Source organism: Lissotriton vulgaris, chromosome 4_1 (assembly GCF_964263255.1).
Source record: "Lissotriton vulgaris chromosome 4_1, aLisVul1.2, whole genome shotgun sequence".
Lineage (NCBI taxonomy): Eukaryota > Metazoa > Chordata > Amphibia > Caudata > Salamandridae > Lissotriton > Lissotriton vulgaris.
The window spans coordinates 947790311-947934489 of NC_141691.1; positions in this window are offsets into that span (position 1 = coordinate 947790311).

The window sequence follows — 144179 nt, forward strand, 5'->3', positions numbered from 1 at the left end:
GAAATGGGTCTGTGATTTTAAAAAAATGGGGTTAAAAACCAATTTATATATTTTAAATAGTATTTACAAAAGAAGAAAAAGTTCAAATCATTTTGTGTGCTCACTCCGTCACAAGGACAAGGTGGGAGTCCCAGATTTGACCAATACCCCAGGGGAAAACTCATTAGGAATCTTACGGTTCCTGCCCTTAATCTAAATAAAAGGCTTTTTTCCCAAGTTGTCATCGGCAAGATAAGGTATAGTGGTGATGGATGCCTATACAGCTCCTTAACCATATAGTTAGAGACTGTGGGTTTCTTAGACTCCTTGTTAATCCTGTCTGAGTTATAAAGTGCCATAATCACCATCAACTCAGTTATGTTTAAGTACATTCATTTTGTTAAGATTTTAGAAGATATAGCCTCTCACCCTGTGAGTAAGCATTTGATTTCCTCCCTTATAAATTGCATAATGCTTATAACCATAAAGACCTAGAGGAAACACATTTACACATTTAAAATTCATATGGACACATGAAATCAAAGTCTGTCCAGATCACATCATTTAAAATGCAGAGTCCTAGATCAGACGCAATTAAACAATAAACATTCAGTTTTCTTTATAAAGCTCATAGGGGCATATTGGCTAAAGCGGCGATAATTTTATCTCCTGTCTTGATAATATGCTCATAGTGCCTTTAAACAACGCTGAAAAAGAAGGCAAACACAAACAGGAGCCTTAAAGACAAATAGTTATACAACGTGCATGGTGCCTGTAGAAAATGCCAGGAGGGATTTGAAACTCTGCAAAATTGCGGATAATCAAGTTTAAAACACAATCTTGTAAGAGAAACAGAGCAATCATTTTGCGACTTGCCCCTCAAACGAATTGCTGCAGAAATAAATCTGTAGATCATCTCACAGATATAATCTGATTGGAGTAGCCGAAGATGGAAATGGGCCAGACTGCATTTTTCAATATTCAACACCCTCAAGAGTGGTACGATAAATTCCTTGTGCGGATTATCATATAGCTGGCAAAAAAAATGAAAATGCAGCATGTTCTGCATTGATTTACACAAGAAGATGTGCAATGTGAATCTGAATCTTAAAAGATAAACATTTTTAGAGTAGCTGAAAGGGTACAGAAGATATGCCTCAAGTCCATCATGGGTAACCAATGGTAAATAGTCGGCTGGAAGCTTTTTTCCAGCCTCCCCCTGTTCTCTTTGCAACATTAAAACATTTAAAAGATCTCTTTTCATTTGGGATTTCGAAACAGAAGTAATAAGATGGGGGTCAGTAAAACAATCTTGCCTCCCCACAAGGGCCAGTTGCTCCTGGACATAGCCAAGCCACGGTATTTTGCATCCATGGTCACACTTTAGGCAATCCTGACTTATTGCTCGATTGAGTCCTAGTTCCTCATTTACCCAAATCGAACGCCATAGCATAGTAGGGGTTATTTGTATTCAATGTGCGAGGGAAGTTAACCCCAATTCTTTATTACAGATAATGGAGTGCATGCTGGGTGGGGTGGACATTGTTTTTGTAAGGAAGACATTTTCAATAGTTTGTAAAGTTGATGACTTCGAGAAAAAGAAAGTCTGCCCCATGCAAAATCACAGCACAGCACCAGGCCTTTTAAATATTAAGGAGGGTCTTGGTTGGTTTAGAGCCAAGCTTCCTACTGAACCTTGCTAGGGCTATGAGCATTTTTTCAAAGTGCCTTCTAATTCATAAAAGTTGCGTCCATGTGCCTTTTTGGTCAAAAGGAACGCCTAGGCAGGAGAAATGTGATACCTGGGATAATCTTTAATCATTAATAAAGCAAGCTCTTTTTTACAATTTACATTCCCCACCAACATGACATGTGACTTGCCTGTGTTGGTCATTAGTCCCAGCTCACTCATAAATTCATTAAATCTATTCACAAGAGATTGCATCCCCCTACCTCTTCTTGAGATTAGAACACAGTCTTAGTCTAAAGCTGGACTGGAAGATATCTCTGCCCCACCCGTGGCACATCAATCGCCCCGACGTTCAAGCAACACTCCAAGTCGTTTATGTACAGGCAAATCAAGAAAGGGGCTAACACGCACCCCTGACGGACGCCACTATCCATCTTAAATGGCGAAGACAGTTCTCGTTCAACTTCCATATCTCACTCTGCCCGTGGCATTGCGGTGTGTCTGCGCTAATAAGTGGAGTCATAATATGGCAAGTCAATGCCCATTTCTAACATCTTTTGCCATAATTGTTCACTCACCATGCAATCAAAGGCGGAGATCAGGTCCATGATCCCCAAATTTTTGCTTAAAACCAGGTGGAGGCTTAGGCACTGCTCCACAGTGCCCAAGCCTCTTCTAAACCTTTATTAGACTGCAGATAAATGCACCTTTACAGCTATCTATGATTCGAGGCTGTCGAATAAAACCCTACCCATCAACTTACTTGTAATGTCAATCAAGGATATAAGGCGATAGCATTTGGGGTTCGACCTGTCTCCCTTTTTGAAGATGGGGACCATTATTGCAGTGGATCATGATTCTGGTGGTCCTGTGACTGCAATACAGCTAAAATATTAGATAGACTGGGGAGCCAAGGATCAGGTTTTGTAAGGAAAAGATCGGAAGGTGTGCCAAGAGGCCGGCTGCTTTGTTTTTCTTTGTCAGACTGAGTGCATTTCTGACTTCCTGGATAGTAGGGGGATCTATCTTTGTTGCAGCCCCTACTGCATAATTGTCACAGGCCTCACTACTATAAATCGCAGAGAAATGTGCCACCCATTAGTTTGGGGGGATTATGACATCAATGGTGATGTTATGACTGTCCTGGACAAATGGAGCAAAAATGCTCTTTCAGAAGAAACTTGAGTTTTTGGTGAGACTAGATTTGTATAGCAACTCCCATGCCTCCTTTCTAATTGTCTCCCTATGTTTCGCTATGGTGTTTATGTACTGGTGCCTGCAGGCTCGTAACAGTTCAAGATCCCTAGGCTTTTTCTTTTTAAGGTTTCCAATAGCTTAGGGTGGGACCTTGAATAGTCACTGTCTAACCATTTGAATCATTTATAGGCACCATGCCTTCTATCTGTTTTTAAAATCTCATTTAATGTAATGGTAACAGCAGTAAAGGAATCTAACGTGCTTTGTGGATTGAGATCACTTTCAAGACACATCGGGAATTGTGGTCTTTTAGATTCAATATTTTTTCCAAAGACAGGTCAGAATTCATAGACACCCATTTACGCATAAGGCCCTTATTTCTATTGTGGGATATGGGGGGTGCTACTGGACTCCTTTTCCTGATAGGTGTTTCAAACAGGATTAATAAAGGAAGGATCACTAAAGAATGTTTTTAAAATAGAAAAAACTACTGACTGGTTCAAAGTGGTCAGAAAGTGTAATAAAGTCAATAAGACTGCCCCTCCTACTGCTAATGTGTGTAAACTTCTCCTGGCCTGCCCCTTTAATCAGATCTAGGGTCATAAAAATAGAACATTTAGATAAAATAGCAATAAAGATGTTACAGCAGGGGATATGTTCAAAATGACATTGAGACTCTGGTGATTCTTCCATGTAGGTGCATGCAAAATCCTGTGACAAATTGCAGGGTCTACAGTTAAAATTCCCACCCCATAATATTATGTAATCAGTCTTCAGCTCTATGATATGTTGGCCTAATGAAGTTTCAAGACTAGCCACTATTTTAGTATTAGCAGAAATAACATTGTTATGGTAAAAATCTATAATAATAAGTGCAACCTTTACTTGATTAATGATATTAATAGATTGAAACTCCAGGTTGAAGGAGCAGACTTTGTTGTACAGGGTTCTTAATATTAATGTGAGCAGGCCGCCACGATCATGACCTCCATGCAAATGGATAGCTGGTGTATCAATGGATATGAACCCGTCTATACAAACCTTATCATGGACCCAGGTCTCTTGAAGGCAGATAATATTGTGGTCATATGTAACGTCAAGCCAGTCGTCATTTCTAGGCCTGGATGCGAGTCCGGCTACATTCCAGAACAGAGAGCTGACCCTATTACCCTTTTCCGTGATAGCCGCACTTTCTCTGAGAGGAATACTTGGATCCCAACTGATTGGGGCCTGGTTAGTCGTTTCTGTGCAGTTTATATTTATAGTGACTGTGTTCATACATGTGAAGGGTAGAGATAATAGGAGGCCCTAGATGCCTGTTGAATTAACCTCCTGGGATCTTCCACACAGCCTAGGGCAGGAACTAGCTCCTGTGTGTTTAGTCAGTCAATTTTCTCAAGGGGAGAGAAATATTTAAATGGCAGATAACTCTGAGGCACCGTCTTTAGAGGAAAATGGATTTAGAGAGATTTGCTTAAAAAGTCTGTAAAAGTAACCCAGAGGAACTGCCTGAATTCCTCCTCCCGGTAGAGGAAACCTGGATACTCTGTGGTTTCTAAATGTGACCACAATGCAGTCACCCGTGACCTCTTTTGGTTGAAGCACAACCCAGGACACTCATTGTACATTATTTATGCTCCCATAAAATTCCTCACAGCTAAAACAATCTGCGGAGTTTTGTTTTGAAGACAGTGGATGACATTGTTTTTTAATTGGCCGAAGTCTTCATTTTTGGGATGGGGGGGCACATTTTTCAAGACAATTACAAAGAGTGTTGCCTCTAGGGGAAATTGCAGGGTTCTAAGTGCACAAGGAGTGAAAGGTTTTGCCTGTTGGCCTGAGAGATGCTTTATTTTTTGGCAAAATGGAGCCACTACCATGCACCCTAACAGAATCTGTATGTGTTCTGGACAGATCATCTGCCGGATTAAATTGGCCAGAATGATTAGGGCTATGTTTCCTAGGTTTGTCTGGCTGGAGTGCATTATGTTGCCCCACTGGTTTGAATTTACGGTGATTGTGGTAGATGTCTGGGAGTCTTGGGCTGTTGCAAGTGGGTTTTTTTAATTACTCAAAAGGATGCTTAAACTAGAGCCACTTAAAATCTTCAGAGAGGTGTCCATACTGTTAAGGACCGCCAACACTGGATTTAGGTGCCTTTTTAGGGATTTATCCAGGCACTCCAGAAGTTCCGTCTGTGCCATCTCCCCATATACAGCCTCATTTGAGGTTCCAATCCTAAGCGTTGGGCCACTGATTCTGCTGCTGAGAGGTGGTTTCTTTGCAGCCAAGGGCAGCTTCTGTTTGGTTGGTGGCTTGTTGTTGCCTTTTAATTTTTTTGTGGTGGTGAGCAACCAGGGTCAGACTGTGTGCTATGTACACCACATGGGGCAATCGTAATGTCAACCTTAAAAACACAGACCTTTCCACTGTCCCTGGTGTCCCTGGTGCCCCTAGGTCTGCCAGCCTATTGCAAAGGCTGTGCCTTACCAACATCACCACCGAGAAGTATATATGCAAGGCTTTCTTTTTGGCACTGAGTCTCTCCTCTGCGGACTCAATCTTGCTGTAAAAAGCCCCTATGGCCGTAGTAAAGACACTAGTTAGGGATGCTATGAGTGGGCACTCTCTGATGTTCAGCATCGCTGACCTTCTCTTCCCCATTCTCTTACCTTGAGTAATGCTTTGAGTCCTTACAGTGGGTATCCCAGGTAAAGGAGCCAAAGGGGTGGGCCAGCCCAGCCTCGGCCAGGCACGGACGGGTGCAGATGGGCCCACCCTTGGCCCGGGCTTCGCCTTGTTGCGTGTTTATCTAGGTTCCTGATCGATACTGCGACCTTATGCCCCTATTCGGCTATAAATCCATTTATTCCCTATATTGGCATAACCGTTCAAGTGCGATTTCAGAAAAGTCATCTCTGGCCTCACACGAACAGAGCCACATTCCAGCATAGTTCTCTGCCACTTCCTTTGCAACCATTTAGTGCAATGACAGAGCAGAAGTCACTATCTGATATTCCTAGATTAACACTCCGAGTTCTTCAAAAAGATAAAAACTCAGCAAACCTGGAAATCCCCGCTTGCTGTGTTTTGATTAGTAATGGAACTCTAATGAGCAACTGATAGCTATCACTTCCTAGTGACATCTTTAATTGACGTCTTATGTCCAGCAAACTTGCGTCAAACCCGGCACCTGTCAGGTATAAATATTACCAATGTTGCCTTAAGCAATAAGCTGTCGTGCTGTTGTATGCTGTCGTGCACCCTGTTGTGCATCCCATTGCTGCTGCAGGCAGTACGCTGCTGCTGCTGTCCCTTGGTGGTGAAGCTACTGATACCATTATCGCTGCTAAAGCGCGAACAATGGTGCGGTACGCTTAGGAGCTGAACAGCCGTCCCTCTGCGAAGAAGCCCAGCAGATTCCAGCTGCCGCGGACGCTGTCCCCCGCCTCCTCCTCCCGACGCCCTGAAGAGACCCGCTGCCTTTCTCCTGCAGAGAAATCCAGCTCCAGCATTTCCGGTCTGCCCTCGCGGGTGACTGGGATATTGAGTGCCCCCTGAAGGAAATACCAGACTTCCATCATTCTATTCAGAGGTATGGTGTTGACTAAACCCTTAGACGAGAATTCTTGAAGCAAACCTTGGCAAAACCAACTTAACTTAAAGCTACTTACTTACTCCCCTTCCACGTGTTAGGCTTAGGTCAGGCACACTGGGGTAGGCTTAGTTAGAAGCATCAGTTGAGTATGTTAGCCTAATGTATATATGAATGTATATATGTTTTATTACTTTTAAACCATTGTATGGCTAAGAAACCATATCAATGCTTTTACAGTATTATTTTGCAATCCTTATCTTACTGTACGTACTTTTTATAATAACAAGTCTTGCAATTGTGGCAATACATTTCTCTTGTACGAGAAGAAAGACTGTTCAATAAATGTTAACCCTTTATTGACAAACGCCCGTCTCTCTATTCTCTACATATCGTGAAAGTAAACTGCACTAACCTGACTGAGTAAAATAACTGTCTATTGTTTCACACAACCCTAGAGATTGACTCTTGATCTGAGGAGCAAAGTTGTCATGTTGCACGGTTGTTGGAAAGCTGAATCCCTTCTTGTCTGTGCCAGGGAAGCTGATCACTTCCCATGCAGAGAAGAAAGTTTCCAGTGACCTCTGAGCTAGTTGGTAACACACCCAATTAAGTTTAGCATAGTCAGTGGAGGCCTGGAATATCCGCAGTTCCACGTCGATACTACTGTTTATGTTATTCCAATGCGCAGGGCCTAGTGGGAAACTAGGAACTACACTACATGGCGCCAAACGTTTGGTAAGGCGATAAACTAACGCAAGACGTTAGAGTAACTCAGTCGTGCGTATTTCACACCCCTTTCTCCCGTAAATACTCCAATAGACGTCTGGAGTGGGTGAAAGGTTAAAATCCGCCCGACCTCAGTAGGAAGAGATTCCTATGTAAAGCTCTGGTTTATTCAACGTTGAAGGATACAGTGTTCCAAAATATTGTGCACCTAATCTTTGTCTCCTTGGAGACCTACTCTGCAAACCTTGCATTTTAGCAATGCCAGGAGAAAATAACGGAACCACTGGGGCCGCAGTAAATGCAACTCAGCAGGATTCCGACGATACAGTACCGGGTGCAATAATCATCCCGGTCCACTTAAGAAGATCTATAACATTAAAACTTATAGAGAACGGACTGACACCTCAAGGTGGTACAGTAATTTTCGTGATAGAGGCTCACGAGTATCGGCAGACAGAGGTATTCTATTCATGGATAAACTTTCCAGCGGTAAACGCTATAACAAAAGAGTTTCACTATTACAAAATAGAGAAACCTCCAGAAGAGTACGCTCCTTTCGAGGAGATTGAAATTCCACTTAGATTTCAAGAGCACCTGCTCTGGTTTAATGGCGCCCTAAAACACAATGATCACATTACCAGGCTCGGTCCACTAGGTAGACCAGGAGCAACGTGGCCGGTTCTAGCCAGCTACACACCACATCCGGACATTGCAAAAATGTCAAAGGAAGAGCTGTTAGTACAGCTAAAAACATTAATAAAAATAAATAGGCAATTAGTCCAATATGTAATGCGGACTGCAACAGTCCAACCAGCTGTAAATGTACCACAGCTGACCCCTCATCAGGGGAACACTAATAAAATTACACCACAGAACATACAGTCATGTCTTGGTAAAACACCCGTAAAACGGGAACAAATTCCTTTCTGGTTAGCACAGAAAATCACTCAAATAGAGGCAGTATTTCCTGATACTACCCCTATAGAGAAACACAGAATCTTGACCATCTTCCTTCCAATGGGAATCGCACCACATGTGGAGGACTGTGACACTTGGGGTACATTCTTTGCTTCCATTTACACAAAAACACACGGTGTTCCGTCTATGGCGGTAATACCAGAAGTGCTAAAACAAATTCAAAATGAATACGGTCCAGAGCCCGCTTTAACTCTAGGTATGAAATTACTGAAAGACTTCAAGCAGGTCTCGGCTATATTATTAGCCAACATAAAAGGAGAAGCAGCATCTGTGGCGATCCGCCAGAAGTTGAAGGAAACAGATATAAAAGATCCTGTTGAGCTTGCCAAAATCATAGAAAAATGCTATGAAGAATTAGGTAGAGACAGCTTGGGTGGGAAACCGGTAAAGCCCCAACTGCTCGAAAATCCTGAAAAATTATTTATTAAAAATAATTCAAACACTCCTAAAAAGAGCTGGGATGGAAATAAACAATCCACTCCCAAGGAAAAAGTTTTCCAGTCCAGAGGAAGGTCTCCTCGACGGAGGGAAAGAACTCCGACTCGAGAACGCCAGTCTCCCCAGAGGGAGCCCTCTGAGAAAAGATATAACCTTAGAAATAGGGATAATCTGAAAAAACCTGATAGATATCAAAGTATTGATACACGTCCCTCTCGATCTTTTCCACAGAATTCGGAAAGAAGAGGACGGTCAGACCCAGGAGAGCACACCAAGTCCAAAGACAAGGAACCTGCTCAAAATAAGAAATCTCAATTTCCTAAAAAGAAGGTAGCCAGTATTAGAGTAATCAACCATGCCGAGAATACTGAGGACACAGTTGAAAAACGGGGAGTGGGCATTGACAATGTTGGACAGTGCAGCAGAAATCAGTATAGCGCGCAAGATCTTGATGAGTCATCTGGAGACAGTGGACACGAATGAATACATTCAGGTTGAAACTGCCGAAACCAGACTTAGCGAGCCCCATAAAATATACGAAATAACATTGCGTATAGAAGGTGATAAGACTAGGAAAATTAAGGGTCTATTTTGGGATAAGCTCTCAAAAGGCTATGATATTCTGTTAGCTGAAAAAGATTGGCCCCCAGAGTTTGTCAGGGAGTGCCCTCGTGGCGAAGAAGTGATTATGCCTGCCTTCTCGAATCACATTCCGATTCACAAAAAATATACATATGCAAGGAAATGGGCAGTAGCCCAGGCACCTGCATTATATAAAAATCATGTAGGATGGGATGAGGATTCACCTCCTCACAAAATCCAATTAAAAAGTGAACCAACTGCCCAACGGCAGTATCCCATTAAGCAAGAAGCTAAAAAACAAGTCAGGGAGATCTTAGATCAACTTGAGTACCAAGGGGTGATTGAAACATGCACCTCTCAAATGAACAATCCTTTGTTTCCTGTCTCCAAGCCAGACAATTCATATCGTCTAGTTTTGGACTACAGACATCTTAATACATGTTGCAAAACGTTTGCAGTACAAAACTCGCATAGTGCAGCCCTAATGAATAACATAGTTAGAAAAAAATACAAAACGACATTAGACATATCTAATATTTTCTTTTGTCAAAACATTGCACCAGAAAGCAGATATTTGACCACTTTCTCAGCATTTGGGTCACAGAAAAAATTCTGTCGACTCTCACAGGGGTTCAAGAACAGCCCTGGACTATTCTCAGCTAGAGTAACAGAGTTACTACAAATATATGATGATGAGGCATTATCTTACGTAGATGATATCTATCTCACAGACGACGACTTGGATACTCACTTGAAAAGAGTGAACACCATTATACTTGGGTTCGCAGCAGAGGGTTACAAATTCAACTTTAAAAAGTCCCGAATTGCCCATCTGACAGTACTATTTTTAGGGTACGAATTATCAAGTGAAGGGAAAAGCCTAGAGGACAACTTCTTAGAGAAGTGCGCTGTACTCCAAGCTCCAAAAACGCTGAAGAATTTACAATCCATACTAGGTTTTCTGAATTTCGGAAGAACTTACATTCTAAATTACGCAGAGAGGGTTAAACCTCTCTATGAACTAATTAAACCTGATTTTAAACAAATCAATTGGACTCAAAAACACACAGAAATTTTGAGATCACTGCAAACAGACATGTTAGCAAAAACAAAATTAGATACACGTGACAACACAATCGATCTTGTAATCCGAGTCATCCAAGGAAGATGCGGATTCACGTACCTGACCTCTAATGAGGGAGAAAAGGTACCTATTTCAATTAAATCTCACTTGTACACACAAGCAGAAAAAACATTCAGTCACACAGAAAGAACTGTGAAAGCAGTGCAAATCGCATTAGCAAATGAACGAGAACTAGCACACGGCAAACGGATTAATATCCTTACAGCGGAATCCGCCTTCGAAGCGCTATTCAGCCCAGTAAACCTGCCTACAGTGTCACTGGATCCGAAATGGATTCAGTGCATAGATTCTCTAGGAGCGGAAGATGTGAAATACTATTTCGCCCCGCAATTTGAAGAACTGAATGATTTAGAGTATGAAGAAGAATATCCTCTGCCAATCGAACTTCTGCCTCTCCCACAATACGCATGTATAATCTATACAGATAGCTTTGTACAGCATTTTAATGTAGAGAGCAAATCCTACAATGCAGCATGTGCGATTATTAAAGGTCGTTGGCTGTGCTGTAAATTCAGACCAAAAGTAACAAAAACTGAATCTGTAAGAAACTGTTCGGTTCAGAGAACTGAAATCAGATCTTTGAAGATGGCGCTCGAAAATGCAGAACGTGAATTCCCAACACTTATCGTGTGCGATTCTCATTTTTGCGTCAACTCTTACAACAATAAACTGCAGAGTTGGATCGAAAATGACTACAAAGATGACATAGGTGCCACAATAAAGCATAAATTGCTCTGGAAACAGGTAGCTCTTTTACACAAAGAACTACAAAAGACTCACGTGATTCACGCACAGAGTCTTCAACGTGATGGCGTTCACGTTGCAGGGAATTCATTGGCTAATACAGCCACAGCGGAAGCAACTAAACCGGCTTCCGTAGCCACAAAAAAGCGTACAGATAAATACATAGACGGGGAAACCATGCTGGCAGTAAAAACGACCGTAAAAGGCGACTGTGCAGCACTACCCGTGAACTATCCACTCAATTATGCATACGTAATCGATGCAAACTCCGTTCCTTTTGCTCGAATCCCTGGAGTGGGGGACAGAGTAATTCCAAACACGAACAGGAGAATATTTTTTATAGCAGACGCACATATGGGTTTGGGTCCTAGGCACAGAGAGATCAAGGAATCACTGACTGAATTACAATCAGTATTCTGGTGGCCGGGAATGAGTGTAGAACACCAAATATATGCAAACAACTGCGAAAACTGTAATAGGGATCGCAGTAGCGAACCTTGCTACCGGCTACCGATCAGAAAAAGCGTAACGCTGCCTACACCCCATCCTGCGTCCTATTAAACAGTTAAGACTAAAACACACTTAAAAAATATGGTCTCCAGCGCTCGGCTAACGCTAGAACGGTTATAAAAGATTTGCGAGTCTTTATCGGCACATACGCAATTACCACGTTCCATTCTGACCAGGGTCCTGCTTTTAGCTCTCGAGCTTATCAGGAGGCCATGGCTAGCATGGGAATTGGGTTGCGGTATTCTTGTCCGTCGCACCCCGAAGGGAACAGTGTGGTAGAAAGAAAAAACCGTGACATAAAGCAATCTATAACAGCGAAGGTATTAGGTTCAGGCGCTGGGTGGGTCAAACATTTAATAAGTGTCCAGACTAGTCTTAATAACATGCCAAGAAATTCTCTAAAAGGTTTCAGCCCATACGAACTATTGTTCGGAATTAGAATGCGTATTCAGGACCTCGATAGTCAGATGTCAGTGGTACAAGAAGAAACAACGCACTTTGATGTAAAGGATCGTTTGGCTGTTTTACAGGAACTGAATGAAACAAGAAAATCCTTAAGCAACATAAAGTTAAAGCAACAGCCAAATACCACTGAGGAGGCACCACCAGCAACAGCCCCAGCAAGGCCTGTCTGGATTCCAAAGATTGGGGATCTAGTCAGAGAAAAGATCGCGGTGAAGAAGGAATTTGGGCCTTCTTACAGAAAAGCAGTACCTGTCTTGGCAGTCACCGGTAAGATACAGTTGTGCTACCGCCCCTTGCTGGTAAAAAGGAGAACAGAGTCGTGTCCATCGACCTGGTAAAATCACAAGCATGTGGCCTATAATCAACAGTAGGCCCAGTGGACTCCCAAGAAACAACAGAATACCCAAACTTGCAACAATCCAAGAGGTTCAAACTGAAAGACTAATCACATTCGATCAGCCTGCAGTGCACAATGAAGGACTATGCAATATTGCCATGGAACTCGTGCCTCTTGAAACACAGATTGAAACAGTTCGTCAAGAAACAACACCAGTCTACAATGATGTGGCATCAGAAAGTGCTACCGAGAGACAGATTGAAAGAACAATCCCATCAATTGACAGAACTGCCTCTGGTTATTTCATCAACTTCGACAACTTCTCTGAAGATCAAAACGACCCCGAAGTGATGCCAGAAACAAAAAAGACTTTTAAAGAAAAAGCAACGGAACTCTTTCATCAACTAAAAGAAATCTACCTTATTTCCCCTTGGCTAGAGTTCTGGTTCGGTCTAGGTATATTTTTTCTCCTGCTTTGGCTCATCATGGTACTATGTTTGGGAAAATTCATTGAGGGAAAATATATTACAATGGACACAGCAAGTCAGAACATCAACCACGTGAAGAAAAGAGAACTGTCAACAGTAAATGTCACAGCAATTCCAATACCTGGTGGGGTAGTATGGGAGAAAACAGACTATGAGATATATGGTCCGGTCGAAATCCTGAAGTATCCTCATCAACTGAAGGTTTCCTTAAGTGACTTTGTAACACCTAGAACATTCTCTGATGATTGGGACTTTAACAGTATTAATGACATGATGTCTGATTTAGTAATGTCAGCTAGATTCACAGATCATGATTATTTACAAGGTTCATCTAGTTATGAGCAGTTATTCTGTTACACACACTATGGGGATCATTACTTGCATAAATCTGCATAGCCTAGAAATGTTTTTATGTATAATCAATGGGAACATTGTGCTACACCACCTAAAAGCAGTTCTAAAGCATTTTTTGAGAAATTCAAATACTTCTCAGGGTTTAACACCAGTAATGCAGAAACGTTTTATTACAAACTGTTAGATAAAACAGGAATGAAAACAATGCTGACAAATTCTAAATTGATATATTCAGAAGCATTTTATGACAAAATGATGACATTTGGTTTTGATTATTGGAAAAATAATATTGAAACAAAAACAATTTGGGGTAAAAAAGATTGGCAGGTGCAAGGCATTGAAGCACTATTTAGAACCTGCATGATACCAGAACAAATGTTGTTTTTAAATGACACAATACACCAAACATCTTGTCTTGGCCTAGCTAAGATCAAAGACCTTAAAACACCGTCTATACCAAAGCCAATACCTGAAAATGCAACTGCAGATATTGAGTTAGACGTGTCACAAATTTTACATTTTAACAGAACACATCCTGATTGGAAAAAGTGGTTAATCTGGCCTACTGACACAAACAGCTGTCAAGATAGATTCCTGAATAAAACACAGGGGTTAAAAATGACCAGATTAGACTCGAGATACTCCCAGAGACAACATCCAGGGATAATAACAACATACAGTGTAGGGAAACTCTGCCTTGAATGGCTAACATCATCCACACTGGCTGAAATTAGGCAACACTTGTCTTTACTAAAAGATGGTGCTGATTTGCGCGATTTCATTCATGGACCACGCAAACAGCGTCAGAAGCGTTTCATAGCGACCAGTATCTATGCTGCTTACAACGAGGCATGGAAAGTCAAACAAATTAAAACAGCTGAAAAAATACGAGAAATTGATCGTATTAATTTGGAGAAATCACTTTCTGTAGTAGACAATGGGTTAATGACTCTGTCTTCCAGAATATATTTGTTGGACAATATTGTATCCTCTGCCTTTGATGTGATAAACATAGACTTGCTAATGTTACAACATGGCCAGTCGCAATTACGTTCTATTATAGAATTAGGCTGGACGCTGCAAAATCTTCGTTCAGGCTATGTGCCTTGGCGTTTAATCAACACAACGTCATTATTTTCCATTTTTAACCTTACTGATAAACAGATCAGTTTGGCACAGAAAGGAGCAGACTATACAATCCTGAGCATCGAAAAACTTGAGAGATTACCATTGACAATGTCAGAGAGTCCTGTCATTGAATGGATAATACACGGAATTATCACTATTCCGATAACAACTTTCCGATTTAAAAAGTGCCTTGAGTACATACCTGCTGGCCAGTATGAACAATTGGGTAAAGGATATGTAAAATCAGAATGGAAATTACCATACACACATTCTTGCTATAGTGACAGCGACAAAAACGTATTTCTTAGTGGTGACAACTGTAAACGTTCACTATGCGGTATACTTTTGTGTCAGGGTATTAATTTACACGGAGCATGTGATGGAAATTCTAACAACCTTTCATGCCACCAGCTAGTCACACCTGCAACTCAGATAGAGCCCTTCTTTATGCAACTTGCAAACGGGAGTTACATTCTTAGAACGGATCACAGATGTTGTGGCCTTGTGCCAGGGAAAAGTTATCTAGTAAGCGTAACATCCATGGTCAAATGCTGTATGCAAGCATTGTTCCCGAGTGGGCCTGCAGACACAGTGACTCCCATCTGGCCTCGTCTGAATCTCTATTCTATACGAATTGATACTTTAAACAAAATGAAATCTGTACTTTTACAGACAACAGTGCCTATAACGTCATCAAAAGAGACGTATGATCTTCTAGTTGCAAGGACAGCTACTGAAGTTCATGAACTTTTATCAACAAATTGCCCCGTGCATTTCGTAGAAATGTTGAGCCAACTGCTTAACATGTCTAGTGCCACAAGCATCCCAGACATATTTAAGACAGTCTTTACGGGACTGCTAACACCTTTTCAGGCAATTTTGGGAATCGTTCCTAATTTTGTACACTCTGTTTTTGTCGGCATACCATTATTTTTGGGACTTGTAGCAGGGATTTTATTTTTGACCCTCCTGCTTCGTTATGGCAAGCCTCAGCTCAGACATAGCTCCCATGGGAATGGAAGAGACAATCCTAGCAATGCGCTACCGGGACAGGATAACTAACGTCCTTGGATTGGCCAGGCTGAGAGATCTAAACATGACCTGGTTCCTTTCATTCAGACCAATATGGCAAAATTGCATTTTACCTGTGCTACGGTGTATTCTTTGCGGCGATGAATGCGTGTTGGACATCTGTCTTTCACTTCCATCAGCAGTACCAATGGACGTCGATTCTTTGCTCAGTCCAATAACGGCTCACGCATTGTGTTATCCCCAGCGGCTACCAATCCTGATGACGGCATTCGTGGAGACTCCTGTGCTACAACCAAGTGGTAACAGTGGAACGAGTGACAAAAGCAACATCATCCAGGTACAACGACCTTCTGTGAGCATTGCTGGTCCTGCTCTTGATGACAGCAATCATTCTCACACCTGCCAAGTTACAGCGCTATCTAATTTGGTTGAACTATCACCTGAATTTGTAGACCAATTCTTTGAGAGCCTGTCTGATATGATGTTCTCACCCGTACAGAAACAATAACTTTGGAGAAGCTTTCTGACTCACAGCGTTCCCATGAACTCTGAATTTGGCCTTCAGTTTTGATCAACAAAAACTGCAAAAAGCTTTGGAACTCTATTTCCCCGTTCAAGCATTAATTCTTTTGAATTGGACATTTTTTTTTAATATTCACCCTTTTTTGGCACGAAAAATTCTTTGCTTAACGTAAAAACTATTCTTAGAGAACAGAAGCTTCACACTTCTATTTCTAAACACATCTAGAGAAATAACAACATTACATCAGCCTCTAGCACATGTTATTGCAATGCATTTATATGTGATGATTTATCTCGCCCTTCTTCTGTCAGAGATACTTCATGTGTAATTCTTTTTGCATAATCGTTCATTGATTTCATATGCAATAATTTTTGAATGATTCTATGCTTCAAAAAACGTACAGTACCTAAATTTCATGTATTACAAATACGCCTATTTCGAATGCATATATGTATTTTGGGGTGGGCAATGTTACACATGCATCTAATTGCTCTAGTTTTAGTAATTTGATGGACATGAATACGTGGAGTGGGTGTTGCGTGTTTATCTAGGTTCCTGATCGATACTGCGACCTTATGCCCCTATTCGGCTATAAATCCATTTATTCCCTATATTGGCATAACCGTTCAGGTGCGATTTCAGAAAAGTCATCTCTTGCCTCACACGAACAGAGCCACATTCCAGCATAGTTCTCTGCCACTTCCTTTGCAACCAATTAGTGCAATGACAGAGCAGAAGTCACTATCTGATATTCCTAGATTAACACTCCGAGTTCTTCTACAAGATAAAAACTCAGCAAACCTGGAAATCCCCGCTTGCTGTGTTTTGATTAGTAATGGAACTCTAATGAGCAACTGATAGCTACCACTTCCTAGTGACATCTTTAATTGACGTCTTATGTCCAGCAAACTTGCGTCAAACCCGGCACCTGTCAGGTATAAATATTACCAACGTTGCCTTAAGCAATAAGCTGTTGTGCTGTTGTATGCTGTCGTGCACCCTGTTGTGCATCCCATTGCTGCTGCAGGCAGTACGCTGCTGCTGCTGTCCCTTGGTGGTGAAGCTACTGATACCATTATCGCTGCTAAAGCGCGAACGATGGTGTGGTACGCTTAGGAGCTGAACAGCCGTCCCTCTGCGAAGAAGCCCAGCAGATTCCAGCTGCCGCGGATGCTGTCCCCCGCCTCCTCCTCCCGACGCGCTGAAGAGACCCGCTGCCTTTCTCCTGCAGAGAAATCCAGCTCCAGCGTTTCCGGTCTGCCCTTGCGGGTGACTGGGATATTGAGTGCCCCCTGAAGGAAATACCAGACTTCCATCATTCTATTCAGAGGTATGGTGTTGACTAAACCCTTAGACGAGAATTCTTGAAGCAAACCTTGGCAAAACCAACTTAACTTAAAGCTACTTACTTACTCCCCTTCCACGTGTTAGGCTTAGGTCAGGCACACTGGGGTAGGCTTAGTTAGAAGCACCAGTTGAGTATGTTAGCCTAATGTATATATGAATGTATATATGTTTTATTACTTTTAAACCATTGTATGGCTAAGAAACCATATCAATGCTTTTACAGTATTATTCCGCAATCCTTATCTTACTGTACGTACTTTTTATAATAACAAGTCTTGCAATTGTGGCAATACATTTCTCTTGTACGAGAAGAAAGACTGTTCAATAAATGTTAACCCTTTATTGACAAACGCCCGTCTCTCTATTCTCTACATATCGTGAAAGTAAACTGCACTAACCTGACTGAGTAAAATAACTGTCTATTGTTTCACACGACCCTAGAGATTGACTCTTGATCTGAGGAGCAAAGTTGTCATGTTGCACAGTTGTTGGAAAGCTGAATCTCTTCTTGTCTGTGCCAGGGAAGCTGATCACTTCCCATGCAGAGAAGAAAGTTTCCAGTGACCTCTGAGCTAGTTGGTAACACACCCAATTAAGTTTAGGATAGTCAGTGGAGGCCTGGAATATCCGCAGTTCCACGTCGATACTACTGTTTATGTTATTCCAATGCGCAGGGCCTAGTGGGAAACTAGGAACTACACTACAGCCTGGGCACGGCCCGGGCACTTCTCATGCCCGGGCCGCAGCATTGTTAATAGGCACCTCCAGGTGCGAGAGTGGAGTGGGCGGAGACAAGGGAGTATGGGTAACAGAGTCCTCCCCTGACCCAGTCTCCTACAGGAACAAGCGGCAAAGCAGCAAAGTTGAGCAGGAGCAGGAGGGGTGAGTCTTTGAAAAGCAATGCGGTGTGGACCACTTTTTTAAGTAGTTCCCATTTGCGATCTGCTGGTGACTGATACAACGGCTGATGTACAACCCCTTCAGCCAATGGTAAAAGCCAGCTGATCCACAGTAGACCCTTGCTAGCTCTGTGTATGTAAACCTGCATGTGTGTGCTAAGTTGTGTGCGTGGTTGTGTGGTTATGAAATCCCACCAGACAGCTAAAGCTTTCCTTAGGGACGTTTGGACAAAATAACTGTTGAAAATTATCAAAATACAGAAATGGTGTGACTTCAATTATATCTTGGACTTGAATATTGAAGGTTACAATATTGTTTTTAGTGTTGATTTTGAAATCATTGTGAAAAATATTGATGTAGAAAATATTGTATATAATATCATTTTTTAGGGTTAATTAGTATGTAATGTGTTCTCTTTAGTTTTATTATATGTGTTTACTCTTTTGTTAATTTGCTTTTATTTTAGTTCGTTTTTTTCCATTTTTAAAAGTAAAATATTTGTTTAAATGTATTAATGTTTTCAACTAATTATTGAAATATTATTTAGTAGCAGGATGATGGATTTTTAGGGAAAGGTATGGGGAGTATAACAAAATCATATGTATTTGAATTTAATAATTTGTAAGAAATACATTCATTTTTTGAATTTGAAATATATTTTAGTATAATAATATTCCATAAGAAAACTAATTTTAAAATAAATAATAGCTATTGTTAATTTAAATTCATTAAAATATGTTCAAAGATTTTGAAATATATATATGTTTTAATAAATGTGTATCAATTAATATATTTACTTCTTTTGAATGTTCAAAAAATAGGAAAAATATTAGATCTTAATAATTGAGAAAATAATTTACAAAATACTTTGATAATTTGAAAAAATTACATGTATGAATTATCAAATTTAAAAATGAAAAATATATTTTTATAAAATGTAAATTTAATTTTATTTGAAATTCATGAAATAAGATTTGTAAAAGTCAAAGTCAAAAACAACTTAATTTGATTTCAAAACAAGCAAGCACAGGTAAAATTCATTCATATATTCCTACAAAAAATTATAAAACCAAGCAATAAAAAAAGTATTTAAAAAGAGAAAGTGTACAGTTTTTTAAAAAAAATCCAGGGTGGAAATTTTACTGATACCAATTTTGTCATAGAGATGTGACAAATTGTCCTTACTCTCTCTACACCACCGATAAATGACACAATGGCAGAATAAATATTCACATTTTCAAGAAAGCTGAGAAGGATGATTTTCAATTACGTTATTGATTTTCATACACCAAATTGTCGTACAGAAATAAAGTTTTCCATTCTTGTATGGTACCACTAATAAATAATGAAACAGTAGAGCAAATAAGATCAGACTCAAGGCTTAATAAACACATGTAGGCTTCCTGATGAACTAAAAAATTCTTAGGTTGTATACTGGGCACAGTAAACGTTTCCCAAGATTATAACAATATTTACAAAACAGGATAAAGTGCTATGTTGATTGGAGAGAGACCACACATCTCTTTTTCGGACAGCTAAAAGATGGTGTACTATTCGCAGTCGGAGCCTTGTTAGATAAAATCTTTTTTGAACATCAGCAACCATTATAAGATAACCCTGCAACCCAGGCTGCATGGACCTTCAAAAAATGTAATTACTGAGACTTTCTGTCTTTCCTTAGTTTACCTCGTATCTGCTTGTTTATTTATATAATGGCTTTTATTTCTTTTTTCCAAACTTTAAAATATTGGCTGGTTGTTTTATATTAAAATCTGCATCAATTTCCTGCAATAGTCTATCAACCCGAGACAACCAAGGAATTTCCCTATAATTCTCAAGTATGAGACAGTCAGTAATGACTGTTCTGGAGAGGTTCATGCCTGTTTTGCTCCTAATGTTAGCTAACCAATTATGACACCCAGGTCAATTATATCATCCATGAACTTTATATCTAATTCCCTATTGGCAATTATAGTGGGTATTGTACCCAGTACAGCAAGTAGCCTAGCCAGACATAGATTTTCCTGGGGTTGTAGTGTACTGTTTTCCCTTGCCCCCACAATGCTGATCCGTAAGTGGCTACTGGGATGCATTTGCTCTTGTAACGCTGCATTATTTCTCAGAAAGGCTTACTTCCAACTTTCCTTGCACACCTGAACAAGGCCCATTAGATCTTACAAACTTCAGTTTAGCTAATTCCAAATGTGGGTTTCATGAACCAGTGTTGGAAAAGAGAATGCCCAAATAGGAGAATTTATGGACTTCAAGCAGTTTATTGCCCCTTACAGAGTGAATTTTTCTTTTTAGGCCTACCACTATCATAGTGTAAGTCTTTGATAGATTTAATTTTAGATCTTTCTCCTCCATAAATGCCACAAAGCTGTTGATCAGTTTTTTGAAGACCATTCGCAGTTCTGGCATTCACCCAGCATCATAGATGATGCATGGAGTGACACATGATTTTAATTTTGGGTGCATCTGCATCCAAAATTTGGAGCTCTTTGCCAGTCTCATTTATATATAATGAAAAAAGAGAAAGGGCCATCACACATCCCTGCCTAATTCCTCTTTTGATGCTAAGCATTTTCCCCCAGCCCAAATCTGAAGCATGAAGTCATTAACTAATACATTTTGGATAGGTGAGCCACCATGTCAATCAAAGTTTTCTGTAAGATTGTATGGTTCACCAAATTGAAAGTCTTAGACAGATCAGCAAATCAGAGAATCCCTGCTTTGCTAATTTATATTTATGGATAACGAGATGTAAATGTAAGCATTGCTCCGTAGTCCCAAATACCTCCCTGAAGCTGTATTGTACATCAGTTAAAAAACAGTTCTGACTCATCCACTCATCGAGTCTATTCATAATTACCCTCCCTAATATCTAAGCAGAATAGTCCAAGAGGGACATTGGACGATGTTGATGATGATGAAAAATGTATAAAGCACAACTAATACCCTGTGGTGTCTAGGTGCTACCTGCAAGGCATTCAGTACAGAGGAGGTAAGCCAATTAAACCAAGAACAGCCAGGTTTTGAGGCCTTGCCTGAATTTAACAAGACTGTTTTCTTTTCTCAGTGTGATGGGAAAGGAATTCCACAGACTTGCCATTGTGGCTATAAATCCCTTGCCACTCCATCTTACTTTACTGATTCTGGGTACAGTTAGGTTTCTCAATGAGGCCGATCTAAGGGTTCTGGCAGGAGAGTAAGGTTTGAGAAACACCGAGGGTACACCTGTCTCCCTTTTTAAAAATATGCATAATGATGGAATTGGATCCAGTTTCTGGAATAAACCCCCTGCCCACAGCATTAAAAATATTTGTAAGGATTGATGCCCTTAGTTCCATTTGATCCTTGAACACGTCACATGGGAACCCATCAGGGCCTGGTGCTTTCAAGGCAGTAGATTTTCCAATGGCTACACTAACCTCATCCACAGAGATGATTTGTAAGGGAGATGATGTCTGTATTAGGTAGGATCCTTCTGCATGGATAAGCCCACTTTTTTCCTGGTGCTAAGCTATTACTGACTGTTATTCCTGGCATCAATGGCGTGAGTCTCCCTTTCATTTTTCTAATTGCCTCCTCTGTTTTATATATGTTTTTGCTGATTAAATGCTTTGTGCACTGTGCCACTGCTATTCAGTGCCCCAGTGCAAGTTTTCTCTATGGTAAATTGATGTACTAATTAGTGATTCCATGATTGGGTTATTTGATCTTCTTGTCAGACCCTAGTACAGTGCACCATGTGTGCCCAGGTCTTGTAAATCAAATGCTGCCGGTGCGCTTGCAGCACTGGTTGTGACACCCACAGAAGCAGCTTGTAAAGTGTGTCTCAGGCCTGCCGCTGCAAGGCCTGTGTGCAGTCTAGTACTGCCATGTCGACATTGGCAAGTGCACCCACTTGCCAGTCCCTAAACCTTCCCTATTCATCATATCAGACACCCCTATGGTAGGCCCAAGGGCAGGGTGCATTGTTCGTATAAGGTTGGACATGCTCTGGTGTGTGTAGCATGTCCCAATGGTGAATTACAGCCATTATCGGTTTTCACTATTGCAAGGCTACCTGTTGTCCATAGGCAAGAATGGGCCATTAGATTATTACATCTGATAATCCTAACTGACTCAGGGAACTTGATAGAAATTCGAATTTAGTATGCCTCAACTCAGAATGATAAAATACATCTTTTAGTAAAGTTGGTTTTAACATTCTATATTTGAAAATACCACTTTCAGAAAGTAGGTAGTTTCTTGTCTATCCAAGGTCTGCCTCAGCTAGGTTGTGTATTCCTTGTCTGGAGTTTGAGTGACAGGGCTGGGGGATTCCAAGAGAGAGACTGTGTCAGCCCAGTGGTAAATAGGGAGATCTGCATCTAGATGGGAGGGAGGAGTTGCACCTGGGACCTGAATAGGGCTGGACCTTCCCTCCACTATGCTGGCTCCACCTCCTAGGGTGCGGCTGATGTCTCTGCCCTGCACGGTGAAAGAAGAGAAGGAATCATGTCAACAAAGTGCTCCAGGGCTGTGCTTTCCCTCCACAATGCTGGCTCCCCTGTGGGGGGTCTGATGTTTCTGCCCTGCAAAGTGAAAGGAAAGAAGGAGTCCTGTAAACACAGTGATCAGGAACTGGTTTGGACTAGGCAGAGCCCTCTCTTCCTTCAGAGGACAAAGGATTTTGGGGTATAAATATTGGGACTCAAACCCAAGAACTTTAGATCACTTCTGGGAACAAGAAACCTTTTCCCAAGTAGAAGAACCAAGGAAGCTGCAGGAGTTAGGACTGCCCCTCTGCCAGTGTGCTGTTTGCTGGGTCGGCCTACAGTGGTCTCTTTATTGCCAAGGGAAAGGAGAAGAAACTTTTTAAGGACTTTCATCATCTACAGAATATTCTCCAAGGGCTTGAATTTGTGCTTGCCTCCTGCTGAAGTCACAGGGACAAAAGACTTCATCTCCAGTTCCCCTCTGAATTTCCTTGCTGGGAATTCTAACTGCAGAAGCCTGCGTGTCGCTGGGAGCTGGAAGCGTGACTCAACAAGAAAAAGCGTGTCGCCGCCGCAGCTGAAATCCTCGCACCGCCGGATAAGCATGCCGCCACCACATCTCCCAGAAAGCGTGTCTTCACAGAAAGCTGCCTGCTGTCGCATCACAGGAGAAGTGTTACGCCATCGAGAGAGTCGCCATTGCATCACCGGAGAAGCGCGTCGCAGGGCCTGTCATGGCTCCAAAGTACAGAGTCATCGCAAAGCTGCCAGTGTGCCTACGCATCATTATCGCAGCGTCATCGCAGCGTCGCATCAAGGGAGCCATCTTCTTGCATCGCATCGAGGCGCCATCTTGCGCATCGCAACCGGACCGCAAGCCGAGTATCTACGCATCAACCCCGCACCGGTAAGGATCACAACGCATCCCCTACTCTGCGCAAGCATTGAGGCACGACGCATTATTTTACCCCGGATCTCAGAACCAGCGCATCTCCCCTTTTGTGAGCCTTTTGTTCATTTTGCGTTACGCATCCATGTACTTTGTTGAGAACCTTGTCGCATTTATCATCAACTTGAGTAACTTGTACCATCTTTAAGTCAATCTTAAGTACAGTATTGTGGATTTTTGTCATTTGTGGTCTTGTGTTATGGCTATATAAAGAATACTTATTTTGATAAAACTTGTGTTGTGTCCATCTATAGTGTTTTCCCTGTATTACTGTGTATATTCACAAATGCTTAACTCACTGCCTCTGAGATGAGCCTGTCTGCTCGTGCCAAGCTACCAAGGGGGTGAGCAGGAGTTATCTAGGAGTGTAATCCCCTTATCCTGACTTAGAAGCAAGGGTCCCTATTTGGACAAAGGTGAATACCATTGCCAACTAGAGACCCCCAGATCTAACACTGACTAGTCTGACTGAAATCCTGCTAATCAGGACCCCAGCCCATCTGTGTTTCCCTTAAATTGGTTTGTTCAGTACTTAGGTACATCCCGGATTGGATGCTGGGGTACACTGATCAGTCCCTAGTATTTGGAACTAAGGTACCTAGGGCATAGTTACCTCGTGGGCTGAAGCATGCGTTATGCCACCCATGGTAGACTATTCAAAATTAAACTACAGGCCTGCAATTGCAACATTTGTAAGTTGGTGCTAGCACCACTTACTAATGATATAGGTTTCCTATATTTAGGGTCACTGCACCATCTCGGCGTCCAACAGGATCACCCCGAGGGGAGAACTCGTAGCCTGCGCCCAATCAAGAAGAGCAATGACGCGCCTAACATGATCTGTTGTGTCCCTTCTGGGAATAAAACCACGCTGCCTGATTGAGACCAAGGGGACTATAACTTGAGCTAATCTGAAAGCTAGGATTCTAGAATAAATGTTACTGTCAGTATTGATAAGTGCAATCGGTCGATACGAAGCAGGATTTACTTCATCTTTACCTTTTTTTATGAACAACACAATGGTGGGCCGGCGCCAAGAATCAGGAATAACCCCAAGTTAGGCAGCCCTAAAAACAGCTAACATTTCATGTCTAAACAATCGCGAAAAGGTCTTATAAAACTCAAGATGGATAAGGTCAGGGCCAGCAGCCTTTCCGTTGGAGAGAGATTTGATAGCGGTTTCTACCTCATCCCAGCTGATGTGTACTGAGAGAACTTCATTCTGTTCCATTGTTACCCGCAAGGTGTTTAAGGGGTAAAAGAAGTCATCTAGACCAGCTTGGTTTTGAACCATGCTAGGGTCTTCTATATATAATTTAGTGTATAAGCTCTCAAAGGTATGCAGGACCCCAGCCAGGGTCTCTTGCAAGCGGCCCTGTTGGTCTGTAATTCTGACAATTCGGTTCGCCATGGCCCTCTGCTGTAGTCTTTTTGCAAGTACCTTGCCTGAATTTTCCCCGAACTCGTACATTAGCGTACGAAATTGAACACATTTGGCTGCTAGGTCTTGATACAAAGGTTCTAATAGAATAGACTTAGCTATGGAAACCGCCTTCTGACTATTTGATACATCGTTACCCAAACGAATATTGTTACATAATTCAAGTTCAGCTTGCTGTAACTCTTTGAGTCTGTCTTTAGTGTGCTGCTGTGCTTGTTTCCAGCGATGAGAGGCAAAGTTTTTAGTTTCCCCACGTAAGGCCGCTTTAAATGTATCCCAGACGATAGAATCAGAAGAAGTACCCCTATTAATATTGAAATATTCTGGGATCCAAGTAGCCATACTTTCCTGATATTGCTGATCTATAAGAAGCTTTCTCTCGAAAGTTCAGGGCCTAATCTGATTAGTAGGACGGTCCCATGGAAGGGCAATAATTATAGGATTATGATCAGATATGGTCCTGGGGGAAACTTCAATGTGTGCCGAAGAGGCATTTTGATCATAGAGAAAAGCATAGTCTGGGCGTACCATTTTGTTGTGTGGGGCAGAATAGAATGTATATCCATCCAAATCCTGATGGTAAAAGTGCCATAAATCAATAAGGCAGTGATCCAGGACAAGAATTTGGAGAGCCTTGAATAATTGAGGCTTTCGGCCCACATAGTTACGACAAGTTGAAAGATTGATTTGACTAGAGAGATTAATATTAAAGTCACCAGTAAATAATATTGGGTGGGGCCATCCCACTAATTCCCAATTTAAGCTCCTAAGAACTTGCGAGTCATCTAGATTAGAAGCGTATATTGAGCAAACTGATAATGGAGATCTATTCACCAAAAGTTCAATAATTGCCATTCTTCCAAAATTATCCACCTTCACCCTTTTAATGGATCCAACCCTGTTCTTTAGGAGAATAGCTACACCCCTGATTGTAGATGTTTGTCTAGAACAGGCGACCAACTCATACCCAGGAAATCTTAACCAGCTACGTTTAGTCCACGAAATATGGGTCTCCTGTGAAGAAATTAGATCAGCTTGTAGAATTTGTAGAATCTTATAAAACATCATACGCTTCTTGGGATCATTCAAACCACAAATATTCCATGTGACACAGCGTAGGCTACCCCCCACCATTCAGAAGATAGAAAAACCAGTAGCCAGCAAAGCTCAATTTACTAATAGTACTGTACACAGAAATAACTGGACGACTGAGCAGCAATATAGCATCAATCATGTTTCCTAAACACAGAAGAAATACTAGAAACAAAAACAGCCTCCTGAGACCCCACCACCAAACCCCCCCCCTGAACCCGCCCCGACCCCCCCCCAGAACCACAGACCACCTTCCGTACACCCCTCGCCCCCAACCCCCATGCAGACGAACAGGACCATGGTCCTTTTGATGGTCAGGTTGGTGAGACCCACTGCCTCCCGGAGCCCAAGACCACTCCCCGTTAAAGCACTACAGAAGACGTGACAGCCAGATAGACAAAAAGCCACACAAAAAAAAACCACTAGCAAACTATCTGTCAGGTCATTTAAAGTCAGTAATCTTTAAAGTAAACAAGCATCCCATCTCGAATCAGTCCGAATTTGGTGCAATAAGTTCGACTAGATAAGGCAGTTCAGGCTAAATAGGCCCCAAAAACTCCTTGGCCAATATCTCTGATGTGAAATATTTGGTCTACCCTTTGCATATCACTTTCAACTTAGTAGGAAAAAGTAAAAAAGCTTGAGCACCCTTAGCCTGAAATAAGGGCACCAGCTGACGAAGGTGCCATCGTCTCTCAACTGTAGCTAGACAGAAATCAGGCCGCGCAAAAAATTGACATCCCTTCGCAGTCCGCTTTTTATCAGGTCTAGAAGATCAAATATTTTCTCATGTGCAAGAAATTTGTTGAAACATATCAGGATGGTACGAGGGAAGGTTTTGTTGGTACCAGAAGCTGAGATCTGTCGCTGCTGAAATGGAAACCTGTGTGCCCGCTGTATTTCTAGGTTCCAATCCCATTGTTTAATTTTTGGGAACGCCTCCGAAAAAAGCTCGACTATAAACTGCCTAGGATCTTTGCCTTCTATATTTTCATCAATTCCTAAAACTCTTAAATTATTTGTTCTCGCTCGATTTTCTAAATCCGTGAGCTTCCATAGAATATCAGTGCGCTTTTCCTTAATCTCTGTTGTAAGTTCTTTCTGGGCCACCGCTGCATCCTCTAATGCTGAGATTCGTTCCTCAGCTTCCCCAACCCTGGAGGCAATGTCAGTGCATGTTTTCACCACTCGGCGCAAGGAATTCTGCATTTTGCAGCAGGCCCCCTGTGTACAAATATTCTCCTGTCTTGTAGCTTCTCTATGAGAAATAATGGTTTGGTAAATTGTTGAGAGGGTAACTTCCTCAAAGGTTTCTGTTAGCGATCCAGAGAGGTTAACAGGAGTGGCTCCAATGTTAGTTACAGATTCGTCTAGCACTGTATTCTGTAAACAAGCAGTGTTTATCGGTCCCTTAGGGTGGTGATCTTTGCGAACTGTATTAACGGAACTCACAGCATTCACATCCTTGGAAGCCTCGCTAAGGCGCCAGTCGCCTGATTCGCTATTGTAGTCAGACCATTCAAGTTCAACTTCAGATTCTAGATCCTCTTCAATTGATGAATGATCCGAAACTGAATAGAATTTATCCGTGGTCTCAGTCCTCTCTGACCCCCTTGAATTGAGACCAGACTCTGGAGTAATGCCTGCATCATTCATAGATAACAAATTAGAGCCTTGCTCGATAAGAATAGCCGGTTGGACATCAGATTGAGCACATGGCTGAACTACAGTTCCCAGCATGCATTGGGATGGAAGTATGGGTGCAATACCAGACGTATCATTTGAAATTTGTATGGGAATCACAACTCAATTGATATCTTCCAGCGTATGAGCCGGTGTCTGAAGCCCCTTATTTGAGATATTATCAGTTAACTGATGGGGTAACAATAAGTTAACCTGCTGGGAGTCAGGTTGTAAATCAGAGTCAATAATGTCAATGGGACTTGCAGGCACTGAGTCCGGAATCAACTTCAATGAATGTCGCTGTGGTATTAGAAACAAAGTATCAGTTTCATTGCTCGACTCCTTACCGGCAGAAGACTTCATTGTTTGTTGTCCTTTGGAAGAGGTCTTCTGTATTTGCTGAGAGAGATTAAACAGGTCCGGAAGCGTCTGCCCCTTCTTCTCCACCGTATTCTGCCCTTTCTTTGAAGCTAGCAGTGAGGGTATGTCGATAGAGGAAGGTGGAGATTTCGAAGCACTCCGCTTTCCAGAGATCACAGCCAAACCAAACACCGGGTTTTTCAGCTCCCCTCCAACTGCATTCCGTGTAGAACTACGAGACTTCAATGCAGCCACTGCGCCTTTCGATGTTATTTTCGGTGGCATTCCTGCCATTTGGCTCTGGCTGCTGTGACTCGCCGGATGATACCCCCGCCAGATAGGTCCTGTCGGGAACATTGCGGAGAACGAAGAGCAATGCGCCAGCTCCACAGCAGTTTGGCAGACAGTCTCACTCTCAGATGTTCCAGGCGGGAGGTAAGCGCCATAAAAGTATGAAAGAAGAAAACCGAGCACGTCATTTTCAAAAGGTTCACTGCTGCTACGGATAACCCGGGATGGGATAGCCGGAGCGGGAGGTGGTAGGGATCAGGGAGATCTCTACACCAGCCTCCTCAGCCGAGGTCACGGCCGCCATCTTGCTCCTTCGCTACTGGGTGGTTTGTGCAGGAAAACATTCCTTGAAAGTGTTTCACCCAAGTAAGAGGAGCAATGAGGACTTCAACTTTCGGGTCAGCTCCATCTGATAGGAAATGGGAATTTATAATTTTCCAAAAGATCTTACTGTCTTTCCTATATGCTGCTTGTTCTAAGTCTTCCCACTTTTGACCCCTCAATACCTTTTTAGCCTGGCTATGGTATGTTTGTACTCTACTCTTAGAAACCTAACTTCCTCTCTGTCTCTTGGTACTTTTTGCAGGGCCCTTTTAAGCATATTATTTGCCTGAGTACAGTGGTGATCGAACCACCCCGTGCAAGGCAGTTGCTTGCTAGGATTTGCCTTCTTCAAATTTCCAACTATGGTTGTGGTAAATCTACTAAAGGCTAAAATCAGTTTGTCTGGTTTGGGTTCTAATTTAGTACAACCATTAAAATCATCTAGATTACTTTTAACCAGCTTCCCTAGGAATGCTTGAACATTAACTCCTGACCATTTCAAGCTGATACCATTCTTTTTTGAGATCTCAACTGAGGTAGACATCTGGTATGCCTGCCAGTGCTGAGTTGGCAGGCCCATATTAAGAAAGAGTGGGAGATGATCACTATAATAAACTGTGCCAATAGTTAATGTACTGGCTAGACTCTTATTATTGCAAGACATAGGAATGTGACCAATGTTTGAAAAACATCTACTCCCAATGAAAGACTGGTGGTGAGGTGCCCCGATTTTGATTGATTATCTCCATATTGTATTTAGACTGTCCCCGTATTTTTCATGGGGAAAGTCTCCCAGTTAATGCTGTTTGGGTTTACATACCCACAAAGTGAATGTACACAGAGGTCAATATTAAAATCACCTACCCAAATAGGGGGGCACTTTTTACAAATGTATCTAGTTCTTTTTCAAGTTACATTACCATCTTGCAACTCTTAGGGCCTGTGTAGGATATGGTCAGAAATGGCTCCGACCATCAGTAAAAGCTATGCCGACCGCATTCTAATCAGGCTGTTAGATTTCTTTCTGGCCAACCCATAAGGTGGAGTCGGTGGGAAAGGAATGCAACCAGATATTCCTATTGGCTTCCAATGGGTTACAGAGAGCCCGTCTGCCAGTCCGAATGCTTTCAGTAGTCTCAAGCACAACTTTTTTCTGCTTGAAGGATTACGATGTTGGATTATGACAGCCTTTCTGTGCCGGCATTTTTTAAACAGAAAGGCTGTCGGAAGTTGACTTTGGGGGACTCAAGCAGGGCCCTACTGGGTGTGAGGCCTCCAGATGGCAGCCTAGGGGGCACCTATGATCCTTGCGCTCGGTGGCAGACACCTGGTGCAGGGATGAACTGCACATCTGCTCTTTACAATGAGCGCATGCATTCCGTTGAGTATGCATAGTCAGATTGTAAAGAATAGGATTGCAGCCGAACAGTATTCTGTTGCATCCTTATTGCTGGTTTGGTACTGCAGACAGGAGGTCGGTCGGTCCCACTTTCAGAATGATGTTGGACGAACTCAGGTCCATCCGACATTGTATTAAGGCTCTTAGGGCCAGATGTAGGTAGCCCTTTACCGGTCGGAAACGGCCAAAAATACCGATTTTCGGCCGTTTCTGACCGGTAAAGGGCTATATTAGGCATGGGCGGATTTTGCGGATTCGCAATCCGCGAATTTGCGGATTTGCAACTTTGCGGATTGCGAAAATCCGCAATATCCGCGAATTCTCGCGGATTTTTTTTTTGTGTTCGCACGGGTTTCTGCAAGTTCGCGAGGGTTTTGTACAATTTTGCAAATTGCGAAATTGTACAAAACCCTCGCGAGCTTGCAGAAACCCGTGCGAACACAATGTGCCCAGCCTACTCATGTAACAGACATGCCGGCTGTGTGTGCGCCCTGGAAAGCCCACGGGTGGGGGGTGCACAGCACTTGCATCACCATCTCTCTGCCTGCCATTGCGCGCATTGGCGTTTCAATGTCCGATCCTGCACACAACACACTTCCAAAGCCCGTACATGCCAGTAACCCGATTCAAGGCCCCATTCTCCCGATTTTTTTTTTCAAATCTCCCATTTTGCTCTTCTGAAATGTTGGCATGTATGATGTAACTATTTTACAATGGCGCCAGCAAGCTGCCAGCGCCGTTGTAAAATAGTTACAAAGTTAGCTTGCACAGGAAGCACTTAGATAAAATAAAGCAGCACCTGCTTCGTTTTATCTAGTGGTTCCTGTGCAAGCTAACTTTGTAACTATTTTACAATGGCGCTGGCAGCTTGCTAAGGGCATGTATGTGTGCCACATGGCGCAAAAGCCAGTTACAGGGGTGCAACAGGGTGTCAAAGTGACACCCTGTCCCTCTTAGCAATTCGGTATTTTTACCGATTCGGTAAATAACGAATCGGTATTTGCTATTGAATCCTATGGGCTTCAAGGCCCATAGGATTCAATAGCAAATACCGATTCGGTATTTACCGAATCGGTAAATACCGAATCCTACTGATTCGGTAAAAAATACCGAATTTTTACCTACATCTCATTTACAGATTCATAAATACCGAATCGGTAAAATTTGGTATTTATGAATCGGTAAATGAGATTTACCTACATCTGGCCCTTAGTGTTTTAAACTTTATTGTAAACATGTGAATTTGTCTTTGGCAAAACCAATTGGAAAAAGGATGAATTAACAAAGGTCTATTTGATAGATCCCAGAGCCATAGTTGAGACCAAGACGGACAAGTCCTGTTTGGCATGTCCATGTATTGATGGACTAGCTGGACTTTTTAGGGGGATATATTCATAAATGTTTTAAGCATCGGTGTGCCAAGTCTCTTGGAAGCACAATAAATCTGTTGTACATATGTAGTTACACCAGTCGATATTTGCTAATTCACTTTTTACACCTGCTATGTTCCATGTTATTAGAGAAAAAATGCTTTTGGGCAGTATTTTCCTGATGGCGCATCTTCCTATTTACTTTAGCAATGCAGGGACTAACTACTGTACCATTTTGTCCTGTATCATGCATACTGGTCCTTCTGTTCATCTACCTACGAAGATAAAGCACCGTTTTGTTGTGTTTCGTGCAAGGTAATTCTTCTGTTCAATTCGTCTGATTCCACAGTTACAGAACCAGCACCATCATCAATGTCACTCTGGCACATGTTGTGGTGTCAGTCCTAATCATCCAGAGACTATAAAGGTGCAAATCTATTTGGAGATGTGAAAAAAAGAGTTGGTCTAGGATTACTTTGTACTACTACAGATTTCTTTTCCTGTGATCTCGATTGAGACTCGTGTTGTTTGTAAAAATATGCAAGAGGGATGGATGGCTGTCATCATTTCACCATAGTGGTCAAGAAACTTCTATTGTTGTTGTAGATGAAAAAGGAGCGATTGTACCAAGACAGGGTCCCAAAATTCATTATGACACAGTCTCCCCTTTCTTGTTTGCAGCTAGCGCCCACCCAGTTTAATTTCCTTTCCATGTTGATCTCAGCCTGTAATCAATTTACATCAAATTTGTAGAACAACAGCCAGTGCACTACTTTGTTTTTAAACTGATCCATCTTTCTTTAATTCTTGGTTCAAGCTTGGTAACATCCTTGAACATTATGATACAGGGTGCTGTCTCAGGAGGTGGATGGAGTGTTACTTGATCTTCCTGAGCTGTTTGTGGTATCAAATTTCCATCCTCCCTGCTTTTCTGCATAGTTGCTTTGACCATAGTCTCCCTACTTGTCCCCTGCTATAACCAGAGTTTTGTTGTTGTGTTGAGTTATTTAGTCTAGTTTTGGGATTATATATAGGGTTTGATGCAAAAAGGGCCCAATTGTCAGACAAGTCCAGTTTAGTTGCTCTGTGAAGTAAATGGTGTAACATTTTCCTTTGTGTTTTATTCATTGGAATCAGGGCATCCTTACATTACTTGCCATTTGTTTTGAAAACAGTGACTCTGTCTTTAATATCCTTCAAGTCCTGCATGACTTTGTGTTCAATGTGGTCTAATTTTGAACATTATTTCTCCATCAGGATTTTAAGACTGTATGACTCTGAATCTGGATTTGGTCCCAAAGGGTCATTGTTTTCTTTAATTTTGAGCAAAATGAAACTAGTAATTTTTGGGTTGTTTTTTGTAATTTTTCATTTGTGGAAACCTGGCAGCAGGGTTTACTCCTTTACATTGGTGGGGAAGTAGATTGAGAAGTGTTAGTAAAGCTCAATTGCTAATGGCATATTTGGTGCGCGCAGGTTTTTATCATGTCGTCTCTGCTTTGCACTAGCCTCTACTACCAATAAATTAGGACATTTTGGAACGTGTACTATGGCGCATCCCAGGGCTGTATTTGCAGCTTGCTTTTCCTTTGCTAACTGCTCTTCCACGCTTAGGATCTTATTTTCTATTAACCCCACTGCCCATGTTAGGTAATATGTGATGGAATCTGTGGGCACCCACATAGTGTGCTTTCCCGAGTTGATTGTTACCAGTTTCATATTTTCCATGGTTTGCACCTCTGTCTATATGATGTTTAAGGTAATGAGATTTAGAGTATAGTGGGGCTAATTATCCTACCTTGGCAAGCTGTCTTCTAAATGAGGCAACAGGGGTGGCCAGTGGTTGCCTTTGTTGGTCGCAAACAGGCCCGCCCTTGGCGCTGCAGGAGAGTGAAGCTGTTCATCAGGCGTCGGGAGGACTGACGTCACCTCCTGCACCACTACAGCACTGCCTGCTGAGGGAGCGAGTCCCACCCCAGTCAGAAGACACCAGAAGCTGCTGCGGGGGCCTCAGACGGCCTTTCGCTGTGTTTTTTAAGAGTTTGGATGATAGGAAATATTTTTTTAAAATATTGAAATTTTACAGTAAAATTTTAATTTGCAGATTTCAATTTAAACATTTTTATATAAGGGCTAGTAATTTAAAATAGTGTGTTTGAATACATGTTTTGTTATTTACAGAAATTTTAGAATATTAAGTACTAATTTTGTTTTTTAAAATCTTATTTGAGAACATTTTAGGTACATAAGTATTAATGTGCATGGGATTTATAATATTTGATGATTTGAGTGTCCAAAGCCTTTTCTCAAATTAGTATAGATTGGAGTGGGAATGGTAAATGTTACCCCTGTAGTGTCCAACACCTTCCTCAAATCGATTTAGTTTGCAGTGAAAATAATAAATGTCAACCCTTTAGCTTTAAACACTTTCCTTGAGTTGTTCTAGATTTGAGTGGGAATAGTAAATGCCACCCCTTTAGTGTCCACTACTTTCTCAAAGTTTGTTTAGATTGGAGTGGGAAAAGTGAACGTCACTCCTTTAGTATCCAACATTTTTCCCAAGTATAGTAAATGTTACCCCTTTAGTGTCCAACATCTTTCATTAGTTGTTTTAGACTGGAGTGGGAATATTATTTGCCACCAATTTAACTTTCAAAGCTTTTCTTGAGTTGGTTCAGAGTGAAGTGGGAATAGTACATGCCACCCCTTTAGTGTCCAACACTTTCCCCAAGTTGGTTTACACTGGAGTTGAAATATTAATTGTCACCCCTTTGGTGTCCAACACTTTCCCCAAGTTAATTTAGATTGCAGTGGGAGTAGTAAATGTCATCCCATCTTTAATGGCCTACATTATCCACACAATGATTTGGATTGGAGTGGGAATAGCAAATGTCACCCCTTTAGTGTAAAATATATTTTCAGTTTAATAAAAGAATGTCACACATATTTTAATTTGTTTTTATAATTTTCAATTTATTGTACAGTTTTATAAGTTAATAAGTATATTTGAACATAAAAATAAAAGTAATTACAAAGTGAAGTGAAAAAATGTGAATTTTATAGTGTACACAAAAGTACATTGTATTTATTATATTTGTGTAATGTACATTTGCAATTGTTATTTTCCATTGAATGCAATTTTTATATATTTATAAAAATATTTTTTCACATTATATAAACTTTTTTATTAGTATATTTATTAAATAATTGTATATATTTTATACTATGATGTATTTTATACTTTAAATTTTTTGTAACATTTTCGCCACATTGTTTGACTAGTTTAACTTTTTTTTTAATTTATTTTGTCTAACATTTAGAAAACATTTTTACTATATTTCCCATTGATTTCCTTGAAGCCATAGTCTTTTTATTGTTTAATTTGGCACGCATATTTTCTCATCATCAACTTGTATTTTGTTGTCTATTGTGTTATTTTGGGTAATTTTTCCAGGGACCAAACCGGGATTAGGAGCTAATGTTCGTCAGAACAGATAAGTCCTTATTAAGGATTTTTTCAAGTGTTTTGGGGTAGGGAGATTTTGGAGGCATGTTAAAAAGTTGGGTATAGTGTTGTTTTAGTGTGATCTTATGTATATTTTGAATATTAAGTGTTACACATGTGTAAATTTAGGACTCTGATATATTATGTTGTTGGGTTTTTAATGTTTGTTTTACAGGTTTTGGTTCCGGAATAATTTCATTGGGAGTTTGTAGTTGCATTTTTTTAAAGGAAATCTATTTTGATTTATAAACCATTCATTTTAACTTAGATTTCCTTTTTTTTTAATTTCCTGGAGGGGTTAGTTTTAAAAATATTGTTGGGGGATTTCTTTATGCAGCCTACAGTTTTTGGATGGATTTGAGGGATTTTGATTGGAAAGTTTATATGTTTTTATTTTTAATTTTTATTTTAGATTTGTATCTTTTTTGTGGATTCCTATTTTTTTATTTTGTGGGATGGAGTAAGATCTGCATTTACAACACTGTGGGCCTGATTACAACCCTGCCGGATCGCTAGCTGCCGTTGCTTTGTGGCAGTCTGATCGTCCTCTGCCTTGGCAGTCCGAACATCAAATAGTAGGTGGGTAGGAAGACTGCCTCACAACCACCACTGCCAACATTTGTGCTCCCACTGCAGTGGCATGATAGATAGCAGCAGGCCATAGACCTAGTGCTGCGCTTTCCCCTGCCGACCAGATTACAAACTGCCTTTCTGACGACCTTTTCCTGCTGGGGATACAGCCATGTGTACATCATCGGAAAGGCAGTATAAATGCCTGAAACGTCTTCTGAGGGTGATTGTGCCAGTGTGAACTGTCACTGGCACACACGTAGTGCATTTTCATACATTTGGTTCGGGTGCGCTCCATTTCCAACATCACTTCTCGGACAACAACATACGTTTTGAGATAGGCAAGAAAATACCCACTTTCTAAAAGTGGTATTTTCCAACACACAACATTAAAATCATCCTTACTAAAATATGCATTTTTACATTATGAGTACAGGCATACTAGATTCAATTTCTCTATCTTGTCCCAAAGGGAAGTTATACTTGTAAGATGTTACAAAGTACCTCCAATTTTATCCTATGGGACAGATAGCTTTTCAATAGTGCAAAACGAAATACACTGTATTTCACTATTGAGACATGCCACACGCACACACCAGTACATGTCCGACCTTTCAAATACACTGCACCCTGCCCACAGGTGTACCTTGGGCCTACCTTAGGGGTGACTCATATGTAATAAAAAGGAAGGTTAGGGCCTGGCAAGTGGGTGTACTTGCCAGGTCGACATGGCAGTGGAGAATGCGCACAGATACTGCAGTGGCATGTATGCAAACCCTTTGAATGGCTGCTTGTGGGGGTGGCACAATCAGTGCTGCAGGCCCACTAGCAGCATTTGAATACAAGCTCGGGGCACACACAGTGCACTGTACTAGATACTTAGTAGTAAATCAAATAAACTAATTATGGTAACACAAATCCATAATAACAATTTACACAGAAAGATTATGCACTTTAGCACTTAATAGCAGTGGTAAAGTGCCCAGAGGTCTAAAACCAACAAAACAGGAGGGCAAAAGTTCTGGGGTTAAACCTGCTGAAAAAGCTAAGTCTAATACTGATGAATTAAAATTCTTTTAGGCAGGCAAATGAGTCCTCTGTCTCAGGGTCTTCTACACTCTATAAACACAGGAGAGAAGTTCCAAAGTGGTAAGTAGGTATTTTCATGGCAGAGTGTATACACCTGTGAGTAAGCTGGTGCTTGCCACCACTAGTTATTTAGACAGATTCAGACAGAAGCACTCCATAAGTATCCTGAATGTGTTTTGCAGGATTCATCGCAAACAGATGTGAGTACTGTCTTTAGCTGAAAGGGGTTCTTCTTTTGTCACATTTTCTGGGCATCAGAAGGAGTAAGAAATCACTAAAGAAATAACAGTACAATTCAGTTCTTGTGAAAGACATTTCCGTATTTAAGTGGCCTCTATATGGGCCAATACCATATATAAGGGCCGGACTGACTACCGGGCAGTTTGGAATGCTGCCGAGCTGCTTGCAGATTTTATTGCAGTGGGGGCTGATTTTGTTCATGGATACCTGCGTGTGATTCGAAATAATAAACGCAAAACGAATTTCGCTTAGTACACGCAGGTCCCCATCAACAAAATATACCCCCAGCTCTGCAGCATTCCAAACTGCCCGGCAGCCAGTCTGGCCCCGCCATGTACCAGCCTCATAGTCATTACTATGTACCTGAGACCCTTTTCCTAACTAGTTCCCACTCTTCCCAATGCAACTGCCTCAGCAAGTGAATTACTAGGAACAATGTGCTTTTTTTTTCTATTTGAAGTTTTAAGAACAAGTCAGCCGGGTTGCTTATATATCCATAAAGAATCAGCATGCATTCGGAAATCACAACTTCCAAACCCATGCTTCAGCCGACAAAATACACTTAGGAACCGATTCTCTTTTAAGGTATTCACAAACAAACAAACAAACAATTGATTTGTAACTTCTGCAATCGGGGATGAGAACTCCACACATGAAATAGGACTATCTTTTTATGTTTAGAGTTCTCCCCCCTCAACTGCGGAGTCTTCACAGTAATAAACTTACTAATAAATTATTTGTCTGTGAAAAGAGTGTAAACTTGCACAAAAGTGTAAGTTTACCTGTGTGAATTGGGACCCTTGAGTGGTAAAGGCACTTACTGCTCAATCTTTTCGTAGCATGCAGGTTTCAGTTCAACTGTTCTACTGAGGAAATAGTGTCTGACAGACTTGGACTGTGCGGGTAAGAGCAGTGGGGCCGGATGGAGGGGAGTTCGACAGACGATGACAAGGGAAAATTGATTATTTATTTAATTTTCCTTCGTCATCATCAGTCAAAATCCACCCCACCACTCTTACCTGCATGGAAGAAATTTGGTGTCAGCTCAAAAGATCAAAAGATTAAAAGTTGTTTTGCAATTAAGACAGTCCAGGGGTTATTGCACTTACTGCTAGGAAAAACATATCCTATCATATTCCCATGGATGATAAACTAAGAACTATTATTAAAGATACAAGAGCAATTGGTTTGTGAAGTGTGTCATATAAATAGTCTGAATGAATGAATGACTGACTGAATGAATACTTTATTCTATGATTACCTAAAATCATTTTCAAAAGCGAAGCATATTACGATCATGATAAAAAAAACAGTAAATTGATAAAAGGTAAACATTTTAAGAAAAGCATTTAAAGTGCAAAGAGATGTAAAAGAGGAAAAAAAGAGAAAGTTCAAACATGTACATATGCATCGGGTTGGACAATCGTTGCCCTAATTTCAGATCATCTTAGCTTATCAAGCTTGGTACCGAATCACTGGTGGCCATGAAATACTTTGTTTATTTGTTAGTTCAATTAAGGTGGCAATGTTCATGACCATAGGAATTAGTGAGGCATCACTATTGATACTATAGATGCTCATCGACGTACGGTTTGTAGTTTAGCTGTTATTTTTCTGGACTTCGCGTTTGACATAAGATCTGTCCAGCAGTGGCAAAGAGCTTCCCGGCACGTGCCAATTCCATTGGCACTGTTGTGGTATAAATGTGCGTTAAGGCCTCCTTGCATGTTCTTACTTTATTAAGATTAAATATTGCCCTTAAGTATGTGCGCCTCGGGATTACCAATGCAGGGCAACAACAGATGATATGCTCTGCTGATTCTATGTGGTATTGACAGAGTCGACATACTCTATTTCTAGTTGGTATTGTTGACCAATGAGCCCTATAGTCCTTTATTGGTTGGGTTAGCAGCCTGGTCTTCAAGAAATTTTGAAGAGCATATCTCCCCAGGCCGACATTAGGTATGGTTGGCATTGGGTGGCTTCATGTGATTTTACGAGGCCCTCAGCGCCACAAATAACTCTGATCGTATCTATGTCCCGGAGCCTTGTGATGGTCTTTCCCTGTTTTTTTAAAAGGTTTTTTAGGCTAACTGTTGTCAGATTTAATATTTGAATATTTGTCAGGAATAGGGTTTTATTAGCTGAAGCAAGGTACCTGGCCCATCGACTGGTTTGATCCATGAAGAGTGTTTGAAGTGCTTCCCTTAGGGTACCCGGGCTAGCCTTGTTCACACAGTGGTATAGCTTCACTATGTCTTTTTTACAATCTATGTCCATTGATGTTAAATTAAACTCAAGTCTGATCAGTGTGCATCTTGTCGAAAATGGTAGCCTGAAGATTTTCCTGAAAGCCATAATATGTAGATGCTCCAGTTTATCGGACAATAGGCCCGGGAAAGCCAGATGGCCATAGCTGATTGTTGAAAATAGCTTGGCTTGTAGTACTCTTCAGATGCCCTCGGTTGAATGACTCACAAGGTTCTGATGGATTTTACATAGGGCATGTGTGACCTGAGCAGATTTTGTCTCCAATGATTTGGCCTGAGATGTTGTTCTGCCGGTATCTAAAAATTGTACACCCAAGTAGGTATATTTATTTGCAGTTGCAATTCTAAGTGGTCCGATGTTCTAACCTAACAGAGATTTTTTGGGTTTATGTCCAAAGACCAATACCTTGGTTTTATTTCCATTAGTTTGGAGCTTGTTTTCTGAGTTATATAAATGAAGAGTCTCCAATGCCCTTTTCATGCCTACTCTGGTATGGTCCAAGATGACAAGATCGTACGCATATTGCATGATGGGTATTTTAAGGTGGCTCAATTTAGGTGGAAAAATATTAGTTTTAGAGAGTGCCACTCCCAGGTCTGCGGTATATAGATTAAACAGTGTTGGCGCAATCACACAGCCCTGTTTTAACCCTTTGTTCGTATAGGTCTTGGCAGTTGCGTGTGACTATGTGAGCTTCTTTTGCGGACCCATGTGCCAGTATGGAGGGACATGATGGCTGCCAGAAGTTTCCCTGGTACCCCCACTTTGCAAGCTTTTCCCACAGTATATGTTGGTCGATGCCATCAAAGGCAGCACTGTAGTCAACAAAACAGGCGTAAAGGGGTGGGTTAACCCCTTCAGTGCTGCGCGAATTCCGCTGCGGTGCTGAAGGTTCTAAAGAACCTATGGACTCATAACGGAACGGTTCCGTCATGAGCGCAGGCCAACCGACGGTCATTACGGAACTGTTCCGTCATGAGCACCGAAGGGGTTAATCCCCTCTGTGGCCTTAGTTACCAGGTATGATAATGCTATGGCATTATCCATTGTTGATGAGTTCGCCCGGAATCCAGTCTGGTAGTATGGTATTATTTGGTTGTCTATTATCCATTCCTCTAGCGCTTTCAGTAGGACTTTTGCGTATGCCTTCCCATCCACATCAAGTAGAGCAATTAGTCTATAATTCTCAGGCTGTAAAATGTTGCCTTTCTCATAGATTGGTTGCAGAATGGAGCCTTTCCACGAGTCTGGTACTCCTGAGGTATTGAAGCAATGGTTGAATAGACAGTGCATATGTGGTGCCCAAAAGGCACGATCTTCATTAAAAACACTTCCCGGTAACCCGTTCGATCCTGGGGCCCCATCCTTCCTTATGCCTTTCAATGTGAGCAGGGTTTCTTCTTCACTAAGAGCGAAGGTCTTATTCTCCTTTCCCTCTAGACAATAGTTTTCAGCTGCCACTGGTTTCCGTCTAGATTTTTCCTGATCAATGTATAACTTGGTAGCATAGGCTGCCCATTCTTTGGCAGGTATTGCATTGTGTGTATTGCTTCTACCATTGAGATTATTGACGTAATTCCAGAATCCTCTGCTCTTGCTGGGGGCAAGCAACGCATAAATACATTTCCATTTGTCTTCGATGATTCTCTGTTTCAACTCCCAGACTGTGTTTTGTGCGCTCTTCTTGCTGCTTTCAAACGCAAATTAAAACTTTAAGCATTTTTTCCTCCGATACTGTTGCTCAGCCAAGCGACACTGCTTTTTGCTCTTTTTAAATTCTTTAAGGTCAGAAAGGATGACAGGCCCACTGCTACGATGTTTTCCTTTGTGTTCCAATTGTTTTCTTGCAGTCATAGCATTGGATATTGACAAAATGATTTCCGGACAATTCGTATGTGGACTAGTTGTACGTGTTGCCTTTTTCCAGGTGTTATATTTCTCTTGGCTAATAGGACCCCATTTTATGCATCTTATCTGTGCAGTATCCGAGTTTGTATCTATCATTTTGCCTGCCGTTAAATGTTCAAAGTGCATTGTTGTGTTTATATTGACCAGGATTGATAGTGGATTGTGGTCACTTGCGGTAGAGTTAGTCACCTAATATATTCTTTGCACCTCCTCTGAAGATTCTGGCTCAAAAAGATGTAGTCCAGCGTCGAGATGTTCTTAAAGGTCGGTTGTAGCTTCATATTTGGCGGCACCACTTTATTTGCAAGTTCCAAGCTAAATTCATTGATACAGGCTTCCATAATAGTCTGGGCATTGTCTCCACAGTGGCCGGCTGATAAATAGTCATTATACCTGTTGCCTTCTTGCTATGGCTGTCCATTGAAAAAAAACTTGCTTGGTTAGGGTGCTTTCCGTAATTATTGTGATGCATCCCACAGGTTCCATGTTTTAATCTGAGGAGGTTAACTAGGCCACAACAAAGACCAATGAGTTTGAGATATTTTAAAACTTATTGCGTGAAGGTGTCACAAAACAATCCTACTAGCTAACTTGTATTCAAATATCGTGCTCAACCTGCAGACTGATTTTTGCATTTGGGGTTTGATTCCTGAGCTATTCGAGGATAAGCTTCACAGATAAAAATAATGTTACATTTTCAAGTGGACTATGGCTCTGACAACAAGTGGATAATACATTCTAATATGTGTGCTAACTACTGTTAACACACATATTCAAGTATCCCAAAGATTTCTGTACCCAAGCAATTTTCTCCAGGTACATTTAGGTTGGTCATATTTTCAAAAATTTACAGATGCGTGATGCTTTGTAAATGCTGATGGATGCAGAGTTTGGTGCAATGACTCCTGAATTCTGAATGTTGTGTTTGGTGTAAAAACTCAGAATAAGAGGCATCTGGTAAACACCTCACTCTGCTGTGTCAGTATTTTTCAGGTACAGTATGTGGCACATTTATCAATTTTTCAAGCAGGGCAACGCAGCAAGTCACCTTCCTGCACTGAGCTGCATGAAAGGGAAAGGGCCATATTGTGCCATATTTCACATCATAAAGTGTATTTTTGCCCTTTGCCTGCAGTGGTGCACACTTGGCTACCTAGCACCAATGCAGGCACCATTGCATTATGGTGCAGGGGTGCCTGCGTTGTAAGCAGGATTGCTTTTGTGCAGGAAGGGAAACCATTGCACACAAAAACAATCCTATGAGGCATGTTCCTCTTTCTATGTGTGCTGAAGAATGCAGCACACATAGAAACAGGAGAAAATATGGAGAAAAAAAGGTATTTCCCTCGTTACACCTCACCTGGGAAGGTGTAGCATTTTGACGCATTCCCAGGTCTACCACCAATGGTAAATCTGGTATGGTGCCAAAATCCATGAGTGGATGTGTGGGAACACAACGCAGAGATGCGCAGTGCGTTGTGTTACATTGGATTCATCTAACCATGCAGGGCCATGAAAGGTGGCCTTGCGTGGATTGATTAATCTGACTTTGTTGCTGCGTGGCACAAAGGCAGAGCAACAACAATTATACATATATGCCTCTTCCCTGATCCACAGAGAAAGTCGTAGCATTAGAGCACATAGAATCAGTTGCATTACCTTTCTTTGATATGTACTACAAATGACACCATTTGCTTTACATGTCTAACTCAAGGTATCTATAGAGGTGTGGAAAATGTAGTTCAAATTTGGCAAAATTATGAGCAATTTTGTGAAATACATATTTATCAAGTTCAAGTTCAAGTTCAAAAGACCTTAATTCGAATTTCATAAAATTCATAAAAGTACCACATTAAAACAATTCAATTACATAACAGATCCAAATTATAGAGTTCATAATTAATAAAAAATCTAATACAACTCTCATAAGACTATTTTCAGGGGTTTTCCATCATTTTACGTACACGTGTTATGAGTCTCAGAAAAGTGCTAGTGCGATAAATTAGTTTATCTGTATCCAGGGAGAGCAACATTTAATAAGACTCCCCTAACAAAAGGGGTCTTTATTTTCTAAAATAAGGAGTTAAAAACCAATGAATATATTTTAAATACAATTTACAGAAGAATAGGAAGTGCAAATCATTCTGTTTACTGATACCATCACACGGACATGGATTGTATTGTGTTGTGTGTTGATAACCCAAGGGAAAGCCCAGTAGGGACTTCACTGAACCCGCCCTTAGCCGAAATAGCAGTGATCTCTCCCAATTGGTCATGGGTAAAGTGAGGTAGGGTGGAAGTGGTCTCCTACATAATTCATTCCCCATATAACTCACAACAGTTGATTTGAGGGTTTCCCTTTCCATTCGTTCAGAGTTATTAAGTGCATACAGTGCTTGTTTGACATCAATTTTGTCTTTGGGGTCAATCTTGCCTGGTTACATATTTATCATCTCCAGCTATATTTTAGAGTGAAATACATCCTCGTGTCCACAGTTGGCGCCAGGATGCCCTTGAACAAAGCACCAAGAACAATAGCCGCTCACAATCTGTTTTATGCATGCATTGGTGATAAAATATTACTGCCAATGGTGTGTTTCACTGAAGATTTTTGCCACATGTGATATAATTATGCGATGTGACGTAATTTAGGTAATTTTGTGCAACAAGTGTAATACAAAACTCCCGAAATTACGGGAATTACACTGGAATAATTTAAATTTCGACCAGGCCTCATATAGATATCAAGAACAAAAATTATCAAAGGAGCGGAAAGGACTGCGTTTGTTTGCAAAGGAGGGTAGATGCATTTTAGGTCAATGGCATTTTAAAACATAATTCGAAAAAACATGGAGCGGAATCAGATTCCTAAATCACAGCGTTTTCCTTCACAAGGGCGGTCTCCAATTTATGTCGGTCTTGCTTGACCTTCATCTACTCAATTGCTTTTCCGTGCAACATATGGCATAACATAAAATCTGCAGATTAAATCAAAATGCCCTTAAGGCTCAAATGAAACAACACCTAGCCGAACTATAACATGAAATATCATTTTTTAGCTCTCACCCTGACATTATTCAAAGGACTCGCATGATGCCCATACATGAATGTGCATGTTGTGAAAGGCCATTGTGCATGCCTTTATGACACCCCTGTCCATTTGAGATCAGGGCACTGCAAGAACACCCCCTCCCCCTTAAAATGACACAATGAAACCATAAATAATGCGATACATTAGCCGGATAATTGAGAATTATTTCAGCTAACTATTGCAGAAAGCAATTAAGAGCAGATAGGCTGACGCTGTTCGCTGATTCATGCAGTGAACGCAATCACAGTTTTATCAGATATTAGCTTCTTGGTTAATGTGAGAGCCCAGGGGACTTGATAACATTTATTTAAAATTACTCGACATTATCATAGACCAGTCTGTAATTAATCTCCTGAACAAAAATGTGCCAATTGTTTATAGAAATATTTTCATTCTAATGCATTTAACAATTTAAGAAAGAGTTTAATTGCCTTAATAGCGTGAACTGTCTCACTCTTTGGTATGACACAGGACATAATTACCCTCCTTTAAGTTAATTTATGGACCTCATTAACACTCTCACCTCTCCACTGTGATTAAAAGTCTCCAAAGAATTGAAATCTTTCCGAACAGTAGGAGAATTATAGTGATTTATTGGTCACCCTTGGAGCAGCTAGCATGCGTCTGATTTATTGGGCATGTTTCCCTCTGAAGGAGGTGGAATTAGAGTGAAAAAAAACGTAGGGGCTTATTTCCAACCCCCTTGCGACGCAAGTACGTCACTTTTCCCATATTAAAAGTGACGCACTGGCGGCGCAAGGTGCTTGTAAATAAGCCCCGGAGTCTTTCGGGGTGACGACGCCGCCTCCCCTCAGATATGGGACTGTGGTTTAATGTGGGAGCGGCTGTCACATTGTTCCAGCTAAGCATGCGGTGCACCCCAGAGAATTTACAATACGTCTAACTGCAAGCTAGAAAGTAATTCCCTTTACCAAATATGAAGTATTTTAAATTACTTCATTTAGAAAGAATAGCGGTGATAAGCCTTAACAACCAGTTGCTTGAACATTCATTACACTTTGTAAGAAAACGATTACAGACTTTGGAAAAAATGACTCACTGAGTCATTTAAAAATTCAGAAGTTTCGTATTTTGCAGAATTGTTCATTAAAAGGTTCTTGAGAAAATCTATTACAGTCTCCAAAGACGGTGGTAAGGGAACAATGACAAAATAATTACGATGCAGGCAAGAGAGAAAGAAAAAGGGAACTGTAATCTTACGAGATACAGAAAAAAACAAAAAGGGGAAATCACTGTGTAGTATCTTCCCCTCGCGCATCCCCCAGCGCGTGGACACTGTGGTTTGCCCTGACTCGCGCTGTGAGCAACCAAAGGTACTGTCATTACACAACGAATTACTGCGTGCCAAAGGGCAGTGCGAGTCAGGTCAAACCAAAGTGTCCACGCGCAGGGGGATGCGCGAGGGGAAGATACTACACACTGCCACTGAAAGAGATTCACACAGCGCATGACAGGTTTAGAAACATGCTCTTTTTTCACGTACAATGCATTATCAACACAATCTTACCTGTTTTATCTGAGCATCACTTCTTCCCTATTTACAGTTTTCAGTGCTTATGGCCTAAAAGGGCCGCATTATATATGCAGTGCCCCTAGGGTACAACAGGCATGAGGACCTTTTTTGTGGGCCTCTGGAGCACTATGGTTTTACAGAAGAGTCCAAAGATACTTGTTTGGCCCCATGTGTAATACCGATAGCACTGGTGCTCATGTAGCACCATCACTGTCTTGAGAGGGTGTTCCCCATGAAAATGAGAGCAGCAATCTTTGGGCCTGCATCCTAATACTGTTGTGGACACAGAGCCAAACAGATCCTTAGGACGTGCACTCACAGTCCACCAGAGAAAAGATCGTGCATTGCTAGTGCTCCCTCTTAAGGCAGTCCTCTGGAGGGGGCAAATGTGGTCCCACAGACACCTCCCTGCAGGAGAGTCTAATCATTCACTGCACCTGCCTCCGCGGAGATTTCTGCCCCCGCTTGAAAGTGCAGGGTCTACCACTTGAACAGTGAAAGATGAAGTAGTTTGGAAGTAACCCTTTCGTCTTTCACTGAATGCACTACACCAAGGACAGCCACAATGCCCCCTGTGCTGCACAAGGTACACCTTTTGAAAGATGCTCCTGCACAGACCGTGATATTGTGCCTGTTCTGTAATGGGGGCCCAGATATGATAAGATGCCACAATATATTTTTCATATCTCTTGTCTTAATGCTCATTGATGTGCCTATGGATTGATGAGAGCTAGGTCCACTGTTTTGATCTGCTGTTGCCTTTCCCCTTGCCTATGTATCTCTTCTCTACTGCTCAGCCAGAATGAGTGTCTGGAATGTTGGATGATTGATGATGTCATGGAATGATGGGTGCCTGGTGAGGTTGCGAGGGTCAGTTGGAGTGTGCAGGCTGAGCAGGACAGAGGCTGCTCTTGGTGGGGCATCACATGGACTTAACATCTTCCAGTAACTTTCTGATGCTGTCTACTTATCAATAAAACTACAATATATATCTACACATCATCTGGCTACTGAGGATTACTTATTTACAACATCCACTTTACAAGTAGGCTGGATAACTGTGGTATGTGTGATAACTGCTGTTATTGCAACATGGCAATTGTGGTTTTTGTAATAAATAGAAGCAGGTAAAACCTGGCAACATTTGGTGAGGAAAAAATGCCCAGCATTAAAGTGACATGTAGATGCTGGTGCAGTAAGCACCAAAATCCACATGTTGTTCCCCAAATATTTGTAATATTGTGATATTTATCACACTCAATAAATTCAGACTTAGCTGAGTTTTGTTTTTTATCAGGAGCAAATAACATCGCACCGGGTAGCTCATAATGCGAGCCACAGTCTCCTTGAAAAGGAATGTTTTGTTATTAGTGGTGTTTATTGTGACATTTTTTGCCTCTTTCTATTGCTAGCACTAACTGTTAGAGACCATCAATATGAGCTAAGGGCTAAATTCTGATCCCAGAAAAGGGATAATAATTATCACACCCTAACAGCTTCCCCTTGATACATGTTGTTAGGTCAAACCTGCCAAAATGTATTAACCCCTTCGATGCTGATGACGAGCTCAGCTCGTCCTCAGCCACGGGTGGCGTGTGCTGATGACGAGCTGAGCTCGTCATGTAACGCGGTACTTTGAATCGTGCAGCACAGCGCAAAAATCACCGCAGCAGCGATGCGGTTAAAGGAAAATGCCCAATACAAAATGCAAAAAAAATTGTACTCTATGGGCCATATGTATCAAGCAAATTAGCATTCGCAAAGGCCGAAATTCGCAGAATTTTGGCCTTTGCGAATGCTAATTTGCTAAATGGTATGTATGAAACATTTTGGCAGCAAAATAAGGAATCGCAAAATTTGCTATTCCTTATTTTGCGAATGCGCTTAAGGAATCGCAAATTGTGCGATTCCTTAAATGCAATGTATCAAAGGAAAATTAATGCAAAAATGCCCATAAGGATTCGCAAATTACCACCAACTTCTAGTTGGTGGTAAGTTGCGAATTCTATTAATAAAAAATGTATTAAAAATCCAAAGGTGCCATATGACGCTCATACATGCCCTTACGGCATGTATGTGCCGCATATGCCCACACATGTCATTTTCAGGGGTGCAGCAGGGTGTTCTTGTGACACCCCTGCACCCTTGAAAATATTCCTAAATTGTGATTAGCAAATTGCTAATCGCAAATTTCCCCTTCATTCCTATGGGCCTCCTGGCCCATAGAAATGGATGGGAAATTTGCGATTAGCAATTTGCTAATCGCAATTTAGGAATGTTAAGGAATCGCTAAAAAGAAGCGATTTCCTACATACATACCATTTTGCGATTTCTATGTAGCGTTTCCTTAAAAATCGCTATTTAGAAATCGCAAATGGTCATGATGATACATATGGCCCTATGTCCTAAAACCTGATTCGAATATTAAACCTTACTTTTATTTTTAATTCTTGGAATAGGAGTTATTTACCACACCTAACTCACAAATTGTATTAACCCAATGCATACTATTTTGACAAAAGTTTAATGAGAACCTAAGCATTTTAGATCCTACGAGTTAACATTGGCTTATTAACATTTAAAATCCCACTGCCTACAAGTGTTAGTCACCACAATAAAAATGTCCATGGTCTGCATTTCTCCATTAATAGTGCAACAGTGGCACACACATCGTGTGAGGAGAGTTTAAAGCACATCATGAAAGGACAAAATGCCCAAAGTTCACCAGGCAGGATTCCTACCATGCTGCTAAAATGTTTTTTACTTAAAACATGGGGAGACTTGAGATTAAAAAAGAGGTTGCCTCTCCTGGCACTGGCGTAGGATGTTTACCTTTTAAACATCTAAATGCAGGCTGCATGCAGATTTAAGTACATATAATCTAAAGTGGCTGAATGAAAACTGTTTGAGCAATCTTGTACTCCTCAATCATTAACAACCATGAAACATCAACACTGTCTATATTGCAATTTCCGTTTCACCGTTAAGCAACCTGGCTCATTGAGTTTGGAGCACAATGCTGACATCATGTGGGTCACAAATTTGAATACTAAGATGGCCAATGCTGTAAAAAAACTATATGTCAAAGTAATTACAGCACACCACTTGGGGCATGATTTGACAACTGGGCACAATGGGCACTTGTACCAGTAATTTGCCCCATGGAACTTCTGTCTTGTGTTGCACCGTCTGTATTAAAAATCATGCATTGACAACAGGGCATTCACTCTTTTTCCTGTAGTCACGCAATTAATTCATGGTGTTTGATGTTCATGCAAATGTGGAATTTGATGCCATGCTCAAGTTAGAACCTATGTATGCTAATTCTGGAGGAAGTCCATTGGGGTCCAGACATCAAATTGTATTTGGTTCAAAGTGTTTGTTTGCCTAACTTCACTCATTTGGCTCACTGTAAACCTTAAGATGATGCATCTTGTTTTACTCTCCCTAAGAAGTCTATGTAATATGGTTTATCCTCATTAGCAAATTGTTACTTGATTGTGTTGAGATTCTGAAACGTAAAATCTATATTCAATCATATATATCAGTGAAAAAAGTGGTTGTGACACATATACAAGTCTTGGGTTCTTACTGCTTGGATGTGTAGGTTGATATCTCAGGATATCTCCAAATATCCATGCTAAAGGTCACTTGACAGACGCATTGGGTAATGGGTTTCAAAGGGCCAGGCCCATTAGTTCTAATACCTTTTCTAGAGACACACTCCGATAGTTCTTTTTAGCAGCATGAAAGTATTTCAAGGGTAGGCAAATTGTTAGTACACAGGCAATTAGTCAATAAGTTTCGTTAATACATAATAATCCATGGGCAACTATATCAAGGTTAGTTAATTTATTACAAAGCCAAAGATAACTAGACATAGGGACACCTCAACACAAGGGTATAGAAATACAAAGAACTAAACATGACGCCAAATCTATGCATCCAATTTGAATGATGCACCCTGAACAACATTTTTAGCTCAAGGAGTAGATTACAGAAAATCATGAAGCATAATTTCCCTGCATTGTGGGTTGATGAATGAAGAGCATGAAACCCATCCCGAATTCCAATAATCTGTTATCCACAGGTAACTTTCCCATAATGAACAGCGTGTGCCTAATCCACAATGGGCACAGTCATGGGAGTACTTTTCCACATTGTTTTCTATGACCATCCATCGTAACAATTCGTCCTTGTTCCACATGCATTTTACCGTGTTAATCTGTCTCCGTCTTTATCACTACCAAACCACCTAAATGTAATTTCCTTTCTGCTTGCCAAGCTGTTAAAACAAAGACATTGCTTTTTCACTAAAGAATGTTCCTCCACCTTCAATGAAAATGTGAGAAAGAACAGATTCCACAGTGTGCATGAAATTCAAACTGTTAATTCTAAAGGGAGAGTTTGTTAGGGCTTGAATTTCTGGCCTTCAACTTTAGCTAACATAAGAATGTGTCACTTTGAGCGTTATATATTTGCACAACTCTATAGCATATCAACAAACACATTTTACCAAATTATAGAAAAATCACTGTTAACCACATTTAGTATATATGTAGTGTCTACTTCATAACACAAGTTTTTCAAGTTAACGTTTTCTGCTAGTTACATTAATTTCCTACGTTAATTCTCCTTGCTACTTGTCAGTCCTAAAACTTCTCACATAGTTACTTTAATAAATTTCACTATTCTAACACCTCTTGTTAATATAATTGCAAGATTATATGTGGGTGCGCTCTGTTTGTCATTATGATGCACCCCTACAAATGAAATGAGGTTTCCGCTCCATCAGGTTCAATAGACTTAATATAGGAACTGTGGTGGCACACACCAAAAACAGAGGGCAGTGGACCTTAAAAGATTGCTGCACCCACACCGTAATACCCTTCAGCTATGTCAATTGAATCAGTAAATATCATACTGTGTGCACTACTCTGTGTGCATTCTCTGCCCTAAATGATGCTGTCCTCACATATGGAAATCTTTTCCAATGTTGCAACAACAGGTGCACCACATACAAAAAATAATTATTTTTGAATGATCACAACAGCTTTGAAAGATGGTAACAATACATTTCACAAATCAAGTGATGTTCTTCTTTTATTGATGCTTCTTTAAAATATTCATAGCACCAGTCAACATGTTTCATCTAGCATACAATGGACTTCTTCAGGGCAAATGTAAAATGGGGTAAATCTATAACGTCTAATCTTGTTCTCAAGAAAATAAGGGGAGGAGGTGATCGTGTAAGGGACTGCTGAAAACACGCCCCTGGTGCAGGGTCAAATGACAGGGACTTGATGATCAGCTGTGCTGAAGAAATGGTGTTACATGCTGGACTAGGTAATGCAGTCTTCATCATGTATCCCTGCCCTATCTACCATGTCACCTGTACCTTTATGTGCCTGAGTGGGAGGCTGAATCAGAGCCAGGATAAATGCCTGCTGTTGGCTCCTGAGCACCACAAGTTGAGCACAGCTAAAATATGCCTTTGGCTTGGGCACAGTCCTGATGACCAGGTGATCATACATTACCCCTAGATTGCCTTGTGAAGAAATAAGATTGTCACATTGAGGGACTGCATGCATGCAGAAGATATAACCCGAGGCCCTCTACATCAAAGAACAATCACCTGCTGGAGTGTTATCATTGCTTTCAAGAAAAAAATGCCAAGTCCAGACCGGAGTGCTGGAGCGAGCTGCACCTTGCACAGAGACCTATTATCAGCTGTCTCAAAGAGGGCCACCAACAGAATCCTCAGCTTCTGCAGTGACCCTCCAAGTGAAATGCTGAACAGCTCTCTTGGAGACTGAATTATGCTGCCTGGATGATACCTGCTACCAGTGAGGCCCCTTCTGCTGTTTTTGGAGGGCAGAACGTGTCCCAGCTCAGCTCTTACTCTTACTGGGAGAAAGAGTTAAAGGCCCTGGGTCTAAAAAACTCAGGGCTAAAACCATATAGGGGGGAAGAACACGGTGTGCCCATAGGCAGTACCTTCATCTTTAAACCGGGGGATACCCACAGAAAGGGGAAGATGCATGAGGGACAGGTAAAGGGGTAGCTGTGCTAATCAGAATCAATCAAGGGGTTTAGTATGCTGGCAAGAACCTGTGCTAAAATTTCATTGTACATATTCAAATGGAGTAAGAGTCAAAATGAGGCACCATCCCTAGGCTCCCTATTAGGATGTCAAATTATTGAAATGAGGACACTTTCATGTTATAGGGCAAAGCCCCATAATCAGAACATACTGATATATATCCAGCAGCCAAGGGACTGCAATGACCTTCAATTATTTTAAAACTCAGGGGCAGATTTACAAGTCCCTTGTGACACTCTTATGCCACAGTTGCTTCACATTTGAGACGCAGCAGCTTCGTAAACAATGCGCCACGTTGCGACACATTTACAATGTGATGCACCTAGGGAGATGCATCACGTTGTAAAGCTCTGCGTCACATTATACCTGTGTCAGTTGTAATGTATGCAGGGTGGGCGTTCACACACAAGAAAGCCCTGTAAAAGGGATGCAGTGAAATCTACAAGATTTCACTGAGTCACTTTTACGATGCCACTGTGCCAAAACCTTACGCCTGCTTGAAGCAGGTGTAAGGAGTGACGCAGCACAATAAGTATAGGCCGCCCTGAGCATTGCTGGAGGTGCGTCACGCTTGCGACACCACTCTTGCAATGCGTTACCTTTACGCCAACAGATGCGCCCCTCATCTGTCAATCCTTGCGTCAGGGTGTGTCGCATTGTAAATGCGACGCATCCATTGTGGCGCAAGGGTTTTTTTGCGTGACACAAATTAACTGACACATCTCTGCTTATATGCAGAGATGCATCAGTTCTTGTAAATCTGCCCCTACATTTTTAGGGTGTCCGGTCCAGGAGGCTTACCACGGGCAAAACTCTATTTTTGTGAGGTGTACAAATCTTTTTAATCAACATAGCAAGCTTGAAAGATTGATTCAGTGCCAATTATGAGTTCTACTGAATGTGAATATCGTGGTCCTGATTCACAAAGGTAAACTTACAATATCTTTTAAGTTTACGATTCTTTGCTATTCACAAAGAGATTTATGAATAGCATATTGTGGAGTCTCCGTACATAAAAACTCCACACTTGAAAAGATATACTCGAAAATCCCTTTGGGAAATAGCAAACAATCGTTAATTTACATAGAAGTGTAATTTTACCTTTGTGAATCAGATCCAAAGACTGCACTACTGATCTAGGGTGAACGAACTTCCACATCCAGGCAAGCATTTTCCTATATCACCCTCCCTCTCCACATATAGAAGCCTATGTGTAACTCTATTGTGCTACACACCCTCTGCACCCTTTTTTAATTGATTCAGCAATACATTGAATATAGCCAGTGACACCACCCACCAAGAGGTTTCATAGTGATGGTGTGGTCAAGTAGCTGGGTTTCTTAGGCACCTAAGGACTCTGGGCTGTTTGGAAACAGAAATTCCCAGAATGTAAAATTTAGGAGAAACAAAAATGAAAGGGATACCACATACCACATGCCAAGGGAACAGGATTCCACTTCACAATGGAATTACAAGATTCCCCTCAGCCACAAGATAAAACTGTAAATCATATAAACCACACAAAACTCTACATACGCAACACAACCAGATCCAGGTGGTGTATTTAGAGATACACCACCTCCAAGAATCACAGAGTTTTTGAAAGCATATATGACTTTAATACTCTTATTTAAAAAATAATTTCACATTTATATTCCCTATTACAAAACGTCAATGTATTAAAAACACACATGCCTCACAAAATGATGATAAACTATATCAAAATAAGACAGGAACAACAATAACAAAGGGAAGAACAATTAGGAGACAATAATAAGGCTATTATAATACCAGCAAATCGCATATTGTATCATTGGGGGTCCATGGCAGTATTGCATTCCATATTAAGACTCTCTATCTACTGCAGATTCTGCTTTAATATACAGTCAACAGATTTCAGATTTAACTAATTAAAGACAAATACATCTCACAAGTCCATGCGGGAACCTATTAATTTGTGAACTCAAACCATATGAAGTGCCATAATGTTCAGAACCAGAATCAGAATGCATTTTATTGTTTAGTTAATTAAAACCCTAACAATATACCAGTAGCAATATACATATACAATAATATACATTACCACCATTAAAATATACATGAAAAATATGCATATTAAAAGTTTCGAGTCGCAGCAGTGCGATAAACACATAGTTTAAGTATAAAATCCGGATAGGTATACAATTGATAGGCTAACGGAAACAAGATATGAGACTATGGGCCAGATGTAGGTAAAATAGATTTACCGATTCTTAATTACCGGATTTTACTGATTCGGTAATTAGTAATCAGTAAATCTGAGGGGTGGATATTTAGGTATTCCAGATGTGCTGGAATAACGAATCGGAAAAATTCGGTATTTACCGATTCGGTAAATACCGAATCGGTAATGCCCATTTATTCCTACGGGCTTTGAAGCCCATAGGAATGAATGGGCATTACCGATTCAGTATTTACCAAATTGGTAAATACCGATTTTCACAAGGGTGCAGGGGGTGTCACTTTGACACCCTCTGGCACCCCCAAAACAGGCTCGGGTGCCATGTGGCAGGCATACATGCCCTAAGGGCAGGTCTGCCTGTCACATGGCATAGGTGTGCATGCACACATGTGCATGCACACCGGAATCGGTATTTTACCATCAAATTGGATTTTATGGCAAAATACCGATTCGGTAAGGCCTCTGGGACTCAGAAGAGTCCCACCTACATCTGGGCGCCTCAGATTCGGTAAATTTACCGAATTTTTATTTTACCGAATCAGTAAAATTACCGATTCGGTAATTTTACCGATTCGGTAAAAAAATGCCCCCTACATACCTGTCACCCATTCACCGATCGGAAACGGCCAAAATCGGCCGTTACCGGTCGGTAAATGGCCTGAAACGGCCACCTACATCTGGCCCATAGTCCCCAAAGTGACATTATGCTTCACCCATTACCTTATTTTAACGCTCTCTCATATCTGAAAGATAAGGATTTGATTAAATAACAGTTAAACTGTGGATCATAAATACACAGTTAGGGTATACAAAGTAAAGAGGTTGGACTATGCATTAAGTAACAATAAGGAGACGTCGAGCATGGGGGCACATGCATCAATATTGCATTTTGTGATTCCTTAATTGCGAAAAATAAGGAATCGCAATTAAGGAATTGCAAACGCCAATGCATCAAGAAATCGCTATAAAAATAGCGATTTCTTAAAATTCCTTAATTGCGATTCTCTAATTGAGAATCGCAATTAAGGAATACCTCCCCATCCATTCCTATGGGCTTAGAGGCCCATAGGAATGAATGGAAAGACATTCTTAATTTGCAATTCACCATTAGAAATTCGCAAATTAAGAATGCAATTTCAAGGGTGCAGCCCTGAAATCAGCTTAGAAGTAGATTTTGCACACTCACATGCCCCAAAGGCATGTGTGTGTGTAAAATGGAACTTTGAAAAACTCAATTAGTGCATTTTTCAAAGTTTTCGCAAATTACCATGAAGGTCAACTTCATGGTAATTTGCTCCCCTTATTTGCGAATTCGCAAATTTTTAGAGTTTGATGCATTTCTTAATTTGCGATTGCGTTTAAGGAATCTCAATTTGAGATTCCTTAAACGCAACCGCAATTTAAGAAATCGCAGTTTTGCGATTTCTTAAATTGCGAAAATTACAAAAATGTTAATGCATCCCAAAAATGGGAATTGCATTCGCAAACGGCCGAATTTTGCGATTTGCTCCATCTGCGAATGCAATTTCCTTTGATGCATGTGCCACTTAGTCTCTAAAGTGCTGTTGTTCTTCGCCACTAACGATATTTGATGCTTTCTCATATTTGATTAAGAATTTTACTAAATGACAGGCAAACTGTGGGTCATTTGGATTGAGACATTTTGATATAGTAGTTTTACAGGTGCAAATGCCTCCTATATTAAATACATTCTTAAGCAGTTGGCCATGATGTAGACTTAAAGCTGGGAAGATGCATATTCAATGGATAAAGTCCTGTGTTGGGGATCCACAAAGACTACATGACTTTAAACCCTGATACCTCCATGGTAGGTTCCCCTGCCAAAGGTCTGCCATATTGGTAAGCTTTAGTGATGATTGTAGATACTTGGTGTAGGCGGATTAGGGATTGTCTTGTAGTGCCATCCAGAGTGCACTATTGATCTGATTTTCTAGGTTACTCCAAACTTTGTACCAGGTTTTTATTGTTACGTATCTTCTGTGTAGCTACTGCTGTTGCAGGCTGACTTCGAACAAAATCTGGGCCGGTGAGGAGTTGCAGGGTAAGGAGAACACAGTTTTATATACCAGTGATTGAAGGCTATCCAAGATTACTATGTCTTTCCCGTGATGAATTTAATTTCCGTAGGCTACAGTCAGTAGTAGTTTTGCTTTTATTACCGCTAAAAGTGGAGTAAATGATGGACCTTTTAGACTGTTTGATATTGAACAAAAGGCAAATATTAGGCCATTTCCCTTTTTCAGTAAGGTCTCATTCTACTTTGGGAAAGATAATCGATTGTCCAGGTACACCCCTAGGTATTTGTAACTGCTGACCACTTCCAGTTTTATAATACTGATTTTAAATGATGATTGTTTGTGGACTCGGCGGCTTATAATCATGGCTTGAGTTTTTGTAGCCGTGATTTCTAACAGGTTCACCGTGGCAACGTTCCCCAGTTCATTGGTCTCTATTTGCAGGCAGGTTCTTCTATGACTGAAGACCACTATGTCATCAGTATAGAATAGGTGTGTGATAGGCAGTGTGCCAAAGTGCTGAGGATGAGAGTTGGTCCCATCTAGCCTTGGCGATAAGTCATCAATGAAAAGTTTAAACATATCAGGTGCTAGTATGCAGCCTTGTTTAGGTCCTCACTCGTTTAGATTTTCCTGCTAAGCCTCTTTCCATCAGCTATTTTAACTTGCATCCATGTGTTGGTGTACAGTTGCATTATAGGTTGCAGTATTGTTTCCGGAAGGCCCCACTGATTCAACCTATGCCACACAATACCTCTGTTGACTCAGTCGGATGCAGCTTTAAAATCTATAAAACATGGATACAGATGTTTTTGCTTACGTAAATTCTGTCTGCCATTAGGCCTTGGGCAAGGATGATTGTGGTAGTACCAGTACCCCTTCTGAATACGTACTGATGGACTGGGATTTTGTTGTTACTCTCAGACCAGCTTATTAAGTATTTTGCTTCAGCGTCTATTAAGGCAATCATTCGACAGGTAGCTAATCTTAGTTCTTTCCCCACCCTTATATACTGGATTAATTATGTTACCTCTCCAGCTATCTGTAAGACTGTTTGTGGAGTCCACCTCATGAAACAGGTGGGACAAAGGGACCACCCAAAATGTAGGGTCTTGCTTGTAAATTGCTTGACGTATGCCATTTAGGCCTGGTGCCCCATCTAGTCTACCCTTGGCTTTGACCTTGGATATTTTTTCATCAGAATGTTGTGTGAGTGATTGACCTGTTATCATGTTGCTCTTCGCAGTACTTCCTAACTCGTTGGAAGTCGTGGCTATTATGTTGGTCTGCTTTGTTAGGCCTGTTAATTCTGCAGATAATATGTGTTCTGTTGGGATTGTTGAGCTCATAAGTATTGTTGTAGTTTGGCGCTTGATAAGGGAGTAATTTAGTGTTTCCGGCACTGCAGTTTTTTCCTCTTCTGTTATTCAGAAGGTGGTGATTAAATGATGTACCCATGCTGACTCTGTAACACAGCTACTTTTATGACTTTTGAAGATCTTACAAGGGAGTTTACTTGTTTCCAAAAGGCTCTGGTGTTTGATCGTTTGGCATAATGTAGGAGTTCCAACCAAAAATTGTCCAGTTGTGTTCTACTATCTTCCCAGATTCGTTTTTTATACTGCTTCTTAAGTTGTTGTATTTGTTCCCATGCCAAGTTAAGTCAAGCTTTATTAGGTTTATAAAATACAACCATGAAAGCAATTTTTAAATGTACATTAATCCATAAACAAAGCATTTGTTCATACAGTCCAATACAGGTTATAATCTAGTACATGCTAGCACTGAGGCAATTTATGGGGTATTAATAAATAGGTCAGAATATTATAGAGAAAGCAAAGAAAAATAGATAGAAACATTTAATGGGGAAGGGGCTGATCTATACTTATTGGCCTAGGTAGTTTTGTCTAATAAGGCCTACAGGTGGGAGAGATTTGATCTTCTTTTGAATGCCAATTGAACAAAAGAAATTACTGCATATCAGACAGTTACATTTTCCAGGCTATTAATATAATTAAAAGCATGTCAATAAAAATAGAGATGGCAATCCTTTTCCATCTTTGGGGCAGTTTTGGAGAGTACGGTTCCACTAGCCCAACTTGGAGAATGCAATCAAGTGATGAAGAGTGCCCAATCGTAATCAAGTTAGAAGGAACCTATGTTGCTAATCTCTTGTAAACAATAGATACTGTTGAATATCCAAGAATAATGGGCCTTAACAGTATGATTTAACCGTCTGTTTAGAGCGTACTGCTTTATCTCTTAGTACATCTCTTGATTCTACAAGCCTCAATTTTATGTCCCTTTAACTATATTTCTGAATGGTCATGGGATCTTTGAGGACAACAACCCAATTTACACTTGGTTAAAAGAGTTTGACTGTATTGTAATCAGGGATTTTTTTAATAGTAATCTGGGTCTTAGCAATATATTATAAACTCCTTTTATAAATGCAGTCTCCTCCTTATTGAAGATTCTGTGCCATAGCATAAGGGATGCTATACTGATGTATTCATTAATATGGGGGATGGACAGTTCCTTATGTGCTATGTATGATGAGGTAGAGACAGGGACTGCTAGAAGCCTTGAAGAACCGGGCCCAATGGGCTTGGCGGCGCAGGGTACGCCTTAAATCTCCAAGTTCACCTGCCTTGTCGGACAGAGACACAAGAAACTCTGTTGGGCTTAGAAAACCAGGTTTATTAGCTGCAGCTAAGCACAGTTGTCCCAGAAGTACAGAGTAGGTTCTCAGGAGACTGCCACTTTATTACGTGGTGCACAATCTTTTATAGCACACATATTTACAACGTATACTTCCAATACATACAAGGCTAACCAATAGGAAAAGTTGGAAAACAAACTATCAAGTGTCCCAAAAACGCCCTTCTTCAGATCCTGTGTGTCACCCCCCCCCTCCCCCACTAGTTAATCAGTGCTAGTGCCTACAATCCAATTTGCAGGTGGCAGGACGTATTTGTGTGCCTCAAAGGATAGTTATGTAACAAGAGAATACAAGGAGAGAATAGCGAAGGCCAGTCGAATAAGATAAAGTAAGGAAAGAATAGGGGAAACCAAACAATCAGTCGAGACAGGGATCAATCAACCTAGACATGGATTAGTGAACTCGGCCAGACCCTGCCATCGGTTTCGTAAACAAGGGCAGAGAGTTACTTTTTAACAGAAGAGATACATAGCAGCTGGAAAAGGCAAAAACACTCCGTTCGCAGTGCTGCCTGAGTGAGGGCAACACAAAATGGCGACGGGACACAAAATGGCAGCCGAATACGGGACGAAGTCGAAAACCAAAGAACCTCAGCCTCTTTAAAAATGTGTTTTCCTGGGTTTGCAATTGAGTTTTGTCACCCATCCCCCATATTGCCGCTCCATAACAAGTTCATGTAAGTCATTTGCTCCTATATAGAGTCAGGATTTCCCTTATCAGTTTATTCCCAGTTTTTTTCAGAGAATCTGAAAATAGCCTCAGCTATCCGCATGAATTTCATATTACACAGGTTCAGATGAACACCCCCAACTTCCCTGTCTTGTAAAAAAAAGGCCTAAGTATGAGAAGGTGGATGTTCTTTCGATAGGAACAACTTCTACATGATGGCTTCTATGTTTAATATTTCCTCTAACACATGTCATAATAAAAGGTTTAGTAAAATTAAGAATTAGATCTTTCTCATTCATGAATTGAGAAAAGGTTTGGATTAAACATTGTAGCCCATTGGCTGTCCTTGATAGCTGGACTGTGTCATCCGCATACAAGAGGACTGGAGTTATACAGTTACCAATTCTGGGGGCAGTAGCATGCAAGTTATGCATAGATGTATCAACATTATTATTTAAAGGGAGAATAAAAGTGGTGCGAGGAAGCACCCTTGACATATACCTCGAGTGACTCTAAAACGGGGGTTGCATTCGCCGGTAAGACCAAAGCGGACTCTGAAGGATAATAGATTTGTGACCGAATTTTTTTTTTTTTTTGGGGCCACCTTCCCTATTAAAGTCTGCCATCATTTAGCATGATTTACTAGGTCAAATGCACTTGTAAGGTCTACGAAGCGTAGATGTAGGTTGCCCTCCTTGGCAATTGTATATTTCCAAATCAGCAATTCGAGGTTGACACACTGCTCTATAGTCCCTATACCCCTTCTGAAGCCATAGTGGGACTCAATAAGAATGTCTTTTTTACTTATCCAGGTTTCTAACCTTTCCAGAACGATTCTTCTCACCAGCTTAGATGTTGAATCAAGTAGGAATATAGGGTGATAGCATTTTGCGTCCCCTCTATCCCCATTCTTGAAGATTGGGATTATAGTATTTTCCAACCAGCTGGTGGGCAGTAAGCGTCCAGCTGTGGCGATACAGACCCTTGATAGTACTGGGAACCAAAAATCTATATTGCTTTTAAAGAAATCAATGGGAAACCCATCAGGACCATGTGCCTTACCATTCGCACTTTTTCTAGGGAAGCCTTAATTTCTTCTAGAGTGATAGGGGCCAAGTTGAAGGGAGCAAAGGTTATAGTATAGCTATCTGGGAATCAAAGCTGCCTCTTTGTTTGAATTGAATATATGTTCAAAAAGAAATAACCATTCTTCTGGTAATAGAATGGTCTCAATCTCAGTAGCTGACTCATCTTTAAAAAAGGAATGATCTAACGTCTTCCAGAATTGTACAGAATCTCGTGTCTTTGCCGCCTGGACCAGTTTATCCCAAGCTAATTCCCTAATTTCCACTTTTCTAGTGTTCAAGCTCTGCTTATAGATTTTACGCAGAGTGCTCACCCTTTCATTGTCCCTAGGGGTAGTTTTTAAGGCTTTTTTAGCTCCTGATTTATTCTGGTACACTTTTGATCAAACCATCATGGATGAGAAGACACATGTTTCGAATTCTTGGATTTGAAATCTCCAGAGATAATACCGCTATGTTCCAGAAAGCTGGTATTAACATGTAAATCCGAGGAGGATCCCCTCAAACATGTAGAAGTATCTTCTTGGCTTTTTTGGGTCAAGTTGTCCATGAATTCTAGGGGATTTATACCTGACCAATTTATAGAAGTGTAATTTTCTCCTTGAGTTTTGATATTAAGTACTGTATTCATCTCCTCTGAATACATCGGGGTGAGCTTCAGCACCAGCGATAATGGGTGATGGTCATTAAACTGGCCTATCTGTACCTTAACGTTTTTTACTATATCCTTACAATTTCCTGAAATCAGGACACAGTCAATATTTGATGAGGACCGTGCTCCTTCATAAGTTTGAACAACAATATCACCCTTTTTTTTGGCTCCATGAGTTCTAAATTATATTTATACATTATGCTATTGATGGTGTCACCCTGCATTGTGAAGAGTGCCCAATCGTAATCAAGTTAGAAGGAACCTATGTTGCTAATCTCTTGTAAACAATAGATACTGTTGAATATCCAAGAATAATGGGCCTTAACAGTATGATTTAACCGTCTGTTTAGAGCGTACTGCTTTATCTCTTATTACATCTCTTGATTCTACAAGCCTCAATTTTATATCCCTTTAACTATATTTCTGAATGGTCATGGATCTTTGAGGAAAACATCCAATTTACACTTGGTTAAAAGAGTTTGACTGTATTGTAATCAGGGATTTTTTTTATAGTAATCTGGGTCTTAGCAATATATTATAATCTCCTTTTATAAATGCAGTCTCCTCCTTATTGAAGATTCGGTGCCATAGCATAAGGGATGCTATACTGATGTATTCACTAATATGGGGGATGGACAGTTCCTTATGTGCTATGTATGATGAGGTAGAGACAGGGACTGCTAGAAGCCTTGAAGAACCGGGCCTAATGGGCCTGCGGCGCAGGGTACGCCTTAAATCTCCAAGTTCACCTGCCTTGTCGGACAGAGGCACGAGAAACTCTGTTGGGCGTAGAAAACCAGGTTGATTAGCTGCAGCTAAGCACAGTTGTCCCAGAAGTACAGAGTAGGTTCTCAGGAGACTGCCACTTTATTCCGTGGCGCACAATCTTTTATAGCACACATGTTCACAACGTATACTTCCAATACATACAAGGCTAACCAATAGGAAAAGTTGGAAAACAAGCTATCAAGTGTCCCAAATACGCCCTTCTTCAGATCCTGTGTGTCACCCCCACCACTAGTTAATCAGTGCTAGTGCCTACAATCTAATTTGCAGGTGGCAGGACGTATTTGTGTGCCTCAAAGGATAGTTATGTAACAAGAGAATACAAGGAGAGAATAGCGAAGGCCAGTCGAATAAGATAAAGTAAGGAAAGAATAGGGGAAACCAAACAATCAGTCGAGACAGGGATCAATCAACCTAGACATGGATTAGTGGACTCGGCCAGACCCTGCCATCGGTTTCGTAAACAAGGGCAGAGAGTTACTTTTTAACAGAAGAGATACATAGCAGCTGGAAAAGGCAAAAACACTCCGTTCGCAGTGCTGCCTGAGTGAGGGCAACACAAAATGGCGACGGGACACAAAATGGCAGCCGAATACGGGACGAAGTCGAAAACCAAAGAACCTCAGCCTCTTTAAAAATGTGTTTTCCTGGGTTTGCAATTGAGTTTTGTCACCCATCCCCCATATTGCCGCTCCATAACAAGTTCATGTAAGTCATTTGCTCCTATATAGAGTCAGGATTTCCCTTATCAGTTTATTCCCAGTTTTTTTCAGAGAATCTGAAAATAGCCTCAGCTATCCGCATGAATTTCATATTACACAGGTTCAGATGAACACCCCCAACTTCCCTGTCTTGTAAAAAAAAGGCCTAAGTATGAGAAGGTGGATGTTCTTTCGATAGGAACAACTTCTACATGATGGCTTATATGTTTAATATTTCCTCTAACACATGTCATAATAAAAGGTTTAGTAAAATTAGGAATTAGATCTTTCTCATTCATGAATTGAGAAAAGGTTTGGATTAAACATTGTAGCCCATTGGCTGTCCTTGATAGCTGGACTGTGTCATCCGCATACAAGAGGACTGGAGTTATACAGTTACCAATTCTGGGGGCAGTACCATGCAAGTTATGCATAGATGTATCAACATTATTATTTAAAGGGAGAATAAAAGTGGTGCGAGGAAGCACCCTTGACATATACCTCGAGTGACTCTAAAACGGGGGTTGCATTCGCCGGTAAGACCAAAGCGGACTCTGAAGGATAATAGATTTGTGACAGAATTTTTTTTTTTTTTTGGGGCCACCTTCCCTATTAAAGTCTGCCATCATTTAGCATGATTTACTAGGTCAAATGCACTTGTAAGGTCTACGAAGCGTAGATGTAGGTTGCCCTCCTTGGCAATTGTATATTTCCAAATCAGCAATTCGAGGTTGACACACTGCTCTATAGTCCCTATACCCCTTCTGAAGCCATAGTGGGACTCAGTAAGAATGTCTTTTTTACTTATCCAGGTTTCTAACCTTTCCAGAACGATTCTTCTCACCAGCTTAGATGTTGAATCAAGTAGGAATATAGGGTGATAGCATTTTGCGTCCCCTCTATCCCCATTCTTGAAGATTGGGATTATAGTATTTTCCAACCAGCTGGTGGGCAGTAGGCCTCCAGCTGTGGCGTTACAGACCCTTGATAGAATTGGGAACCAAAAATCTATATTGCTTTTAAAGAAATCAATGGGAAATCCATCAGGACCATGTGCCTTACCATTCGCACTTTTTCTAGGGAAGCCTTAATTTCTTCTAGAGTGATAGGGGCCAAGTTGAAGGGAGCAACGGTTATAGTATAGCTGTCTGGGAAACAAAGCTGCCTCTTTGTTTGAATTGAATATATGTTCATAAAGAAATAACCATTCTTCTGGTAATAGAATGGTCTCAATCTCAGTAGCTGACTCATCTTTAAAAAAGGAATGATCTAACGTCTTCCAGAATTGTAAAGAATCTCGTGTCTTTGCCGCCTGGACCAGTTTATCCCAAGCTAATTCCCTAATTTCCACTTTTCTAGTGTTCAAGCTCTGCTTATAGATTTTACGCAGAGTGCTCACCCTTTCCTTGTCCCTAGGGGTAGTTTTTAAGGCTTTGTTTAGCTCCTGATTTATTCTGGTACACTTTTGATCAAACCATCATGGATGAGAAGACACATGTTTCTAATTCTTGGATTTGAAATCTCCAGAGATAATACCCGCTATGTTCCAGAAAGCTGTTATTAACATGTAAATCCGAGGAGGATCCCCTCAAACATGTAGAAGTATCTTCTTGGCTTTTTTGGGTCAAGTTGTCCATGAATTCTAGGGGATTTATACCTGACCAATTTATAGAAGTGTAATTTTCTCCTTGAGTTTTGATATTAAGTACTGTATGCATCTCCTCTGAATCCATCGGGGTGAGCTTCCGCACCAGCGATAATGGGTGATGGTCACTAAACTGGCCTATCTGTACCTTAACGTTTTTTACTATATCCTTACAATTTCCTGAAATCAGGACACAGTCAATATTTGATGAGGACCGTGCTCCTTCATACGTTTGAACAACAATATCACCCTTTTTTTTGGCTCCAGGAGTTCTAAATTATATTTATACATTATGCTATTGATGGTGTCACCATATGCATTGTGGGGAAAGTGGGAACAAGGTTCGCCCTGTTAATTCCCATCACCACATAATTCTCTGTTAAAAACTTTACATTTTTCACTGTTAAAATCCCCTGCCCAGATAAGCAGGTAGTACCCCTAATGCCTTTTAAAAATGTGTCTAATTCCTCCTCTAAGGACAAAATTACCTGCGATGTAACTGAGACCAAAACTACCAAGCCTTTTTTGGCTCTACCTCACTTTGAAGGAATAGCTTTAGGGAAAACATTTTGAACCCATTAATCCATAAAGGTGCAGTGTGCCAGGTTTCTTAAAGAAGTATAAGTGAATAGTTACCTATCGCCGTAAGCCATTCTCAATTATTTACTTCATTTCTCACCCCTGCCACATTCCATGATATGATAGTTAGATTTCTGTGTAATGTTTTGGGATTTGGGAACTTGTTAGTGGGGTAAGGAGATGGAGTTGTATGTTTAATGCCTGTCGAACACCCTTCCTCCTCTGACAGTCAATCTGGTTCACTGCTTTCTCTTAAAGGCCAAAACCTATTGGACTGGGATGGTAATGTAAACATTTCTGTACTAGGTGGTTTATTACTGATAAAGGATGATTGGTCATGTTCAGGCTTATAGAAATACCCCAATGGGACAGCAGTGATAATGTCATTAGCATGATTACATGGTCTTGCAAATTTAGAGGAGAATTGATCGAGCAAAGCCCTTCTAACCCCTGGGATGTGAAAGGTTACCACAATGCAATTTCCTTAGTGACGCTTCCTCATACCTCCCACACAGTCCACTCGTGTTATCATAATTATGTTCTGGAAGTGATGGTTGGTAATGCAGTTGGAATTAGTAGCACGCCAGTGAACAGTCCTATTTCTCAGAGTCTCCCAGGTCTCTAAGGAGCTATCTATCAACTTTGGTACATTCTTTAAAATGATTATATAGGGAGTATCCTGTGGGGGGAGATGGAGGGAGTCCTTACAAGGCTTTGGTGGCCTAGGGCTTTTATCAAACTGAGTCACAAAGTTAATACCGTCAGGTATGGTCTCTCGGGCCATTTTAGGTGGATTTTGCAGGTTCACTTGCGTGGCAGATTGTTACAAATGAGCCTCCTTATTTATGAGCAAAGTCGATGTGTGAGTTTTGTCAACTTTGACGGGGAGACTAAGCCCTTCATCAGTCTTGTTGCCCAATGCTCTAGCACCAGTTACATCCAAGGCTTTTTTAGTGGTCACTGATACAGTGATCAGATTTCTAAGTTGAGTAACTTCTGTTTTAACTGATTTGATTTCCAAAATTAGTCTCCTCTTGATGTCAATTTTTCCATGGTGTTTTTTTAAGTGAATTTCAAGGCCTGGGAAATCACTCGCTGTTTTGTGCCACCTCAACCCCACCTTGCTCAGCAGGAGGCTCTTTCCCTTTCCATTCTGTTTTTGTTGACTGAGTTAGCAGTATAGATACTGGCTTTGTTGGTTGTTGTTTTACTCTTTTTGGCCCGGGGGGGAGACCATGTTAGTTCCGTTGAGTAAAGCAGCTATTTCCAATGGTAGGGTCGAGACTCATGGGCCTCACTTTAGGGTTCCCGGGTTTGATAATCTAATCCCTCTATTTCTGGTGCTATCTGGAGTGCGTAGATGAGTCTCAATTTGCATAGTATCATCTCTGGTTTCTTTTAAGGCTACATCTACTGCTGTCTTTGAAGCGGCAAGGTGCTCCTCCGCATGGACAATTTAGTTGTCTATTAGACCCATAGCGCTTTTCATGTAGTTGGTTATTGGGGCATTCTTAATTACTGGCTTTCCACTGGAAGATGAATTTGCTGTAAACTTACTTTTGCCCATTTTTAAACAATTTAATCCACAATATGAGAAAAAAGGGGAAATAAATGTCTTTCTTACCAGTGATATTTTTAATAAGTCTAAAGTGGGGTGGCCAAGCCCAGCCTTGTCCAGCCGCGGACTGGTGCAGATCGGCTCTTCCATGGTCTGGGCTTCACGCTGGTGTGGCCCGGGCATGCCAGCACACGGCCCGCGTTGCGGGACCGATGCAAGAAATGTAAGCACCTCCGGCATTGACAGTGGTGGCGATAGCCGCAAGGCAAAGGCTCCTGAGGCTTGTATTCAGGCTGCTCCCTCCTTCCTGCTGTGAAAAATGGGCTCCTACACTTCGGGACCCGTTCAAGAAATGTAAGCGCCTCTGGGCAAGAGTTAACGCTGGTGACACAGCCAGAAGGCAAAGGCTCCTGGGGCTTGTAGTCAGGCTGCTTCCTCCTTCCTGCTACAAATATCGGGCTCACATGCTGCGTGACGCGTCCAATAAATTTAAGTGCCTCCTGGCATGAGTTGACAGTGGCAGCGACGGCCGCAAGGCAGAGGCTTCTGGGGCTTGTAGTCAGGCTGCCCCCTCCTTCCTGCTACAAAAAAAGGGCTACACGTGTAATTTTAGGTGCATTGGGGTCCCTTTTGGATCTGATAGCACCTCTTAGCTTTTTCCTTACATTTATAGCTCCTCAAGGCAATTTGGGAAAGTGTGCTGCTTGTCCATCTTAAGCTTTCAAGGTTTATCGTTGTTTTGGACCCTACTTCTGTTTGTGCTTTCATATCCTTGAAAGGTAGGTTGTGATTTTGAGTTGTTGGGATGAATGGTCGTTATCAGTAGTGTATACGATAGAAAATGCCTTTGTTTGGGCTAGCAGCGACAGGGTGACAATTAGTATATTCTATAATGGAATTGGCATTGGGACCGTGATACATGTAGATCTGAGGTCTTTCCTGTGAAGCTCTGCCGTTTAGTACTTATCCCTAGGTGTTCAAGGTCTGTTACTAATTTCTGCCTACCTAAATCGCATCACTTGAAAGTTGAGTGGGCTTGAGTTTTAACTGAACAGATAGCATTCACTGCAATTATTTTGTCATCTTCCTCTGTGGTGTATATTAGATTTGAATTAAAATCAACTGTTAGTATTATTTCCCCTTCAGGATGTCCGAACGAAAGTTCTGCTACAGTGGAGATCAGTGATTTGAATTGCGCTTTTTCAATCTCTTGTTTCTGATGTGCATAAACGTTGATGAGGATGATAGTGCTTGCAGCTTTTTTAGGTCCCAATTCCATGTTAATAATTTGCATATTCTTTGTTGTAGTGGACAGTTGGACAGATGTGATATTTAGCATTGTGAAGATGTATACGGCAAGGCCACCCTTTGGACTTCCATGCCACTGAGTTCTTATTGCTTTTACGTGGTGAAGAAGGCACCCTGGGACCTGGACAAGGGCTAATAACCATGTTTCTTGAAGGGCCACTATCTCTTCGTTTATTGTGTCTTGATCTGCAATGTCCTATATGGATTGTGCCATGTGTGTTAGATGTTAGTACCTTATTCCCCTCTTTACCTCTCACACTTTGTAGTACTAAATATACTGGCTTTATACTAAGATTGTTGAGCTTAATATTATGCGAGTGTAGCAGAGAAAAAGGGGTAGCGTTGCTTTATAGGTTTAGACAGAGATATGCCCCAGACCTCAAATTGTGGGACAATATTTAGTATTGCTTGAACCATTTCTTCATTCTTCCAAGTTGAAAGAGTTTTCTCTGTTCCTTTATTATCCTCCTGTTCAATGAACTCTATTGCTAGTAGGTCTGATGTAGATAGGTGCCTCAATGTTGGAATGACTGCCATTAAGCTTAGGACATTTCCTCTGTTTAAAAAACTTGTGGTCCTTGTGATGTGTGATGTGGAATCAATAGTATCTGGTTATTTGGAGTGTTTGCTGAATAGTTGATTCGTGACTGTGATGCAAATGCTGAACTGGGACTTTGATTTTCAGTCGGTCAGTTCGACTCTAAACATCTCACGTTGTCCTGGTGCAGATTTAGTTTTATCAATACCCGGTCGCCCTGTTCATACTGGGTTGGAGGCGTCTCTGTAATATGATTTCTCGATCTCCTCTACAAGGATTAATTGTTTTATTGGGAGATAGCAGATCATCCACTGTGATTTTATGAGTTGATTGCGCATCAACTGTATGAATACCAAAAGGATGAGGGTAGAGGCTATTAGAGAAACAATGAACAGTGTCCCAAGAAACCAAGGAGCACTCCCCTCTATACTCCTTAACTAGAAACAAGTCCTACAGCAACATTAAATGCAAAAAGTTTCAGCACTATACAGCATATTATAAAGGTGCCACATTAAATTTCAAGACAGTTAGCACACGAAAAGACATCCAAATCCAAGATGTGTGTTTCTTGAAATGTTTTTTTTTTATTTTTCTTAAAAGGATTTTTCTTTATTTTCCCAAAGGCAGAAAATCATAGCCATAGCCAAGGTGTTTCGTCTCCCAAAGAGACTTCTTCAGGGCTTCACAGTATGACACAAAGTAAATTCATATAGATGTTTGTGCAGTTCAGGTGTTTGAAAATCCAATATTCAGAAAACTTCTATAAAGTATACAATGTCAGCACTGGCATAGTAACATGCAGCTTGTGTGGTCCTCATGTTTCAATTTTGAAACACGAGGACCACGCGAAAAATAAAGAGAAACCATTTCAGGAAACACACATCTTGGATTTTGATGTCTTTTTGTGTGCTAACGGTCTTGAAATTTGATGTGTGTAGCCGTGGGATGGTTGATAAGGAGTGAACTGATTGGTGGACAGCTGACTTGCGTTCAATCCCCTCTCTTCCACCGTCTCAGGCTCACTGGGAAACCGAGACCGAAGAATGATGGAACCAAAACACGAGGGAAAAAGAGGCAGGCTCCTTTAACTGGGCCGACGTCAAGGGCGGGGACACGCCCCCTATGACGCGCTGCACTGCGGATTCGTGAAGAAGCAGGAAGAGGAAGGCTGGGTGTGTCCTGACACCGAGGAGACTGGAGAGAAGAGAGGTGAGCGAGCTGAGGACGCGGAGGACGGAGTGAGAAGGAGGACGGTACCAGAGGAGAGGAGAACGGAGGAAGCTGTGCCTGGAGGCCAAAACCACCGCAAAGCGCCCAGCCACACTCACGGAGGAGTGTGGCTCAGCCAGGTAAGTCAGCATGTATCGGGCTGGCTGGGGAGGCGACGCGACTCAGTGAAAATAGAGTAAATATCCTGTCTTCCCTTCTTTACTGTTCCTTCCCCTTACCTACTTTCCCTCACATACATATCACCGGACCGTGTTGTGTAAATACACCTGCACCGGTGCCCTCACTTCTCGGGTTCCTCATTGTGAAAGCGAATAACAGAACACTTAACTAAAGAGTTATTTTCTCCACCCCATGTGGCGCTGGGACGCGACGAGAGAAAGAGAAGGGGTACCTGCAGAGCCCGGACAGAGACTGACCAGCCCCAGAATATCCCGCTCCCTTCAAGCCACCATAGATCCAGCTGCCCTTGCCCGATAGAGACAGACCCTGAGGAAGAAAAAGACATTTATTAAAATAAAACCTTACCTACCACACAGTATGTATAGGCATTTATATAGCGCACTACTTACCAGGAGGGTCCCAAGGCGCTTCGACCGCTGCAAAACCCTTCCTGGCTTCCCTGAGAGATGGTCCCTTAATGGGTATCTCCAGGGTGAGACCAGGCATCCCCGGCGGTCTGGTGGGGCCGTTAGTGAAGATGAGGCAAGCTAATGCCCAGAGTTGCCGAGTGTGATCGCTGATCAGAGTGGGCACCGAGGCGAGAGAATTATCGAGTCCGCTGACCCTGGTCCAGAAACCTGCCGCGCCGGGAATCGAACCCTGGTCCCGGGCCGTCCTCTGCACTCGGGTCTGCCGCCTCTAACCAGTGAGCCACACTACTTCACGTCGTCCTCTGCTCTCGGGTCTGCCGCCTCTAACCAGTGAGCCACGCTACTTCACGTAGAGACAGTAGTCTCCGTTCCTACTTCATCCGTACCGCCACAATGTGGCATCTTTATAACATGCTGTATTGTGCTGAACCTTTTTGCATTAGGCGCCTTGGCTATTTGTCAATGGAATACAAAAGGGGGTGATGATAGACGGAGCATCTGTACCAATCAAACCCTCACACCCAGTCAACAGATCTGGGTATAATCTATCAGTGTTCTTTAGCCCACTCTGCCACCCCAGTTCAGACATGGCCATGTGCAAATCAGTCTGAACCTGTGCCTCATGGGAAAAGTCCAGCCCGAACTGCCAAGCCATGCCTTCCCTGGTCTGGAAACAAGCTTCCTAGGGCAGGCTTCTAGCATTACTGCTGTCTTCAGCCAGGCTTGCTTGAATCCAGTGCAAAGTGAGCAAGGGACTCGTGTCTGAGCATACCCTGCCAACTTATGGCGAACAAAGCGGTATAAAAGGGGGTGGTGATGGACGGAGCATCTGAACCAATCAAACACTCACACCCAGTCAACAGATCTGGGTTTAATCCAGCACCGTTCTTTAGCCCACTCTGCCACCCCAGTTCGGACATGGCCATATGCAAATCAGTCTGACCCTGTGCCTCATGGGAACAGTCCAGCCCGAAATGCCAAGCCATGCCTTCCCTGGACTAGAATCAAGCTTCCTAAGACTGGTTTCTGGCATTACAGCCGTCTTCAGCCAGGCTTGCTTGAATCCAGTGGCAAAGTGAGCAAGGGACTCACGTCTGAGCATACCCTGCCAACTTATGGCAAACAAAGCAGCACAAAAGGGAGTGGTGATGGACAGAACATCTGAACCAATCAAACACTCACACCCAGTCAACAGATCTGGGTTTAATCCATCACTGTTCTTTAACCCACTCTGCCACCCCAGTTCAGACATGGCCATATGCAAATCAGTCTGACCTTGTGCCTCATGGGAACAGTCCAGCCCGAACTGCCAAGCCATGCCTTCCCTGGACCGGAAACAAGCTTCCTAGGACCAGTTTCTGGCATTACAGCCATCTTCAGCCAGGCTTCCTTGAATCCAGTGACAAAGTGAGCAAGGGACTTACGTCTGAGCATACCCTGCCAACGTATGGCGAACAAAGTGGTACAAAAGGGGATTATGATGGAGGGAGTATCTGAACCAATCAAATACTCACACCCAGTCAACAGATCTGGGTTTAATCCATCACCGTTCTTTAGCCCACTCTGGCATCCCAGTTCAGAAATGGCCATATGCAAATCAGTCTGATCCTGTGCCTCATGGGAACAGTCCAGCCTGAACTGCCAAGCCATGCCTTCCCTGGACCGGAAACAAGCTTCCTAGGACCGGTTTCTGGCATTTCAGCCGTCTTTAGCCAGGCTTGCTTGAATCCAGTGGCAAAGTGAGCAGGGGACTCACGTCTGAGCATACCCCTTCCAACTTATGGCAAACAAAGCGGTACAAAAGGGGGCGGTGATGGACGGAGCATCTGAACCAATCAAACACTCTAACCCAGTCAACAGATCTGGGTTTAATCCATCACCGTTCCTTAGCCCACTCTTCCACCCCAGTTCAGACATGGCCATATACAAATCAGTCTGACCCTGTGCCTCATGGGAACAGTCCAGTCGAACTGTCAAGCCATGCCTTCCCTGGACCGGAAACAAGCTTCCTAGGACCTGTTTCTGGAATTCCAGCCGTCTTCAGCCAGGATTGCTTGAATCCAGTATTTTTGAGAAACAAGGGGGACCCAGAGGGTAGCTAAGAACCATGGGTATCAACTAAGTTTTGGAAACAAGGGTTCCTAGCTTATTTGGAATTATAGCAATACGGTATAGAACACAATAGGCTACTATACGTTTAAATTTCCTTGCCCAGCCGGACAAAGAATTTATTTAACGACAAGTGTCAGATATAGTTATAATATATTTCTACAACAGTAGCGTGGCACAATCCTGTACCGTACTAGGAGAGAAAGAAAATAGAGAAGAGTGAAAGGTGTGTTTTCAGGCAAGAAAAAGGAGCAGGCAGGGCACTGTAAACAGTAGAGGATAGTGACAGTGTCGCCTGGAGTAGCACATACAAAATCACATATGAATTATTTTACATGTATGCCCACTCATGGGTGTCGACGTTTCGATCCCTTTGCTCAGTTACATAAAGGGGATCATCATCAGGACTTTTGAAATAGAATTTGCCTGAATATGACAACACCTGTTGGAAAAACAGAAAAATAGGCAAGAGGGGAGTTTATCAAGTGGAAATAACGGAGGGCGGTCATAGCATGCCTTTCATCATATTAACAAGATTCGGAATCGCAGTGTGTGTCAAGTGAGGGGAGACAGTGCTAGCCTTTCAGTTGAAATACAGTATTCACAAACAAATGTCCTCGGAATCGCAGTGAAATTGGTGCAAAAAGTTACCTAAGGATTGTGCAGAACATGTGACTAGATAATGCTCAAGGCTCAGTGATTTAGTGATTGAGCAGAGCAGCGTGCTTCTACGTTTATTCAGGGATAAGCATCTATGTAATTTAAATAATTTAAATGAGCTAGAGGTGACTGATGCTCTGCATGGGACATACCTCTTAATGAGAGGTGGGGGATGGTAAACTTGATTGTTAGGTAATGGTCATGGCGCCAGGGCTGGTTTTCAGCGAGACAATCGGAAAAGACGTTCCTGTAAAACAGATGTTTAATGATGGGGGAACCGGTTATTAATTAATTAATTGACCTGTGCACAGAAGCTGTATGTGCAGTGCTGGCGTACCTACGGCAATCTGTCAGTGCAGTGCAGAGGTGGCGTACCTTATATAATCGAACAGACGCACTAGTGGTGCAGGTGGTTGCTGATTGCTATCTCGTATTCCCCGTTACGGCAAGGAGCCAAACTGTGAGAACAAGTGAAAAAAATATTAATTAATAAGTGGGTGCGGTCCAGGATGACGGGAAACCAAGGACAATTGGGGGAGCAAGATGCATACCAGTAATTGCTGTGCTTTCCGCTCCTGTTAATATGTGGGCGGAAGAGGGGAGTTTCACTGGTTCTCTCGGTCGCGCCGGGTTTTAGGCAAACTAAAAAATAATAAATAATAAATAAATAAAATAAAGGGCGAAGCCGTAAATGACTCGATCAAGTGGGTCTGGTCAAAAAACCGTTAATAAACTGCGTGTCGAGCCTACCGTATGTAAATGTAGGTCGATAGAGTAAGGCTCGATGGGCGTCCTCTCCTTGCGAACAATCTCGGAATGGGACGCTGGAAGTAAAAGTTACATTTCATTAAGCGTCTCGTCTGGAGACCATGGCTGGAGGGGGGAGTTTTTTGTTTTGGCTTGCCGCCTGGGTGAGAGCTACTTCTTGGGTCGGATTAGACCTCGCGGCTACTCTGGATCCTCGGTCTCGATGCCGGTTCCTTGTGAAGAGCCTAGGAGTGTTAATTGTAGGATGGCTACCCGGTCACGTGACAGTGGAACGGAGCGCCATCTTACAGTGATTACCTGGCATATAACTCTCTAACCAGTCGTGAGGGCTCGTGGTGGTGAAGATGGGCGCCATCTTACAGTGGTGAAATGGCCATCAGCCCTCTTTGCACTTTCCTTGGTAATTTTATAAACAAGGACTCGAGTGATGAGTGGCATTATTGGGGGGGGGAAAAAACACATCGGTTATTGAGGCAAAGGAATAGGGAGTGAGAATGTACAGCAGTGAAAGTTTTACACGTAGTGATTCAGCCGGTATCAACAGTGTGGGGGAGAACATGCTTGGTGTGAAATTACATAAAATTAAACTGACAGATATACATTCAGTGAAAATCAAGAAGCAACAAAACTTCAGGTTGCTGAGCCCAGCAACTCTGTCTGCATGGCAAATGTTCAGTTTGTCTCAAGTCATGTGTATGACATTGTTCTTTCACAGGAGTGTGGTCCAGTCTTCACTTCGGTTGAGTCCTGTGTGGATGGTGTTAAATTGTATTATTGATTTAAGTTCTTCACGATTCAAGAGTTGTTGCAGATTACCCCCTCTCGGTGGTAGTTTCACAGATTTCAAAATTGTCCATTTCATATCGTCTGCCGTGTGTTTCATAGATGCAAAATGTTCCACAAAGGGGGCATTGAGAGTACCACATCTTATGCGGCTCCGGTGCTGGCTTATTCGTGTCTTCACCTTCTGTGTAGTTTGCCCCACATACATTTTAGGGCAAGGACATAAAACCGCATAAATTACATTAGTACTGTTGCAATTTGTTAGATCTTTCATATCAACCGTCACATTGTTGTGACTGAAAGTGCGCCCCTCCAAACTGTCACTATCCTCTCCTGTTTACAGTGCCCTGCCTGCTCCTTTTTCTTGCCTGAAAACACCCCTTTCATTCTTCTCTATTTTCTTTCTCTCCTAGTACGGTACAGGATTGTGCCACGCTACTGTTGTAGAAATATATTATAACTATATCTGACACTTGTTGTTAAATAAATTCTTTGTCCGGCTGGGCAAGGAAATTTAAACGTATAGTAGCCTATTGTGTTCTATACCGTATTGCTATAATTCCAAATAAGCTAGGAACCCTTGTTTCCAAAACTTGCTTGAATCCAGTGGCAAAGTGAGCAAGGGACTCACGTCTAAGTATACCCTACCAACTTATGGCGAACAAAGCGGTACAAAAGGCGGTGGTGACGGACGGAGCATCTAAACCAATCAAACACTCACACATAGTCACCCCCAGTGGGACGGGTATGCTCAGACATGAGTCCTGTGCTCTCCACACCACTGGAGTCAAGCTATCCTGGCTGATGCCGGCTGATAGCCTGAAACCGGTCCTAGGATGCTTGATTCCAGTCCAGGGAAGACATGGCTTGGCAGTTCGGGCTGGACTGTTTCCATGAGGCACAGGGTCAAGGCTGATTTGCATGTCTGAACTAGGGTGGTGTGGAATGCAAAACAACGATGGATTTAGGCCCATATCTCTGTACTGGGGTGAATGTAAGACATTGCTCTGCATTCTGTCCATCAACTGTTGTTTTTGCATTTGTCACACTGAGTGGGACGGGTATGCTCAGACGTGAGTCCCGTGCTCTCCACACCACTGGAGTCAAGCTATGCTGACAGATGACCGCTGATAGCTAGAAACCGGTCCTAGGATGCTTGATTCCGGTCCAGGGAAGACATGGCTTGGCAGTTTGGGTTACACTGTTCCCATGAGGCACAGGGTCAAGGCTGATTTGCATATGGCCATGTCTGAACTGGGGTGGGGTGGAGTGCAAAAAAACGATGGATTTAGGCCCAGATCTCTGTACTGGGGTGAATGTATGACATTGTTCTGCATTCTGTTCATCAACTGTTGTTTTTGCATTTGTCACCCTGAGTGGGACGGGTATGCTCAGACGTGGGTCCTGTGCACACCACACCACTAGAGTCAAGCTATCCTTGCTGATGATGGCTGATAGCCAGAAACCGGTCCTAGGATGCTTGATTCCGGTCCAGGGAAGACCTGGCTTGGCAATTCGGGCTGGACTGTTCCCATGAGGCACTGGGTCTAGGCTGATTTGCATATGGCCATGTCTGAACTGGGGTGGTGTAGAGTGCAATAAAACTATGGATTTAGGCCCAGATCTCTGTACTGGGGGGAATGTATGACATTGTTCAGCATTCTGTCTATCAACTGTTGTTTTTGCATTTGTCACCCCGAGTTGGACGGGTATGCTCAGACGTGAGTACCGTGCTCTCCACACCACTGGATTCAAGCTATCCTGGCTGATGATGGCTAATAGCCAGAAACCGGTCCTAGGATGCTTGATTCTTGTCCAGGGAAGACATGACTTGGCAGTTCGAGCTAGACTGCTCCCATGAAGCACAGCGTAAAGGCTGATTTGCATATGGCCATGTCTGACATGGGGCGGTGTGGAGTGCAAAAAAACGAAGGATTTAGGCCCAGATCCCTGTACTGGGGTGAATGTATGACATTGTTCTGCATTCTGTCCATCAACTGTTGTTTTTGCATTTGTCACCCCGAGTTGGACGGGTATGCTCAGACGTGAGTACCATGCTCTCCACACCACTAGCGTCAAGCTATCCTTACTGATGATGGCTGATAGCCAGAAACCGGTCCTAGGATGCTTGATTCCGGTCCAGCGAAGACATGGCTTGGCAGTTTGGGTTTCACTGTTCGCATGAGGCACAGGGTCAAGGCTTATTTGCATATGGCCATGTCTGAACTGGGGTGGTGTGGAGTGCAAAAAAACGATGAATTTAGGCCCAAATCTCTGTACTGGGGTGAATATATGACATTGATCTGCATTCTGTTCATCAACTGTTGTTTTTGCATTTGTCACCCTGACTGGGACGGGTATGCTCAGACGTGGGTCCTGTGCACACCATACCACTAGAGTCAAGCTATCCTTGCTGATGATGGCTGATAGCCAGAAACCGGTCCTAGGATGCTTGATTCCGGTCCAGGGAAGACATGGCTTGGCAATTTGGGTTGGAACGTTCCCATGAGGCACTGGGTCTAGGCTGATTTGCATATGGCCATGTCTGAACTGGGGTGGTGTAGAGTGCAAAAAAACTATGGATTTAGGCCCAGATCTCTGTACTGGGGGGAATGTATGACATTGTTCAGCATTCTGTCTATCAACTGTTGTTTTTGCATTTGTCACCCCGAGTTGGACGGGTATGCTCAGACGTGAGTACCGTGCTCTCCACACCACTGGATTCAAGCTATCCTGGCTGATGATGGCTAATAGCCAGAAACCGGTCCTAGGATGCTTGATTTCGGTCCAGGGAAGACATGGCTTGGCAGTTTGGGTTACACTGTTCGCATGAGGCACAGGGTCAAGGCTTATTTGCATATGGCCATGTCTTAACTGGGGTGGTGTGGAGTGCAAAAAAACGATGGATTTAGGCCCAGATCTCTGTACTGGGGTGAATGTATGACATTGTTCTGCATTCTGTTCATCAACTGTTGATTTTGCATTTGTCACCCTGACTGGGACGGGTATGCTCAGACGTGGGTCCTGTGCACACCACACCACTAGAGTCAAGCTATCTTTGCTGATGATGGCTGATAGCCAGAAACCAGTCCTAGGATGCTCGATTCCGGTCCAGGGAAGACATGGCTTGGCAATTCGGGCTGGACTGTTCCCATGAGGCACTGGGTCTAGGCTGATTTGCATATGGCCATGTCTGAACTGGGGTGGTGTAGAGTGCAAAAAAACTATGGATTTAGGCCCAGATCTCTGTACCGGGGGGAATGTATGACATTGTTCAGCATTCTGTCTATCAACTGTTGTTTTTGCATTTGTCACCCCGAGTTGGACGGGTATGCTCAGACGTTAGTACCGTGCTCTCCACACCACTGGATTCAAGCTATCCTGGCTGATGATGGCTAATAGCCAGAAATCGGTCCTAGGATGCTTGATTCTTGTCGAGGGAAGACATGACTTGGCAGTTCGAGCTAGACTGCTCCCATGAAGCACAGGGTAAAGGCTGATTTGTATATGGCCATGTCTGACATGGGGCAGTGTGGAGTGCAAAAAAACGAAGGATTTAGGCCCAGATCCCTGTACTGGGGTGAATGTATGACATTGTTCTGCATTCTGTCCATCAACTGTTGTTTTTGCATTTGTCACCCCGAGTTGGACGGGTATGCTCAGACGTGGGTACCGTGCTCTCCACACCACTAGCGTCAAGCTATCCGTGCTGATGATGGCTGATAGCCAGAAACCGGTCCTAGGATGCTTGATTCCGGTCCAGGGAAGACATGGCTTGGCAGTTTGGGTTACACTGTTCCCATGAGGCACAGGGTCAAGGCTTATTTTCATATGGCCATGTCTGAACTGGGGTGGTGTGGAGTGCAAAAAAAGGATGCATTTAGGCCCAGATCTCTGTACTGGGGTGAATGTATGACATTGTTCTGCATTCTGTTCATCAACTGTTGTTTTTGCATTTGACACCCTGACTGGGACGGGTATGCTCAGACGTGGGTCCTGTGCACACCACACCACTAGAGTCAAGCTATCCTTGCTGATGATGGCTGATAGCCAGAAACCGGTCCTAGGATGCTTGATTCCGGTACAAGGAAGACATGGCTTCGCAATTCGGGCTGGACTGTTCCCATGAGGCACAGGGTAAAGGCTGATTGGCATATGGCCATGTCTGATATGGGGCGGTGTTGAGTGCAAGAAACAAAGGATTTAGGCCCAGATCTCTGTACTGGGGTGCATGTATGACATTGTTCTGCATTCTGTTCATCAACTGTTGTTTTTGCATTTGTCACCCTAAGTGGGACAGGTATGCTCAGACGTGGGTCCTGTGCACACCACACCACTAGAGTCAAGCTATCCTTGCTGATGATGGCTGATAGCCAGAAACCGGTCCTAGGATGCTTGATTCCAGTCCAGGGAAGACATGGCTTGGCAATTCGGACTGGACTGTTCCCATGAGGCACTGGGTCTAGGCTGATTTGCATATGGCCATGTCTGAACTACGGTGGTGTGGAGTGGAAAACAACGATGAATTTAGGCCCATATCTCTGTACTGGGTTGAATGTATGACATTGCTCTGCATTCTGTCCATCAACTGTTGTTTTTGCATTTGTCACACCGAGTGGGACGGGTATGCTCAGACGGGAGTCCCGTGCTCTCCACACCACTGGAGTCAAACTATGCTGACAGATGACCGCTGATAGCTAGAAACGGGTCCCAGGATGCTTGATTCCGGTCCAGGGAAGACATGGCTTGGCAGTTTGGGTTACACTGTTCCCATGAGGCACAGGGTCAAGGTTGATTTGCATAAGGCCATGTCTGAACTGGGGTGGTGTGGAGTGCAAAAAAACGATGGATTTAGGCCCAGATCTCTGTACTGGGGTCAATGTATAACATTGTTCTGCATTCTGTTCATCAACTGTTGTTTTTGCATTTGTCACCCTGAGTGGGACGGGTATGCTCAGACGTGGGTCCTGTGCACACCACACCACTAGAGTCAAGCTATCCTTGCTGATGATGGCTGATAGCCAGAAACTGGTCCTAGGATGCTTGATTCCGGTCCAGGGAAGACATGGCTTGGCAATTCGGGCTGGACTGTTCCCATGAGGCACTGGGTCTAGACTGATTTGCATATGGCCATGTCTGAACTGGGGTGGTGTGAAGTGCAAAAAAAACTATGGATTTAGGCCCAGATCTCTGTACTGGGGGGAATGTATGACATTGTTCAGCATTCTGTCTATCAACTGTTGTTTTTGCATTTGTCACCCCGAGTGGTACAGGTATGCTCAGATGTGAGTCCTCTGCTCTCCACACCACTGGAGTCAATCTATCCTGGCTGATGACGGCTGATTGCCAGAAACCGGTCCTAGGATGCTTGATTCCGGTCCTGGGAAGACATGGCTTGGCAGTTCGGGGTGGACTGTTCCCATGAGGCACAGGGTCAAGGCTGATTTGCAAATGGCCATGTCTGAACTGGGGGGGTGTGGAGTGAAAAAAACAATGAATTTAGGCCCAGATCTCTGCACTGGGGTGAATGTATGACATTTTCTGCATTCTGTCCATCAACTGTTGTTTTTGCATTTGTCACCCAGAGTGGGACAGGTATGCTCAGACATGAGTCCCATGCTCTCCACACCACTGGAATCAAGCTATCCTGGCTGATGATGGCTAATAGCCAGAAACCGGTCCTAGGATGCTTGATTCTTGTCCAGGGAAGACATGACTTGGCAGTTCGAGCTAGACTGCTCCCATGAAGCACAGGGTAAAGGCTGATTTGCATATGGCCATTTCTGACATAGGGCGTTGTGGAGTGCAAAAACACGAAGGATTTAGGCCGAGATCCCTGTACTGGGGTGAATGTATGACATTGTTCTGCATTCTGTCCATCAACTATTGTTTTTGCATTTGTCACCCCGAGTTGGACGGGTATGCTCAGACGTGAGTCCCGTGCTCTCCACACCACTGGAGTCAAGCTATCCTTGCTGATGAAGGCGAATAGCCAGAAACCAGTCCTAGGATGCTTTATTCCGGTCCAGGGAAGACATGGCTTGGCAGTGCCGGCTGGACTGTTCCCATGAGGCACAGGGTCAATGTTGTTTTACATATGGCCATGTGTGAACTGGGGTGGTGTGGAGTGAAGGAAAACTATGGATTTAGGCCCAGATCTCTGTACTGGGGTGAATGTATGACATTGTTCTGCATTCTGTCCATCAACTGTTGTTTTTGCATTTGCCACCCCGAGTTGGACGTGTATGCGCAGATGTGAGTCCTGTGCTCTCCACACCACTGGAGTCAAGCTATCCTGGCTGATGATGGCTGATAGCCAGAAACCGGTCCTAGGATGCTTGATTCTGGTCCAGGGAAGACATGGCTTCACAGTTTGGGCTGGACTGTTCCCATGAGGCACAGGGCCAAGGCTGATTTGCCTATGGCCACGTCTAAACTGGGGTGGAGTGGAGTGCAAGAAAACAATGGATTTAGGCCCAGATCTCTGTACTGGGGTGAATGTATGACATTGTTCTTCATTCTGTCCATCAACTGTTGTTTTTGCATTAGTCACCCGGAGTGGGACGGGTATGCTCAGACGTGAGTCCCGTAATCTTCACACCACTGGAGTCAAGCTATCCTGGCTGATGACGGCTGATAGCCAGAAACCGGTCCTAGGATGCTTGATTCCGGTCCAGGGAAGACATGACTTGGCAGTTCGGGCTGGACTGCTCCCATGAAGCACAGGGGTAAGGCTGATTTGCATATGGCCATGTCTGAACTGGGGTCGCGTGGAGTGCAAAAAAACGATGGATTTAGGCCCAGATCCCTGTACTGGGGTGAATGTATGACATTGTTCTGCATTCTGTCCATCAACTGTTGTTTTTGCATTTGTCACCCCGAGTGGTACAGGTATGCTCAGATGTGAGTACTGTGCTCTCCTCACCACTGGAGTCAAACTATCCTGGCTGATGACAGCTGATAGCCAGAAACCAGTCCTAGGATGCTTGATTCCGGTCCAGGGAAGACATGGCTTGGCAGTGCGGTCTGGACTGTTCCCATGAGGCACAGGGTCAATGTTGTTTTACATATGGCCATGTCTGAACTGGGGTGGTGTGGAGTGAAAAAAAACGATGGATTTAAGCTCAGATCTCTGCACTTGGGTAAATGTATTTCATTGTTCTGCATTCTGTCCATCAACTGTTGTTTTTGCATTTGTCACCCCGAGTGGGACGGGTATGCTCAGACGTGAGTCCCATGCTCTCCACACCACTGGAGTCAACCTATCCTGGCTGATGACGGCTGATCGCCAGAAACCGGTCCTAGGATGCTTGATTCCGGTCCAGGGAAGACATGGCTTGGCAGTTCGGGCTGGACTATTCCCATGAGGCACAGGGTCAAGGCTGATTTGCATATGGCCACGTCTGAACTGAGGTGGTGTGGAGTGCAAAAAAACAATGGATTTAGGTCCAGATATCTGTACTGGGGTGAATGTATGACATTGTTCTTCATTCTGTCCATCAACCGTTGTTTTTGCATTTGTCACCGCGAGTGGGACGGGTATGCTCAGACGTGAGTCCAGTGCTCTCCACACCACTGGAGTCAAGCTATCCTGGCTGATGACGGCGAATAGCCAAAAACCGGTCCTAGGATGCTTGATTCCGGTCCAGGGAAGACATGGCTTGGCAGTTCCGGCTGGACTGTTCCCATGAGGCACAGGGTCAAGGCTGATTTGCATATGGCCATGTCTGAACTGGGGTGGTGTGGAGTGCAAAAAAACAATGGATTTAGGCCTAGATCTCTGTACTGGGGTGAATGTATGACATTGTTCTGCATTCTTTCTGTCAACTGTTGTTTTTACATTTGTCACCCTGAGTGGGACGTGTATGCTCAGACGTGAGTCCTGTGCTCTCCACACCACTGGAGTCAAGCTATCTTGGCAGATGGCGGCTGATAGCCAGAAACCGGTCCTAGGATGCTTAATTCCGGTCCAGGGAAGACATGGCTTGGCAGTTCGGGCTGTATTGTTCCCATGAGGCACAGGGTCAAGGCTGATTAGCATATGGCCATGTCTGAACTGGGGTGGTGTGGAGTGCAAAAAAACTATGGATGTAGGCCCAGATCTCTGTACTGGGGTGAAAGTATGACATTGTTCTGCATTCTGTCCATGAACTGTTGTTTTTGTATTTGTCAATTGAGGCTTATAGCTCCTTTGCAGTTTTTGTTAATTTTATCCTCAGATATAATTGCATTGCTCATAATAGGCAGTATTGTGCTATCTGACGGTTTGTTGTCACTGGATGGGTTATGTTGGGCCAGGGCCATCTGTCCAAACACCTCTTGTGTGCTTTACTTTGACCATTTAAACTCCATCGATTCTCAAGATAAAGAGCCTGACATCTCCTATGTCACAGGTTGGTCATTGCGGTGCTTATCCCAATTCTTCTTGTGACCTCGATTTTTTGCGGAGGCTGTTAAGCTCCTTTTTTCCTCTATAAAGTTGAAGATTTTGTAAATTCTTTTCACCTGTTGATCTGTCTTGATGGTACTCTGAGGTTGCTTTCTGGCCTTCCTGGCATGCTTCGTCTGTCTTTTCGTTCAGGGCAGTGTGTTTGCGTGGTCATTCAGGATATTTGGAGGTTAATCAGTTGAGCTTTGATGTGCATCATCTAAGATGTTAGGTGGTAGTAGTGATGATTCTTTAGAGAATACTTTACTATTTTTGGGAATAAATGCATCTGTGTATCAGTTGCTGAGGGGTTGTTGCTTTGAGATTTTAATGAGGCTGAAAGTTTAGAAGTAGGTGTATTATTATTTTTGGTTATTAGGGACATTAATACATTGAATTTGGAATTTATGCCAGCAATCTATTCAGCTATGATGCTTAATAAATTGCTTTGAATATCGAGTTTATCTGACTGCATGTTGAGGACACTGATTAAGGTATGAGGGTTTTTATTAAAGAGGTGTGCAGATTTGAAAGGTCTTACATTTTTAATGTCAGAATTACTATTCTTTCCCATTGCCTGTTGACTATTGTTCAAATGCCTTAAATCATGTTGCTCCTTTATGGGGCCAGCAGTCTTTGTCGTATTTATCCTCCAGTTTGGTCTGCTGATCGTTATGTGTTTAAAATGTGTTTTAAGTTGTTAGACTAGTGTTCTATTATTGACTGTTGTTCTATTATTGCTTCTTGTCTGGCTTCCTTTTGGAGTATCAGTTGAATATTGGGTTGTACATTGACTGGATTTTGGTAATAATTCTCATTGTCTTATTTTTATTTATAGTGACATTGTTTTCTGACCATTCGAACAAACTTTATATTTCTATTATTGGTTGCTGTTCTGTTGTTTTTTGTTGCCGGGCTTCCGGTTGGAGTATCAGTTGGATGTTGGGTTGTGCATTGACTGCGTTCTTGGTAATAGTTCTGATTGCCTGCATTAGCTCCATGTTGTTTGTCATTAGAAGTGACTCCAATCAGGGATCATTACATTTTTCTGCACTGTAGGTGATTTCCTGGATGTTATGTTTTGCTGATTGTGGCATGGGGTGGAGTGGTCATTAGGTTTATCTGCATCACAGGTGACTTCCTGGATTATGTATTTCGCAAATTCTTGCCTGGGCGGGGAATGGACTGCATTGCTGATGTGTACTTGATTGTGAGTGACTTGCCTTGCACTGCCACTGCAGTTTGGTTTTGCAGCCTATGCAAAAGTGGCTGGCAAATTGTGTGGATATTGGCATGCAGAATGTGTAGTTGTTGGCTGCCGTAACGAGTGGCTGTTGGCAGGTGAAATGTGTCAATCTTGGTTGGTGAATTGTAGCTGTTAGCTGTCAGAATGTTTGGCAGTTGTCTGGCAGAATGTATGGCTGTTGGTATTGCAGTGTGTGCCTGTTGGCTGGTGGAATATGCACTTTTGTTTTCAAGAGCTGTGTTTGTATAAGTTTGATGATGAGTGGTAGAGTGGCATTGTGCTGGCATATGAATGTGATGTGCCCTTGAATTATGGTGTTTTCCTGATGTGAATTTTGTGTGTGTTGGGCCCATGGATAGGTGTGTGAATGGCTTTGTGTGGCACACATAGATTGCATGTGAATGGACCATAAAGTGGTTGGTGCCTTGATGTGGATTTACTGCTCACTACCAAGTAATGGATTCAATAGTGTAATACTGTTACTATTTAACACTTTACTGCTGGTATTGCCAAAACCAACCAATGTATTTGTACTTCGGTTGTAGATAGACTCTGAAGGAACAATACCAATGCCTGCATTTTTTTAAACTGAGTACTCAGAGGTGTCTAGGGTGATGTAAGGTGCATTTATTCCATTACTTATACACAATGCCTACACATTTCAATCTTTCCTTAAGTGGCAAATTCACACATGCCACTTACATTTCTATGATTGACACTTTCAGAATCTGTAGCTATCTACAAAATTCCTACTACCCATTGTTTCCACACTTGTCCTTATAAAAAGACTACCCCCTGTGTTTGGTTGGGCCTATGACACAAATGGTCCTAAAGCGCAAAGTTGAGCCATTGGTTCCGAAGGTAGATGCTGTATTTGAGCTTTGCTGCCATTCTCAGAAACCTACCAAACATAGACATTTTTTACAACTAGACTGCTGGGGGAGTCAAAGTTGGAGAGGCTAGAAAGGATCCCATGGTGGTTTCTTACCCACAATGTCCTACGTACCGCAAGCTTAACCTAAAACTTTGCATTAAACTTTTATTTCTGTGACATAAACTTCTGGAATCTGTAGGGATCCACACTATTCATACCACTCATCATTCCCATGCTTGTCCTGATAAAAACACTACTTGACACTTGTGGCTGGGCCTAGTGTCAGCATCAGGGATGGATCAAACCATAGACAGTAGAAACAGTTGTACGGATTCCCAGACTCCCCCCGGTGTCTGGTGCTTAGAAATGTCTAGGCTTAGTAGGTTAACCTTGGTGGCTTCACAGCACTTGGCCCAAATACCACAGCTACCCCTTTTGCCAAATCAGATCTTTGTTTGACTGGATATGCTGATGTCCCCACATTGCCTTTAGGATCTTATTCGCTTGATGATAGTAGGCCCACCCTACTAGTTTGAAGTTTGAAGTTTGAAGTTAATTAGCTTGTATAGTGCTGAATTACCCATGAGGTACAGAGGGGAACACCAGAAACGAAGGGAAGATTAAAAGAGGTGGGTTTTTAACATTTTTCTGAACTGAGCCAGATTAAGTCCAGAATGCAGGTGTGAGGGTATATTATTCCAAAATACCAGAGCGAGATGAGAAAATGCTTTCCCACCACTGCGTGCCTTTTTGACTCTGGGGGTGATGAGCTGATGCTCAGAGCTTGACATAAGAGTTCTTTCCGGGGTGTAGGACGAGAGTTTGATAGCAAGATATGAAGGGCCTTGACCGTTAATGGCTTTATGAATAATACAGCCTATATTTAATGTTACCCTTTTTCCTATGGAGAACCAATGGATTTGGTTCAGGAGGGGTTCCGAGGGTGTTCTAGCTGTGGCATTGATAGTGAGTCGGGCAGCGGTATTCTGCACCACCTGAAGTCTTTTTATGGCAGATTGATTAGCTGAGAATAGGAGGGCATTGCAGTAGTCAAATCTTCTAAGCACCAAGGCCTGCGTCAAAGTTTTCTTGGTAGAAGAAGGTAAGAGGGGAAAAATCCTTCGCAGGAGGCTAAGAATGTAAACTCAAGATCCTGCAGTAGTGTTAGCGTGTGTGTCAAAGGTAAGTTTGTGATCCATCCTGACACCTAGGTTCTTGACCACTTCTTTAGGGGTGGGGGCAGTATCCAGCTCTTCCGGCCACCAGGTAGGTGACCAATAAGTGGCAGCTCCTCCAATCAATGTAATTTCGGATTTGCCCGCATTAATTTGTAAATAATTGGCACGCATCCAGGCAACGATGGATTTCATGCCTTCAGAGAACATCTGTTAGATGTTAGATGTCTAGTGATGTACCATTTGTTTGGGGAGGTGTACGGTAACACTGAACGGTACGGAACACTGGATTCCCACAGATTATGGGACTTTCCTTCAGACAAATGAGGAAAATGTGTGTCTTTATGAAAAGTTTGAGATTTGCCAGAGTTTATGGGTAAGAAAACCTTTTGAAAACAATGCAGCAAGCCCAAAACCAGACACCTGTGTTTCTAGTTCGAGAAATGATTGGCTTTGATAGGCTTCCCTGGATGACTAGCGAGCCTATACCCAAAATCCACATCCACCAAAATGGCAAAAAAAAGGGGTTGCCTTTCAGTGTAAAAAAAAAAGTTGATATGTCCATTTAGTGTTTTGGACTCTTTCCTGTTGAAGACGCAAGGCACACCCACACAAGAAAAGTTACATTTTAACAGGAGGTGTTAGACCTGTTAACCTTAGGGTGGTCTTCACCCAAACTTTGTCTTCCTCTTCCATTTTTACTGATCTCTAAAATACGTTTTAGTCCCTTGTCAAGTGGCACTGTATGTGCCCAGGGCATGTAAATTAAATGCTACTAGTGGGCCTGGTTAATTGTTGCGAAACCGTTAGGACAGACCAGACTCCTTGAAATAGAGTTCGAAAAAATTAGACCTGCATGACTGATTTGATATAGCACATTTCATAGAGTGGAGACAACATTTTGTATGAAGTTGTTTTGTTGCTAAAAGCCAGTACATACAGGATTAATTGTCCATTCTCCCCTGAGTCTTGAGGATGGTCTTGTGGACCTTGTTGGCCATCGGAGACCGAAGCGTCGACAACTCTTCCGTCCTAAAACTGAGAATTATAATCTTTGGTTCTGTTTAATCCCATTTTAGATATTCTAGTAACTATTTTTATTGGTTGATTCTGTGGGATTTATGTTTTTGTTTTTGCATAATCGTTTTGTTAAGAAGATTGTTTATGTGACCATAAGATTCCTATATTATGTACATTTTGTTCAGTGTTAATATTTAAAAAAAAATTATCTATGTAAATCCATCAAAATAATGTTTACTTAGACCAATGGCCTTTAAACAGCACACCATTAATATACAATAAAAATACATATATACAAATACATTTCTCCTAATAAGACCATATAAAATTGTCATATAAAACATGTGTTCCAATAAAATCTGCAGGTGCCCATGAAAGGTACATCAACCCTCCTCCTAGTTCTCTGTAAACACTGCTCTTACTGCCCTCATGAATCTCCCAATAGCACATGCAACATCTAAAAAAAGCATATTGGTTAAAACTTATTTCCATATTGCAGGAATATTGGTCGCAACGACTGTCTCCGCTGTTGTTTGATTGCTAGGAGGTCCAAACAAATATGCAATATGTCACATTTTGTGTTAAAATTACAACAACAATTCCCTCCTATACTGACCATTTTAGCTTTTTATCCCATCATTTATCTTGCAAGGGTTAAGACCAATTCTTGCTCTTAAAATTGCATTTCGTAGCTGCTAGTTAGGTAGGGTATCCACATATGGCTAACTCACATTATTCCGCTCTGCGTTAAGCATAAAGTGCACCGACTTTTTCTCTTTTAAATATTGATAGAAACTTTCGTAGGACTGTTCGTTGTCAAGCGCTTCCAGCTCACTTTTTGAAATTTCAGTCTGTAGGGCCTGCAGAAGCAACCTTACTTTCATATCTTTACACATGGCAACCATGTTGGTTCTAGCCCTTCTAGCTCACTTAAGTTCATTTTCCACAATTTCATTCATGCACCAATGAGCAACGTTCTGTCCTTTCTCCCCATTCAATTTTCCCCAATGCTTTATTAAGGCTTTTACAGCCAAAATATTCCCGGAATTCATGACACTTTCCAATCTTATTGATTGTATCATGGCAGAGCTGGGAAGTAAAAGTAAATACTTCAAGCTCTTCCCCTCCTCAGCATCCCACCTGCTTTTTCCACTAATGTATAGCAGTTCAGCTCCATATTGCAGTCGCAGGGGTATCATTTCTACATAGGATTTTAGGGCTAGTCTACATGACATTTCTGAAAAGGCCTTATTAATTTTTTCATCCCACTATTTTACATGGCAAGGACCATTCAAACCAGACTCCAAGATATGTATATTGCTTAACAAGTTTCAAACTCTCTGTGGCTAGGTGCCAATTAAATTTGCTTTTGGATTTTCCAAAGCAAAGTATCCTAGTTGTATCCATATTTACTACTAGTTGTTTACAACTGCAATCATTCTCAAACTTGTCTTATTTTCTTTGCATGTCTATTTCTTTCTGGTCTAAAAGCACAAGATCGTCTCAATGGAGGAGACACCCCACAGGTTTACCATTCATCTTAGGGCTGAAACTATTTGCGGCAGCTAAGGTCATTGGTAGATAGGCAACAAATAAAAAGAACAGTAAAGGGGCTAAAACACACCCCTGTCTTAACCCATTATTCACTTGTATTTGTTTTGTTAATGTCCCCACAGTATCCGTAATCACTGGGGTCCAGTTACCCCTATATAATTCCTAAATCAGTCTTAATAGGTCTTTTTGGATATATAATTTATTCAAAGTCTCCCACGGGTGTTTTCTATGTACCAGATCAAAACCTGCACAAAAGTTTACAAAGCAGCAGAATAAGCTCCCCCTCTGCTACACAGACTTGCAGGCAATAGACCAAAGTGAAAAACAGTGACTGATTGTTGAGTGCTGTTTCTTAAAGAAATCCTGAACAGGTGGTACTATGTAAATAATCGTTTTACATTCCTAGGATTACTTTTTCAAACACATTTTCGGCCACATCCAGGAGATTAATCAGCCCATCATTTTGTAGGCTTTTTATATCTCCCTTATTATGAATCAGACTGATAATTACACCTCTCCAAAATTCAGGTATAATCCTTGTATTTCTATCAAACACCCTATACAATAACTCTGCCCACCAATCCAGGCGAGTTTTTATAATTATTGCAGGCATACTGTCAGGCCCTGCAGCTCGGGTGAAGTTTAATCTTGCAATAATATTTCTAATATTACTTAATGTGAATGTGAGCATAGATCTTATATCCTTGCCCAACTTCCTCCAAGGGGTTACTTGTTTCTTCCCAGTCTCCACCTTTCCACCTAATATCTCCTCCAAGTGGTCCACCCAAGTCTCCCACAGGTGTTTTCTATATACCAGATCAAAAGCTGCACAAAACTTTACAAAGCAGCAGAATAAGGTCCCCTTCTGCTCCACAGACTTGCATGCAATAGACCAAAGTGAAAAACAGTGACTGATTGTTGAGTGCCGTTCCTTAAAAAAACCCTGTACAGGTGGTACTATGTAAATAAGGACTGTTCAATCTTTTTACATTCCTAGTATTACTTTTGCAAACATCTTTTCGGCCACATCCAGGAGATTAATCAGCCCATCATTTTTTGGGCTTTTTATATCTCCCTTATTATGTATCAGACTGATAATTACACCTCTCCAAAATTCAGGTACAATCATTGTATTTCTATCAAACAACCTATACAATACCTCTGCCCACCAATCCGGGCGAGTTTTTATAATTATTGCAGGCATACTGTCAGGTCCAGCAGCTCGGATAAAGTTTACTCTTGCGATAATATTTCTAATATTACTTAACGTGAACATAGATATTATATCCTTGCCGAACTTCCCCCAAGGGGTTACTTGTTTCTTCCCAGTCTCCACCTTTCCACCTAATATCTCCTCCAAGTGATCCACCCAGGCTTCTTCCTCTACCACACAGATTATTTTTTCCCTGGGTTTTCCTTGACCCCTTTTGTACAAGTTTCTAAAGGTTTTTTATGTTTTTACTTTCTATTGCCTCTATCATAAGTCTCCAGCACTTCTCTTTATGTTCTCTTTTCTGGTCTCTAATCAAATTTTTATACCTACGCTTTAGCTTCCTCATCACATTTTGGCTGTCTTTGCCATACCTTCATTTCAGGTTTCTTTCTCCTTTCCTTATTTCCGCCTTTAGAATCTTACATTCCTCAGTAAACCAGTTATTGTTATTGCTTTGATTATTCTGGAATTTTGCATTTCTTCTTCCTTTCCCTTTTAAGACTACTCTAAGGCACTGCACCACCTGTCCAATGGTATTCTCATACTCTTTCAGATTGGGTTCCAAGTTGTCACTTAATAATATCTTTTGCTGCAAATTTGACAATTCTTCCATATGCTCTTCAGTTAATCAAGTGGTCAGCTAATTAGGATAGGCCATATTAACAGGGATCACCCTTTCCCTTTGACTAACTTTTTCTTTCCTCATTTTTTATTTCAGCTGATGGTGATCATTTCCCTCTTCTGAGCCCCCTATGAAGTCCCTTATTTTGTCAAAGTTCCAAGCATGCATATACATATAATCAATTGGGCATAACTGTTGGCCACTCTTAAAAAGTCTATTCTGCTGGGCAATCCTCACCTACCCCCATTTAAACAGACTAGATCCTTAGAGCCTAAATATTTTATCAGCGCTATATACAATTTTGATCCTTTAGTTCCTGGGAATGTTGCCATCTTTATAATAAATTATTTTAGCATTTCTTTGATCCCTCTATCCACTTTAATTGGGTTTAGTCTGTGATTCAAGACCCCCATCAATATAAGAATATATTTTTGATACCTTTCACAGCCAGTCTATGTCCTCCTTCATCCCTCGCAATTCCTGCCTATACTCCTCAGATCTCCCCCTTGTATATATAGGCATTAATTGGTATCGGCTTTTCATTACTTGAGTATGGGCCTAAGGCTCCAACTTACATGCTACTAGCCATTTACATCTTCCTGACAGTGGTGTCACCTTTCTAGCAATTCTAATTGATATTAGGGTTAGTATACCACCTGTAGGTCATCCTTGCTGACCTTTTGTTGTAGACCTATAAACCGGGACATATCCCTCTATTATTGGGGTCACATTCCACAGCCAGGTTTCTTGCAGACATACTATCTGCTGGAGCCGGCATTGCTTTTCCCCAAGGGTAGATAATGACATGCCGCTCCCCTTGTGGGAAAGCAATCTGTTTTGGATTTTGAAAGCGAGAGCAGGCTTCCCTGCTCTCGCTTTCAAAAACCAAACCAGTGTTTGCCATGACAGGGCGGGAGCCGCACGACTCCTGCCCTGTCATAGCAAATAGCAGTGTCCCCGGGGTGGGTACCCTGGGACACTGCAGGAGCCGGCCTTGGGAGGTGGTAGTCCCCAGGGCCTAGGAGGGCTCCAGGAGGGGGCTGTGTGGCCCCCTCCATAAGAGTGCAAAGCCCCGGGGAGGTGGTGGTCCCCGGGACCCCCACATTTAAATACAGAGTGCCCTGGGGAGGTGGTGATCTCCGGGGCATGTGGGGGGCTCGAGCACCCCACATATGTTTTTTTTAAAAAAGAAAGCCCCTGGGAGGAGGCGGTCCCTTGGGCTGTGTGGGGGCGGCATGCCCCCCGCGTTTAATGTGCAAAGACTCGGGTAGGTGGTGATTCCCTGGGCATGTGGGGGGCTCGAGCCCCCACACAGAGGTTTTTTTTTAAGTGAAAGCCTCACGGAGGAGTCAGTCCCCGGGGCTGCAGGGGCCCTCTGGGCCCCCTCAATATAAATATTCATCCCCCCATGACTTGGCCCACCGAGCGGCTTAAATACAATGAAGCGTGGGTGTCCGTGCTTCGTTTTTTAAAAAACTTTATCAGCAGTATTCGCACACCCAGCGCGAATTCTACCGTTTGAAAAAAAAATTACTTATTTGGCCCAGGTGGTCCTTGTTGGACCCCCTGAGCAGGCCTAGGGGGTCATGGTGTTTCTACCCTACCCCTTTTTCTTGTTTTTCATGTTTTTTCTGATTTTTTGATTTCAATTCATGGTTTGGAGTGTTGGTAGCCAATTAGAATGAAGCTTGTAGTTGGAAGGGTTCGCAAATTCACTGCGGCCATAGATATCGAAACTTTTTTTATTTTAAATTTTCCAGTAACTACTGAACAGATTTACACTATTTAACAAACTTTCAAGGCAGGAGCTGACTGGAACTGATCACTAGTTTTGAAAATTTCGCAAAGATTCGTCAATTGGCGCCAAAGTTATTGGGAAAACAAAAACGCTTTTCCCATGAAAACTAGGTTCAAACTAAAACTACCTACTGGTGACCTCCAGTAGGTAATATATATAATTCCATAGAAAACTTTAGACAAGGCTACAGGTTGAACGGGTGAACGGAATTACCCCAAATTTGGCAGGGAGAAGGGTCCTGGTCTAGAAAGCACGCTTTTGTTTATTTTATGTAAATCCGTTCAGTAGTTTTGGAGAAATATCGAAATTTACGGATATTGATATTTGGGAATTTTGCCATCTGATTGGCTGAGGCGTTACGAGCACGAGCTTGCTGCTTTTTTGCTGCTAGTGGTTGCAACTAGGAAGTATTGGCAGCCAATTTGGGATTCAGTTGAAGCGAGTAAGGGGAAAAAAGGATGAAAAAAGTAGAACAGAGGAGGGTAGGAGCACTGTAACCCTTCTGCCTGCCAAATTTGGGGTCATTCCTTTCACCCGTACGACGTGTAGGCTCGTCTAAGAATTTACAAAGTGTAATGGGAGGTTTGTTTTTAAAAATTCTGTTGAAGCGAGTAAGGGGAAAAAAGGCCAAAAAACATAGGAAAGAGGAGGGTAGGAGCACTGTAACCCTTCTTCCTGCCAGATTTGGGGTAATTCCGTTCATCCGTTGGACCTATAGCCTTGACTAACAATTCAGAAAGTGTAATGGGAGGTTCATATTTAAAAGGGACTGTATTTTACTTGAAGTTCATGCTAGCTGCAGTTGATACATTTATTTAGCAGAAGTGAGGGACACTTCTGTTAGAAAAAAAAAACTTTCAGTTTAATGAAACCTGTTTTTAAAGAAGGTATTGAAGGCCAAGTTGAACTTTGGGAGTTACTTTGTGTGGGTGGGAATAATCACATACAACATGACAAACAACATATACACCTAGCAGACACAACAACACTACGTACTGTAGGAACTGTGGCTAGCCATGTACACAAACTAAACACGGCATTGCACCAGTGCCACACAATGCAGAATGCGGGGAGAGATTGGAGCAAAGTATGTGCAAAGGTGGCAAGTGATTCTAGATTATAAAAGTATACAATGCAAAGAGTTGAGGGGATGTGTCGGACAGACTTGAGTATGCAGAGCACAGACATGTACTTGTGAACATACACTGATGGTTTATTGAGTGAAGTGGACAGTGGACGCAACCATGAAAGTACAGTGAGTAGGGAAGACTACAAAAACATAGCCCGAATGTGCCCCCCAAATGTTTAGCATAGTGGGCTGGCTCGGCGTATGCAAGGTTGGCGTAGGGGTGTTTATAAAAGGCACGTTTCTCTGTGTGTGGTTCTCTTCCGGAATGGTGAACGTGTCTGCCAGGTCTGCACAGCTTACACTGCCACAAGGCTGACGCAGTGAGCGAAGGTGGCTGCGTGAAGGATGCTCTCAGCCTGCTGGTACCGAGAAACCGTCATGGCCACTGCGACGCACATATGCCCCACAGTTCACCTTTCGACACCGTTGTATGTGAAAGAGCGCCTATCACATGCCAGCAGAAGCTCCTGGGCCGAGGTCTGCGAGGTCGGAAGGTTCCTGAGATTTATGCTGGCCTTCTGCGACACAGGCACACAGCACCCAGCCTGAGGCCCATCACCGTGGAGTGCTCTGTATACTACTAACACAGTAGTCCAATAGGTACCAACAGTGGAACGGTGTCTTTAACCCACAATAGACGATGTTAGAACTGCATCGGAGAGTGGAGATGAAGGTACTCCCTTCGACCAGGTGCAACCAACTCTAGGTGCCAACAGTGGAACGGTGTCTTGATCCCACAATGGACAATGCCCGATATTACTTGCTGCTTAGTTTTACACAACACCGTCTGTTGAAGTGCATCAGACTCTGCGTTTACGTAGCTAACTGATGCACATGATTATTGTGCTTGGTTGATAGCAGTTGGAGGAGTACACCGTGGTGCAGCAGATACGAACAGTGGAACAGGGTCTTGATTGTATAATTGAGGATGTCAGAAGTTAAAGTGTGTGATGATTTCTGTGTACCGCCTCCAATCAGGTGCAACCAACTCTGTGCTTCGGAATCAAACGGTACGTGGCTGTGAGGCGTTAATGACCACTGCCTCTGGACTAAACTGTGGTCAGCAGGGCTCACAATTCAGATTTAGTGATGATTGTTTAATCACAGAATGCATTAGGCAACTAACTATGACCTCTATTAAAATATACACAATATCCTTTTAGTATACTTGCTTGAAGAACTTTTTTTAGATGAGTTATAGGTTTAGTACAATGACCAAATTCTTCTTGGTAGTGGAAAAGAACACTGAATAACAGTCTACACTGTGGACAGCAGAGATCGCAATTCAAATTGTTTTGATTTATTTATTGCAGAGTTTGTTGTAATGTATGTTGTTGTATTTTGTGAAGAGGAAGTGAGAAAAAGTATTCATGGATGTCTGTGCTGACTTCTGCCGTAAATTTTCACTGCAGACAGTAGTGTTCACAATTCAGATCAAGTTGCTATTGTAGATGGTGCAGTCCTGTAGGTAAAAGACATTGCTCCAGTGCGCTCTGTCCGAAACACGCATACGCATCATGGCATGCTCCGCACAAGCTTTTTGTTGCATTGTGTATTGCAAACTCAAGTCAACACCATATGGCTGTGGGCCCTTGCTAACCGCTCTCTCTGGCCTACATTGCAGATAGCAGTGTTCATAAATCAGATCGAGTCACTATTGCAGATGATGCTATCCTGTAGTCAACAGACATTGCTCTTAATACAGCCCGCCCGCAGCACGCATCATCGCTGGCTCTGCACATGCTGAATGCTTTTGATGTGGCTATCTGAGTGTACTAAAACTGATGGACCCTTAATGGTACAATCTTTTTGTGTATTATTTCAGATCTACTGCCTGTATCTCAGTCTACCACAAGTTATAGTTCTTTTACAATAGAATATTTTGTGTATTATTTCACATCTACTGTCCCTACATTACTGCAGCACAATCTATTGGCCCTTTTATTATTGAATCACTGTGTGTGATCCAATGATTACGGTTGTAGTTGAGGCTAGCAGCAACTATTCCCGGAGGGCTGGTTTACACTCACCCCACACGCATCCAGCACAGACGTCACTGGATATGTGACCCTGGTAATAAAAAGGAGTTGAGCGCACATGTGCGTACCCACTTCCACTATCTATTTGTGTCCGTGTGTTCATTATCTATGCATGATACTGCCCCTGGGCCGTATCACATTACATTGTGCTGTGGACAGCGTATGCACCAATGTTACCTCTGGCAGTGGAAAACACTTTGGTTATGTAACTTTTAAGTGCATGGCTATCCCAGGTGGAAGGCTACTTTAGAGACCATGAATATTGATGAAGATGATGGTTGCATGTTTTGTGTAGTGTAAGATATGTGTATATAGCAACACGTTTTCAAAAAAGCTCTCTAAGCAGAAGAGGTGTGTCTCATGAAATGCTATGGAGAGAATGACTGAAATGGGTGGCGTTCTCCAACTGCTACAATGGGAAATGTTATGTACTAATCAAATGCTATTTTTTAAGGTCACATGGCAATCGTGCACCCAGCGCACAAGGAGACGGCACCCGACGCAATTTTGAGAAAATATATTTAGCATTATATAAATGTATTATGGTTAGAATTATATAAATGTTTAAAATATTTTTGATTATCGCTTGCTCTCATATACACTTTAAAGTGATTTAGATATAGTTTTGAGACATCAAAAAAACTAGCACACTGTCAGCGTTTAGAACGTATTTCTTAAAAGAAAGGCAAAACTGATTTCAACTGCATTAGGAGCGTGTTTACAGCAGTCAATCAATGGTTGACCGGACGTCTATAAGAGTGCATCGTTCTGTGCTATGAAGCCATGCTGGGTGGAGTCGATGCCACATAAGATATTACATAAATAAATATAAGGGGGTTGTTAACTTTGTTATTCTGTTCAGGGGTGGGGGGTCTGCCTTTAACTGAAGAGACAATAAGAGATGGCAGCTAACATTTGTTTCACTGGACCTATTTACTTCTCTTATCACAAGAGCAGGGCCCACTGTTCCCAAACTAACCACTCCAGCCACCTTTTCAGATCTCTTATCCATCACCAGCGGCCTCCGCCCACGCGAGAGACAATAAACCTCTGTTTGCATAGTCAGGCCAAGTGTCTGGTGTCAAAGGATGGCTGGTTATACAGGGGCTCATTCACAGTTCCTCGGCACCCGCTATCAAGAGAAGTGAGGCAAAGACGCCTGCATCCTGTGGCCAACCAGCCGAGCATGGTTCGAGTCACTGCATGCTGAGCCAGAGGCAGCCGTTGCACTACAGAGTAATACTTTTGGCACTCATGCACACAATGTAAAGCATTGTGCATATGCGAGAGTCTGGACAGGTCAGGCAAAAGAAAGTACGAATGCAGGTAGGTAATCATATGAAAAAAACATTTACAAATGCAATAGGACTCTTATTTACGCGCTTCCTATTGCATTGTAAACAAAAATGCGAACGCCAAAGAAGGCAGGAACGGGAGTGGGGGGGTGCTGATGGTCAAAGAAGTCACAGACTTTGGGAGGGAACAGGGGGAGGCAGGGGAACAAAAGAGTTGCTGAAGTAAAAGGGCTGATATATGGAACAATAAAAATAATGTCATGGCAGTAAGGAGGCAGGACTACTACGCCAGCAACCAATGAGAATGCAGCATTTCAGATTTGAGCCAATCAAAAGCATGGGCAGAAAGTGGGCGGAGCTAGCCCACAATACTGTATACAGCATCTCTCACCAAGACAGCGCAAGCGCTGCCTAAGCGAAACCTAAAAATGAGGAAATGGCGTACCTGGCGGGACACCATACGTTTATGATGCAACACAGGGCCTGCAAGCATGCACTTGTCACATACGCAACGTACAGTGGGCGCGACCCCATACGTACGTGAGGTAACGCGTGGCTTGGTACTGCGTACCCGTTACATACCAAAGTTGCAGCTGGCTCAACCTCATACGTATATGATGTTACGCGGGACTGTAACAGTGTAGGAGTAGTAAAATTAGGACTCCTAACTTTAGGACTCCAAAACTGAGAAAAATCCTAACTTCAAGACTTTTGGTATTCACAGAAGGCATTTATTTATTTATTTATGTAGAAGTTTGTAAAGCGCGCAGCTACCTCCGACGGAGGTATCCCGGCGCTGAAGACAACATCTAGTGAGGTTCACTGAAGTTCAGGGGGATAAAGAGTGGGCTAGATCAAGGAGAAGAGCCAGGTCTTAACTTTCTTTCGGAACAGAGGCTCAGAAGTCAAGAATCTCAGTTCCATTGGCAGATGATTCCACAGTCTGGAGGTGGCCACTGCAAAGGCCCTTCCTCCCGTTCGTGCTAGACGAAAACGGAGGCAGATCATTTGGCGGAGATGGTTACATCTGAGATTTCGGGATGCTTGTGAGATCTTCAGTCTGTGTCTCAGGTAGGCGGGGCCTCAACCATTAAGAGCTCTAAAAGCAAGGGTCAGGGATTTGAACTGAATACGTAGTCTCACTGGGAGCCAATGGAGTTTGATCAGATGAGGTGAAATGGAATGACGGTAGGGAACATTACAGATCAACCTGGCCGCTGAATTCTGTACTGTCTGCAATCTATTTATGAGATACGCCAGGGCTCCAACGTACAGACTATTTGCGTAGTCCAAATGGGAAGTTATGAGAGCGTGGACTACTGTCTTGCGTAAGTCTAATGGTAGGAAAGGGATGATTTCTTTTTTTTTCCAAAACAAGACGCTGTGACTTTGTTAATTTGAGTTTTGCAGGAGAGGGCAGTGTCAAATTGGAAGCCCAGATTGCGGGCAGCTTGGACAGGTACAGGGGGAGGATCTAATTCAGCCGGCCACCAGAGGCTAGTAGAGATGGGGGATTTCTGATTAAAAAATAAGACTTCCGTCTTATCTGTATTCAGTTTTAAATTGTTTGAGGACATCCAGGTGGTGATATTCACCATGCAGTGGCGAAAGTTTAGCAAAGAGCTTTCAGAGTGATCTTTGAAGGAAAACACCAGCTGAGTGTCGTCAGCATAAAAGATCACTCTGACGCCCAATGATTCCACCACTTTTGCCAAAGGCTTCAGGTATACATTGAACAGGAGCTGGCTAAGGGCAGATCCCTGTGGAACCCCCCATGTCAATGGTTTCTTGGTGGAAAAGAAAGAGCCCAGCATTTAGAGTCCTAAAGTTAGGAGTCCTAACTTTACTACTCCTAAACCTAGAAAAATCCTAACTTTAAGACTTTCGGTATTCACAGAAGGCATTTAGGAGTCCTAAAGTTAGGAGTCCTAACTTTACTACTCCTAAACTGAAAAAAAGCCTAACTTTAAGACTTTCTGTATTCACAGAAGGCATTTAGGAGTCCTAAAGATAGGGGTCCTAACTTTTGTGACTACCGAAACAAGTAAGTGCCTTCTGTGAATACCAAAATTGTAGTAAGTTTAAGATTTTGTCTTAAGTTAGTTCTGTGAATCAGGCCCTTCAACTTTGCAGGGGTTTGACTATATGTACGGCCTGGTGAAGTAGTTCTAGATCCCCTACGAGTCACTTTCACTTTCACTTTTAAAGTCTTTATTTCGATTATAAAAAATCATAAAAGACAGTAGTTAAAAAAAGGGAATACCGGGGTTTTCTTCCTACACAAAAAGAAACCCTCAATGTAACATAATATACAATTTAAAATCTGGCGCCGAACCAATATAATCTTCAAGCAATGTGGCACAACCCAATCAACACCATCCATTACATTAAAAGAATTAATTTAGATCAGATTTTAAAACAAATTTCACAAAGGGTTAATACACTGAATTCTATGTACAATACATATCCTAATGCAGGTTTAGGGTGGCAGATTGTAAAAATTACTCATTTAAAACGTAATTTACGAGCTCGGATGGTCCACATCCGGTGAATAAATTTAGGTACAGCAATAACCACTGGTTGAGTACTATTAGTTTTGAGGATCCTTAAAGCCTCACCCCCTGTGTTAAGTCCCAGCTGTAAGCAAAAGGGTTTAAGCCACTTATGCCTAGGAACTTTATATTCAGGACAAATAAATAAAATATGCCCAATACTTTCTGGTTGGGTCTGGCAAAAGGGGTAACTAGAATTGTTGCCATTTTTCCATTTGGCTGTGAAGGAATTAATGGGTAAAGTACCCACCCTGAATTGGTGGTATCTCTTTCTGTCCTCAGGAACAGTAATACAATCCCAGTATTCCTCTAGTGCTGCAGAATTTTTAAGTTCCAAAACGTCTGCGTTCAAGAACGAACCAACACAACTGCCAAATCTTTTTAGGAATACCATACTCCAGTAGAGTGCTCTAAATGTTTTCCTGGGTGGGAAGGTATGGGCTGTTTGGTCTTCCGACAAAGTGGATAAACCCATTGCTGTATAAACTGCCTTTGCCTCCCTCATCCAGGGAATTCAATGTGCTTTATCAGAATTTCTTACTTTGAGAAATGCCCGTGCATAGTGGGAGAGATCAGGCGTAACCCACAGTCTCCTCCAGTAAGCCACTGGTTTGTAACAGGTCAGGTCCTCCAAACGCTGAGAACCTAAGTCACATAAAAGAGGGGTCAGGGGCGTAGAAGCAGGGAGACCTGTGATACCTCGTAAATATTTATTTTGTGCCCTTGATAAGGGTACAAGGTTACTCAAACCCCATAATTCTGCCCTGTATAAAACTGCGGCTCCGATCTTGGCATCGTATATTTTCAATTCAGGGGTAATTGGTCTGGTGTGGGAGAGGAGTAACTCCTTAGTCAAAACTCCAGCTAGCTGCGCGTGCTTTGTAACCAGCTGGGATGTGTGGGATTTCCAGTCCAAGTTTGAGGCTAGGGTTATGGCCAAATATGAAAAAACCTAGGTCTGTTTAAGTGGCGCCCCATTCATGACCAACGTCCCTCTTACATGTTTGGACTTGTGAAGGACCATGAACTTGGTCTTACTCACGTTTATAACAAGTCCGTGGTCATTGTAGAAGACCTCAAACATATCTATTGCTTTTTGTAACCAACTCTGTGTTTTCGAAATCAGCAGGGTGTCGTCTGCAAACATCAGCAGGGGGATCAGCCTTCCATCCAATTTAGGAGCATCGGTGGGTTGATGCTAATAGTAGGAGATCACCCTGTTGATGTATAATAAGAAGAGGGTCGGGACAAGTACGCACCCTTGGCGAACACCTCTAGCGATCCGAAACTTGTTGGTAACACCACCCTGTTGATTCCATCTAACTTGGCCAAAATTGTCCTCATGTAATATTTTTAAAAAGGACAAAATATTAGGTGGCATGCCCTGCTCTTCAAAAACATGCCAAATTTTAGCACGCGGCACCAAGTCGAACACTGACTTAGGGTTGACAAATGCCGCATAAATCATACCCCCCCTAATACAACCACCCGCCAAAATATTAAAACAAACCTGAAGACCTGATCTGCAGTACTTGTGTGGCTGCGGAATTCTGCTTGCAATGGTGATAACACATCTTCCTCCTCAATCCACCCTTGAATTCTCTGCAGTACAAGTCTTGCTACCACCTTTTGAATACAGTCTATGAGATTTATAGGCCATTTAGGAGTCCTAAAGGTGACTACCGAAATGAGTAAGTGCCTTCTGTGAATACCAAAACTGTAGTAAGTTTAGGATTTTGTCTTAAGTTAGTTCTGTGAATCAGGCCCTTCAACTTTGCAGGGGTTTGACTATATGTACGGCCTGGTGAAGTAGTTCTAGATCCCCTACGAGTCTTATATGTCAATCCGGGCTGTTTGGGATCAGACTTGCCCTGTTGAGGCTATGTGCTGTGGCTGTGATGGTATAGAGGGCTTCCTCAGTGTATGGGGCAGAGTTTTGAGAAGCTTTAGCAGAGCACAGAGCCAGAGGCTTGCCTGGGGCACAATTCAGGACTCACCTTCTATCTCACTGTCAAATCATCATATAACTTATGGTGTTTTATACATCCCTAACATGGAATGCAATTTCGTGCAAGATAGTACTATCTTTGAGCATTTGTCAAATTTGGGGGCATCAGATTTCAGTGCTCCTTGATCAATTGAAAAATGACTTTATGGTCTTTTGTGCGCCCTTTTTTTTGGGAAAAAAAGGTCAGCGCAAGGGCACAATCCAAGTGCAGATGTTGAATGGCTCATGTTTCTCAGATGAATTCTACCAAAAAGCTTTATGGGAGAAGTGTGGCTCAATGATTAGAGCGGCAGACCCTGATGCAGAGGTATAGCCCGGGACCAGGGTTCAATTCCCCACCTCTGCGGGTCTTGGGCTCAAAATGTCCACAGACTTGATAATTCTCGCCTCGGTGCCTATTCCAATCATGGAGTCCCAATCTGCAACTCTAGGCAATAGCTTGCTTAATCTCCACAATGGCCCCCACAACGCTAAGGATGCCTGGCCTCCAGGTAGCCTCACAGGGAAAGCCAGGATTGGTTCCACAGCGGTATTCTTACAAGTACCTTGAGACCCTTGCGGGTGAGTAGTGCGCTATACAAGTATCCGTTTTATGGGTCACAAATGGCACTCTCATCTTAGTGCAGGGGCAACAATCATTGTTAAGCATTCTGAAGGCAGGCAAGGCACTCTTTATTTGGTTTCATAAGCATGATGAATGGGCACACTATTTGGGATGCTGGAGAGAACTCTCTCGTTTCATTTACCAAAGGCCTTGATTAATCTTGTCACTGGAACATCAGGCCCCCTGCCCAGTTTGCAAAGATAGATGGGCTGCTTGCTTTGCTCCGAAAAGCGGACCAACTGGCAGTCACTTGGCTGAATCCCAGGGTCGCCTCCGTAGCTACCACTCAGCCAGAAAAGTCCCAGGTCTCTGTCCGAGCAACATCTGGCAGGCAGCAGCAGCAACATGTACAGGAGTAGCCCAATGTTGGAGAGTCTGACTAAGATCAATACTCCAAGGACCTTGCTATGGTTAGCTTCATTCGATCAACAACTTGCTTGTGCATTCAACTTTGCATCTCAAAGGAGGTATTAGCAGCACATCTACTGTTCCCTAAGTCAGTCCCTAGAAGCTGCAGACAGAGGTATGATTTTGAAGGGACTAAGGAGGGGAACTCCCAAACTTGGGGGTCATCGAGGCCGGTGATGGAACTAATTTTAAGCTGTTGAAAATGCATATATTTACTCTTCACTACTGATGTACATTTTTGCTGGAGCAGCATGTGTGTGCTTCATTGATGGGCACATAAATTCTGTGTAGGGACTGTCCTAGTTATACAAGAATAGTTTGACCACTCTCTGGGATTCAGCTTCACGCCACTGAAAAAAGAAGCATATGAAATTCCGCCATTCTTCTCTGTAATTTTCAATGAACCTCCCCTGCGAATTACCTTTGGCATATACACAGGAAGTGAACACAAAATTCAGCTTGAAACTGAGAAAATGAGAAAATGTGGCATGTGAACTAGGGTATAATAAAACATTTCCTCCGAGATTGCAACGCACCAGGAATAAGAAAGACTTCGAAAATATACCAAAAGGATGAGAAGTATACAATTCCAATTACCAAGCGTTGTCCACAGACCAAGTAGAAATCTGAAGAATAAAGGCATCTGAGGTCTTGGAAAAGAAGTTGAAAAGGTCGTTTTCATGTGTGCAGCTCCTGCATGGGTTGGACATGCCTCCCATTGATAGAAGAATTCATTTATTTATTTACCACCTGGCAAAATGATGTACCTTGCAGGTTAATTTACCATCTTTGCACATTGTTACTCTTTGTCATAGAAACCTGACTGATAGCTATAGAGCCTTAGATGTCAAAAGGCATCCACAGCGCCAACAGCTATGTTAAAGGAAGAATGGAGCTGCCAGCTATGCCCGATTCTGTCTGATACACAAATGGTTAGATGTCGGAAAAAATATGTTATAAATGAGCCAAGCATTGTGCTTTTTTGTAATGTAGCCAGTCTGAAGAAAAATCCCAAGTATGGAGTCCTTTGGTATCGTGCTGGTCGGTCAGATGGTACAAAAGGGGGTGGTAATGGACGGAGCATCTGAACCAATCAGACGCTCAGACCCAGTCAAACGATCTGGGTTTAATCCATCACCGTTCTTTAGCCCACTATGCCACCCCAGTTCAGACATGGCTATATGCAAATCAGTCTGACCCTGTGCCTCATGGGAACAGTCCAGCCCGAAATGCCAAGCCATGCCCTCCATGGACCGGAAACAAGCTTCTGAGGACCGGTTTCTGGCATTCCAGCCGTCTTCAGCCCGGCTTGCTTGAATCCAGTGGCAAAGTGAGCAAGGGACTCACGTCTGAGCATACCCTGCCACACTTATGTCGGCCAAAAGCGGTACAAAAGGGGGTGGTAATGGACGGACCATCTGAACCAATCAGACACTCACACCCAGTCAAACGATCTGGGTTTAATCCATCACCGTTCTTTAGCCCACTCTGCCACCCCAGTTCAGACATGTCTATATGCAAATCAGTCTGACCCTGTGCCTCATGGGAACAGTCCAGCCCGAACTGCCAAGCCATGCCTTCCCTGGACCGGAAACAAGCTTCCAAGGACCGGTTTCTGGCATTGCAGCCGTCTTCAGCCATCCCCTTTTGTACCGCGGTTGGTCAGATGCACACTGCTCAGAGATTGGTAGAACCATTTCCTGGTTAGAGCTCTTTAATCCACAAACAGTTTTCAGCAAGAGCTCCCTTAAGGCAAACGTGAGCCTAAAATAGGTTGTAGCTCTGTGGAAGTCACAAGAGATTAACCGAATTGAATTGAATACACAAAACAAGAACCAGTGGATTTTAGCCTATCTAGCATTTTGTACAAAAGGAACTATAAAATGCTACTTACAAATCTACTTGTGGTGTTTAAGCGTCAACCTCTCCTATATTTTTCTATGCAGAAATTTCCACCCTGAGTAATGAATCTCTACACATATAAGTGTAGGTTTTAGTAGAAAATATGGGAAAAACAGAAGGGTGTGACTGGGATTGGAAGTTACATACTATTAAAGGGGAGTGGAATGGGAAGGAGTGAGAATTATTTAAGAGAGGGTCAGGAATGGGTTTAGACATCTGCCTACTCACAAAAGATTAATGTCATTTCTATTCACAAACTGCACTTCTAAAGTGTAATGTAAAAGATATTTCTAAAGTGCAGCTAACACCAGACGGTTTCTTGGCGCTCGAGCACATGGGGGAAAACAGTCCACAGAACAAAGGGTGTTAGTGATAAAGATTACAGAACAGATGGGTTTTGAAAAGGGACCTGAAACGAGTATAGGAGGAAGCAGATCTTATACCTAGAGGGAGCGAGTTCCAAAGGGAAGGGGCAAGAAAGGAAAATCTCAAACCGCTGTGTTTCTTGCGTTTAAAGGTTGGAACTTTAAGAAAGGCAAGATGGGAGGAACGGAGGTTACGGGAGGGAACATAAGGGTGTATTAGCGAGGAGATAAAGGACGGACCCGTTTCGGCAAGGGACTTAAAAATAGTGCAGCCTAGTTTAAATTTACAACGCTCGGACACAGGAAGCCAATGGAGGGACTTTAACAAAGGACGGACGTGTTGGTGCCTGGGTTAATGATAAATGAGACGCGCAGCCTGGTTCTGAACAAGCTGTAACCTCTTCATTAGATACGCCGGGATGCCAACATAGAGAGAATTGGCGTAATCTAACCTTGAGATGACCAAGGCTAACAGGACCAAAGTAAGGGCCTCAATGGTCAGAAAGCGGGCAATCTTGCAGATTTTCTGCAACTGGAAAAAGCTGGAAGAAACTACGGCATTAATCTGGGGCTTCAGTGTGAGATAATTACCAATGATCACCCCCAGAATTTTTGCTGAGTCAACTGGACTGGGGGGGAGACCCAACCTCGCTGGCCAAAAGGTGGATTTCCATGGGTTGGCAGCGCCCCCGACAAGAACCAGCTCGGTCTTGTCGGGGTTAAGTTTGAGGTGGTTAGCCCCCATCCAGTCACTGATGTGGCATAGGGTTGACTGAAAGTTGACACTGGACTGGTCCAAGGAGTCAATATTGAATACCAGCTGAATGTCATCCGTGTAGTTAAACGCGGTGACATGGCTGCCTTGCAAAGAACGGATAAGGGGGACCAAGTATAAATTAAAAAGAAGAAGGGATAAGGAGGAACCCTGCGGGACACCACAGGTCAGTTCGACCCTGTCCGCGGTGAACTGCCGAAGTCGGACCGCCTGGAGGCGATTGCTTAAAAAGAAGCGGATCCAGTCAAGAGCCGTACCCCGAACGCCAGCCTCCCCGGCACGGTCGACCAGAACATCATGGTCGACCCTGTCGAAGGCGGCCGACAGATACAGGAGCACCAAAACCTGACTGATGTTAGAGTCCGCTCCTCTTCGCAGTTCCTCCATGACCGACAACATAACAGACTCCGTAGAATGAGAGGGTCTAAAACCAGCCTGTTGGGGGTCAAGATATTGAGAATGCTCGGCAAATGAGCTCAAGATGTTGGTCACACGAGACTCAAGAATTTTGCAGAGGTAAGGGAGAAGGGAAATGGGACGGTAATTGCTCATGACCAAAAGGTCTGCCGTAGGTTTTTTTTAGGATAGGGACAACCTCTGCAACTTTAAATGAGTTGGGAACTAGACCAGAGGAGAGAGACTTATTCAAAAGCCCCAAAGGGGAGCGGGCAGGCTGTAAAAGCCTCACGAAGAATTTTTAGGGGGACAACAATCGGTGGGGGACCCAGAGGCAACCTTATTTAAGAGGGCTAAAAATTCCTCCTCTGAAATAGGAGGGATCTGAGTCAATAGCTGAGGGTTAGGAGAGGACAAGGAAGAGTTAGGCATAGGGGAAGGGAAAGAACCCGCAAGAGAAATGCTGTTTTTAATGTTGGCAATTTTATCCACAAAGAATTGATTGAGAGAATCGCAGAGCGCACGAGAGGGAGGAGGTTAAATGGTGACCCTATCTGGATAAGACAGCTCCTCCACATGGAAGAGAATATCTTTGGTTTTGGAAGCCGACTCAACGATCTTTTTGGAGAAATAGGAGGTCTTTGCAAGTAGGACCGCTGCTTTATACTCTTTGAGCAGAGACACAAAACGCAGTCTTGTATCAGCAGCATAGCCTCGTCGCCAGCGGCACTCGGCTTGCCTGAGACCAAGCTTTAGGCCTTTAAGATCTTCGGTAAACCACCGTTGGGCGTCCTGCAGGCACTTGAGTTTAATCTGCTTGAGAGGTGCTACAATGTCGCTGGCTGATTCGAGCAAGTACGTAAGAGCGGAGGCTTGGGCGTCAATAGGGTCAGAATCAGAGGGAGAAGGAATTGAGGTTCTAAGAAGGTTAACAAATTCACTAAGGTCAGCTCTATTCCAGTTCCGGGCCGAAAGGTTACCCTCTAGGACCCTACTGGGATAAGAGGTGACCTTAAGGAGAAAAGAGATAATGGAATGGTCTGACCATACACAGGGAGCGATGAGAGGTGCAGAGATATCCAAGTTCAGAGTCCAGACCTGGTCTAAGACGTGACCTTTGATGTGAGTCGCTGCATTTATGTGTTGGCTGCAGTTCATTCCAGTTAAATGGTCGGAAAACATAACAGAACAAGCGCTCTCCTTCTCGTGATTGGGCCAATAATTAAAGTCTCCTAGAACTAGTATTTTAGAGTGATTAATCACTAGTTGGGATAGCATGTCGCCAAATAACATTGGAAACTCAGGCATTGACTGAGGAGGGCGATATGCGAGGACACAAGTAAGGGGAGTCGTTGGAGATTCCAATCTCAGCACAAGAAGGTCGACCAAAGGGATACTGACAGTTGACAGAGTAGAAAATCTAATTGGGTGTTTAATGATTGGTGCTACCCCACCTCCTGGCCTGTCGCAGGCTCTATTCACTTGGAGAATATAAGAACCAGAGGGAATTGCTGTAAGAATATCTGGGGTAGACTCCTCATTAAGCCAGGTCTCAGTCAGCAGCAATATATCAGGTTTCAAGGAGTCTAAGTAATGAAAAATTTCCAACTGGTGTTTAACCAGAGAGCGAGTGTTAAGATAGCTCACGTTGAGTTTGGAGTATAAGGGCCCTGTGGTAGGAAGGGAATCAGGATCTGGAAAGGGAAGTAAGGTGGGGGGAAGGGCAGGGGGCGAAGACAAAAGAAGGTCTATCTCAGGGAAAGATTCCCTGTCACAGAATTGCCCCAGTGACTCAAGTCTAGTCTGAGTATTCGTGGTGAGAGGCCGATGGGCATGCAGTAAAGTTAGATCAGAAGATGAGTATCTCAACAAACGGGTAGGGGGACTTGCCCCTTGCCCCGGTCGGTCGCGGACAGGCGCAGACGGGCTTACCTTAGGCGCACCTTTGGCGCGCCATCGTCGCGCCCGCTGTGCTTCCGGGGATGCATTGCAATTTGAGGCTAAACCCCACCCCCAACCAGACCGCAGCGCGCGTCACCGCCGGGGTCCAGGTCCTCACCAAAGATGGCGCCTGCCCTCCACAACAAGCGGCACGTCAGCCGTGATGGACCGGGGCAGGGAGGCACACCTTGCAGGAGGGACGGGTATTGAATCACCCGCAGTCTGGCCCGGAGTAAAATCAAGTAAGGACAATAAAGGGAGAGAGTTTTGAAAATATCGGGCGGAAGCACGATTTAAAAGTTATATGGCGGAATAGGGAACGGGTAGCAGAAGAGCTCCACGCAGTGTCGCAAGCTCGCAGTCTGCCCCCAGCGCTCAGCGGACCTTCGGGAATGCTGACCTTCGGACCTTCGGGAATGCTGCCACCACACCTTCAAGCGCCGAGTAGTAGAGCATTTTAGCTCAGATCTAGAATAAGTACAGCAGCACACATGGCCAACCACTGGTACTGCAACACCCTCCAATAGAAACTAATGGGGCTTATGAATCAATATTAAATGATATGAAATATAATTTAATGATTACATTTTGGGATTTAAAAATGAATGTAATAATATATATCATTAAATACAATTCAATTGCCTTTTATTCATTAAATACATCAATATTAATAATAATGCATAGAATAATAGAAAAAAATGATTTAATTTTGAGGGGAATTTATTTTTAATTTGACCTCTGAAAAAAATATTTTAATGCCATTTATTTTATTTTAAACTGATATTTTGTACCCTCAATTTTACCTTATCCAGATTTTCAGCCACAACCATTTAATATTAATTTCAATCAAGTAAGATGTAGTAAAATAATTTTTAGTTCCTTCGTGACGTTGCTCATTGCACCACCATCAAATAGGTCTTGAGCAAAGACAATTAAAATGAATGATAAGTGATCGCAATGACACTTTAGAATGCCTTTGAGAACAATTACTGGCAAGGTTGCTGCAGAGGCTCAGCTAAGATGAGAATCAACGTCTTCCATCATTCTCCCACCTCTTCCCTATCAGATGAGATGGAAACAGAAAGGGAGAGAAAGAGATACAAGAGAAAAAGCAAAGGAAAGGAACAGAAATATGATTAAGTAAAAGAATTTCTAAAGATTGGCAACAAGAAAGAGAGAGAGAAGAACAAAGCATTAGATAAAAGATGGGGGAAAATGGCAGTAGACAGTGAAAGAGGGATCACCTTACATTCAAAGACGTTTCGGTGAATTTTATGCCATTGGGAAACATAGTTTCAATTGCGTCCCATCTATATCAGGTTAAAGTCCTAGCATATACAATATACTGATTATATTTACAAATGCTGCAGCATTTCTGGAGGTGTCATGGTATAAACCAATGCAGACGGAACTTAAATACTTGCAGTAGGACCCGTTGTAGTATATTCAACATCTCCTTCATAGAGTGATAGCAGATTTAAAGGTGAGAAAAGAATTAAGCTGTAATGGAGAGAGAGAGAGAAACAGGAGAGATCAAAGTGAGATAGTGAAGGACATACATTGGGAAAGAAGGGACAAAAAGGAGAAAAGATAAAAAGTGAACATTAGAGAAACTAGACTAAGTTGGCAGAAGTGACCCAGATTCACAAAAATAAAGATGACGGTGTGGGTTAGACAGGGTGGAGACTAGGGCTGGGTGGTAAACTCAACTCCACCAGTGGAGTTCATGGACTTGTCACTCCGCACTCCACTTGAAGCCCAGAATTCAGCAAAAAGTCCAACGCCGCCGTGTAGCAGAGTTTACCAGCACAGGCCACTCGCCCTTCATACCGAAGCTTTCCTGTTCAAATGTAATGACACACAAGCCCGTAGGCAGTGCAGATCCACTCAACCCAGAGCTTTGTCACACTTACTGGGATAGTGGCACCTGCAAGTAGGGAGACAAGTCAGTGCCACAAGCGGCACTGGCCCATGTACCAACCTAAGTACAAGATGGAGCTGTGCTGCTCTTTCCACATGGTGGGGTTTTACCACTACGGACCGCACTCCCACTTCATCCACAACGCTATGGAGCTGCACCATGCTGAGCCAGCCTATCCCTCTCGTGAGGGCTTCAACAGCACAGCACCCAGCAGAGGGGTTCTGGTGAGGGTCTGTGCCTTTAGCCGCAGCTTCTCTGTCTTACCCACTGTGGTGCAGGCTGGGCTCGAGCCAATCCTCACACACTGCCACCCTTGCTGTCACAGCTCTATGCAGAGGAGTTGCAGCTACTCTTGGACAGCAATGCTTTCGGCTTCTCAGTGGGCCACCCTGAGCTGGGCACCATGCTTACTCTTCTGGCAATTAGACGCAGAAACTGTACAATCAGCACTGCCAGCGGTGTCCTGGGTCAGCCATTAAACATGGGATGAACAGTAAGTAAGTGCACTAAACATACCCAGCTTTATGCTAGAGTATTCATTAATGTTCAGACCTGATGTTCTAACTCACTTAGATTATAACAGGAAAATGGCATCATAATACATTGCTTTGCTCGCCTGCAGAATTGATCTCTTCATCCAACAGCCTTTCTATTTTCTGTTGCACACCTGAAGCTTGAGCTACTGGTACTCTGCTTGCTTGTGGAACTCCCCGGAATTTGACAGAGATTTTTAGCAGCTCAGCGGAATTCGGCAGAATGAAACTCTACGAGCTCTGCCCAGGCCTAGTGGAGACTGGAGAAGAGGAGCAGAATCACTGCACTCTGACTTTATTCTACCCTTGACCACTATCATGCTCACTGGTGTCTGAGAGACAATGTGAGAGAGAGTGAGGTATTCCTCGATTCATTTGTATAATTCTAAGCAGATTTCCTTCCACAATGACATCTTACATCCCAATGATGCCCTGACTAAGATCCAAGTCTGGTTCCATCAAAACCACCTCAAATTAAACCCCAAAAAAACTGAAATCATCCTATTCTCTCCTAAGAACAACTCGCTCCCTATTCAACACTGAATCACAGACGTTAAAGCACTCAACTGCTCTCTCACCATCTCCAATTCGGTCAAATCCCTCGGCATTAATCAGAATCTCAATCTCACTCCCCACATAAAAAACTCGGCAAAAGGTGCCATCTTCATTCTTCATCACCTAAAATAAATTAAACCCTTCATTCCAGCTGATGACTTTAAATATATTGTACAATCATTGGTCCTCTCCTGAATAGATTACGGCAATGCCACCCTTACTGGCACCACTAAAATTCACCTAACTCCTATTAAATCCGTTCTCAACCTCGCTGCCAGTGTTATCTCTGACTGTAAATGATCTGATCACATCTCTCCTGTCCTCAAAAACCTCAAATGAAAGATTGCCTGCATCACACACAAAGCCCTTCACCAAAACACCCCCTCTTACCTTTCAGACAAACTCCAAAAAGCTGGTTGTACTAGAACTTTGAGAAGCACTAACGCTCTTGTCCTTATCCCTCCTCAGTTAAAAAAGAAAGCAACTCAATCGCGCTCATTCTCTGGCAACGCCCCCTCTATCTGGAATACTCTTCCCAAAGATCTTCGCTGTAACCCATCCTACCCCTTCTTTCAAAAAAATCTCAAGCTGTTTCTTCTCAACAAATATTGGGGTTCTTAATTGTACTGACCTCTCTGGCAATTTTCACCCCCTCTATTCACTACTTCCACAAGCTTCCCTCTATCAATATTCACCCCCCGTCCATTTTTCCTAAAATTTTCACCCTCTCTTAAACCTACTATATAATCCTTCTCTGTCTTCATGATCTACTCCTCAACCTGCTACTTATTATTCAAACTTCTTTTCTATTTAATAGATTGATTGCCCTTATTTTATGTTTAGCAATTGTTTCCCAATGTGATATGCTCTAGATGTTTAACCTAATAATTTAAAGCGCCCTGATACTATTGGGTCCAGCCAGCGCTACATAAAACCTTTAAAATAAATAAATAAATACCTACCTTCTAGCTGAGAAGTAGACACAGAACGAGATGAGACTGGAGATTTAATGACTAATTTGGCTTTGTGTGACAACTTACTAACCCATACATTTCTTTCTGTGGTAGCATGAAGAATGGTGTAAGCCCGTTACAGAAACATTCCCACCTCATATGCCTCTCCTACAAGACACAATCAAGAAATTGAACTTCCTATTCCCGGCTTGTATAAGGTAATGATGTGAGAAGATGGGTGAGGGTGGATCATTTGTAACCGATTCAATGCTGCTGGTGCCCTGTTCCCAATACTTGTGATGCATGGCCATAGTCCATGCAGCTGTAACACGTCTACTAGACAAGAGAGAGGAGCCCCACAAACCAAGAGGACAGAGCACCATGTTAACATTAAAATCAATTCTCTCCTTGGGAAAGCAAATAAATGAACCACCTATTCATCTTCAAAAAATAAATCCATAGCTTTCTATCATACCACAAAAGTCTGCAACCATAAATGTATACCATTTCAATATCAAGTTTGCACAGAGTTTTAAATTTCATATTGGTTTCTACACAGCATTTAAAGATGCTCATGTACACAGTAGTAATTCCACATTTCATTCTTATATAGGTAACAGAGACAGAACATGCATGCAGGAGATGCTCCACAGCACTAAGGGCCCCATTATGATGGTGGGCGGATCGCCCCTGCCGGGCCGGCTGTAGTCGCTGCCGGCCCGGCGGATGCTATCCACCCCCATCCATACAGCAAAGAACCCTAGCCATATTATGATAGCTGGGGTTCAATATGGTGGCGGTGTCTGTTAGACACCACCAGCCATATTACAATGGGGGTGGAAACATGCCTTTCCGTGGTGGCATTGCCATCATGGAAAGGCATGCACGGTTTTCTTGTGGGGGATCGTTGTGGGCCCCCAGGGACTCTGAGGGGTGGGGCGTGCACATGGGGTGTACCTTCGGTACCCCCTTGCATTTCAATGTACAACGTGGCAGCCACCGCGCGGTGCCTGTCACGTTGTACATTGAAATGCACAACTTGCCTTTGTGGCATTGCAGTGGGCGGGGCTTTCAGCACTGCCCAATGCAATGTTACAAATGCGCGATGCACCCGCCAGTGTGGCGGGTGCATCCTAATTGGCCACCACACTGCATTGCGGGTGGTCCCGATTCCCGGGGTACGGCAGGCGGACTTTGTCCCCCTAAGTCTCCAATATATGTGCATTATCCCTCTCCCCACAATACAGCACAAGATTGTAATACTTATTAACCCCTTCCATGCGGCCGCGATTCCCCTGGTGTGCTGTAAACAACACGAACAGGGGCGGGCCGTGACGAACCCCAGCCGTCATCAGCACACAAGCACCAGAGTGCATGACGGCTGGGGTTCGTCATCAGCATGGAAGGGGTTAAACTATCATAATCAAAAATTATTAAATACAATTTCAAACAAGAAGTAAACAGGGAGAAAATATAAGACTCACACAAGACACTACACATAGATCTATTCAAGTGGTGCTAATCCACTATGATCATTAAAAGTAATACTAATTATCTAACATAAAATGTCAGGTGAATACTGCATCTACAAATATGTCAACACATTGTGCTGGAGTTTATGATGAGTTGCCACCTTCTTCAAGACAAAAACAAAAGTTGCACAATCTCCCACAAAAATTGACATCAGATAGTTTAAAAGCATGTGTGGAGAAATATATAATAAAAATTGCTCCACTTTTTTTTCTCAGCGTCAAATCTCAGTGTAAAGAATATCAACATGGTATTTGACTCAACATTCCTGGGGCATTTCAATTATCAAGGGGAGTATTCAGACTACTTCTGCGCATGGTGTGCATTTTTATGGTGCCATTCTTTTATACTTTCATTCACATCGCATAGGAGAGTCACTTTCAAGACCATCTGTTTTCCAACAAGGTTCCAAGGCTTCAAATGTTACACATTCATGCCCCTGAGGCTAACTAGTTATCTATCAGTCAGGTGTTTCATTAAACTCACACTCCTAATCCCAGGCTTCAGGGAAGGGCCAAGAGGAAACTTGTGCCAAGAGGATTTTGCCCACAAACATAAAGCAAAAGAGGGATAATTTGTCCCTGGGGCAACAGACATGGACCTGAGTGAAAGAGCCTCATCCTTGGCTATAACTGAACACTCCAGAAGGGAAGGACCTTTATGGGAGCCAGAAGCACCCTCAGTCTCCCCTTGTCTAGTGGTACTAGTGTTCTGCAACCTGCAGGTAGAAATTCTAACTGGATTTAAAGAATTGCTGGCCATTGGGTCCTCTGAGGGATCCCCGAAATCCAGGTGGTCCAGTTTGCTGCAGGAAATTTAGCCTTACCTGCCCGAGGTCTCAATTCACTGGGTTCCTATCCTGGACACAGGGAAGTTCATAAAGCTTTTCATTGTGCTTACCGCTGCCAATGCTTGTTTTCCCCCGTCCGGTAACCAACACCACACACATTTTACAGCTACAGAAAACATAGTGCAATCATCATCCGATGTCAACAGCTGGGCACCTGTTGTGTTTCTGCATTTTGTTTCTTGCAGCACTGTGTAAGTGGTGAAACAGCACCACCCGCTACTCTCGAACAACACTAAGGACAGCCAGAAGAAATCTGCATCCGGACTCCAGGGCTAGGTAAAATTGATCTGACTATTGTGGCCTGGTCCTGGGACCTGCATGACCTTACTCCTATGAGGGTTCTAAGTAACTCGACCTGCAAGTGACTGTCAATAGTGATTTTTGCCACTGGCCACAATGTTATTTTGTCAATGTAGATCTTCTGCACAGATTTAATATTGTTTCAAAAATCTATAACTCTGGTTATGTGTATGATATCCCATTCATTTTGGTGTCTAACATAAGATAAAAATACACTTCATTTTTATAAACTGGTGTCAGATTTCTCTCGAGTTGTGCCACTTACATACCATCGATGTTGGTACTCGGGGCGTGGCTTGCAGGCTGATGTCGATGGACGCGTGAGCTCGGAGCTCCGCGCTGGCCCATTAACATATCCTTAATAATTATTGCCCAGCCTCGGGGTGCAACACGAAGACTCCCTGCTGAGAGTGAAGCCCTGGGGAATTGTTTCAGACCCCGCCTGGTCGAATAGGGGCTTAAAACTGTCGTGGAGACCTCAGGAAGTTTCTGGCCAAGACATTCAAGATGCTGCCGCAGGGGAAAGCTGTGTGTAGTTGAACATTCCTGAGTGAGAGGCGTGCAACCTGTTGAGCAGAACTGAAATTTGGCTACGAAGCGTATGTCTTGGCGAGATGAGAGGACCCTGCGGCGCAGGCACCCGTGGTGAGCCTTGGGGAGATCAGAGTTTGGAGGGGGAGCTCTTGGATGTAATCCGGCCATGTTACGCAGATGGCTGGTACCATGTGGTGTAGGTAGTTGGCTCATACTGGAACAGCCTAACTGCAGTGCCTGAGGACCCTGAGTGTGACTTTCCAACTTGCCTTTCGCCTGGATTAGTGCGTCTCAAGTGCACCAGAGAGAACCGGACATTGAGGCTGAAGAGGGCTCCCCTAGCTCAATATTCTGCAGGCTAATTGATGGCGTAGACTGGCTGGGGATATCCGTGGGCCCTATGTTGCAGGGAATGGCCTACCGAGATTAGGGGCTGGTCTAGCCAATTGCAGAGCAGGTCGCCCTGGGTTTCTTGAGATCACTGAATCACGATCAAGTGGTCTATTCAGGCCCAGATATTGCATACTCTGTGAAGCGTTGCTGGACTACTGTTGGAAGCAGAAACACAGTACGGATTACAGTATGTGGCCTGACCTCATGGGGGTGTTATAGCCTTAAAGCTGCAAAATGGGGAAGCCAAGAGGGAAGCAGATGCTGGCCTTGCCGGACCAAGATCTGGAGCCGGAAGAGCGGAGACTGACTTCACCTGAAGCTAGGGGTGCAGCAGCAACTCGCCCAAATACTGCAGGCTAACAGGGACACAAGAGAGGCTCTACACTAGGACATTGCTACAATGTCTGTGGGGCTGGGGTTGCTGTGGGCCGAACATACCAAGTTAGCGGATAGAGTGGAGCTAGTTGAAACAACGTTGACTACTCTGGAACCGGCGCAGAAGACCCTCGCCGACCAGGTGGGGGATGTCTCATGGAGGCTCTCAGTCCTGGAGAAGAGGGCTGAGGACGCCGAAGGGCGTAATCTGAGGAATAACATTTGTGTCTTAGGCCTGCCGCAAGGAGTCGAAGGGGCTGATATGGTCCAATATATGGTGGACTGGTTTGGCGACAAGGTGGCCCTGGAAGGACTGACGCAGTTCTTCACGCTGGAAAGGGCTCAACCAGTTCCGGCTGCCTGCTGGCGCCAGGCCGACATCCACCGCCCGTTGTAGCCAGCCTTCTCCATTGTAAGGAAAGAGACCTTCTTCTGCGGAAAGCGGGCACTTCTGGGTCCTACACGGTGGATAACAGCAAGGTTTCCATTTTTCCGGACTACACACTAGAAGTCCAGCAACGTTGATCGTCTTTCCTGGCCATCAAATGAGCTCTGAGGGACGATGGCCTTCAATTTTCGCTGATGTTTCCGGCCCAACTTTGAATCATTCTGGATGGCACAACGCACGTTTGAAAAGACCCGGCGGAGGCATGAGACTGGTTAGAAACTTACAAAACAGTTCGGAAGCCGGCTGGGAAACCTGGGATACAAGCACCTTTGGAGCGTCTTCCTCAACGTCGTCCGAGGTCGTGGTGGCATCCTCCCAATATGAACACACCAAGCTCTTCCCGGACGGAGAAAGAGAGAACTGAGGCGCTACGAGCTGTGTCGGAATTGCTCCGGGACCGTGGGACATCATAGTGAGCTGGCACTGAGACAGATGAGACTCCTGAGGACACAGCCACAGATCAGTTCCAGACTGGTAGTGTATAGATGCCGCATGTTACACCAGGCACAGCGGACGAGGTCGCTTGATGACTTTATTCATCTTTAACAAAAGTCCATTATCATGTCATGTTTGAGATATGGTTCACTGGCCACGACGGGGGGGAGATTGACCAATATCACTGATGAGAAAACCCTGGGGTTGGGGCAAAAAGTTATTACATGAGGCATGAGCGTGATTGCTTACATATTCTAATGCTGAAGTTAGCAGGAGGACCGCAGCTGCTCCTCCCACTTTTTCCTCTGTAGTTACTAGAGGGAAATAAGTTACAGTGTAGTTTGGATGGGGGCTAGATTCTTAGTACCTGTCCTGGGGTGGGGGCTTGGGGTTGTTCTTTTTATTGTATGGGAATTTTTAGGGGTTATTGGCTCAACCTTTTCTACCAAGCTGTTTATGATCAATATGGAGCATAGCAATGGGTTTGATATCTGAATTAAAATGTGTAACTTGGTACGTCAGGGGCATGCACACCATGTTACAGAGACAAAAATACATGCGTACTTGGTGCATAGGGGAGTTCAATTAGCTTTTTTACAAGAAACTCACATAGCTCCAAAAGAAGATGCTGCATTGCAGCGCAGATAGAGAGGGCAGGTTGTTTGTACAACTTATCTGCCTTTGCAAGGGGTGTCTTGATATGGGTATGGGCGGGAGTACCATTTTAACCCACACGCCGAATAAAAGACCCTGAGGGATGCTATATCCTAGTGGCGGGCCGGTTGAATGGTCGGGATGTGGTGCTGGCTAGTAAATATGCTCCGAATACAGAACAGCCAGCCTTCTTTACACAATTATCTGGGAAATTCGCTCCATTTTTTACCAGATCTGTACTCATGGGTGGGGATTTCAATTCGGTTACAGATATGTTATTGGATAAGTCCCATCCACCTCTCCCGGATGCACCTGCTCATACCATTTCAAAGATCAGATGGGAATGGCAATTTAGTTGGGGATTGATAGACACCTGGAGGGTACACCACCCGAACGCTTGGGATTATTTGTTCTTTTCTGCTCTGCATGACCTACATGTTCGACTGGACTCGTTGCTATGTTCTCCTGACATACACTCTGTAGTCCAAAACAGCTAGTACCTCACCAGAACATTGTCTGATCATTACCTCTTGTTGATACAGGTAAGCCTATTACCGGAGCGCCCTAAGATCCGGACATGGTGTTTAAATCCAGAGTTGTTGGAGGATCAGGCATTTCGGGAGGTGGTGGGGACTGGCATTGATAATTATTTTCGAGATAACATTAGCCCCGCCTCATCTTTAATGGTGGAATGGGATGCTTTTAAGAGTGTGATAAGGGGGCACTGCATTGCTCATAAGCTGGGAGTACGCCGCACAATATTGCTAGATTTAGCAAGGGCTGATCAGGGACTGCAGGAAGTGGAAAGGGAGAGACTGAAGCATCTGGATCACCAGCAAGATTTATTAGCAGTGAGGGAAGAGGCTGTACAAGGGGAGCGGCTGCTCTACTTTGACTATAAAAAATATGTTAAGGAGTGCATGCAGAGTGCGATAAGTCTTGGGCATTGTTGGCATGGTTAGCTAATCCAGCGAGAAGGGGGATGACCATTCTGGAACTTCATGCTCCTGATGGAGAGGCCCATTATACGCAGCAAGGGATAAATGAACTGTTCTTTGATTATTACGCCGATTTGTATCAGAGCAAGGTGGCGCCTAGTGAGGAGGCCATTCAGGATTTCCTGGAGGCAGCAGATGTGCCCGTGTTAGGGAGCGGGCTGAGTTGTTGGGACAGTACATTAGCTTGGGAGATGTCTGCAGCACACTTAAACATATGGCTCGGAAGAAGACCTCCGGGGTGGATGGGTTGCCTGTGGAATTCTACAGTGCTTTTGTTGATCTCCTGGCTCCTCAGTTGGTGACGTTATATAATACCGCAAGTAAGGCGCATCTGTTGCCTGCTACCACTCGTGAGGCTGTAACTATTCCCTTGTTAATGCCAGAGAAACCCTCCCCATGATAGAACGACCTATCACCCGCTGTCAATGTTGACTACAGATCATAAGATTTTAAGCCGGATGTTAGCAACCTGACTACTCCCATTTATGGTCCAACTGAAACACACAAATCAAGCGTAGTTTATACCGACTCGTAATACGGCTCAGAATGTACTGCGCCTACTTAATCTTTTAGATGCTGATACCTTTCAGAAGCCCACTGCTGCTATATTACCAATAAATATTGAGAAGGCCTTCAACAGTCTGGAGTTGCCTTATCTGTTTCAGGCAATGTGGCAATTCAGATTAGGGGAAAGCTTTGTGGATTGGACTGCCTTTTATATTTTCAATCTACAGAGGGGGTGAAGACAGGAGGGATGATATTGGTTGCATGCACCGTGGGTTAGGGAACGAGATAGGGTTGCCCCCTTTCCCCATTGCTGTTCGCCCTGCCCATGGAACAGTTAGCGGCCCGGCCAGGACTGGACTGCATTATCTAGGACTCCAAGTATATGAACAAATTCATCATATTGCACTCTATGCCGATGATCTCCTTATGTTTTTGGCTGATACAGAGGGCGCAATTACTGGTGCGAAAACTTTATTGGGGGATCTTAGCATGATTGCCAGTCTTAAGGTAAATTGGGCAAAGACTTGTTTATTTCCTACCGCGCCGATGGCCGAGGGTCCTATGACTATGCAGGGAATATGATGGGAGCGCCAATGCATGACATAGCTTGGCACTCGTATTTATCATACCCAAGCTGATTTATTGGAGGGAAATGTGGGCAGGGCCATTAGAGGACTTAAAGGCTGTATTGAGTTCTGGGGCACACTATCGCTCTCGGTAGCTGGACAGGTGGCCTTTCTTAAAATGATAGCACTCCCTAGACTATTGTACTATTTTAGGACACTACCTATTTGGCTTCCGGCCTCAGTTTTTAAATAGCTTCAGTAAATGGTGGTTGGTTTCCTTTGGGTCACAGGAAGACAGAGAGTAGCAATTGCAAGGCTGATGAGACCGAAATCAGAGGGAGGCTTGGCGGTCCCTGACTTCGAGACATATTATCTAGCAGCACAGTTACCGGGGCTTACTCAGACAATAACGCGGACATTCCAGTTCCCATAAGGTGTAGAGGGTAATCAGGCCGAGAGGCAGATGCTCTCCAGATTAATATTGCAACTGCCGCTCTCTGTTTCTTTTCTCAATCGAGAGGTGGGGACTTTTGAACTTTGCTGGAACAGGAGTCAGCTGCGAGTGCAAATAGTGCGGCCGAATGCCCCTGAGATTCCACTGGTGATGTGCCATGCTCTGCCGCATGGTGGTAATTGGATGGCACTGAATGAATCGGCGGAAGTGGGGCCGGCAACCCTTGGGGATGTATGACGTTACAACGCGTTATTTTACAACGCAGACCGTTACATCGCCATTTTTACAACGCAGGATCCATTACAATTCATGCCTTTACAACGCATGTCATTACATAGCATATACTATTACAACGCATGCCATTACAACCTAAGTATAGGTAAGTATATCTTTTTAAAAAAATGTAATTAAGTTAATTTAATTAATTTAATTTAATTAATTTAATTTAATTAATTTTAAAATAGTAATTAATTTAATTTAATAAATTTAATTCTATTAATTTAATTTAATTATTTAAAAATTGTAATTAATTTAATTTAATTAATTAAATTTGATTAATTAAATTTAATTAATTTTAAAATTGTAATTAAATTAAATTAATTAAATTAATTTAATTAATTTAATTTAATTTAATTAAAAAATGGAATTAATATAATTTAATTAATTTAATTTAATTTAATTATTTTAATTTAATTAATTGTAAAATTGTAATTAATTTAATTTAATTAATTTAATTTAATTAATGTAATTTAATTCATTTATAAAATGTAAATAATATAATTTAATTTAATTAATTTAATTTAATTAAATTAATTTAATTAATTTAATTTATTTAAAGTCGTTTTTTTTTTAAAAACTGAACACTAAAAAAAACCCTGTACCCCAAAACCCAAACCCAGCCCCGAACCCTAAAAATACCCCTGTACCCCAAAACCCAAACCCAGCCCTAAAACCTAAAAATACCCCTGTACCCCAAAACCCAAACCCAGCCCTAAAACCTAAAAATACCCCTGTACCCCAAAACCCAAACCCAGCCCTGAACCCTAAAAATACCCCTGTACCCCAAAACCCAAACCCAGCCCCGAACCCTAAAAATACCCCTGTACCCCAAAACCCAAACCCAGCCCTAAAACCTAAAAATACACCTGTACCCCAAAACGCAAACACAGCCCTGAAACCTAAAAATACCCCTGTACCCCAAAACCCAAACCCAGCCCTAAAACCTAAAAATACCCCTGTACCCCAAAACCCAAACCCAGCCCTGAACCCTAAAAATACCCCTGTACCCCAAAACCCAAACCCAGCCCTGAAACCTAAAAATACCCCTGTACCCCAAAACCCAAACCCAGCCCGAACCCTAACAATACCCCTGTACCCCAAAACACAAACCCAGCCCTAAAACCTAAAAATACCCCTGTACCCCAAAACCCAAACCCAGCCCTGAAACCTAAAAATACCCCTGTACCCCAAAACCCAAACCCAACCCTAATACCTAAAAATACCCCTGTACCCCACACCCAAACCCAGCCCTGAAACCTAAAAATACCCAAACACCCCAAAACATATACCTCAGTACCCCAAAACATATACTCCTATAATCATACTTATTTTCAAAATTACTTAAATTAATATATTTAATTTATAATATAAAAAAACATAAATAAATATATTTATTTATAATTAATATTAATTAAAATAATTAAATAATAAATACTTACCTATACTTACGTTGTAATGGCATGCATTGTAATAGCATCTGCTATGTAATGTCATGCGTTGTAAAGGCATGCGATGTAATGGATCCAGCGTTGCAAAAGTTGCATTTTAATAGAAGTCCGTTGTAAAAGTTGCGATGTAACGGTGCAATACCACCCTTGGTGATCGCTATGAAGATGGTGCTGTAATTCCCCGTGAGGAATTGCATGACAGATAAGAGCTGGCACGTGGGACTTTTTGTTGCATTTGGCTCTCCTAATGACCATCAAAACACGTTGAAAAGAGGGGCTCATGGAACTAACAACATCAATGGCTTGTCAATATGATGTACTAGCAGCTGGCACCATCAAGGCGGTTACCTGCCTGTACCGCCGGATGACGCTCGAGAGGTTAATCCCTCTGGTACCTCTCTGCTTGCGATGGGAGGAGAATCTAGGTGCGGAAATCCCTGAGAAAGCATGGGCGGGACTAGATGAGCGCACCTGGAAAAGAACCAGGAACGCCTGCTTCCAATTGGGACAATTTTGTATTCTCCACAGAGCTTACCTTACGCCAGCAAAAATCAATAAATACTTTAAAGTGAATTCGGCAATGTGCCCCCATTGTAACATGCTGGGAGCAGATTTTAGGCACATGATGTGGGGTTGTTCTCAGCTTGGGACATATTGGGAGGAGGTGGCAACTCTTTTGCATGGGGTCACGGATAGAGATATAGAACCCACTGTAGGTCTCTGCTTAATGCATTGGTTCCCCCACACCTCTTTAATTAAGGGAACAAGTATAGTTCTGTACTTGGGGCTTTTATTGGTGAAGAGGGAGATTACGGCTCATTGGAAGGCCAAAAATGGTCCTAGCTTTCAGAGATGGCAACCAAATTTATCGAATGGGCGGAGTGTGAGGGATCCACGAGGCTGCAACTGGCAAACCGCGCTGGGAGCGACAGAGCGTTGGAGATGGCGAGAGCATGGGAGGCATTAGTGCAGGTTTTGAAAGTCCCGGAAACGCACTCTGATGTGGAGTCGGGCTTGTCTGATACAGATGAGCCACCCTGAAGGGCTGGGATTCTCTGATGGGAGTTGCCACTGACGATACTGTATTGCATTCCTATTCGTTGCTTTGTATTTCTTTCATATTGATACAGCTGTGTAGTGATGTTTTCAATAAATATGTATAGTTGTTACGCCAATAGGGAGGGGGGTGGAATAAGAGGGAGGGAAGGGGGGATTGCATTTCAAAATCCTGAGAACATGTCTTGAAGATGGATTATTTTACATCATACTGACAGGAATGTTTATTGCATGGGGGCTAGCGTCTTGCATTGCATTGATCCAGACCTGATGACTCCTATGGGGAATGGACTCAATTGATATAGATGCCTGTTGGACATACACGATATTGTATCATCATAATTAACTCGCATGACATGTTTCTGCAAGTAATCATATTTCATTATTGAATGCTATTGAGTTGTTTGTTTGAAAACAATAAAATATGTTTTTTTTTTAAATCAATGTTGAAACATTGAACACATATTTTTCTAGTAAAGGCTAGCTGCTAATTGCCACTCTAATAGGACTGAGCTAAGGATTTAATAGTGTGAATCCATGGACCGTCTTTGGAGTATCCCAATGAAATTTCATGGCAAGGCCAGCCAGCCATACCTCATAATATTCCACTTTCCTACAACTGGCCCTAGTACCACTTTATTAAAGACTTACAAGTAAATTAAATGTGCCAATTGGTTGTAAGCCAGTTTCACCATTTATTTATTTTAAAAGTTTTATATAGCCCTGGCTGGACCCGGAGGTAATTAGAGCGCTTTACATGAAGAACAAACATTGTTCCAAAGCATAGTTACAAATTACATGAGTTGCTGGAGCGAAGTCACGCGTGTTAAAAGAGTAGCAAAAAATAGACATAGGAACAAAAGCAGCCATGGGGAGAGAGAATAAGGGGAAAGAGGATAGGAGTAGGAGAAGGAGATACCAGTCCAAAATTCGACTGGGTAGGTGCTGACCGAGGGATGAGCCAGGGCCAAAATCCTCTATAGCTGTATAGGACAGCTCCACCTGTCATCGGCAACAGGTTGCTCGGGCACCGCAGTATATATAAAAGGTTCTAGTTTCCACCTAAGATGGCATTGTCAAAAGGAATCCAACGAGGGCACCGGTCTCAGTGTACAGTGCTGTGCTCCCTGAGGAAATTGAATTATCCCCACACCTCTGCTGTGTGTGACTCGTTTGACACTGTAGACCATGTTTAAAGGTGAAAGCACAAGGACTTTAGCTCTGGTTAGCAGTGGTTAAGTGCACAGAGTCCTAACAGCTAACAAAACAGTGTTCAGAAAAACAGGAGGGTGAAGGCAAACAGTTTGGTGATTACCCTGCAGAGAGAGTCAAGTCAAACTGCATATTTGCAAAATTCAAAAACAATACTGAAAAACTTTGGATAATATATTTTATGGTTGTTTTACATAACATTGTTATTTACATAAAATAAACCTAAACTTACAGGAAAAACGTTGATGAAGTAATATTATGATTTAAAACGAGCACCGCTGGATTTACATTTATAGTTAGCTTAGTAAATGCAGCTCCCGCATCCAAATGCGCTCCTCTTGACATAACATGTAACATAACAAATACAAATTGTAAGTAATTGAGTTATTGGAAAAAGTGAAAATCCTTGTCAGGGTTAAGTCAGAAAAAACCCTAAATGACCCTATGCTCAACCTCTACTAGCTTGGCACAAAGCAGTCAAGTTTAATTTAGAGGCATTGTGTGAAGTATTTGTGTGAAACTTTAGAACATAAAACAGTGAAAACACATCATAAAGGATCCTACAACAGATAAGTGTTTCTTTTATAAATAAAACAAAACCAAAACAACAAAAATTCAATCAGTCGAACTGGAGATATGTAGGTTGAAAGATGACAGTGAAAATAGCATAAAAGGCAAAAAATCTCTAACTGTTGCTAGCTGCTCGCATTGGACTGGGGCAGAATCAAAACTTCAGGCCAACTTTAGATGGAACACATGCCAAATACAGGAACCTAGTTAGGCCTGCTGAACAAGAGTACCTTAAATCCTGGTTAGGGTAGCATTACAAGGTCCAGTGCCAAGGATGTACCATGCAGCTGAGGCAATGTGTTGAGTCCGAGATGCTGCAAAGATGCAATATGACATCTTGAATTTTCATCGAGCATGCCATTGATGAGGGCTTTTGCCTGATGTAAAGTCTGGTGTTGATGATGCATTGCGCATTCAAGGCAATGTGTCAGTTCCAAGGAGATGTGAGGCTGTTGTCGAGGTTGCTATCAATGAGAGATTTGCAATGCAAAGTCCGGCATCAGGGAAGCTTTACACAGGTGGTTGTTCCAATGCAAGCTGCGAGGTCAATGTGGAGTCCTTTTTCTGAAAGAACCCTTGCAGCAGAGAGGAGACAACGATTCTGCTTGGGATTGCACCGTGCATCAGAGGGAATGCATCAATTTTGCTAGTTCCACAGATGGGCTGGTGGCAGTCCTATCAGGCACCACAATTGTCTTTCTTCCTGACAGAGTATCTGCAGTGAACTGAAGAGTTTGTGTCTGAGGTTCATTATTTATACTCAGTCTTACTTTAAAGTGGGATAAGCTTCTAGGGGTTCCTCTTTGAAATATGCAGACATCCTGCCTTCCCTACCCTGGCTCCATACTAACTACAGGGGGTATGCATCCCTTTGTGTGGAGGCAGGCCACTGCATATTCAACTGTAAGTAGGGTTGTGCCCAGCTCCTCCCTCCCATCCTACTAGTGATAGCCCAGCCATGTACACTTAAGCTCTCTGTCCCGTGTTGCTGCTCAGGAGGCATACCCAAAACTTTCTAAAAGTAGTATTTTCACAATTTGATTTTACCATAAGGAGGATTTTTTATTACAATCACCACATATTAACTAGTTACCTGTTCCTTCTTGGAAATTACAGCTTATGAAATGTAATAAGTTAACACTAAAGTTATCCTATTGGAGAGGGCGGCTTTGCAGTAGTGAAAAGTGAATGTAGGATTTTTTCGCTACCTGGGCATGAAAAACTTGGAATTCCATGGCCTACTTTTATAATACACTGCACACTGCCCTTTGGGCCATCAGGGACATACCCTAGAGGTGACTTACAAAATCAAAAAATATGAGTTTAGGCCTTGCAAAAGGTTTATTATGCCAGGTCAAAATGGCAGTTTAACACTGCAGGACACAGGTTGCAGTGGCAGGCCTGATACATTAAAGGACTGATTCCGATTCAGTAAAATCCCCTACGAATCGCTGTACCGCGCGTATTTCCCGTACGAAGCTTACACCTTCAACGTTCCCGTACATACGATCAAGTACGATCCAAACCCAAAGCAGATCTCCGTACGAATCGGACCGAAGATCGTATGTCAACAAAATACATACGATTTGTATCCGGTTCACACAGTACGCTACGTCTGTATGTAAATAAGCAGCAGTTTCCAGCCCAGCTAGTCCGATCTGTCTCAGCGACACTCCATACGACCCTTTTCCTACGACAGCTCAATACGTTCGTAAAAGCGGAGTCCGGCCCAAACCGCACCCCCGGTACGCGACATACGGGACATGAACCCCATCGTCCGTGTCATCCCAGTCCTGTACGCCTACGACCTGGTGCACAGAAACCGACAACGGCGCAGACGGTGAGAACAACCTACCGTAACACCGGAAGTGTACCTGTACGGTGCGTCTTTCACGCTTGGATATACCACAATTGCAATAGTGATACGAGCCGCACACACGCCATGAATGTTGGGGTGCGGTGCGTCACACGCGCTCGCGTATGGCACCATTGCAATAGTGTGATGATACGCACACACGCCATGAATGTTGGGGTACGGTGCGAAATAGATGAGGGGTGGGTGGATATGACTCCCAGCAGTGCCCAACAGTATGGGGGTGGGTGTAGAGGACTCCCAGCAGTGCCTAGACATATGAGGGGTGGGTGCAGAGGACTCCCAGCAGAGGCCAGACATATGAGGGGTGGGTGCAGAGGACTCCCAGCAGTGTCCAGACATATGAGGGGTGGGTGGATATGACTCCCAGCAGTGCCCAACAGTATGTGGGTGGGTGCAGAGGACTTCCAGCAGTGCCCAGATATATGAGGGGTGGGTGCAGAGGACTCCCAGTAGTGCCCAGACATATGAGGGGTGGGTGCAGAGGACTCCCAGCGCAGAGGCCAGACATATGAGGGGTGGGTGCAGAGGATTCCCAGCAGTGTCAAGACATATGAGGGGTGGGTGGATATGACTCCCAGCAGTGCCCCACAGTATGTGGGTCGGTGCAGAGGACTCCCATCAGTGCCCAGAAATATGAGGGGTGGGTGCAGAGGACTCCCAGCAGTGCCCAGACATATGAGGGGTGGGTGCAGAGGACTTCCAGCAGAGCCCAGACATATGAGGGGTGGGTGCAGCGGATTCCCAGCAGTGTCCAGACATATGAGGGGTGGGTGGATTTGACTCTCAACTGTGCCCAACAGTATGTGGGTGGGTGCAGAGGACTCCCAGCAGTGCCCAGACATAAGTGGGGTGGGTGCAGAGGACTCCCAGCAGTGTTCAGACATATAAGGGGTAGGTGGATATGACTCCCAGCAGTGCCTAACAGTATGTCAGTGGGTTCAGAGGACTCCCAGCAGTGCCCAACAGTATGGGGGTAGGTGCAGAGGACTCCCAGCAGTGCCCAGACATATGAGGGGTGGGTGCAGAGGACTCCCAGCAGGGCCCAGACATTTGAGAGGTGGGTGCAGATGACTCCCAGCAGTGTCCAGACATATGAGGGGTGGGCGGATATGACTCCCAGCTGTGCCCAACAGTATGGGGGTGGGTGCAGAGGACTCCCAGCAGTGCTCTGATATAGGGAGGGTACATCATCATCAGCATACCACAACTACATGGGGATATTTGCACATCCCTAACTTCTGACTATAATGATAATGCCATAGCAACACATCACTCACAGCAGTGTACCACTCCAGGGAGGATGGATTCCTGTCACACACTTCGTGACACACCACATGTGGGTGTGATGTCAAATTCGACATGCATACCCACCCATAGAGGTTGCTGGTGAAATACACACCCTACCATCATGACACAATAGTGTATAGTCATGTAACAGACCCCAAACAAAGAGAGTGAAAGGGAAGACACACTGTCACGTACATGCCAGGGCTGATATGAATGTCCAGGTGGTGGTCAGACCACCAAGATGTAGTTCCTTATGAAAGGAATAGGGTTGAAAAACCTTAGCTACAATGCTCAAAATTGTGATTCATGTGCCCAAATACCCTGCATAACAATTTCCAACATAGGGGTAGGCTGTGATAACACACATGCATTGTGGAAAAAAGGGTGAATGTGTCCATGAAGGTATTTCTACATACTCAAAAAACACAAGCACAGTGAGTAGCATGGATGGCACAGACTAATGAGCTGTAGACATCTGTGAGCAGGCATGGCTATTGCTGATGGGAACCATCACCATAAAAGAAAATGTGCACACATGTCGGCGCAACAATTGTGCAACTGTCTGCAATGAAGATCTCCGGTGTCACACAGGAAGGAACACTCCTTGGGACAATGTCTGTAGTCAAACTGAACCCACACAACCAATGACTAATTGCAGAGACATTGTGATGGCACACAGATACCATGGTCCACATCATTAACATCATCCAAAAACATCTTTCAGAACCCAAAAACATTACCATGATGCCAACTCCAGGGCCCTCATATCCCACATCAAGTACCTGCAATGCAATAGTGAAGAATGCAAAATAAAAGGCTTTATTCAGCTTCAAATGAAAAGAAGTGCAAAAATGAGTCCAAGCTCAAATAGGGCCAATGGCCATTCCACAACAATGTCTTATAGGGGGACGTTGGGGAGGTCGTCTACCCCGAACTTGCCTGCACAGGAATGATCTAATGGTCAGTTGACCCTTGAGGGGCATCATCCGGCTCAGGACCAGGCACCGCAGGGACAGTAATGGGAAGGGTAGGTGTGGTGGGTGCAGGGGGGACGTATCGTCCTCAATGGCTTGCGCAGCTCCAAAGGTGGACCGATACTCAGCGCTGCACACTGCTGCCAGTTCCTCCAGACCAGCCCCTGCACCCAAGGACACTATGGGAGTGGAGGTAGAGGGCTGTGAGGGTTGCGGATTGTGCCTGTGGCTGCGTGTCTGTGGTCCGACCCCAGTCCCTGTGGGTGTGCCTGCATCCCTCTGAGTTTGTGTGCCAGGAGGTGTGCGCTTAGACTTTTGTGGTGGTGTGCTGCTTGTGTCCGTTGTTGTGAGTGATCGTGCCTTCTTGCAGGTGCTTTGGACAGGTATGGGAGAGGGGAGCGTGGATGGGTCCGAAGGAGGGGGGGACGGACTGCTGCAGGAGGAAAACTGCTGCCGTCAGTGAGAAGTCCATGGACGTGAGAATCCGACGTTGGTCAGACATCGTAGCTGACATGCCCTCCATGAACAACAACAACTGGGTCAGTATTTGAGCCTGGCCATGGAGGACATTCAGCATTGCTGTCTGACCAACCTGAATCTGGCAGAGTAGGTCCAAAGACACCGCACTGAGGGCAGCAGGGGAGACAGGGGCAGGGGCTGCGGTGCTGGGTGCAAAGGAGACATGGGGGGCTGAACGGACAGAAGGTACCAAAACAACTGGGAGGGTGGAGATGGTTCTGGAGGAGGCGGGGACAGACACAGTGATGCTGCCCAGTGTTGCAGCATATTCCCCCTCCTCCTGGGAGTCAGAAGTGGATTTTTCTGCGTGGTAGGAGAAGTCCCCTTCCAAGAGGTCAGCAGGCTGACTCTCCTCACCCTCCATGCCACTGGTTCCCTCTGACTCCTCAGCGATGGTGGCACTGTGGCTGGGTCCCTCCTTTTGGTCCGTGCAGCGGTCTCCTCCTGTCTCTGTTGATGATGCTGTGGGCAAGGAGAAGAAACAGAAATGCATCAGTCACCTGTACACATCTAACACATGAGAACAAAATCAGTAGGTCACACTGCAATCATGGCATGCATCATGAGTAATAGCCAGATAGCTCTGCACATATTTGAGACTTGTACGGCCCAGTTGGTATAGACACATTGCTACTTGGACACAGGAATCCAAAGTACACACCGGGCCACAACTTTAATGAGAATTACACTGAGAAGCTACTGTCTGTTTACAGGAGATCAGCTCAATACAATGAAGTGATGCCACCTCAAGTTCACAAAGAAATAAACAGTAGTGTTGCCCCTCAGGCTAAACTAACCCACCTCACTCCCCAAGGTGACAACACACTAAGAGCCCTGGAAGTACATTGGGCCGAAAATAAATGTAAATAAATGTTGCCATCTTGTGACTCACCACACTTTACACAATCAACATGTATTGAATGTGCTAATTTGCCACCTTGTGAAGACAACACCTATGTGCCTACATGTCAATGAAATGCACACAAAAAAGATTTACACATTCTTTGAAACAGCTGGCACCCTTTAAGATCAAACACTGTTAGAATCAAATGGCGTTGCAGATTTGCCATATATATGGTCCAACGGAGGTCTTGATGGTTTGACACTCATTAGTTTGTACAATTGATAACAAAGGAGTTTCCAGACCTCAAGACCACTGTGGGGACATGTATATGGAGATCAAAGCACAACATTAATCACTAAAACTGGCCTCTTTGAAGAGCTGCTTGCTTCTTTAAAATAATTGGAAAAGTCGTTTTGTGTGCACTCCCTTGTGAGACAACTATCATGCAGGCACATAAATGTCTTTACGCAATTCGTCGTATGTAAACATTCAAAACATGAACAACTTTTAACAAGTGTTGTGAGTGCCAAGGTACAATCATTAATGTGAGACAACTTGAAATATGTCAGTCCTCACAGGGGCATCCATTCCCTGATGACACAGTTGCTTGCACATAAGACCTACTGGCTGTCATGTGAAGTGGCCCACATGTCCCAAATTAGGAAAATCTGAAGCTAATGGGCCTGCAATTGTGATGTACAAAATCATTGCTGCACTGTGGACACACCGTTATCTCCAGGCAAAATGTCAACACAGAAGTGTGCACGCTAACACAAAACAGCATTGCATCAGAACTACATACATGTGGCAAAAATGTATGAGGCACAATCATGTCTGGAACCAAATGGCATAGGCTGTCAAGCCCCTACTGATAGCACTGGCCACCATCACAGGGGCAGTGAATGGTGAATCATTGATCAGCCAATTCTCATCCACTGGTCGGACCTGGCAAGGCTAAATCAGGCAGGCCCGTGTAGACCTCTCCTGCACAACATCCCCATCCCTCAGTCAATGTGATTGATACAGCTCAAGAAGTGAGAACTCAGATTCTGGGTAACTAAAACTGTGCAGCAAGAATTCCAAAAGTAACCCAAGCTCACCTTGTGGAGCTGGCAATACATATTAGTCACAAACAACCAACAACAGATTGTTGTGAATAGGCAGACAGCCACTGCCCAGTGTGAGTATGCACAAGCCAAATCTTGCATCCATGTCCAGTGGACACATGTAGCAGACACAGGCAAAATACAAACTATGCCAGGGACCAATGCCACAGAGGCAGACCCATGCTGAACCAACATAGAATGGGCATAGTGTTGGATGAGGCACATGATTAGGAGGCCAGGTGTCTCAGGGGACTGTAGTGGGCACACTGATCCGTGGGTCTGGAATGTACCATGAGTAACCGTCATGGCACTATGCATATGTCCTAACTGATGTACATCATTTCTGAGAACACAACATTGGTCATGCATGCTGCAGGGGTGTGCAGTTGAAACCCCACATTCTATGTTGAGACTCATCATCAGTGCAAACGAATATTAAGCCCAAACACAGTGCACAGGTCATGGCACAGGCAAGGTCCCAACAAATGTCACAGACCACCCTCCCACATGATGCACTAATCAATGTGCAGTCTAATTATCTTGCACCCTAAATGAACATCTGCAAATGTGATTACACACAGACCAGGGGACACATGTGAAGGAGGGGAAGGGATGAAATTGAGCACCAGGTGACTATGGGGAATCAAAAAGACACTGCACATATAACCAGTCCAACCAGACACCCCAACTGTGGGAGAGTAGCCAGGCTTCAGAGCACCTCAAGAAGCACGTGACACACAACACAACAAACAGCCTTGTACCTACCCTCTCCTTGCTGCCGTCTCTCCTGCAACTGCTTATCGAGGTCTGGAAACACCACTGCCAGGACCCACAGCATGTGGGGGGTGAGGTGACGGCTTCCGCCATGCCGGCGTGGAGGCTCCATCTTCAGCTGGAGCCGAGCGATACGCCGGGTCCAGCACCGGATGTCGTGCCACCTCTTCTGCACATTGCGCAGTCGCCGGAGATGGCCCCCCGCAGACATGACGGGCCTGACAATGTCCATCCAGATTTCCCCCTTCTCGTAGGCAGTTACCTGTCAGGATGACAAAGTGGAACAACATCACTACACCTGCTCCATGTCCCAGAGACACACACTTGCACACCATTGACAATGTGAACAGGGCATAGAATGCTGACAGGACTTGCATCATTGTACATGTGAATTTGGCCTTTGGGCAAACTCCAATACACTACATGGCATTGAAAGGCAACAGATGGCGTAATGGGTGCAACACACTCACTGATCATGGCACACACTGGCCAACACATGCAACTTCAAGGTTTGGGGCAGCACGTCCCAAGCAGTCACATTTCCCACTCCACTTAAGAACCCTCAGCAGACCAGACAGACACACCCTGGCACAGATCACTCGCCTGTCACTGACAACAGCGGATACAACCCTCACTTTGCACAAGTGCCACTTGACAATGGGGTGTCACAGGTGTTGTGCTAACTTTGCAAGTCTGGCACACAGCACTGCTTACATGTCACATCAGATGGCTAGAGCTGCTGCATACGCCACCTGCTGTGGCATCATCAGGGCCCTCAGAAAGATTGCCCACTATCTTTCTTCTGATGCCCAGAAACTGGTCACTTTGGCACTGGTCTCCTCAAGACTGGACTACGGTAATGCCCTTTATGTGGGCATAAAAAGAGCCTTATCCATCGTCTCCAGATGGTCCAGAACGCGGCGGCAAAGATGGTTTTAAACCTCCCTAGATTTGCCTCGGCAGCCCGGAAAAGTCTGCATTGGCTTTCCGTTCAGTCCAGGATTTCCTTTAAGATTCTTTGCCTTGCCCATGGGGCCCTCCATGGTACAGGTGTTGAGGTTCTCAAGTCACTTATTCACCTCTACTCTCCTAGTCGACCCCTTCGTTCCTCCAACAAAAATCTCCTTAAGGTTTCCAGGTTTGTAAGAGCCTAATGGGAATGCAGAGCATTTTCCTCGGTTGTACCCAGGTTATGGAACTCTCTTCCCCCTGAACTCCTAGGGCAACCTTTGATTGCTCTGTTCCGCAAAGCACTGAAAACCTGGCTTTTCTCTGAAGTGTATTTGTAAAGTACTTCATCGGTGACTACATATTACTTGACCTGCTTAGGCACCTTGATGCCCTTGGGCTAAGTTGCGCGATAGAAGATTCCTTTCATTCATTCATTCATTCTTTCTTTCATTCATTCATTCATTCATTCATTCATTCATTCATTCATTCATTCATTCATTCATTCATTCAACAGTGGTGCAACACAGCACATACACACTCACCAAGATGACAAGGAACATTCACACACTTCAATGTCCATGAGGTTAAACACATCATTTGTACAATCTCAGCACAGGTCCCCTCAAATCATAAACATTTGTGAGTACAGTCAGCTGTCACTCCGGGGAAAACACTGTTCCAACTAAGGATATTTGGGAATAAAGCCACCAAGGTCTGGCATGGCTGAATGTGTCATTCACTATGCAGTGAATGCCACAGTAAGCACAACGCAAGTGAGGAGTGAACAAACATGAACTACATCATGCTCTGCATGGGAGACACCACCATGTACACCCCCGGGACTAACTCACAACAACATTGCATGTCTGTCCCACCAATACACAATGCCTGTTGTGACTCTCACAGAACAGGTGCACAGTCAAAGGTCGTGCAGTCAGCACTCACCTGCACCTCTGGTCTCCCATACAGCTTGATGTACTGTGCTAGAAGGGCATCCAGCAGGGCCTGGTTTTCCTCCTCACTGAAGGCTGGGGCCCTCTCCATAGTACGAGCCATAAAATACCAGAGTATGCAGAGACAGCAGCAGTGTGGTCCACTCCAACGTTGTGCAGGCAAGTGCCCTCTTAGGGCTTCATGCTGCATTAAATCTGTGCTGCTGGGGGGCTTTCACTTTGAGGAGTACAGAGTGATAGGTCAGATTCCTTTGCATCCTACGTTTTCTCTAATCCCTTTAAACATAAGGCTCCGACACACATTTGCATGGCTTAAAATGTGAGCTTCAGCTCCACAATCATTTTGCAACAGTGTATATTTTTGGCCAACTGACTTTTGCAGGGCACCTGTAGCACACATTCAAATCTCAGTATCCATGACAACCAGGATGCATTCAGGGCCTACTACTCATCCCCTATAGGTCCCTTAAGTAATTTTGAGAACCACACACATGTACAGTGCGTTTCACGTGCTCGCGTATGGCACGATTACAATAGTGATGCGATGCGCACACACGCTCGGAATCGAGGGCCATGGTGCGCTCGCGTATGGCATGATCCCAATAGTGATATGATGTGCACACATGCATGTAATCGAGGGGTACGGTGCGCTCGCGTATGGCACGATTACAATAGTGAGACGATGCGCACACACGCATGGAATCGAGAGGTACGGTGCGCTCGCATATGGCATGATTACAATAGTGAGATGATATGCTCACACGCACGGACACTAGGGGTACGGTGCATGGGTACGGTGCAGAGGTACGGTGCATTTCACACGCTGATGCCAAAGCAGGTGTACGGTGCATTTCACACAGTGCGTTTCACACACTGATGCCAATACAGGGGTAGGGTGCGTTTCCCACGGTGCATTTCACATGCAGATGCCAATGCAGGGGTGTGGTGCGTCTTACATGATGCGTTTCACACGCAGATGTGAATGCAGGGGTACGGTGCATTTCACACGGTGCGTTGCGCATGCAGATGCCAATGCAGGGTTATGGTGCGTTTCACACAGTGTGTTTTACACGCTGATGCCAATGCAGGGGTACGGTGCATTTCCCACGGTGCGTTTTACATGCTGAAGCCAATGCAGGGGTACAGTGCCTTTCCCAGGGTGCGTTTCACATGCTGATGCCAATGCAGGAGTATGGTGCGTTTCCCACAGTGCGTTTCACACCCAGATGCCAATGCAGGGATACAGTGCGTTTCCCACAGTGCGTTTCACATGCAGATGCCAATGCAGGGGTACGGTGCATGTCCCACGGTGCGTTTCACACGCAGATGGCAATACAGGGGTATGGTGCATTTCACACAGTGCGTTTCACATGCAGATGTGAATGTAGGGGACGGTACGTTTCACATGCTCACCTATTGCACCATTACAAAAGTGATTTGAGGCGCACACATGGCAGGGATGCAGGGGTACGGTTCAAACAAGGATGTCTATCAACTTCTTGTCATTGCATACTTACATGTGCAGGCCCTAGGTGTGGCAGGCAGTGATGTAGCGCAGGGCATCTGATCTTGTTGCACAATCGATGTATGATGACCTGTTGATACATGCCATGTGTGATGGGGCACTATGTGTAATACATCACCTTTACACTTGTCTCATATGTATCATCATGCAGATGTTGTCATGTACTTCAACACTGGGATGGCACAGTCATCACTACGGGCACCTCGCTCATGATGCCAGGGACCGGGGCACTTTGTCACAAGACATTTCACGCTCAGCATGACCCTATGTGACTATGTCCGGTGTGTGTAATGTTAAACATTGAGCTTGCTGTTTGTGTTCCGTAAACTGCACCTGTTGTTGGTGCATCTAACTTGGATCTGTGTTGAGATGGGAATGGTTTCACATGTAAGCACACCAGGCTACATGTGCATTCCCGCGGCTTTTGTGTCTGATGGCATCAGACATCATTTTCCCAAGGCATACATGTCTGCATTGTGACAATGGCTGTGTTGGTTTTTTGTCACATGCACACCTTAATCGCAATGTGTTTGATATGTACATTTGCCATTCCATGTGACTTGTGCGTATGCCTTGCAGTCAGCTGTCTGGATGGGATGACAAACTTCCACTGCAGGTTTGGTGATGTATCTCACTCCAGTGACACCTCGGGCTGTTCACTCAGACCAGACCAGACCAGCAGCTCATTTGAGGGCATGACATGTTTGTTAGTCATTCACCAGGTGTATCTGTTTTTTCGTAGGAGTGCCAGCAAGCTGGTATATGTGTCCTGGATGTATTGCACAACCCAGACTCCATAGTGACCTGATGTGTAGTAGCAGTTTTGCATGTGCTATGTACATTGATATCGATGTTGACTGACAGTTATTCTCCATTCTTCCCAAATATGTCCTGCAGGGCACCGACTCTACCAAGGCCATTTCCAGACTTGGCTACCATGTGGGAACGTGCCTGCATCCGACGTTACAGATTCACTCGACAGTTGATTCAGGACTTGACGAACAGGCTAGAACCTCATCTCCAACCGCAACACAGGTATCTTACTGCGCTGACCCCCAAGATAAAGGTGATGGCAGCCCTCAATGTTTTTGCTACAGGTAAGTTTCAATTAACCATAGCTGATGTCGATGGAATGTCACAAATAATGTTCAGCCGTGTCCTGCGTGATGTTTAAGCAGCCATGTTGGAGCACATCGATGAATTCATCAAATTTCCTACTCCTGAAGAGTTGACAGATGTCAAGGGTGAATTCTATGCCCTGGGAGGGATGCCACATGTCATTGGGTCCATTGATGGGACACATGTTGCTTTGGTGCCATCACAGGCTCTAGAGCAGGCTTAACACAACAGGAAACATTATCATCAATAAATGCCCTGGTGGTGTGTCTTGCTAACTTGCTGATTTCCCATGTTTGTGCACATTTTCCAGGATAGGCACACAATGCATTCATCATGAGGCGTAGCAGGGTGCCATGAATGATGCTGCAGCTGCGCAACGATCTGGCATGTCTTTTTGGTGGGTAAACTCTGTTTGTCCTGTGTGTTTCAGTATCTTTTGCTCTAACGGCATCTCCTGAATCACTTATTTACATGATGTATATTTGTAGGTGACTCTGGATATCCCAACATGCCATGGCTACTGACACCACTCCCCAACCCAAGAACAGCTGCAGATTAGCGGTACAATAATGCACACAGGCAGACCAGGCGAGTGATTGAGCGGACGTTTGGCCTCTTGAAGAGCCGATTCCGGTGTCTAGATGAGACCGGCGGATACCTCCCATATGCCCCGGCCAAGGTCTGTAATATCTTCATCATGTGCTGCATACTGCACAACATGGCAGTTGAGAAGGCAGTGCCACTCATCCTGGATCCTGAGGAGCAGGAACATCCACCCGCTGAGGAGGAAGGGCTTGGTCATGATGCAAGTGATGAGGAGGAGGAGGATGATATCCGGAGTCAGCTCCTACGCAACTCTTTCTCATAATTGTGAGTCACTATGAATGAGTGTGCAAGCTTGTAGCATTGAGTGGCATGTGTTGCAATGTGTGTGTCCAGCTGACTGTATGCAAAGTAACTTTGCTGTGTGTCCTGATGTGTCACGCAAGTGCTGATGTCATGCCACACAGAAATGCACAATGACTTAGCTTGAAATTTACATGTGTACTACATTGTTCCTGTTTTGTACATGCCCATGTCTTTAGCAAAGATTTTTAATGGTGAGCCCTTGTGTGTCTGTCATTCCCAGGTTGCAGTGCCTCTTGTCTGTTTGTGTCATCTTAATCCTCCTGCTATTCCTCATGATGATTGCAACGGGGCCGCATCAATGTTCCATGCACGGACATGTGTAAATGTCAGTTCGGGTAAGAGATCCAAACAGGCTGTTTGGGATTGGTATGGTTTGGGAATGTGTGGGAACTGTTTCTGTGGATGTTGTAGAACCATCCATACATGTCTCATCACCATGGATTAAATTACATGTTGCACCACTCCCATGACAGGACAGTCACCCTTCTTGACAGTCATCTGTTGTGGAGTTTTGACTCTGGTGTAGGCAGCAATGTGTGTAAACCTTGACCTTGACACATTGCGGATACCACGGGTTGACATTGTGTGTGACATCACAACCACAGGCTCTATGGGGACTTGCAGCCTCACTGTGTGCAGCAGGAAGTGTTTGGCTCATCCACTTAATCTTGTGCGCCAGTACAGTTTGATTTCCAATAAACCATGTTGTGAAGTTGTGGGCCAGCGTATGTTCCACATTCTGTCATCTGTCCTGTGAGTCTGTTTGTATGGATGCATTGCCCCTTGTGCCAGTATCTCATGTCACTGTCACGTCGCTCCCACAGGGCCAGTGGATAACACTGCTTTGCAAGCCTTCTCGTTGAGTTGATGTTAACTTTCTATTCCCATGATGGCAGGAATGTTGCGCTGGTGACGTCACATCGTTGTGCTGTAGCTAATTTAAATGCTTCAGTGGCACCAGTCTGGTGACGTTTATCCCAGGATTCTCTTGTGGCGTGCTGCATATCCTGGTCACGGTAGGGGTTGTTTTGTGGCATTGCTCCTCATTACTCTCTGTTGAGTTCCGTCCCAGCAGCTTATTATGTTAGGCATTTCAAAGCCCAGTTGGACGAGTAATGACTGTCTCTTGTGGGGCTTCCTTGTGTTTACATAATTCCTTTTCTCGTTGGATGAGCTTCTTAAGGCTCCTGCGGGTGATGTGTAATTTCCCTTCTTGACCCTAACTGATTACCAGGGGTAACTACGGATTGTTGCCTTTGTATGAGTAGCACTGCAGTGCATTAGAAATTCTGTTCAGTGATGCCTTATTCATACACTGTGATTTCCTTTATTACTGCATGGCTCTAATTGCATTGAAGCAGCCTGCAGAGCGTTATAGCCCCTTCATTTAGCTGCAAAACTCTGCTACCTTTTATGTGTCCATGTTCAATCCTCAGATTTAGTATCATTGTCATTACTGTGATCCCAACTAGGCTGTTGTTTTCTTTTACATGTGTAACTGTTACAGTATAGGTCCTGGGGTATTCTGTGATTCAGTGACAAGAAGTGTTGAATCCTTATGCTTGTTTACTTTTGATTCAGATCTCCCTCCCTACTGTTCCCTTCCTTTCCTTCCTTCGCCTGATCACCCTTTCGAGTCAGTCATTTCTACTCAGACGTAGGGGCTATCGGGAGATGGAGCACTTTGAGCATTGCACGTTTCTGAGGATTGAAGGAACCGACAGTCCCAGGCAGTCGTGTGCACATTGTTTCACCAGCATTACAGGTAAACTCATTTCATGACTGTTATTTTATTCAGAGCAATGGCACTGGCCATGGACATTGTCTAAAGCAGCATGGCCTCAACACATACTTGATCCATTTGTGTAGAAAATGTGTTCCCCACAGTACAATGTGCCTCATTACAGTCACCGCAGATCTCTTGCCAGTTTGCATGCGTAATCAATGCATAATTGACAAACAGCCTAATTCATGAAGCTGAATTCGGCTTGCAAAGGGCCAGATTCTGAGAATCTGGCCCTTTGCGAGTGAGAATTTTGCATTTGGGATTCATTATCCCAAATGCAAAAATCGGTAATTGCGTTTTCGCAAATTAGCGATGGATTACACTTAAGGAATCTCTATTTGAGATTCCTTAAATGCAATTCATCATCCATTTAAAAATTGCGAAATCGCAATTTCGGGCCGCTATTTACCGCGAGGTCAAACCTCGTGGTAAATAGCGATAACTCAGAAAAATGCTTTTAAAAGCATTTTTCCGAGTTGCATGTTGCACACACACATGTCCATGTGTGTGCGCAACCCCTGTTCATATTAGCATTTAAGGGGTGCCACAGGGTGTCCTTTGGACACCCCTAGCACCCTTTCAAACGCTATCTTATTTGCGATTAGCTAATTGCTAATCGCAAATAAGGAATACTCCCCATTTATTCCTATGGGCCTTTTGGCCCATAGGAATGAATGGGGAGTTATTCCTTATTTGCGATTAGCAATTTGCTAATCGCAAATAAGGAATTAGTAGGAATCGCATTTTTTTGCATATTCCTACATGAATCCCGTTTTGCGAGTCCTTAATAGCGATTCGCTATGAATCGCTATTAGGGGCTCGCAAAACGGGAGTATGATGAATCAGGCTGCTAGATTCTGCATATGGGAGTATGTGTACTGTGGCAACATGCATGCAGTTTATCATGGCTAAAGATCCATATTTTGCATGAAGTACATGGTTGTGTATATATTGTTGCAGTTTGCTACCCACAACGGGCAGGCAACACCTGCTGACGCTGTGTGTCCTGTGTGCAGCTTGGCCTTTTGGTGCCTGATCCTGTGCCCATCATTTTTGGTGATTTTTCATCCATTTTCTTTCAGTGACCAACGAGTAACCAGACACTCCTTCCTTTCCATACACCTGTTACATTGTGCCTTTCAAACCTCCTAGTCTTTGTGTGCTAGTTTTTGCATGGTGTCTCACCCCTTCCGCCGTCATGTGTTCACTCATTCCTGCTGCTGCCTCCCCTGCAGCACTGCACCACTGAGTGCCCTGATTCTGCAACACACACGCCTCCCAGATACTCCTCCCTCCACCCATTCTTAATGCAGACCGCAGCTTGTCCGTGCCACCGTTGCACCACCTCCGTGCTAAAGGCAGGACCGTCAGTGCCTGCATTGTGCGTAGTGCAAGACCCTCTGGTCCTTCCATGACGCAGGTAACACAACAGACTCATGCTCCAGTCACCCTCCAAACAGTGAACACCAGACAATCATCCACCTGCTATCAGGCAACCCCTAAGCGCACACATTACAGCTTTGCAGGCTGTGTGTGCAACTCCTACTGCCAACACCACACTGTCCCTGCATAACAGACCATGTCCGTACAACCAGGTCATGTGCCTCCTACTATACACCCGCTACATGCACCAGCACGCCATTGGACCCTGTTACCTCATAAATAAATCGTAAATCATACGTTCTTGTATAGCGCCTTTCACCGTAAGGTCTCAAGGCGCTTTCTTTGGGAACCCGTCCTGGCCTTTCCCTGTGAGATTACCCCTACTGGGCATCCCCAAGGTGAAGACCAGGCATCCCATCGCGGTGAGGCCGTAGTCGAGATTAAGCAAGCTATTGCCCAGAGTTGCAGAGTGTGAACCCACGATTCAAGTAGGCACCAAGGCGAGAATTATCGAGTCTGTGGACATTTTGAGCTCAAGGCCCTGCCGCGTCGGGGATTGAACCCTGGTCCCGGGTCTGACCTCTGCATCAGGGACTGCCTCCTCTAACCGGTGAGCCAGACTTCCCCACTTCTCCATCAACACAACAACTCCACACATCGCCTTCATTACAGTAACCTGGTTGAACGCATCCTCAGCACACTACTTCAACATTGCCATCACAGACGGATACGAGATCACCCGCAGGGACCGCACCAACAATCCAGGAGGATGAATTGAAATTCATTCTGAAATACACCCTCAGAGTCACATACAATACCAACGCCACACCCAGCAATCGCACACACTGGATCAGCGACTGATCCAGCACTCTTGCCACATTGGCGGACTTTCCTGTGAAGCACAACAAAGGATGGCTCCTGGGACAAGGCAGACCTACTGGACTCAAACAGGTTTATCCACACTCTTGTGCAAACCTAACAAAACAAACAACCATCAGTTAGCTTTAGGCCCTGAAATCCACAACACACAGACATCACCATATCATCAGCACAGACAACAGGACATCCTTCAGGTATGGCCTAGGCACCAACACACACAACATGAAGGACCTCATTGGCATTGTGAGTGAACTATCTAACCCCAGCTCTACATCCAAAAGACATCTCACCCTTGCAAGGCCAAGGGGATCCCTTTCAACTTTCTACCACTACAAGCTTGTGTACGTACACGACAGCCTTGCCACACAGAGGCAGACAGCGCTATAATCCACAGGACATACCCCCCTCCTCAGGTCCTGGACTCCCCTCAGCAGCAAAGACACCACCCAGCTCATGTACACCATCCACTCTGGCTCTCCATCAGGACCCTTCCCACACAACATCTCAATCACAGCATACACCATCCTTTAAGCCCACCTCCGGCACGTCATGAATGTCTCCTTTGAGTATGCCACTTTCCATGGGAGCTGGAGGCATGCAGAGACCCAGGCCCTTTCACAACAGACAGCAGTACAGCAGGACTGCCTGGAACTTCACCCTGCTTCCCTACCCGGCAAATGTCATCAAGAAGACAGTCAACGAGCAACTGACCATCTCTCTCCAAGCAAACACCTCCAGGCAACCCGCCTCAGTCCATCTTCCACAGTAATCACCCCACTGCAACAGCCCTCATTTCCACCGCCAATGACATCTTGGACCCTGCTCAACAATGGTGTGACCACCACCCTCACCCCATCGACCTCTCAACAGCATTCTACACCATGTGCTACCACACTCTCAGATAACAAAACTCCAACACTGGGATCCAGAGGACGGCCCAGGATGTAATCACCAAGTTCCTCACCAGCAAGCCCAGAGAGTCCACCTCCCACCTTAGGCATGTAGTACACTGGGGTCATGTGGGCCATGCACGAGGGCTCATCTCTCAGCGTGACTATCTACAATGTATGCATGACCCCCCTCTCCACCATCACATGCGCACACAACCTCCTCATTGTTAGAAATGGGATCCCTGGCTGGCCAGGGCTTGCGCCAAAGTCAGTCAGAGACCACCACTCCCAAGTCAGGGCAAGGGAGTTACACGCCAAGATAACCCCTGCTCACCCTCTAGGTAACGTGGCGCGAGCAGCAAGGCTAAACTTGAGGCTATGTAGGTTAAGTGTTTTCGCGCGCACCCAGCAACAACACACAAGTCCTACCACAAAGGAAACTCCACATAAGGTTATATATAAAAATAGCCTTTGTATTATACCAAAACACATTAGATAAAAACACACACTTTACAATGTGCCAAGAGGCACAGGCAGGATTTACAGGCGATTATGTACAGGACAGGGCCACAGGCACCACTGTCAGGAATATGCACTTAGTAGAACTAGCACTTAGAACATTTAACAATCAGAAGCTTCACACATGATGCATAGAACATTCAGAGGTGTAGGAAAGACACATGATGTATAAACATACATTCAGCGGTGTAAGGATCAAGGCACATGACGCATCAAAACACATTCAGAGGTGGAGGAGAAACACATGATGCATAAACACACATTCAGAGGTGTAAGGAACAAGGCACATGATGCATCTACAATACATTCAGAGGTGCAGCACAGGAGAACACATGATGCGTACACACACATTCAGAAGTGTAAGGAACAAGGCACATGATGCATCTACAACACATTCAGAGGTGCAGCACAGGAGAACACATGATGCATAAACACACATTCAGAGGTGTAAGGAACAAGGCACATGATGCATCTACAACACATTCAGAGGTGCAGCAAAGAACACTTCGCAGAAATCACATTAGCACAGAACTTATAACTATACCCAGGCCAACTGGCCTCACTGGGGCTAAGACGCCCTATGCCGCAATGTCAGGACAGGCTGCAGGTAGCCAAGAACACCTAAACTTGGCAGCTGCCCATGAAGTGCTGGGCAGCTGTAGATGATGGGGCGAACCTTGGAGCCTCGCAGGTTCTGAACAAATATGCAAATGGTGGAGCCTCTCTGGCTCGAGAACAAAGAGGCTGGGGCTATGAGCCTCTCTGGGCTTTTAGTAAAGAATACCCCCAGAGCCTATCTAGGCTCTAAACACAACTGGGGGCGGGGAGCCTTCTCAGGGCTCTAAATCAACAATGCCCCCGGGTGCTGTGGAGCCTCGCAGGCTCTGAAGAACAAATGCCCCCTCGAGCCTCGCAGGCTTGTAAATACGAAGGGGCGTGCTGAGCCTCTCAGGGCTCGACAACTAGGATGCTGGTGCTGAGCCTCGCAGGCTCTGAACAAATGCCAATGGTGGAGCCACTCAGGGCTCGTGACTCAAGGTAGGGGTAGGCGGAGTCCCTCTCGGGGGACTCAGCATCACTTGAGACCTCACGGGCCTCTCCCCACCAGGAGACTCGCTCTGGAGGGGAAGGGGCGGGCAATGACAGTGTGTCCCGACGCCCCCTTCACCACACGGGAAACAGCTGCCACACTCACCGGCTTCTCTTGGGCCTGGAGGCAGTCTCCGGTCTTGGGGCGGCTCTCTCCTCGGCGGCGGTAGCGCGTGGCGGGGCTCTCTCTCCCCATGGGAGCCCCGCCTTCACCAGGCGCCCGCTTCGCTTTGGGCTTCACCCGGTCCGCCATCTCGGGACCGGGACTTCATGAGGGGAGCCTTTGGGGCTCCAAGCCAGCTAGTCTCTTCTCCCGGCTGGGCAGCCAATCACATTGAGGTAGCGGGTGGGACTTCCTGGAAGCAAGCGGAAGTCGT